The sequence below is a fragment of the Pinus tabuliformis genome, chromosome 8 (assembly GCF_031772625.1).
Source record: "Pinus tabuliformis cultivar Carrire ecotype Pingquan chromosome 8, CPIR1, whole genome shotgun sequence".
NCBI classification, from domain to species: Eukaryota; Viridiplantae; Streptophyta; class Pinopsida; order Pinales; family Pinaceae; genus Pinus; species Pinus tabuliformis.
In genome coordinates this window covers 1,022,883,710-1,023,027,888 of record NC_142294.1, presented here as the reverse complement: position 1 = coordinate 1,023,027,888, position 144,179 = coordinate 1,022,883,710, and the positions used below count along the sequence as shown (strand labels likewise).

General features: G+C 38.0%; 1 pseudogene; it reads left to right on the top strand.

Annotated features, from left to right (window-relative positions):
- Positions 1-80,801: 80,801 nt before the first annotated feature.
- Positions 80,802-125,721, top strand: LOC149238864 (putative galacturonosyltransferase-like 4; annotated as a pseudogene).
- Positions 125,722-144,179: the final 18,458 nt, after the last annotated feature.

Here is a 144,179-nt window from a genome sequence, read left to right as displayed (position 1 = left end):
CACCAAGTTCTTGTCTTTCTTGTTTTATTTCTTAACATCCATGGTAAGTAGAGTAATTGGAGAAGTTTATCTAAATTCTAAAAGTTAAAATCAATGAGTTCTTTCATTGTATATATTTCCTCTATTACACTAGAATCCTTGAAAGAAACAAAAGCACTATTTTATATTGCAAGTTCCTTGAAAGCTAAAGTAACGTCCAAATTCTACAATTCAACTATTGTTTAAGTTCAACTATTGGTAAACCTTTCCACTAAAAAACCCATTGATTCTACACAATGTGATATATACTTGATCATATGAAATTAAAATTTTCAAGTAGTGTAATAAAATAAATTTCACAAAACATCAGGAACTAAATATGTGTTCCAGACATTCTATCACCATACACATCTCATATTTTAATCTATGTATTCATTAACGAGAATTACCTAAATGTGTTTTTCAACTTAAAATTGTGAATTTTATTAAGTGGATAAAAGTTTTACAATTTCTAGTTTTAAGGAAAGATCCTTCTACATCATCACATGGGTATTAAAGTTTCTTGCATCTAGTGTTGTTTAAGAATAGGAATCACCTTCACACATCAAAATATCAAACAACTTGCACATGTACTAAAATGAAATCTAACTAGTAGCTAGCATCCATACACACATGGGGATTATATGTACAATGGTAAATTTCCACAACGCAATTCACCCATCATCATTGGCATCAAATTAATACCATAATAAAAATTAAACCCTAAACCAACTTCAAAATCGTAGTTACTAACCATTGATGACATAATAGGAAAGGAACATCAACTTTTCACAAATTCAATTTAGACATGGTTGGATTCCATTGTAATATATTATTGGATCTAGAATCTGCTCAATCATAACATTAACACATGAAAACATATAAATTTAACTATATTTGAAAACTTTGAATTCTAAACCAGATTTAGTGTCAATCTACTATTTTTCAGCAAATACATTTCCATTTTGTTTCCCATGAATTTAGGAATATGTGACCTTGGGCATATGTTTTGTTATAAAACATCAATGATATTACTAGGGAAATAAACTTTACATCTAGGGGAGATTTTCTTTAAATTTAGTATATGCATTGTTAGTTTGTGCATTCATTGTTTTTATTTATGGTCATATGCTTCACAGGAGAATATATCAATGGGAAATGTCTACTTACTACTATTCTCATTGCATTCTTTAACTGATCAGTTTTGAAATTTAAGAGCAAGGACAAGATCAAGACATAAATCACAAAGCTAGGTTAATATATTTAAGCTAATTAATTTCCACAAAAAGACATTAGTATAATTTCAATGGTTAAATCCTAAAAGATTCCAAGTTCTTAATGTTGGCCTTATGATAATCCATCCATTTTGCTTACATTTGCATTAATTTGCATTGAAAAATTGAGGGCAAGGTTCCTATATTTTACCCCTTGTTATAGAAGGTTTTCACTCATGTGAGAAGTACAAGTAAAGTAGTACCAAACTTGATTAAAGAAATTTCATAGATATTTACTCCTTATAACTAAAAACTTTATGTTCCATATTTTATGATCAATATTCACTCTATATTTTATATTATCACATAGTCAAACAAATTTTCATGTGTATACTATTGACTACTAATAAGATATTAGATGCTTATCATGGTTTACAACATAATTTTATAACATTTGACAGAGGTAAGCTTGATCAATTTGTGCTTTTATGGAAGTTGAGAATCTAAATGTGCAAAATATCCACTCAATTTGGCAGAATAAAGTGTAACTAGGTAGAATATTATGGTTACAACTAATGACTATGGTTGAAATAGAGTGGAGGTATTACAACCTAAAAAGTGTAAAAGGACTAGCTCTCTTTAAAATATAAACTATGTTAATATGGTTTGAATTTCCTTCTATGCATCATTCTATCAGCTTCTTCAGAAATAAACACTTTAATACTAATTTTAAACTTTTATTGTATCCAAAATGTATAATATATAGTTGTAATTTAGTAGGTTATATGTGTGAACTGTGAGGTGACATGTTATACTTTGAGATATTTATGATCTACCCCAAACATACTAGGTGTATTTGGGAAACTGAATCCATTAACCATGGATTTATTTTATGTGGGATATGCACTAACAGAGTGAATTGTTGCAGGAAACTGGTGTTGAGAAAAGGATCTCATCATTTTGTAGACAAGGTATATGTTGTTTCATACCACTTGGGTGATTGCTCTCATTTTTCACCTATGCCATAGCATTTCCAAGGATCATGGATTCAACTTACTTCCTCTAGTCTCATAGTATTAAGGTGGTTGTCGATTATTTTGGTTACATGCCTAAGCCAAGTTTATAATTAAGATCAATTTGGAGTTAAGATCAAAATAAATCATTTGAAAATGCAACACCCTAGCTAAAATTTGTTTGATAGACAACCCTAGCTAAAAGGAAAGCATTTCCATTTTATGCTAGGAAAATCTAAAGCAAAGATCGGGATATAAGAAAAATTAAAGCAAAGGTCAGTTCACATTTTTACTAACATCTAGTAAATATAAAGGCAATAAAAAATAGGTTTTATATAGAAAGCATGAAACTAAGTTGATATGGTTATATGGGTAAAGGGCCACAAGGACGTCCTTCATCACCATTGCTTTTTTTACTTCTTGTGGAGGGTCTAAGCAAGGCAGTTACAACAACCAAAAGGGAAGGCTCTTTTAGGGGCATAAAACTAGGGAATTTTATGAATTAGATTCATTTACTTTTTGGGGGCATAAAACTAGGAATTATATGAATTAGTCTTATATACTATTTGTAGATGATGACTTATTATTTGGAAAATGATTTCTCAACAAAGTAGAAAGATATAAAAAATATTTATGCATTCATCATTGCAAGCAAATAAAGATGAAGGCTAGTGCTAATAAATATTTATTATTACTTAATGTATAGATTGAAAATATTGAAAAACAATGCTCTCAAACTCTATAAAAAATGTGAATTAAAAATATTTGAGGTTGAAATAAAAATGTGCCATTAAGAAAAAATGAATTAAAACTCTAATTGAGAATATAATTCACCTTTATAATTACTTCGTGGGCATAGTAAAATCTACCATTGAATGTTGGTTTTCTCTTTTGGATTTCCAAGCTAGAAACTTTATTATTCTTATGTATTTATGTACTGTGAAATCAGGGTATGATGCTTCCTTATTTTATTATTGTGGTACGTTGGACACCCATCAATTCTTATTGAAATTCATTTTCATTGTTCATTTATCCTTGATTAGAATTGTTCCTTGATCAGAATTGTTTGGTTTAGCCATTGTTTCCACCTACAACATTATCGTTCTTCTGTTTTTGAGGGTTAAATAATGAGAACATTATCTTTGTTTTGTCTGGTTCATGGTAGTGGAACATAATAACAATCTCAATAGATGAAATGTAGTTTACAATTCCCTGTATCATCCTTATCATTCTACATTATTTTTAGTTATGATATATTGTCTGTGTGCTAACTGAACATACATGCAACAACGCATGTGATTTACCTATATGTACCCACAACACCTAAATCAATCATTCTAATAGTTTTTTATTATGTGGGCTACAATAATCACCTGTCGTTTGTAGATACCAAAGGTAATTGCTCATATATGTGCCCCAACCAAAAACCAGTCCACTAAAAGGTATGTTATAGCAATATGACCTAGTGTTGTACGTTGACTAGAAGCTACAGCCATTAGGAATGATCTATATATATTCCTCCAGTGATGAGTTTGGTATCTCACTTGCAACATAGAATGATTGGGTCGATGACTTATTGGAGGAACTTGAAATATTTTTTCTTTAAGACATAGTTTACATGTATATTTAATTGGCTTAAAAGAATCATGGGAAGAGTCTTGGCTTCATGGGAAGAGTCTTGAAGCCAAATAATAGCATAATTTACTTGAATCAATTGGTGAGTATTGGCTTTGGCAACATAATCAATAGAGAAAGAATGAAAACCATATTAGAAATTGAAATAAAAAACAGTTGAAATAGGAAACTATGCTAGAAAGTAGGAAACTTAAAGGAAATAGTGTTAGGGGTCCAAGTCGAATAGGTGGCTGGCCACCAATATCCACCTGCATCAATCCTCCCCCCTTATGAAGCAATGGTCTCCATTATGTTGAGTGCCTCCATGAGATAGGGAAACTTCTGCTAAATTTGGTCCTTAGTGAGCCACTTGCCTTGGTGCACTAGTTGGCTATGACAACACGATACAACTGCATCCTCTATTGGTGATTGTTTTTAACCTTTGTGTCCAAGATCTGATCAGTTGTCGCTTGTTTGATGAAATGTGGATTGAGATTTTTTAATGTTAGTTGCTCAACAATGTCTGATGTGTCCAATAATGGTGGGAAGTGTTATCACTCAGGTTGTCCTTAAGCTCTGGAAAAGGATACAGCCGAGGTAACCACAGACCAACTTTGGACTGCAGGTTCTAGCCAACCTGCAATCAGAGAGGGCTCTCTCTTTATGATTTAGCTTTGTTGAAAAGGATTTTAGGCTAGGTCTCGAGTTCATAGGGTTTTGTTTTGTTTTCGGTGGGAAAATTGATGTTTTCAGACAGAGAGGCAAGGCATAGTATGGAAGTTTCAAACCATTGGGCGTGGAGTCGAGGAGGAGAATTGCTGATGCGTTTCTTCGGTCACAAGAGAGGGAAAATAGAGCAAGATAGTTGAGCATGAAACAATATTCCAGGTTTAAATGATGGAAAGAATGCTAAGTAATGAGAGGCAGTTAAGAATCTCTCAATCAGCTTAACAGAGGAGGTAACAGAGCACTACCTAGGGGCAGTAAAGAATCCCTAGATAATTGGCAAACATAGGTGAATTGGGGTAAACATGAGCCAGGAGGAATTCATATTCATAACCAATTCAATCAGAGGAAAACATAAAGAAATAGCAGAAATTGAGCATAGAGAGTATTTAAACTAATTATAGGCTAATCATTCTTTCTGCTATTTAGATAGTGGGAAACAATAAAACAGAGGTAAGATGCACTTATTGCTTCAGGCTGCAGCACAAGAATTCCATCTTCATATCTCCAAAAACATTCATTTACAACAGACAGTTTGCTCTCCAAGCTTTCAGCAATCTTTGATTATAGAAAAACTCAGGTATACAATGCAAGTCTCTGGTGAAAATTCTCAATCAACCAACCCTTGAAACAATGTAGAGGGCGGTATATATAGGGCAAAACTATCTACAGAGTTTCTTTATTACATCTTGACCTAATCAGGTCTGAAAGAAAGATGATTACTCAACCTAATCCTATCCAGAAATAAATGAAAAAAATATCTCGGGCTGCGCTCAGGGCCGCCGTATCAAAACTGAGTAAATGACGTTGTCCTTGGTGGCTTGCGCAGTGTTTTCTGAAATGAATGTGTATGGGTTTCTGCCTTTTTGCTGTTTGTCTGCATTTAAAGCTTTAACTATGATTTGAGGGCAAGGATGGGCTTCTCTTGATTTGACTTTCTGGGGGGGCTCATCAATGTTCAGGTGCTTCGAGCCCCTAAAAAATTTTCGGCTGATACTCTTTGGCTTTTCTTATTCCTCTGATACTCTTTGGCAATAAACCGATGTTGTTCTGATGTGCTGTGTGTTAAATCATCATTTAATGGCCGCTGCTTGGTCTCTGTTTTCTTCAAAATTGTTTTCTGCTCCTCTCGGTAAGCTTCGCGAAGAAAAATGGTTCATTCGGCGCCTTTCGGGCTTCCTGGGGGCTGCAAAATAAAAATATTCCCTGAAGATTCCCCATTCAGGCCCAAAAAATCTAGCGATGAGCGGCGCAAATCGCTCATCAAAAACTGCCTCAGAAACTGATTCCGGGGCTTCGAAGTGTGATTTTTGCTCCTTCGCGCCAAAAGCGCTGATGACATCAGCATGACGTCAGCGGATGTGACTTCGTACGGTGGGTGACGTCAGCGATGACGTCAACATGATGACGTGGCGGGATGACATCAGCATGATGATGTCATCATGTACGAACGGTGACGTGGCATGTACAATGGCAGGGTACGGTGGCAGGAGGCCACGTGGTAGGTGACTCGGCAGGGGGGGTGATGTAGGCGGGTGACGTCACAAGGGAAATGTTAGTAAGCGGTATTGGGCGCACCGCCTTAGTGCCTGGGCAGTTTTGGGGGGAGGGGCTCCGCCACACCCCAGAGCCTGACGCGTGGCAGGAGTACGGTGGGTAATACCGCCCATCTCCCGAACGCTAAAGCTCGGGCGGTTTGAGGATGGGAGGGCCCATCAGCCGTAGATCTGCGGGGCGGATGATCCAACGGCTGGCGGTGATGGCGAGTTGGCGGGGGTATACGGCGAGGAATATGCGCGAAATATTCCAAATTAAATAACGCGCACAGGTGGGGTTTGAAACTTAGGTTTAGTGGGTTTGGGGTTAATACGAGCGCGGGTTAATGTATTTATGCCCGAAACTTAGGATAAGGGGCAAAAAGTGGGTTTTTGAGGGTTTTAGGGCTAGGGAAGAGGTTATTAATCTGGCTAGGTGTCAGATTAATCCCTGCTTGGACACGGATGGGCTAAAAGCAGCCCCAGATGGACTGTTCTTTCCCGAATTTACAAAAATATGGCTATATTGCCAGGGAGGGGATATTTACATAGGGGAATTTTATATACAAATTTTTAATAGGGGAATGGGGAAAACTGATAGGGAGTTATATAATACTGTTAGTAGTTAATATGAAGGTGATCAGCAAGTACTAAGGTCAGGGACCTTAGGCCAATTTTGGGGAAAAGACTTTGAAAAGAAATAGAATCCTTGAGTGAAGTAGATCTTCTCCAAGGCAACTGCTATGGATGATGATGAAACTAAGAGGAATCAAGCAGATATTGACCTCTTTGGGAAGTTAGTAAGTGACTTGGGGAATTAGAAGAAGGGGGAGTTAGTTATGTCCACCTTTGAGCTCCTTTGCATGAATACTGCCTGCACTGTGATCTGTAAAGATAAAGCACTTTGTAACACAAAATTGATCATAAATTATCATTTTGCAACCACACAGCTACCTACCCAGCCTACTCTCCTAACATTTTTTCTTCTTTTGAATTGGGTGCACTTAGACTTGCAAACCCAGATTTACAATTTTTTCTTTTGAATTCTTCCTATCTAAATCTACACTTATTTCTTCCAGGGCCCAGATTAAACAGTTGGGTCCCTTTGATTCTCTACCTATCTACAAATCTACCAAGATTGAACTGTTTGGACAGATATCACTCTCTATATTCTAAAACAGGAAATTGAAACCTAGGGAGACCAAGATTACTCTGTTTGGACCTCCCTTAAATGAAAACTATTCAAAACTGGAACAACTTATCAAAAATTGGAATCAGCAGTGGCATTGGACTAGCACACTTCATGGCTTTCTTCTTTGGTCTCTTCTGGAAATATGGAACATTGCAGCTTGCAAAGTATGACATATTTGGCATGTAAAAATGTCAATCATGAAAAATGATACCCTGTTGCAACAGGAGGCTAACAGTGGCTCCACTTGGGGATGGCCTTCCCTTGTGGAAGGCCAAGAACAGCAGGTCAGATTGCCTTGATCTTCTGCGATTGTTGTAGACTGGAAACATTTGTTCTGGCTGCTAGAAATATAAACTTGGAACTATAAACAACCTCCTCCTCAACTGAATTACTGTGAACTGTACAGCATCGCCTGCTTTCTTTTGTGTGCTTGATAATTATGTACAACATTGTTTGAGCATTATGCCTCTGAAAATCATGGGCCAAAACTGACGTGTCTTCTCTGACTCTGGTCCTGAACAGTTACTGACCAATTTCTTCTTCCTTGTCAACATTCTTTTGGCTGAAGATTACAATCTGCAACAGCTTGCCTTTACCATGATATATTGGGATACGTCTGTGCTATTCTTCGCTGTTGTGCTGAAATTAGTGCAGAGACAGGGCCTTTAAAACTGGAATACTTGCATCGGCTGGATCTTCACATATTTACTGTTGCTTCTTAAATAATCGACTTTCTTAAAAAAATGAAAACAAAGTGCTGTTATATACAAATAAGACTGTACAAAGATATATACAAAGCTGCATTGTGTCCCTTTAAAAGGGGTCATGGTAATGCTTCAACATACGGCCATTGACAGGGCCTTCTTCAGCAGAACAATCCTCCGCAGATCTGAGAAAATAAGTGTTATTTCCCTGAACAACAGAAATAACCAATGGACCTCTCCATATAAAATCAAACTTGGCATGTTTGCCCTTGTCTTCCCTTCTTGAGTCCCATCTTAGGACTTTGTCACCAACATTGAAATCCTCCTTAGCTTTTTTATCAAACATCTTTTTGAGCTTTCCTGGCACAATCTGAGCTCTGTCATAAACTTGTTCTCTGGTTTGCTGCAGATGGATGGTCTGATTGATTCTTCTTTGAATGTCATTCGGTTCAGCCTGAATCTCTTGTAACAGCTTGATAGTAGGAATGCCCAGGGATGAAGGAAATCTGGCCTCCATGCCATATACTAGCTCATAAGGGCTCATCCCAATTGATCTTTTGCTTGACAGTCTGTCTGCCCATAGGGCATTTACCAGCTTTTTGTGCCAGTTCTTCTTGTTTTCTTCCAACACTTTCTTTATGATGTTGATGAGGCTTTTGTTAGATGATTCGGCCAAGCCATTGCCTTGAGGGTAATAGGTTGTGGAGTGGCCCAAGGTAATATGAATTCTGTGGCAAAAATTGATCATCTTTTTGGACTTAAAGGCAACGGCATTGTCAGTGATGATTTTCTCAGGGCAGCCAAATCTGGAAAGGATATTGCACTCAAGGAATTGGATAATGATGGTATCATTGGCTTGTCTATAGGGAATAGCTTCAACCCACTTAGTGAAATAGTCGGTGGCTGTTAGGATCCATTTGTGCTGGCCTGAGGAAGAGGGATGGATTTCTCCAATGAAGTCAAGACCCCATTGTTGAAAAGGTTTTTCTGTGGAGATGGGTTTGATGGGAAGGGGCAATAACTTTCTCTTGCCCTCAAAAATTTGGCATTTGTGACATGACATGGCGAACTTCTTTACATCTGCAAAAAGAGAGGGCCAATAAAAACCAGCCCTTAGAATTTTATCAGCAGTGGACTTCCAATATAGATGTCCTCCACAGTCACCTGCATGGAATTCTTTCATGACATTGTTAGTTTCATTCATGGTTAAACAATTAAGCAATATACCTTCATGATTTCTCCAAAATAATACACCATCTATAACACAAAACTTTAAAGCCTTCATTTTCAAAAATCTTTTCTTGGTTCTGGACAATCCTGGGGGAGCACACAGGTTTAACAATAAAAAGCATATATCAGCGTACCATGGGGATTGTAAAAAGATTTCACTGATCTGTGGAGTCGACAACTCCGGTTCATTGTCCAGCTGGTTAATCTATAAGGCTTGAAAATTTGTTTCGGACATCAGTTTAGCTAAACCTTGTCCCTTTATCAGCTTGGTTGGTTTTATTTCTATGTCATATTCAAGGATGTTTGCAATCCACTTGCCTCTTTTGCCTTCTAATCCTTCTTGAGTCAATATGTCTTTTACAACAGCGTGTGGGACATAGGCAATCACGTGTGAATATAGTATGTACACTTTGAAATCCTTGATGGCCTTAACCAGTGCGTAGGCCTGCTTTTCCATTATTGGGTACTTCAAAGGGGCGTCTCTTAAGGCTCGGCTGAAAAAAGCGATTGGTTTTTCAGCTCCCTGTTCATCCTTTTGCAAAATGACAGCGGCTATAGTGTGATCAGATGCAAATGAAAATATGATAAAATCTTTATCAAATTGTGGGCTAGTTAGGACAAGGGTTTGTGTTAAGGCTGATTTGATACTCTCAAATGCTTTCTTGGTTTCAAGAGACCATTTTACCTTGGCATCCTTCTTTAACATGTTGCTTAACAATCTTATCAGCTCAGCTAGATTTGGAATAAATCTTCTCAAGAAGTTGATTTTCCCAAGGAATGCTTGTAGCTCTTTAATGTTTCTTGGAAATGGGATTTGGCGGATGGCTTGTATTCTTTCAGGATCAATTCTGATCCCATCCTTTGATATGATGTGGCCAAGTAATTTGCCTTCTTCAAGGCCAAACAGAGACTTCTTGGGGTTCAAGGAAATGCCATATTTCCTACATGTCATGAAAATTTGCCTAAGATGCTTGAGGTGTTCTTCATCAGATTTGGAAAATGGGGTTAAGTCATCAAGGTAGACAACTAGAAAGTCATGTATTTCTTTGGCGAAAGAAATATCCATTGGTCGTTGAAAGGTAGCACCAACGTTTTTAAGACCAAATGGAATCTTTACATACTTGAATGTTCCCAAGGGTGTAGTAAAAGCAGTTTTGTCTTGGACGTCTGGGTGAACAAGTATTTGGTTGAAACCTGAAAAACCATCTAGCAAAGAGATTCTAGATGATCCCACTACTCTCTGCAAGATGTGGTCCATTTTTGGCAAAGGGTAATGGTCTTTTAGGGATACTTGGTTTAAATTTCTTAGATCTACACAAAGTCTTATTTCGCCTGTCTTTTTCCTCGTAGGAACAAGATTGGACACCCATTCAGAAAATCTGATGGGTGCTATGATGCCTGCTTCAAACATCCTCTTTACTTCCTTCTCAATCAGGGGAAGAAGCATAGGGTTAATTCTTCTAAGTTTCTGCTTGAAGGGTTTTTGGTTTGGTTTTAAAGGAATGGTGTGTTGGATCCCTGAGGTGTCGTAGGATTTCAGATCCTCATAGCTCCAAGCAAATACATCTTGGAACTCTTTGAATAAGTCAATATACTTGGGCTTTTGATCGGGTGGTAAGTTTTTGGACAGTTTGATCATTTTTGGCTTTTCTACTGTCCCAATGTTATGTTCCTCTATCTCAATGTTTATGGGCTGCAATTTTGGCTTTCTGGGCACGTCATTAGCATCAAACATGTCTTCTAATGGGGTTAGGCCAGCAAGCAGAAAGTTATCCTTTAAGTCAATGATGTCTGCCTCTGTTTTGGCTATATCTTCCAAGTGTACTTGTTTCAGCTGTTCTATGTTTTCTTTGCTAAAAATAGTTGGTTTCAGGGTTTGCTTGACTGTTGCAGTCGTTACATCTTGCTGATTTTCATTTGTTTGGTGTTCTGGATCTGTCATAGCATCCATGTCAATGTTAATGTTTGAAAACTCATGCTCAAGGGTGAGGAAATTGTTAATATGGGCATCATTTTCGAATACTTGCCAATCTTTAACGTTATTTGGGACTGCGGGCCTATGTTTTATTTTAGCTGTGAAGTGATGGTTTGGGTCAAAAGGAAGCTTGCATGTACTAGCAAAGGTGGCTAGGTTGTGTGCATGAATGTTGTGATTTCTTGAAATCTTGTCAAGCTTGAATTAAGTGAATGCCTGGAGTATATTAGTAGTAGTGGTCCTATAGGCTCTCATTCTGTTGTCGTTGGTTACAAAATTGCCTTTCATCTGTTGTATGATTAAATCAGAGTCTCCTAAAATAGACACTTTTGCAGCTCCCAGAGCTCTGAGGAGTTTAAGGCCTAAAAGCAGAGCCTCATACTCTGCCATGTTATTTGTGCATTTGAAGTTTAGTCTGTAGGCATGACCTTCTGCATGGTTGTTATATGTGTTGTGAATCCATACACCTGCCCCTGCTCCTAGCTTGTTGACAGAGCCATCAAATTCTAAATACCATGTGATTTCCTATTTGTGGTTGATGCCTAAAGTGTCAGTCAGCTTAGGATTGGGCAGATTCGAAACTTCTGTTTGAGAAAGTTCTTTTGGTATGCTAGTTGCATTAGCTGTTGTGACAGTTTCGAGGGTATGAGCAACTGATTCTTCGTTGATGTGTGCTTGTTTCTCTAGAGCGAAGGGCTCATTATCAATTGAAACATTTGTATCATCATTAAACAAAATAAAGGAATCCAAATCAGAGTGGATTGAGTAAATGGGAAAATTTTCAGGCTTGCTCTCACTACTTACCACATATTTCATGAGTGTTTCTCTATACAGTCTCTTTGGTTGCCCAAAGACTGAAATGGTGGCATAGGAAAGGTCTAATTGAACGGACCCTTGGAGCTTTGCTCCCCATGATCTTGACAGGAGCATACCATACTTTGGTGGAATGTCAGCAACCACTACATCCATGAGGATGGTCTTGTTGGGATATTGGACTAAGGAGACACACAAGTCTTTGATGAGGCCTAAACATTTCACTTGACTTGAGTCAAATGAGTACAGATCTTTGTAAGGTCTTGTAACATCAAGATTCAGTTTTTCCATAACTGCTTTGGGCATAAGATTGTGCGATGCCCCTGAGTCAAACATAGCATTGTGCAAAACTTTGTCATGAATATGCAAACTGACATAAAAGGGTGGGACAGGTCCATGTGTTGATTTTCCGTTAACTTCTGGGCCAAATAGCAGCTCTGGGGTGTCATCTAAAACATTTACATCATCCTTGACCTCTGGCATTTGAAGTGATCTTTGAATTTGCTGCCTATATACATCGTGTTTAGCCAACTCTGAGAGGGGAATGGATATTTTTAACTTAGCTATTTCTGTCTCTAAGTTGAATGGATTTTCCAGTGGAGTCTTGGTGTTGGTAATGGGAGCTTTTTCTGTTTCGTTTGAATTGTCTGCGTTTTGCTCTTGTTTATCAACGTTATGGGAAGTTTTTGCTTGCGGTTTTTCAACTTCAGGAAAGTTATTTGGAACCCTGTTCGAGCTTTCTTTCGAGGAAGAAGGTGGCAAAGGCTGATCTTTGGAATGTTGTATTTTTGTTATGTCTTCTACAGTCATTTGATGCGGGTTTGGAACAGGTATATCAGCTGGTTCTGTTATGATAGCCTTGCCTTTAGTCTTGCTGGGTTGTTTGCCTTCCTTTGTTTTACTAGGTTCGAAAATGTCAATGGTCCTATTTCTCAGCTTATATTGTTTGTGTACTTCATACACATCGGTATCATAACCTTGTTTAAAATCAGAAGACTCGCCAAATCTAGTCTGAAACTGATTGTAATCGGGTTCATTTTGGTCTTCTTGGGACAAGGCAGTTTGGTGCTCACCCTTTAGATCCACTAAGTTCATGTGAGTGTCCTCTATGGGTTCACTAGAAGTAGATCCTTCAACATAATTATCTTGGAAATGGGATCTTATGTCATGGTCTTGGTTAGGCCTACCAGCATTTGTGTTCTGCGTTTTCCTAAAATTTGGGTTCCTTATGGTATTAGATTGTTGCCCTTCCCATGATGCTTTTCTTTCAACATTTTCTACTCTTTCTCCCAGCCTTTGCAGGCCATTGATGATAGCATCAAGCTTTTGATCAAAAGCTGAGGGTTCTTCCTTAAAGGTGGTTCTTCTTTCCATTCTAGCTCTGTTTCTTTTGGCAATTAAATTGGCTTCTACGCTAACAGCAACATTTTGCATGTCCGCAAGGGTTTGAGGAGCTCTTTCTTTTAACTGGTATGCCATATCCGGGTCGAATCCATCGGGAAATTTGTACAAGGCCAGATCAGGTGGAGGCCTTAAGTTCTGTGGTATTGCGTTATATACATTATTGAATCTTGCACAGTACTCCAAAACAGTCTCTTGAGGACCTCTTTTGATCGTATCATATTCAGCTAGTATGTGTAAGGGGTCTTTCTTTTTCTCCCATCTGTTGGTAAAGGATTGGTAAAGCTCATCTGGGGTGGTTATGGAATTTGCAGCAAGTGATCTGAACCAAGTTCTTACATCACCTGTCAAACTCTGAACAAAAATTCTCATTCTCATGCTATCATCGTCTATCTCATAGTTTTCAAAATAGTCTTGCATCTTTTTGGTGTGCTGAAGGGCTGTGAAAGGATCGGTGCTGTCAAAATATGTGATTTTAGATTGGTACTCTTGAGGTAAAGCCCCAGCATTAGCAGGTAATTGTAGGGGTGCATATCTATTAGCCATATTAGCAGGTATAAGTGGAACAACGGGGATAAGTGGAACAACTGGAGTAACGGGGATCACAGGAGTAACTGGAACGCTGGAAACAACAATAGTGTTAGTATGTGCAGTGAATGAAGGTGTGGAAGGAGTACTACGAGATGTAGATGATGAACTAAGGGAAATAGGGGTTGAACGGAACGAAACCTTGACAGGAGTCGGAATACTGCTAGGGTAAGCTGTTTCAGGGCTCAAATCAACAAAATTTTCCTGTCTTTCATGCTTCCTAATGATTTTCGAGATTATGTTAGGGTTTTCAAAAACAGCTGGAGGGTTGGGATCTGGATTTGACCTTGTATATCATGGATTTTTCTTGGGAGCCAGCTTCTGAATTTCTTTTTGGGTAATTTTCCGGGGAATGTTTTTGTAATCAACAAGGGACTAATTAAAATATGAGACAGCTTGTTTGTAACTTAAAACTAGCATGAAGATTGACTGAAGCAGAATTTATTTACTCCTGTTAATGCAAAGCAAAAAATAGTCTCAAAGGCTTCCTGGCTGACATTCAGGCTTCATCTGTAGTTTTAAGAGATAAACAGTAGTTGGGAAGTTTGATTTATGGTCTCAGCAGAGCTTTCTTACCTTCTTCATGAAACTATCTGAGGAAGTTCCCCAGTGGAGTCGCCATTATTTTATCACTCAGGTTGTCCTTAAGCTCTGGAAAAGGATACGGTTGAGGTAACCACAGACCAACTTTGGACTGCAGGTTCTAGCCAAACTGCAATCAGAGAGGGCTCTCTCTTTATGATTTAGCTTTGTTGAAAAGGATTTTAGGCTAGGTCTCGAGTTCAGAGTGTTTTGTTTTGTTTTCGGTGGGAAAATTGATGTTTTCAGACAGAGAGGCAAGGCATAGTCTGGAAGTTTCAAACCATTGGGCGTGGAGTCAAGGAGGAGAACTGCTGATGCGTTTCTTCGGTCACAAGAGAGGGAAAATAGAGCAAGATAGTTGAGCATGAAACAATATTCCAGGTTTAAATGATGGAAAGAATGCTAAGTAATGAGAGGTAGTTAAGAATCTCTCAATCAGCTTAACAGAGGAGGTAACAGAGCGCTACCTAGGGGCAGTAAAGAATCCCTAGATAATTAGCAAACACAGGTGAATTGGGGTAAACATGAGCCAGGAGGAATTCATATTCATAACCAATTCAATCAGAGGAAAACATAAAGAAATAGCAGAAATTGAGCATAGAGAGTATTTAAACTAATTCTAGGCTATTCATTCTTTCTGCTATTTAGATAGTGGGAAACAATAAAACAGAGGTAAGATGCACTTATTGCTTCAGGCTGCAGCACAAGAATTCCATCTTCATATCTCCAAAAACATTCATTTACAATAGACAGTTTGCTCTCCAAACTTTCAACAATCTTTGATTATAGAAAAACTCAGGTATACAATGTGAGTCTCTGGTGAAAATTCTCAATCAACCAACCCTTGAAACAATGTAGAGGGCGGTATATATAGGGCAAAACTATCTACATAGTTTCTTTATTACATCTTGACCTAATCAGGTCTGAAAGAAAGATGATTACTTAACCTAATCATATCCATAAATAAATGCAAAAAATATCTCGGGTTGCGCTCAGGGCCGCCGTATCAAAACTGAGTAAATGATGTTGTCCTTGGTGGCTTGCTGCAGTGTTTTCTGAAATAAATGTGTATGGGTTTCTGCCTTTTTGTTGTCTGTCTGCATTTAAAGCTTTAACTATGATTTGAGGGCAAGGATGGGCTTACGCCTCTTGATTTGACTTTCTGGGGGGGGCTCATCAATGTTCAGGTGCTTCGAGCCCCTAAAAAATTTTCGGCTGATACTCTTTGGCTTTTCTTATTCCTCTGATACTCTTTGGCAATAAACCGATGTTGTTCTGACGTGCTGTGTGTTAAATCATCATTTAATGGCCACTGCTCGACCTCTGTTTTCTTCAAAACTCTTTTCTGCTCCTCTCGGTAAGCTTCGCGAAGAAAAATGGTTCATTCGGCACCTTTCGGGCTTCCTTGGGGCTGCAAAATGAAAAGATTCCCTGAAGATTCCCCATTTAGGCCCAAAAAATCTAGCGATGAGCGGCGCAAATCGCTCATCAAAAACTGCCTCAGAAACTGATTCTGGGGCTCCAAAGTGTGATTTTTGCTCCTTCGCGCCAAAAGCGCTGATGACGTCAGCATGACGTCAGCAGATGTGACTTTGTACGGCAGGTGACGTCAGCGATGACGTCAGCATGATGACGTGGAAGGATGACGTCAGCATGATGACGTCATCATGTACGGACGGTGGCGTGGCATGTACAGTGGCAGGGTACGGTGGCAGGAGGCCACGTGGCAAGTGACTCGGCAGGTGACTTGGCAGGGGGTGACGCAGGCGGGTGACGTCACAAGGGAAATGGCAGTAAGCGGTATTGGGCGCACCGCCTTAGCGCCTGGGCGGTTTTGGGGGGAGGGGCTCCGCCACACCCCAGAGCCTGACGCGTGGCGGGAGTACGGCGGGTAATACCGCCCATCTCCCGGACGCTAAAGCTCGGGCGGTTCGAGGATGGGAGGGCCCGTCAGCCGTAGATCTGCAGGGCAGATGATCCAATGGCTGGCGGCGATGGCGAGTCGGCGGGAGTATACGGCGGGGAATATGCGTGGAATATTCCAAATTAAATAACGCGTGCAGGTGGGGTTTGAAACTTAGGTTTAGTGGGTTTGGGGTTAATACGAGCATGGGTTAATGTATTTATGCCCGAAACTTAGGATAAGGGGGGGAAAAAGCGGGTTTTTGAGGGTTTTAGGGCTAGGGAAGAGGTTATTAATCTGGCCAGGTGTCAGATTAATCCCTATTTGGACACGGATGGGCTAAAATCAGCCCCAGATGGACTGTTCTTTCCCGAATTTACAAAAATATGGCTATATTGCCAGGGAGGGGATATTTACATAGGGGAATTTTATATACAAAGTTTTAATAGGGGAATGGGGAAAAATGATAGGGAGTTATATAATACTGTTAGTAGTTAATATGAAGGTGATCAGCAAGCACTAAGGTCAGGGACCTTAGGCCAATTTTAGGGAAAAGACTTTGAAAAGAAATAGAATCCTTGAGTGAAGGAGATCTTCACCAAGGCAACTGCTATGGATGATGATGAAACTAAGAGGAATCAAGCAGATCTTGACCTCTTTGGGAAGTTAGTAAGTGACTTGGGTAATTAGAAGAAGGGGGAGTTAGTTATGTCCACCTTTGAGCTCCTTTGCATGAACACTGCCTGCACTGTGATCTGTAAAGATAAAGGACTTTGTAACACAAAATTGATCATAAATTATCATTTTGCAACCACACAGCTACCTACCCAGCCTACTCTCCTAACATTTTTTCTTCTTTTGAACTGGGTGCACTTAGACTTGCAAACCCAGATTTACAATTTTTCTTTTGAATTCTTCCTATCTAAATCTACACTTATTTCTGCCAGGGCCCAGATTAAACAGTTGGGTCCCTTTGATTCTCTACCTATCTACAAATCTGCCAAGATTAAACTATTTGGACAGATATCATTCTCTACATTCTAAAACAGGAAATTGAAACCTAGGGAGACCAAGATTAAACTGTTTGGACCTCCCTTAAATGAAAACTCTTCAAAACTGGAACAACTTATCAAAAATTGGAATCAGCAGTGGCATTGGACTAGCACACTTCATGGCTTTCTTCTTTGGTCTCTTCTGGAAATATGGAACACTGCGGCTTGCAAAGTATGACATATTTGGCATGTAAAAATGTCAATCATGAAAAATGATACCCTGTTGCAACAGGAGGCTAACAGGAAGTATGGCCAAATGTGGTCCACATTGAATACGGGGTGTGTGCAAAGGAATGGAGGGATACTTAGCTCAAAATAATTGTTACCCATGGCCTTAGTGATGGTGTAAGGCTTGTATCAAAGTGGTCAAAGCTTCCAATGGGCTTTGGTAAGGTGTTCCTTCTGTATGAGTGCAACTGGGCTCCTATAACATGAGTAACTTGGTAGGATGTGCCCTTTTGTAGAACATCTTATATTTGTTATTTGATTTCCTCATTTTCCAGAAGAGAGTGGTGGTATATTATCCCATTGGGTAGAGGTTTTTTGGGAGTCAGATCGATCGATTTCTTAACCTGACAATGAAAAGTTACCCCTGTGGGTGAGGAGAATATGTCCCTGTACTCTTCCATGAACTTATCCATGATTTTGTTGAGTAGAGGAACCATTTCTGAGGGTCATGCATGTAACCATGACCTTCCCCTTACTTTGAGTGTGAATTAGAAAGAAAACAAATTCCCCATTCTATGAGATGATCTTATTGCATTGCTTCACATAAATCAAAGAAATGGCAGTAGGCAGGGATACCTCCGGTATCTTGTATAGTTTTTAGGCCAAAGTAATAATAAGAGTATGAGGTCTAGACGCATACACAACATGACACTCCCACAAGTATGGTTGGTCTAATAAAACATCACAAACTTCAAGAGGAGCAACATCACACATTACCTCGTCCATGAAAAGCTTGATGTTGTAAGGAAGGTGGCATTGTTGGCTAACGAAGAGATTGTATCCTTGGTGGAGCCACCTGATCGTGTATGGTTGTGGGTGGTTTTTTTGGAAGGCCAAATGTCTTAACGACATCTGCTAAGATGAGTTTCTTATGAATCCCACCGTCAACAATGAACTGTAGCGGAGAACCCTTCACCCACATTTGTGAGTGGAAGAGACTCTCCCCCTCCTATGGATCTTCAGGCTCAATATTTTGGACCTTGGTAGTGAAAACAGTGGCACTGGATTTCTCATCAATAATATACTTCCCCTTGTATCAGTTTGGCTCAGATTTAGAACATGCATCTAACTTTGAAGATTTTAGCTCGGCTATCAATTACTGCTTGGCGCGACACTCATTTGTGTTGTGGGTTGGGACCTTATGGAACTCACACCACTTTCATGTGTCCTTCTTCATCTTCAAGGTGTTATTCTTTACTTGTGACTTCAATGGGTTGTCCTAGTGTTACAGGGAAAAGTGTCTATATAGAACTGCTCTATCCCACTAAGGTGTGACAGCTGCCTTAGAAACAAACAGAGAAAAACTACTTTTGCTTTTCCTTTATGAATTATAGATAGAGAGGAACAGAAAGACCAACCTCTGTCTTGCGCTAATCCTTCGATTCGATCCCTCTCTTCTTTGATAGTTCTTAGCTACCTGCTCCCTTGCACGCCCAACTTCACAAAGTACCTATAAGATCACAGAAGCATAGCACTATACAAGGACATGGATCTATATTCATATACAATCTAGGATCAGATGTAAATTGACCATACAAATCTAACAAGCATCAATGATACAAAAGCATGGAGGAAAACTCAAATAGTTTTTTATTGATAAACAAGAAAAGATACAGGAGGAGTTACAACCAGTTGTTCCGACCCAGCATCAACCTCCCAGCAAAGAAGCCCCTCTTCACCTCAAACAAAGCTTAGACCACCCAACAATCTGATGTTTGTCTCTAGAAACCAACAACAATTCCTTACAATATGAAAAATTCCAGCCTCTGGATCTCTGGGATGAGGGATCCATATATAGATATCTGTAAGGGGGATGAGTCAGCTTGTGATTTGATTAGTGTCTTCTCTCTGTCAGTTCTTGCTTCCACTTGGAGACTGAGGGCCTCTTACTCATCCTTGGTCGAGTTCAGTGAGGCAAGTGTCACAGGAGAAGATTCTGGAAGCTTCCATTGCCTCTCCACCTCGCGAAATGACACTGCCATTTGTCATTTCTCACCCATCGCACCCTACAAAAGGGATTTTTGAAATGCAACGCACCCTCACAGTGTATTTAGGTGAGATGCAACGCACTTAGCCAGTGGAGCAGCTGCAATGATCCTGTTTTGACCAATTCTGAGCAGTTTCTCATGGAGAACTTCTGGGAGAAGCTGTAATCTGTTGACCCTTGTTCCTTTAGGGGTTAGAACAACACTTTTAGGGACTTAGGAGCCCTTGGTTTATGGAAATTTCATGCTTAGGGTTGTAGGGCACAAAAATGTCTATAACAATTGCCCCCTAAAGTATGAGGCCGTTAACCTTTTGGTGTCGGGTGAAATGCTTTATTATGAGATCCGAAGTTCTTTCAATGATGGGAGGAGACCTGTAATAAGATACAATACAATACATTATCTTCATACTATTTTCATGATCTAGCTGAGGCGGGCATTCCCATGCTCAGCTTTATAAATTCATTTTCATGTACATAGGACAGACAATCGTCTGAGTGTAGACTGATGATTCTGATAGAGCCATCATCCTTTTGAGTGGATGATTATCTGTGCAGTAATGATGTACATTTAATGTCTTTATTTTCCCTGAATATATATTGCATCCCGGATGCATGAAACTAGATCCGGGGTCTTCAATATCGTCCGATCTTCACTCGAAGTACAAGTCGATCCATGTGAGAAATGTTCTGAAGTCGAACATGGAAAGACATCGCTTGATTACCAGTCAATGATGTAAACTGTTAACAAGCGCGAGAGGAATCACTGATAATGATAATGACCCCAAAGGTACTGCAGTACAATTCACATGGTGTGAATAAAGGACTTGGCGTCGAACACCACGCAAAATCTTTTGGTCGAAGGCCATTGATGTAAACCTGTCACCGAAAGTGAGAAACTTGCCATTGAGGCATGCAAGCTTCAAAGTACTGAATGGGGTGTTCCTAGATCAAATTCTTGGATAATGAGCTGATGTCGACAAGAAGTGATCCATCACAGGAGGGCCTTAATGAATCCCACATCAATGACACGGAACGGAGCAAATGATTTTAATGGAGGTAAAAACGATCTGGTGATACAAGGTTCATGGTGGCGTTCATGAAAGAATGGAGTATAATGTATGGTAGTGGGTGAGACACAGGTGAATTCTCTTAATGACTTCTCTTGAACATATCGGCGACACTGATGTGATGGATTGGTAGCATTAACCCCAAATGTGGATGGTATGGCGTGACCATGGTGATGTGACCGGTGAATGAAACAACCCAACCTGACTCAGACACAGAGTGGAAGTGTCATGTTCAAGGGCGACTTGATACCAATAAAGTTTCTTTGAGTTTTCTTCCCAATTTTCCCCAGTCATTGCTGACTAGTACCTCTTTATTTTTGTCAAGCTTGAGGAGGATAACATATGCTTGTTCTATAATTTGCCCTTTGGGCAAACCCATCGCTATGTTTTAACGAGCCTAGCGATAGTGAAACTCATTCTCGTCTATAGACAAGTTTGTCGCTATTAATCTTTTTAATGAGTTTAATGACAAAGATAACTCGGTCCTTTTCAATTTTAGAGAGTCTGAAAAGGAACGTAAACGTAACTCCAAAATTCATTTTTCGTCATCTAATCCCTTAAGTCCGAAAAAGTATAAAACAATACAGAAGGGATGAATTTTCGATACTTTTAACGAGCCGAACAAAACAAGCGCTCGATCTTTTTGTGTAATAATCCCTCAGGTCCAAAAAGATTAAAATCTAGAGGAGGGATAGCACTTCCTGTCCCTTTAACGAGATGGAGAGGCCAATGGCTCGGCAATCTTTTCATATTTTACGAGTCAGTTGAAAAGAGCTTAAAGGAGACTCGTCTTTTGAGGAATGAGTGATAAAACAGGTAGCAGCTGATTGCAGGTAAGGTTTGGAATTTTCCAATCACGGCAGTGTCACAAGGATGGCTAGTGAAATCACTCTTTGCAGCTATTCCTCAAAATGGGTAAACAATCAAATGGAGGTGAATGATCGGCCAATGAAAAAGTGGAGGTGACGGTGCAAACACGACCAAGGTTTTAATGGCTGAAGTACTACATTCACGATGGTTATTTACCGGGGAATAGTTCATTTTTAACGAGCTTAAACGCGGGTGGAAACATTTGCTCATGTCTTATGTTTATTTTTTAACGAGCTTGAACTATGTGCTAAAACTGCTCGATTAATCCAGTCGTGTGATAAGAATGTCTCATATAAAACGACAATTTTTTAGATTTTTGCCCCACATCCTTTCTTTATGCAAGTTAGGAAACAACCAATCCTACGAGTTTAAAGGGTTAGAGGACCTACAAATTTAAAAAATAAATAGTCGCTCTTCGCTTGCACTCCAAAAGGTTTGCATGCCCCCAGGTATAAAACAGAATTTCAAGGTTACCCCTTCTTTAGTTCGTTAAAACATTTGTTTTACCGAGAGAGGCCTACCTCTTACGGGTTATCCAAAGATTGTTCTATTCACATCACAAACAAAACACTTCTTTGGCAATGTCTATCGAAATAAACAAAGGTGAGCGGCGATGCCCGCCAACCCACATAACTTTGACAAGAGGATCTTGTTCTAGAATAACCCCCTCTTCCAATCACAGATGGGGGTACAGACTAGTCATATTCTCTTGTGGAAACCTACCCTATATCTGAAGTTTTCCTGCCGAAGCAGACCAGGGTGCATGCCCCCTGGGATTCAGTCATGTCCCCCCGAATCACTCGCGCTCATCAGGTGGACGGACTGGAGATTGAGACATTTCTTGCGTGAAAATACCATTCAGGGATGGTATATGATTATTTGCTCTGTATGATCCGGGAAATGAAAGCTGGTCTACGAGCTTGACCACTCTTCCTTCGTACGGAAAACACATTACTCTAAAGAGTGAGGAGACAATTGCTCCCATGCAGTAAATATAGTCTCGTCCAAGGAGTAGATTGTAATCCAGGGGTCCTTGAACTACCATTACGTTCATGTGAACGGTTTTCCCTCTCAATGTTATGGGCACATTGCGAAGGATCCCTAACGGTCGACTGGTTCCTTTATCAAGGCCTGTCAGATTTCTCATCTCAGGCAAAAGCGATGGCGAACCAAGCACTTTCCAAGCAGTTGAGGAAAGGATACTCACAGAAGCCCCTTCATCTATGATGGTACCAGCCATAACCATTCTATATATTTGAACAATAATTCGGAATGGTATACTAGCTGGTAAACGGGGTCTGCCTAGTTGATTCCAGTCGAAGGAGACAACTAGGTTGCTTGGAGGTGGGACCGAATAGACGGCCGGGTACGACTCTGACGAACTTCCTTCCTGCGGTAAAGGAACGGGTAAATTGCCCCCATGTTCGTTGGAGTCTGTGCTTATGAAGAGAATTTGGACGGTGTCATCCTTGTTCTCTTCAGTGACTGTATCATCTGAAGGCAAGACTGGGTCAACTGCCGCCTCGACCTTTTGGCTTTCCTCTGGTATGGATTCAGATGGTTTATCTTCAATGATAAATGCTTCAGCCGACCACCTGGGCGGGCCAGCCGGATTTTCAACTGGTGACGGACTCGGCAAGAGTTTTTTATATCCAGGAGGAAGTCGTAATGGTGAAACCAGACGATCATCCAAAACTCTTTTAGCTTCATCTAAGAAGGGACAATGGTGGATGGCGTGATCGCCTTCGCACAGTTTACAAGGAAATCTATATTTTCCTTTTTGTCCTGGGGCTTCACTTTCACTAGTTGACGGTGTGTTTTCAACATGATCATCAGAGGTTGACGACACCGGGTTGTGCAAATGGGGAGACCAGTCCCTTAAGATCCGAAGGATGCAAGGACGATCTCTGTGATAGTGGTCTCCCTTGCAAATGACACATGGCGATTTAGGCCTGGTCGGTGCAGTGTGTGGATTTTCGTTAGACGACACTCGTTTGCCCCCATTCGCTTTTAGCTCCTTCTTCTTCTTCTCTTTCTTCTTCTTAGGTACTTGACTTTTGGCTTTACCAGCCCCATCAAGCGAAGAGGAAGGGGGAGAGGAAGAATTAGAGGAAGTAAAAGGTTGGTGGGTAACTCTGGACTCGTCTATTTGCTGATTTGATTGTTCAGGAATAGTGGTGTTCTGAACGACAGAGGTTGAGAAGAGCCATACAGGCAAACCAATTGTCAGTCCTGGAAGCGACAATGTGGCCATATGGGGTGCACCAACATCTCCCCAAGAGGAGAAGGGACTAGGATTTCCTCCAAGGGGAATTCATTGGTTGGTGGACTCCATTTTCTCAACCCAAGATCAACGTACGAAAGGGGTAATGAATATTCCGTTTAAAATAAATTTTAGACGCTTTAACACAACTTGTTTTTTCAGTTTTTAAGAGTCGAGAAAAAACAAAAGATGACTCTAGTCTCCTTCAATTTTTTATGAGCCTGAAGTGACAAGTGCTCAGATGGACCTTTTCTGTTAAGGAGTCTGAAAAGGAATGAAAGGGACTGCTCTGGAAGTCTAGGTAGAGGGAGTACCAAACCAATCGCAAAAATGCAGAATACTTTTTACGGTACGACAGTCAATCTTCCCGAATGTTGTGTTCAGTGCATTGCGATCGATAGGGTGGCAGACACGGCTTCCTATGGATAAAGGATTTAAGGCTATAGGGGTCTCCCAAATTATACTCAACGGTACGTGGGAGCACAAGTCCGTACTGGCACTTATCGTCTCAAAGTGGAGGAATCACCCAACCATCAGTGAGAACAACATTTACCAGGCTTTACGACGTCGGAATATGTCTCTAGCCTAGACCTCTAAATGTTGTGCGTTAAGTTCCAAAGCGTTGTTAGATTCATTGAACTTATTTTAAGTTGATCTTGCTTATGAAGTTTGCCTTTCGGGTTCACCACGAGATGTAGATGTAATTCCTAAAATGAAATCTAAAGATGATAAACAAGCTTTTTATCTCTTTTGTGCAATGAAAATCCTAGCTACTAGGGAAAAGAAAGACAGAACCTTTTCACAAAGAGCAAAGAGCACACTGTAAATGCACTTTCCTAAATCAAGCCAAACAGACTGTCTATATGCAAATGCACATGCATGTATTTGTTTTCGACTTTCTTAGTATATGGATGCTAAAAAGAAAGTTGATGTACAAATATGAAATTCTTTTCAAGCGACAAATATAAACAAGCTTCTTTTCGAAATCAAAAATAAAGATGATTACGACACCTTACGATTTTGAAATGAATACTTGTTCTTGACACTAGAAAATTACAAATTCAGACCAAAAGCAATAGTAACAGGATAATCGACCATCAACAGCAATCAAACTCTTTCCTACGATTGAAATCGACACTTGCGACAGATTCAAATCAAAGGACGACAATACGACTATGCTACTTTTGCAAAGGAGAACTGTAAATGACTAAACAAACACAAAAAAACATCTACAATTCTTTTGTACAAAGGAGGCAGAATAACAGTAAGGAAAAGGAGTTTCAAACAGACATATACTGATCACAGGCAGCAAAATTCAGGAATAGAACTGGAAAGAATGAAGCACAGAAGCCACAGTTGCACAGAGCTAGTCTGATCAGCGCACCTGTGACACAGAGAATCTGAAATGCAGCGCAGGTTGTCCACTCAGGAAGTGCGCTGAAATTCAGAATCTCTAAACAGTACCTGCGCTGGGCCAGAAACGAGACTCTGTTCGGGTTCCGGGTCACAGTTTGCAGTTCAGTTCTTGGTTTTTGGCCGAGTAAAAAGCAATCAGTAATGCAACAATCAGGGGTAGATCTAAGGAGGATCTAAGAGGTATCACAAGGGCAATCAGATAGTTCGTGAATCAGTTGTTTAAATCATAAATAGATCCAGTAGATGGATTGAAGTAGCAGTTATCTACTTTGCATTTGTTATGGCAAATGCAGTTCGAATGCTACTTGTAAGTTTATGAAACAAACAACAAAGAATGATAAACAAACAAACTAATTAGCTCCCCAGTGGAGTCGCCATTTTGTTACAGGGAAAAGTGTCTATATAGAATTTCTCTATCCCACTAAGGTGTGACAGCTGCCTAAGAAACAAATAGAGAAAAACTACTTTTGTTTTTCCTTTATGAATTATAGATAGAGAGGAACAGAAAGACCAACCTCTGTCTTGCGCTAATCCTTCGATTCGATCCCTCTCTTCTTTGATAGTCCTCAGCTACCTTCTCCCTTGCACGCCCAGCTTCACAAAGTACCTGTAAGATCACAGAAGCATAGCACTATACAAGGACATGGATCTATATTCATAAACAATCTAGGATCAGATGTAAATTGACCATACAAATGTAACAAGTATCAATGATACAAAAGCATGGAGGAAAAATCAAATAGTTTTTTATTGATAAACAAGAAAAGATCCAGGAGGAGTTACAACTAGTTGTTCCGACCCAGCATCAACCTCTCAGCAAAGAAGCCCCTCTTCACCTCAAACAAAGCTTAGATCACCCAACAATCTGATGTTTGTCTCTAGAAACCAACAACAATTCGTTACAATATGCAAAATTCCAGCCTCTAGATCTCTGGGATGAGGGATCCATATATAGATATCTGTAAGGGGGATGAGTCAGCTTGTGATTTGATTAGTGTCTTCTCTCTGTCAGTTCTTGCTTCCACTTGGAGACTAAGGGCCTCTTACTCATCCTTGGTCGAATTCAGTGAGGCAAGTGTCACAAGAGAAGATTCTGGAAGCTTCCATTACCTCTCCACCTCGTGAAATGACACTGCCATTTGTCATTTCTCGCCCATCGCACCCTACTGAAGGGATTTTTGAAATGCAACGCACCCTCACAGTGTATTTAGGTGAGATGCAACGCACTTAGCCAATGGAGCAGCTGCAATGATCCTGTTTTGACCAATTTTGAGCAGTTTCTCATGGAGAACTTCTGGGAGAAGCTGTAATCTGTTGACCTTGTTCCTTTAGGGGTTAGAACAACACTTTTAGGGACTTAGGAGCCCATGGTTTATGGACATTTCATGCTTAGGGTTGTAGGGCAAAAAAATGTCTATAACACCTAGTTCACTCCACCTTGCCTTTATCCTTTGTTCTACGGTTTGGATGTGCCTTTTTCTTGCTTTATATTAACTGATCCAAAGTCTATCTTCTTCTGTTTAAATTTTTTCTCGATCTTGACAGCATATCGGTATGTCGTACCAAGCGATGAGATGTCAAAGAATCCATCTATTCCTATATGTATTTGTATAGACATCCATGATACTTGAGTACTAGATGCCAGTCATAATCCTTGACACACAACTTCGTGCATATGGTATGAAAAATATTCATGAAATTTGACACATCTTGATCCATTCCCTATTATAGTGTGGTCCATTTTATGTACTTATATTCATAGCTCCCAACTGGGTAATATTGTTCCTTGATGGAATCTTGGAAAGAAATCCAAGATGGTACAACTAAAAGTAGTGGGGGTTCCTCCTCAACCCTCTACTAATAGTAAGTTTCCCACCAGTCCTTGACATGGGGGGCAGATTTGAGGAGTGAAAAAGTAATACTTTCCCTATTGGAAAAATTATGGACTGTAAAATATTCTTCTAGTAGATTTAACCATTTATCTAGAACATTTTCATCTATTTGGCCTTCAAATATAGAAATTTCAAAGTTCATGTGTACCTTAAAGGGGGTTTCACCTCTAAAGTGATTGTTGGATGAAGATGCTTCACTTGTTGATGCCCACCGAAGGATCTAGGAAAAAGTATCCATCATCTCATTCCTTTCTCGCTTGAGGGCCTCTTCGAGCAACAACTTTAAAGTATCTCCTACACCCTTGTATTTATTTTCTTTTGTCATGGGAGGTTGGCAAGGTTGGCGAGGCCGATCTTGCAAGGTTTCAACCAATTCAATTCCTAACTTCTTATACCTCGACCTTATTGGGGACATGCACAAAAAAACAAAGAAAGAGAAAAACTCTTTGATGCCACTAATCTAGATTTATGAAGGAACAAAATGAGATACATTTAAACAAAAACACAGAGATACATCAAAACATAACTTATTTTAATAAATAACAACTGTTGAAAACGGTTTACATGTAGGAAGGAAACAAACTAGCTTGGGCGATGGTAGCTTATTTATGAGAAGAGATGTGAAGGTTACATCCCTTCTTAATTGAGTTATAATAAGGCTCTTATTCCTTTTTATCATCAAGAAATAATGTAAAACCCTAAACATCCAAAAACCTAACCCTAGGAGATGAAGTGCCAATAAATTGTGGGCACCATTTGGGTTAGTTGGAACATCAACTTCTTGGGGTCATAATTTTGGCATACGATCTTTGTTTGGTGCGCACGATAACCTATTAGAAAGGTATATCTGAGGACAATAAATTTTGACTAAAAATGTACTCTACATCCTACACATTTTCCCATTTCCCAAAAAAACTTTGCTTAGGGCCTCAAAACAACTCCACAAGTTTAGGACCCGAAATATTGCCAAAAATAGAAAACTACCAAAATAGGAAACTATGTTGGAAATTAGGAACCTAAAAGGAAACAATTTTGGGGGTCCAAGTGGAATAGGAAGGTGGCCATCAATATCCATCTGGAACAATCCTCCCCCCTTACGAAGCAATAGTCCCCAATGTGTTGAATGCCTCCATGAGATGAGGAAACTTCTGTTGAATTTGGTCTCTGGTGAGCCACTTGCCTTGGTGCAAGTGTTGTCTAGCTTTGGAAACTTGATAAATTTGGATCCTATATTGGAAATATTTTTTAACCTTTGTTTCCATGATCCGATCAATTGTGTCTTGTTCGACGCAATCTAGATTTATCTCTTTTGATGTTAGTTGCTCAATAATGTCTAATGTGTCCAAAAATGGTGGGAAGTATGGCCGAATGAAGTTCACATTGAATACAGGGTGCAGGCCAATGAATTTGAGGGATACTTAGCTCGAAATAATTGTTACCCATGGCCTTAGTGATGGTGTAAGGCCTGTATCAAAGTGGTTGAAGCTTCTAATGGGCTCCAATAAGGCGTTCCTTCTACATAAGTACAATCGGGCTCCCACAAGGTGAGGAACTTGGTTGGATGTGCCCTTTTTGTAGAAGCTCCTAGATCTGCCACTTGATTTTCTCATTTTCCAAGATAGAGTGGTGGTATATTGGCCGATTAGGTAGAGGTGCTCCGAGAGTCATATTGATTTGATAATCACCCTATGAGTGACATCAATTAAAGATTTATTGAATAAAGGTATTACAGACTCATGTTCTAATGTGTGTGTCTATGTTATTTAAGCAATGGATCGATCAGATTGCAAATACACATACACTTAAAATGGAAAGACAACAAAGAAATATAGTAAGCAAATACAAGAACACAAGAAATTAATAAGGAGTTCACCCTATCCTCCAGGGCTACATCTCCGGTCTAGCTCTCAGTGGTGGTCTTATTTTATTGTGTCTTAAGTAGAGAATTACAATGCAGGGACTCAATATGAGTTTCTTGAAACAGGTTTGCTTGGCAGGGTGGTTCTTGGATTCCCCAAGCCACTGGAGTGCACAGACTCTTTTTCCTACCAACTATTTGACCTCTCTGGTCTGACAAATCCTCTCGGGGATGGCTTGAATCTCTCAAGATCTTTGGTGCTCGACACTGCCTTTGGTCAGCTCGGCCCTCTGTCTTCTTACTGCTTTTGCTTCACTATCTTTTTCTATTCTCTGTTCTTCCTCTCTGTGTTCCATCCTCCTCTCGGGGTTCTGGTCCTTCTTCTTCTTCTTCTTCTTCTTCTTCTGTCTCTGTTCATGGCTTTAAGCCCTTTCATTCCCATGTATGTTTAGTTCCTCTTCCACCTCCATCAAATCACCTACTACAGCTGCGTTTGGAGTTCCCCGTTCGGCATCACCATCAGGCTCACAGGGAGTGGCCACATGTCCTCCTATAAACGACGCCATCTTGCTTCGTCGGTTCAATTCTTTGGTTACGTCGTGGAATGAGTCTTCCTCCATCGTGGTGGTCAAAGTGGACCTCAAATCATTCTAAATCGTGGCTTATTCCCTCGTTAAATTCGGTCTTGTCGTCGGGCGCGATGTCAACCGTCCGATTTGGATCCCCCAAATCCAACGCCATCTGCTCATTTCGCATGGTTGACTTGCTCGACTGTTAGCACGCGATGAGCGGTGATTTTCTCTCTCCTCTACTTGCCATGCGTCGGGCGCTGAGTGGGGTCGCTCCAATTTCTCCAAAACTACTTACTGCCCAAGGAGCCCCTGATCAATACCGCCAGTTTTGGAGCGGGTCCCACCTTGTCCTTTAGCTCTTTTTCGCCTTTTGTCCTTCGGTTCTCCGGCTCTCCCTGCGACCAAGAGCTCGCGACTTCTCCAATTTGAGGGTTTTCTCCCAGCATTGCGCATCAAAAACCTCCTTTGTTTCCCGATATGGGCCTCCCAGGGGCTAATTTTGCCTCCCATGCAGTCTCCATGGGCCTCGGTCAGCGCGCTTTGACCGAGGTCCTCATTGTTCCCCAATGGCTACCAACTATCAATGGTTTGAGGTGTTTTTGATCACTGTTTTGAATTCTTAGAAGTTTGTCCTGACCTGATACAACCATGGTTCTTTTGATAGTTCTTTATGGATCCATTTCGGATCACGACCTTCCCACTGAAAAAGCTTTTGGACCACCAAAAGTTGGTTTTCAAGCATCAACTAAGTGAGGGTATTGTTTTCTCACTTGCCCAATCTCAATCCACTTTGCACTGCTTGGCTTTGAACCTTTGAGCCTAATCTTGAGGTACTCCACATTTCCCCTGCACGTCATCCTTACCTTCTTGTCCACCACTGTGTCTTCCTGCAATTCATTAACATATTCAGGTAGCAGGTCATCTGTAGAAGGCAATTGACTATGCTCTTCAAGGTCCTCAACCATTGAAGGTTCAAACAATCTCAAGCAATTTGAATTTACGACTGAGTAGATGTACATGTAAGCTGGTAAATCAAGGCGAAAAACATTTTCAACAATCTTCTCAAGTATCCTGAAGGGTCCATACCTGATAGGCTTTAGCTTTTTACCTTCACCTTGCATCCTATCCTTGCTGATATACAACCAGACTTGGTCACCAACTTGAAAACTATGCTCCATCTGATGCTTGTCATGCCTAGCCTTGTATTTGGCTTGGCTCTTTTGCAGCTGTTCCTGTACTGCCTGGTGGATCTCCTGGATCTGTTTAATGAACCTAGTTGCCTTGTCCACATCACTGTGTCCATCAACCATTGTATCTTTACCAAAGACAAAATCCAAAGGAGACGTTGGTGTGAAACCAAAACAGGTCTCAAAATGAGATCTCTGTGTAGAAGAATGTTTTTCTCTGTTGTAAGCATGCTGCACATAACACAAATGATCATCCCAAAGCTTAAGATGTTTGCTGCAATATCCTCTCATTAACTAGATCACTGTTCTGTTAACTACATCTGTCTGGCCATCAGTTTGTGGATGAAAACTTGTGCTCTTCTTCAATTTGGTGTCCATCAATTCCCACAGACTTGACCAAAACTTCCCCACAAATCGGGTGTCGCGATCAGATACAATTGAAGTGGGTAATCCAAAATGAACCCATACATGTTCAAAGAATAATTTTGTAGTTTGTTTAGTTGTAATATGTTTATTACAAGGTATCAAAATACACATTTTGCTGAACCTATCCACAACAACATATAAATAATCATGACCTTTCCTAAATTTAGGCAGTCCTCCAACAAAATCCATGGAAACACTTTCCCAAGGGTGAGAAGGTACTGGTAAGGGAGTGTACAAGCCTAGTTTTCTATTGCTAGGCTTGCTTTTAGAACACATAGCATACCCTCTTACATATCTAGAAACTGTCTCATTCATTTTCAGCCAATAACAAAAGATTTGCAGCTGTGCAACTGTTTTACTTACCCCAAAGTGACCTTATATCAGAGAAGTATGTGCCTCCATAATTATGTTTATTCTCTCAGTTTGTGGAATGCAAAGTTTCCCACAATGATATAAGAGTCAGTCCTTCACATGATAATCCAATTCTTCTACTCTTTTGCCTTGACTCAATGTTGCATATACATCTTTAAAGTCCATATCCTGAGCATATTGTTCAATGTAGCTTTCATGTAGTACATAATTATGCTTAAGTATGGTGGATGCATTTATAATGGGTCTAGATAACATGTCTGCAACTTTGTTATAAATGCCCTTTCTATATCTGATGACTAAATGAAACTGTTGTAGAAAACCCATCCATCTGTAATGTCTTTGATTTCTGCAACTTAGTTTGGGAGTGAAAATATTGAAGTGGTTGATGATCAGTATGTATTACTGTCTCTTTGCCCATTAGGTAATGTTTCCACTTTTTCACACTCTGAACTAGTGCATACAACTATTTATAATATGTAGGATAGTTAACTACTGCAGGATTAAAAGTCTCAGAATGATAGCATATGGGTTTACCATGCTATGTCAACACTGCTCCCATGGCATAGTCACTGGCATCAGTTTGGATATCAAATGGTCTTTGCAGATCAGGCAGTGCTAGTACAGGTGTTGTACTAATCTTTTCTTTCAAGGTGTTGAAGGCTTTTTGATGTTTGCTTCCCCACTGAAACACCTTGTTCAATCCTGTTAAAGCATGTAAGGGAGCTGCAATTGAGGAAAAGTTAGAAATGAACTTCCTCCAATATTGTGTTGCTCCTAATAAGCTTCTCACTTTTGTAGCAGACTTGGGTTTAGGCCAGTTTACAATGACTGCCACTTTAGAGGGATCTATTTTCAATTCACCTCCCCCTACTATATGACCCAAGTAGTTTAGATATGTTTTTCCAAATTCACATTTTGAGAGTTTAACATAAATTTTTCTCTTTTTAGAACATCTAATATCTACTTAACATGTTTTAAATGTTCTCCCCAAGTTTTACTAAAAATCAGAATGTCATCCAGATATACAATAACAAAATCATCAAGAAAAGGTCTGAGCACATCATTCATTAATCTCATGAAAGTAGCAGGAGCATTGGTCAAGCCAAAAGGCATAACCAGCCATTCATACAATCCCTTCTTTATTTTGAAAGAAGTCTTCCATGCATCTTGCTCTACAACTCTGACCTAATGGTATCCACTGTGCAAATCCAGCTTGGTGAAATATACAACTTCCTTTAATTGATCTAAAAGATCATCTATGCGAGGAAGGGGATAACGATTTTTGATTGTTATCTTATTCAGTGTTCGGTAATCAATGCACATTCTCCATGAGCCATCTTTCTTTCTCACCAAAACGATTGGTGACCCACATGGTGATGTTCTTGGCCTGATGAATCCCTTCTTGAGCAACTCCTGCACTGCTTCTTGATTTCAGCATTCTCTAAAGCAGACAACCTGTACATTCCAATGTTAGGCAACAGAACATCTTCCTACAAAATAATATCATGTATTATTCCCTTTTTGGGTGGCAGACCTTTAGGTTCTTAAAATAAGACATCATACTCCGAAACAACATTTTCTATATCAACTTGTTGTTCAACATTACAACCCTCAAATACATTGGTTTTATCAGGTTTATTTTCCTTCACAACCATTAGTAAGAATTCTTTGCATGAACTTATCATTCTTTTCATCTGCCTTGAGTTTATGAGAGTATAATTATTCTTGAGCTTATGAGCTCTTACAAAGTATTCGATTCCATCTTTAACAAGTAGATACTTGTTCTCAGCTCTATAGAAAATAACCTTTCTATCATATAAGTAAGGACTTCCTAAAACAATTCCACATATATCCAAAGGAATTATGTCTAACTCAACCTCATCTACAAATGTTGACCCAAAATAAAACTTGAGTTTGCACTGTCTAGTCAATTGTAGTTGTGCTTTATCATTCAACCATCCTAATGGGTATGGTTTCTTATGAGGTATAGTTGTTAATCCCAATTTCTTTACAATTGCTTCAAAAATTAGATTTACTTATGAGCCACTATCAAACAAAGTATCAATCTTTTGATGTTTGGAAACAACTCGAATATGGTAAAGCTCATGTCTTTTTGTCTCATTTTCTTCATCAATAACAGATTGAGCAGAATTACTAGTAGATGCTTCAGAATTCTTACCTTTTATACCTATGGTTGCAATAGTTGTTTCATCTCCTGAGTCTGACCCCAAATCTTTTTGAATAGCTGCAGCAGTCTTCTTCTTCTTGCCCTCGAACTTCTTAGGTCTCAACTCTAGATGCAGAATCCAATAATGCTCATCATCATGCCCATCCTTTTTACAGTGAGTGCATGAAGCTTTGCTCTTATGTGCAGTGCTATCCTTCCTTTATTTCCACTTCTTCTTTCTTTTCTCCTTGCTCTTGGTTGTAGTGGGTTGGGGTGGTCCCCCAACTTCTGGATTTCCATTCTTTCCTCTATCTTCTAGATGAGTAGCTTGTACAGATACCTCATCTATACTAGTGGGATTAAACATGAGGATGGTATGCCTCATGTAGCTATGTATACCACCAATGTACGTCAAAAGAGTTTCTGGTGAGTCTAGTGAGATCCCTAGAATCAATGCTCTCTTTTTAAATTCTTGAGTGTACCCTTGCACACTTTTCCCTTTCAACTTTCGAAGAGTTTGCCAACTCATCATGGCTTGTTGCATGTAGGCCAATGGATAGAACTGCTTTTTAATTGCAGAAACAAATTCACTCCACACAGAGATGGTCTTACCATGTCTTTTCATATTAGCTTGGGTTGTGCCTTCCCACCAAACCAAGGCAGTGCCTCTTAAGCGTAGGCTTGCCAGCTGAATCTTGCTCTTGTCTGAGTCGGCGTTCTGTACTCTGCAATACACATCAATTTGTCTAATCAAATTGTCCAACTTTTCATCATTTAGCTCTCCGTCATATATGGGCAAATCAAATTTAACATCAAGATTGATCAAAGATGCTTTCCTATTATACACAGGGCTATTAGGAGGTCTGAGGAAGCTTTCCTATTTCCCTTTTCCTTTGGAGTGGTCATGGGAGTGAGACTCATCTTCTTCTTTATCTTGTTTAGAACCTGATGAATCTTCAGCCTTATGCTTTCTAAAGTCCCTATACATTTCTTCTACCATAGAATTTATAGTTAGGAAAATTTCTATGAATTGAGGGTCTGGCCCTACAAAACCTTCATCTGACATTGTCTTCTAAGGATAGACTCTCCCAATTTCAGGATTAGTTTCAACCAACTCTCCTTATCCTAATTTGAGCTTTGATCTAGTGAGAATTCAATAGCTAAACCAACACAAGCTTGTCTAACCTTACAACCCACTGCTCTAATACCACTTGATTTGATAATCACCCTATGAGTGACCTCAGTTAAAGATTTATTGAATAAAGGTATTACAGACTCATGTGTTGGTGTGTGTGTCTATGTTATTTAAGCAACGAATCAATCATATTGCAAATACACAGACACTTGAAATGGAAAGACAACAGAGAAATACAGTAAGCAAATACAAGAACACGAGAAATTAATAAGGAGTTCACCCTATCCTCCAGGGCTACATATTCGGTCTAGGTCTTAGTGGTGGCCTTATTTTATTTTGTCTTAAGTAGAGAATTACAATGCAGGGACTCAATATGAATCTCCTGAAATAGGTTTTCTTGGCAGGGTGGTTCTTGGATTCCCCAAGCCACTAGAGTGCACAGACTCTTTTGCCTACTATCTTTTTGACCTCTCTAGTATGACAGATCCTCTTGGGGATGGCTTGAATCTCTCAAGCTCTCTGGTGCTCCACGCTGCCTTTGGTCAAATCAGCCCTCTGTCTTCTTACTGCTTTTTCTTCACTGTCTTTTTTTGTTCTCTGTTCTTCTTCTCTGTGTTCCGTCCTCCTCTCAGGGTTCTGGTCCTTATTCTTCTTCTTTTGTCTCTGTTCATGGCTTTAAGGCCATTCATTCCCATGTCTGTTTAGTTCCTCTTCCACCTCCGTCGAATCGCCTACTGTAGCTGCGCTTGGAGTTCCCTGTTCAGCGTCATCATTAGGCTCACAAGGAGTGGCCACATGTCCTCCTGTAAATGGCACCAGCCTGCTTCGTCGGTTCAATTCTTCAGTTACATAGTGGAATGAGTCTTCCTCCATCATGGCAGTCAAAGTGGACCTCAAATCCTTCTAAATCACGGCTTATTCCCTCATTAAATCTAGTCTTGTCGCCGGGCGTGATGTCAATCGTCCAATCTGGATCCCCTAGATCCAATGTCGTCTGCTCATTTCGCGCGGTTGACTTGCTCGACCATTAGCGCGCGATGAGCGGCGATTTTCTCTCTCTGCTTGCACGCATCAAGCATTGAGTGGGATTGATCCAATTTCTCCAAAACTACTTACTGCCCAAGGATCCCTCGATCAATACCGCCGGTTTCGGAGTGGGTCCCGCTTTGTCCTTTAGCTCTTTTTCGCCTTTTTTCCTTCAGTTCTCTAGCTTTCCATGTGACCAAGCACTCGAGGGTTCTCCAATTTGAGGGTTTTTGCACAGCGAGTGCTAATCGCGCATCAAAAACCTCCTTTGTTTCCCGATCTGGGCCTCCAGTGGCTGATTTTTCCTCCTGCGCAGTCTCCATGGGCCTCGATTAGTGCACTTTGACTGAGGTCCTCGTCGTTCCACACTGGCTACTAACTGCCACTAGTTTGAGGTGTTTTTGATCACTGTTTTGAATTCTTAGAAGTTTGTCCCGACCTGATACAACCATGGTTCTTTTGACAGTTCCTTATGGATCCAATTCAGATCACATATCAATTGAATTCTTGACCTTACAATGCAAAGGTACCCTTGTAGGTGAGGATAAGATGTCCTTATACTCTTCCATGACCTCATCCACTTGCTTCTATTATGCGGAGGAACCGTTTATGGGGGCCATGAATGTGGCCACAATATTCCCCTTACTTTGAGAGAGAATTAGAAAGAAAACAAGTTTCCCAGTCTCAGAGATGATCTTACTGCATTGCTTTGCAGAGATCAAAGAAATGGCGATCGGCGTGGCTACCTCTAGTATCCTATATAGTTTTCCACCCAAAGTAATAACAATAGTGCGAGGTATAGACTCATACATAGCATGATGATTTTTGCAAGGTTTGCCTAATAAAACATCACAAACTTCAAGAGGAGAAACATCACACAATACCTTGTCTGTGAAGGTCTTGATGTTGTAGGGAATGAAGCACCATTGGTTAATGCGGAGATCTCATCCTTGTTGGATTCACCCGATGGTGTATGGATGTGGGTGTGGTGTGGTCAACAAACCCAACAATTTAACAACCTTCACTCAGATAAGGTTATTTTCCCCCCCACTATTGATAATGAAGTGTAGTGGAGATCCGTTCACCCACATATATGAGTGGAAGAGATGCTCCCTCTACAATGGAACTTCGGGTTCAATCTTCTAGACCTTGGTGGTGGAAATGATGGAACTAGCTTCTGCATCAATAATTTCCTTTCCATTTTTGAGTTCTGGCTCAAATTCAAAACATGCATCTAACTCTGAAGCTTTTAGCTTGGATGCCAGTGACTACTTGGCGTGACACTCATTTGTGTTGTGGATGGGGCTCTTGTGGAACTCATACCACTTTCTTGTGTCCTTCTTCATATTTGTCGTATTCTTCTTTAGTTTTGGCTTCAATGGGTTGTCTTAGGTCTCTCCACCTTGGCTCTATCTTTTTTCCTATTGTTTGGAGGTGCCTTTTCCCTGCTATGGATTCGTAGATCCAAAGTCTCGCTTCTTCTATTTAACTTTCTGCTTAATCTTAATAGCATATCGATAAACTATGCCAAGTAACGAGGTGTCTAGGAACTCCATTTCTGCAAGGATGTATTTTTGCAAACAACCACGATACTTTGGTACCAAATGCCACTCATCATCCTTAATACCCAACTTCATGCATAGGATATCAAAAATATTCATGAACACTAACATGTCTTGGTCCCTTTCCTATCGTATTGTGGTTGATTTTGTGTACTTATCTTCATAGCTCCATATAGGGTAGTATTGTTTCTTTACGACATCTCGAAAATAATTCCAAGAGGGTGTGGCTAAAAGTAGTGAGGGTTCCTCATTGTCCCTCTATTCACAGTATGTTTCCTACCATTATTTGACATGGGGTGACTTTGAGGATTGAAAACATAATATTTTACCTATTGGAAAAATTATGGACAGAAAAATATCCTTCTAGCATATTTAACCATTTGTCAAGAGCATCTGCATTTATTTGGCCTTCAAATATAGGAATGTCAAAGTTATTTTTTACCTTAAAGGGGGCAGCACCTCTGAAGTGACTGTTGGATGAAGATGCTTCACCCACTAATACTCGTGGAAGGATCTACGAAAGAGTATCCATCATCTCATTCATTTTTCGCTCGAGCGTCTCTTCAAGCAACACTTTGAAAGAATATCCTACTCCCTCATCTTTCTTTTCTTCCACCATGGGAGGTATCGGGGTCGGCGAACCCGGTCTTGAAAGGGTTCAACTAGTTCAAGTCCTAACTCCTTATACCCTGACCTTGTTGAGGATATGCATAGAAAAATAGAGAAAGAGAATACTACTCTAATACCATTGATGCAGACTTATGAAGGAAAAAAATTAAATACAAAAAAAAAAAAAAAAAAAAAAAACAAAAGATACAACAAAATTGAACTTCAATTAATAAATAACAACTGTTGAAAATTATTTACGTGCAGGAAGGAAACAAAATTAATTGGACGATCATAGGTTATCTTTGAGAAGAGATGTGATGACTACATGCCTTCTAAACTAAGTTACAATGAGGCTCTCTGGAGGTTTTATCATCAGGAAACAATGGAAAACCTTAAACAACAAAAAACCTAACCCTAGGAGATGAAACACCAAAATTTTGTCCCCATTTGGGTTAATTGGAACGTCAACTTCACTAGGAAATAACTTTGGCATACGATATTTTTTTGGCGTGCATGATATCCCATTGGAAAGGTATATCTAAGGACAAAAACTTTCAACTGCAAACGTTTGTCACATGCTACTATTTTTTCCCCCAAAAAACGTCATTTAGGACCTCAAAACAACTCCGAAAGTTCAGGACCCAAAAAACTACCAAAAATAGAAAATGGTTGAAATAGGAAATTGTTCTAGAAATTAGGAAAGTGAAAGGAAAAAGTGTTTGGGGTCCAAGTGGAATAGGTGGGATGCCACCAATATCCACCTGAAGCAACCTTATCAACTCAAAATCAAAAGTTTCTTTTGAGGTTTAAACAATCATCCACACTTGCAGTTGCTAGAGAATCCATACATGCTCCTATATGTGCATCTTAAACACTCAACTTAGTGTTCATGACCAATAAAATGTTAGGCTCATTTTACTAAAATCTCATGAATTTGATGTGTAAACAAGATAGTGCATGTTAAGCACTCATTAAAGTGTTCAACAATAGTCAGTTATGACGTGCATGTCAACTATTAGGTTCATTTGTCTCAAATCTCAAGAGAATTTAGTGTTTGAACAAATTTTTGTTTTCAACTTAAAATATTGTAAATTATTCAAGGTTGTGATGTTGATGCCAAGGACTATCGAAGGCATAATTGAATCTTTTTGCCTACAATGTCCAATATATTAGAATTCTCTATTTCAAGTTTATAACTAATGTAAATCATCCAAAATTAAAATGATATTTACCTATTGTGAGCTATATTTAACTATACAGTGCAAAAGATGATGATAAAATATAATATTTCTTACTGAAGGAGAATAAATTAACAACAATGGTTGCGTATCCATTGACTGCATCAAACATGTTCGTGAATCTAAGACTTCTCTAATTAAATTGAAACACTTTGCATTCTTAAGCCTAACACTATTGAGTTTCCTTTAATCATGTCACTTTGTTGTGTGGCATACCTATTTTCTGTGATGAAAGATTAACTTTTCAATAGCTTTCTATCGTTCCATGGAACTTTTTATAGACATCTAATATTCTTGATGTATGATGTTTCCCATTATAATTCTCATAGTTTTGTTTAGGTGGTTGTCACCAATTTTTGTGGCAATTTTATGATAAATAAAATATTAGGAGGGTGGATAATTGATAAACTCTAGTCTAATATTTTCTAACAATGATTATCCTAATCGTGAATAATTGACTTACCTAGAATGTATTGCGGATTAATGAATTTTTGGTAAGTAGGCTAACATGTTAGCATTTATTCAAGAGATACCAAATTTATACCATTAGAAGCACATAAGTAGTTGATTATGGTAGTTCAATGAAAAATATCATTTTTCCTTCCCTTGGATGTATATATCATAATGTTATTAAATACTTGATGGCTAGGGAAAATATCGATGTGTAGTTTACCATATTATAGCTAATTAAAATAATTGATATTTACCTTGTTAAGGACTTACATGTCCATATTCAATAAAATAAGATGTAATTATTTATCCCTTTTTATGTGGGACAAGATGTGAAATCATTGATTCAAACTCTTGGGAAAGGTATTTGAGACAATTGATTGCATGAAATATCTTCTCATATTAATTGTATAATAAAATCAAGTAATATTTTCATGGTTTGACAAGACTATTGACACATTCAACAACACCATCATCAACCGAGCTTGAAAGTTCCTCCCAAGTTTTTCTACTCTAGGAAACATGGAAGGAAAGAAATCATCACATCTTCAAAGATGAGCACAAAATATTAATCACATTTTGAGTGATATTGAATAGAATATTAAGGAATCAATATTAATCACCCATTGGTATGAATAATATTAGCAAATTCATCAAGTTGATAAGGTCATCCTCTAATCCTTTGAACTCAAACCAACCTCTTCTTGCTTGGAACCTATTATTAAAACTCTTCATCCCCCTGCTCCAAAATGGGAAACCCCCCCATAGGTTTTATTAAGATAGACTTTGGTGGCACCTCCAAAGGAAATATTAGACCTTCAAGCTCTAGAGGATCAACCTTCAAAAATGATAAGGATAACCTTATCAAATGCTTTGCAATTTAGCTAGGAATTGAAACCAACAACAATATAAATCTAATTGTGTTGGTATTTCGCTTAAATATCACAATAATATAATCTTATCCAAAGGTAGTTGTAGAAGGTGATTCCTACATTATTATAAAAATTCTAAGAAGCCTTCAGTAATATTTTCCTATCAACGAAATTCCTCGTAATTGGCATCTTGAAAGTGAGATTGAAGAACTCAAAGTTCTACTTCCCAACATCCTTATAATTATCCCTTTTCACCTAAAACACTATGCCAGCAAAATATCCAATAGAATATCTAATGAAGATCTTCACCACCTACAAGAAATGTTTGATTGTGTGTGAAGGCCATCACCTCCACCACCCCCATCCCTCTCTCTTTTCAATGGTACACCTTGTGGATACATAAACCACCTATTAGCGCTTGAAATTTCACCTTAGGCTGATAAAGGTAAACCTCAAGGCAACATCAAACCACTTAGCCTCGTAGCTAGCCCTACGGGGCAGGAGAGGGCTCTCTCCGGTCTATCTCGGTAAAGATCTTCAATTGGTGAGATGACCAATAGGGTAACACTGATTTTAGGCTAGTAAACTGATCGAATGGGTTGATTTGGGGTTTTTAGGGTTTTTGGTGGCAAATTGAGGAGATGGAAATTTTGGGTGCGGGGATTGGACACAGTTTCTGCAGGGGGTTCTTTGGGGTGAGATAGGAGACATTATTGATGCCTTAGATTGAGGTGAATGGATGAGAAAGACAGGTGAGGAGCTAAGGAGAGCAAACAATAACTTTGAATTCTCCTTAAACAGTAGAAAACATTGAAATTAAACAAACTTAAAAGCAGAGCATGACAGTCATGAATTCTACTTTAACACTTCATTTGTTTAATGTGCAGAAGGAAAATAAAGGAAATGATTCACATAAAACACTTACAAGTACATAGAGAGAAACACACCATCAATACATGTAACCACAAGAATCCCAAAAGGACTGCAAAACCCTGGTCTTCCTTAGCCAAAAATTGCAGAGATACAGTGAATAATACAATGATAGCTTCTCCCTCAAGAGTCCAACCATGAAAATGAGCAAGAAAGTACATAATATAGATCATCTAACATCTTTCCCTGCCTCTAGGGGTCGAGCTCACTATCCTAGGAGCCGTTTCAACCACTTCTAAACTAAGCACTGAAAACTAGGCAGTCAAAACAACTTGCCTCTATAAGCTAGGAAACCAATTCATTCATTTAATTTTCACCTATTTCATGAATGAATCTTCTAGAAGAGATACATAAGTGTAAAAGTATCAAAAATTACATTATTTATATCAAGGAGGATAACAATCCACTCCAAAAAGTCAAACATGGTCAAAACTGCGTTTTGCTGAGCTGTAGGCTGAAATCCTGAGCAATTTGCCTGACGGGTCGCGCGCCAAATCCTAACGGGTCGCGCGCCGTTGAGAGCACTTTTGGGGAACTTTAAGGTGTCCAAATGAGGCAAGCGTAGGCTTGTTGGAAAGTTCTATGAGTCTAATTTCCAACCCAACTGGAATTTCTAAATTTGGTTGTCATTCGCCCCTCCAAAATTGCAATCTTCCAAGACTGCTTTCTGTGTGTCAAAAATGTGGCAGAAAGTCATTTTTTGCTTGTTTTTTGACTTTCTGGAGGCCCAAAACTTCATAAAATCTCTTGGCAATGGGTGAGAATGTGTAACGTTTCATGACAAATCCAGAAATGCTGAGTTTTCCCGGAACGGAGTAGCCAAATGAAAGGGTCGCGCGGGGGGTGAGACCCATTGAGAGCAAAAACCTGTGTATGGCACAAAAAATTCACAATTGACAAAATTTTCTCCAAATTTCTTGAAATTTGGGCTGGGAGTCCCTAATCAAGTACCATGCTCATTCAAAGAGGCTTTGGCCAAAATTTGGAGTGGATCGGGCCTTTTCCGTCGTTTTAGTGCCTTGGCCAACCTCCTTGGATTCGGCGATTGTAATTTTGACATTTCTCTAAAACCATGACACCTGTGCAAAACGTGAAGGAGGTTTTTCTTCTTTCACATGTTGTGGACAAAAACCTCTCTCAGTTTTCCAAAATTCATCTTTTATTGCTCTGGAACATCATTTTAGTGCGACTTGTCCCGATGTGTGAAACAAGGAATTTTGTCAAAATGGAGCGAAATGAAGGGGATAGGGGGCTTCTAAATTCTTGGGGAAATTTTTGGGAGTGGGGAGGGATGTTAGGAAGTAGGGGAAAGTGGAATATCAAAGATTGAGCGAGGGGAAGGGGTCCAAAAGGGCAAAACACAGGCCAAACCTAGAAAATTGCCAGGTTGTAGCTAGAAACTAGGGTTTGTGCAAAAATGAGGAATTTGGGGGATCTCAGTGATGGGAAGCATTTGATAAGGTAAATGAAGGATAGGGGAAGGTGTATGAACATCTGGATACACGTTTTTCTGATGATTTGACCATCCAAGAGAAATTGCCTTCAAAACCCTAAGAGAGGGAAATGACCTTGCCTAGGCGCAACTGAAGCATGAACAAGGTGTAAAATGACTCATTAGAACTTGACATGATGATGACAACCCTATGAATGATGATAGACTCAGCTGAATGATGACATGGACCGACATTTGGACAACTTTAGAAAGAGTGAAGGCAAACCCTAGATCTAATGCCTAGTGACCAAATTTTGCTTGAAGACTCACTGAAATGACAAAATTTGACCTTGACATTTCAAAATCACTTTGTAAGAGCACGTTTGATCACTGGAGGAAGGCTTGAAAGGCTGAAACTAACATTGGCTCCAATGGGGATGGTAGCTCCTTGGAGGTGCCAAGAACCTCAGACCTCTAGGAGAGCAGACCAGTGCTTTCAACCATTGGGCGATGGAGTCATTATTTCGGCAAACGACACAAGACTTTGACTCATTTATTGACTGAAAACTTGACTGAAAACTGACTAAAACTTAACTGGAACTTGACTCAAACCGACTCGATGGCAAACTAAAATAACTTGAAAAACTCACTCAATAGACCAAACACAAATGACTCATGACTAACTTAACTAAAACAAGAACTTACAAAGCTTATTGAAGGGCAGCAGTGCATCAAGATTTGAAATCATGATGACAACCACCTGTGTTTCTTACAAGACAATATACATCAAACTATATCAAAATGCCAATGCAACCAATCAAGCAGATGCCTTCTTGATTGATTGATTCTATCAGAACTTCTGGTCAACAGTACAAACCTATCACTGGGCATCCAAAAACATAGTTGACCATGGCTGCAACAAAACACTGTAAAAAACACTTTCACTGCTGGTTGCAACAAATTTGCTAGGGGATCGTAAAAAACATGAAGATTTGCCATTGCCACCTCCTGCTGAAAAATCAAGGTGTCCTTTGTTTCAAATTCTGATCTGCCTTCACCATGTGCTTCAGTAAAAGTATGCTAATGGGCTTCAAAAAACTCTGAACAAATGGATGAGCAGATCTCTTCTTGGAAAAGCATTTCAGCACATGAAACATATGAAGAGGAATCTGAATGGAAATCCTGAATGTTTTGTTCTTTTATGGTGTGAATGTGTTGTAGGTCATCTTCATATGATATCACAACCAAATTATCAAGTTCCTTATTACATTCTTCAATATTATCAAGCACAATATTATCATTTAGATTGTTTGCCACAAATTCACTCAAAGAAGCTTTTTCACTTGCTTGAGCAAAGATCTCACCTTGCTGGTCATGAGCTGACTGAATGACCTCCTTAAGAAGACTCGGTTCTAATGACAGACTGGTAGCACGACTGAGAACATTTGAATCCACACCGCTGTCTATGATCTCAACAACAAAATTCTCCTTTTCAGGATTCAGCACAAGGTATTCTTGGTCATCATAATCTAAATGTTGATCTGAAATAGTTGACTTGACTGCATCACATGAATCTTGACTACCCTGCACGCTGTCTTCTTCTGTGGGCAGATCTGAAATAGAATCCTCTCTTTCATCATTTTTAGCCATATGGAAATCTTCAGCTTGTTGATCTTGATTCTGCTGCAAATTTTCATGATCGTCTCTATGGGAATCCTCTAGGTTCTCTTCATGTTGCTGAAATGGATTCTCATACAAAGCCTCCATGATCTCAACATCCATAAAATTATCATCTTCATAATATTTCTCAAGGCTTTCAATAAAACTATAAGCATGCCTGCAACAGTCTTGAACTAAATTTAATGATGGATAAGATCCCTTATATCATTCAATGAACATAGCATGAAAATATTTTAAACAGTAAATACAAGCAGGCGGCAAACTTTCATACCAGGATTGAGTTGCACCTTCCAGAGTGGCCAAGAATATCTTCATCAAGCAATCTTCAGGAAAATCCACCTTCAACTTGCAAATATGCATATGAAATCTAACTAGATGTAAAGCAGCATCCTTCTTACCATCATCATTAAATATAGGCAGATTCCTTCACCAATCTACCTTTGGAATTTTATTTGGAAAACCAGGGATGTGATCTCGGCTCAAGGGAGCATATCTTCTTGTGATTCGGTCCATCTTGAAAAGCTCAAAGCTACTGATCTCTCTGCAGTGAAGTCACCATGAAGCAAAGATTGCTGGATTCTTGCAGTGAAAGGAGTCGCCAAATGAATGATTTCAGCCTGTGAAAACTCTCAACTTATCATCCAAAAGTTCAGAGTTTACAAATGAACTGGGGTGAAATACGATCGAGGTGGTTGTATTCACAAGCTCACGGAGATTGACTGAAGCAGCGTTTATCTACTTCCGCTAATGCAAAGCAAAAGCGTTTCGAAGGCTACCTTGCATAACTTCAGGCTCCGTCTAAGACTTATGAAACAAACACATCAATCCACAAACAATTTGTTCTCCCCAGTATGGTCGCCAATATGTTAGCACTTGAAATTTCACCTCAGGCTGATAAAGGTAAACCTCAAGGCAACATCAAACCACTTAGCCTCGTAGCTAGCCCTACGGGGCAGGAGAGGGCTCTCTCCGGTCTATCTCGGTAAAGATCTTCAATTGGTGAGATGACCAATAGGGTAACACTGATTTTAGGCTAGTAAACTGATCGAATGGGTTGATTTGGGGTTTTTAGGGTTTTTGGTGGCAAATTGAGGAGATGGCAATTTTGGGTGCGGAGATTGGACACAGTTTCTGCAGGGGGTTCTTTGGGGCGAGATAGGAGACAGTATTGATGCCTTAGATTGAGGTGAATGGATGAGAAAGACAGGTGAGGAGCTAAGGAGAGCAAACAATAACTTTGAATTCTCCTTAAACAGTAGAAAACATTGAAATTAAACAAACTTAAAAGCAGAGCATGACAGTCATGAATTCTACTTTAACACTTCATTTGTTTAATGTGCAGAAGGAAAATAAAGGAAATGATTCACATAACACACTTACAAGTACATAGAGAAACACACCATCAATACATGTAACCACAAGAATCCCAAAAAGGACTGCAAAACCCTGGTCTTCCTTAGCCAAAAATTGCAGAGATACAGTGAATAATACAATGATAGCTTCTCCCTCAAGAGTCCAACCATGAAAATGAGCAAGAAAGTACATAATATAGATCATCTAACATCTTTCCCTGCCTCTAGTTGTCGAGCTCACTATCCTAGGAGCTGTTTCAACCACTTCTAAACTAAGCACTGAAAACTAGGCAGTCAAAACAACTTGCCTCTATAAGCTAGGAAACCAATTCATTCATTTAATTTTCACCTATTTCATGAATGAATCTTCTAGAAGAGATACATTAGTGTAAAAGTATCAAAAAATTACATTATTTACATCAAGGAGGATAACAATCCACTCCAAAAAGTCAAACATGGTCAAAACTGCGTTTTGCTGAGCTGTAGGCTGAAATCCTGAGCAATTTGCCTTACGGGTCGCGCGCCAAATCCTAACGGGTTGCGCGCCTTTGAGAGCACTTTTGGGGAACTTTAAGGTGTCCCAATGAGGCAAGCTTAGGCTTGTTGGAAAGGTCTGTGAGTCTACTTTCCAACCCAACTGGAATTTCTGAATTTGGTTGTCGTTCGCCCCTCCAAAATGACAATCTCCCAAGACTGCTTTCTGTGTGTCAAAAATGTGGCAGAAAGTCATTTTTTGCTTGTTTTTTGACTTTCTGGAGGCCCAAAACTTCATAAAATCTCTTGGCAATGGGTGAGAATGTATAACATTTCATGAAAAATCTAGAAATGCTGAGTTTTCCCGGAACGGAGTAGCCAAATGAAAGGGTCGCGCGGGGGGTGAGACCCATTGAGAGCAAAAACCTGTGTATGGCACAAAAAATTCACAATTGGCAAAATTTTCTCCAAATTTCTTGAAATTTGGGCTGGGAGTCCCTAATCAAGTACCATTCTCATTCAAAGAGGCTTTGGCCAAAATTTGGAGTGGATCGGGCCTTTTCCGTCGTTTTAGTGCCTTGGCCAACCTCCTTGGATTCGACGATTGTAATTTTGACATTTCTCTAAAACCATGACACCTGTGCAAAAAGTGAAGGAGGTTTTTCTTCTTTCATAGGTTTTGGACAAAAACCTCTCTCAGTTTCCCAAAATTCATCTTTTATTGCTCTAGAACATCATTTGAGTGCGACTTGTCCCGATGTGTGAAACAAGGAATTTTGTCAAAATGGAGTGAAATGAAGGGGATAGGGGGCTTCTAAATTCTTGAGGAAATTTTTGGGAGTGGGGAGGGATGTTAGGAAGTAGGGGAAAGTGGAATCTCAGAGATTGAGCGAGGGGAAGGGGTCCAAAAGGGAAAAACACAGGCCAAACATAGAAAATTGCCAGGTTGTAGCTAGAAACTAGGGTTTGTGCAAAAATGAGGAATTTGGGGGATCTCAGTGATGGGAAGCATTTGATAAGATACATTAAGGATAGGGGAAGGTGTATGAACATCTGGATAACGTTTTTCTGATGATTTGACCATCCAAGAGAAATTGCCTTCAAAACCCTAGGAGAGGGAAATGACCTTGCCTAGGCGCAACTGAAGCATGAACAAGGTGTAAAATGACTCATTAGAACTTGACATGATGATGACAACCCTATGAATGATGATAGACTCAGCTGAATGATGACATGGACCGACATTTGGACAACTTTAGAAAGAGTGAAGGCAAACCCTAGATCTAATGCCTAGTGACCAAATTTTGCTTGAAGACTCACTGAAATGACAAAATTTGACCTTGACATTTCAAAATCACTTTGTAAGAGCACGTTTGATCACTGGAGGAAGGCTTGAAAGGCTGACACTAACATTGGCTCCAATGGGGATGGTAGCTCCTTGGAGGTGCCAAGAACCTCAGACCTCTGGGAGAGCAGACCAGTGCTTTCAACCATTGGGCGATGGAGTCATTATTTCGGCAAACGACACAAGACTTTGACTCATTTATTGACTGAAAACTTGACTGAAAACTGACTGAAACTTAACTGGAACTTGACTCAAACCGACTCGATGGCAAACTGAAATAACTTGAAAAACTCACTCAATAGACCAAACACAAATGACTTATGACTGACTTAACTAAAACAAGAACTTACAAAGCTTATTGAAGGGCAGCAGTGCATCAAGATTTGAAATCATGATGACAACCACCTGTGTTTCTTACAAGACAATATACATCAAACTATATCAAAATGCCAATGCAACCAATCAAGCAGATGCCTTCTTGATTGATTGATTCTATCAGAACTTCTGGTCAACAGTACAAACCTATCACTGGGCATCCAAAAACATAGTTGACCATGGCTGCAACAAAACACTGTAAAAAACACTTTCACTGCTGGTTGCAACAAACTTGCTAGGGGATCGTAAAAAACATGAAGATTTGCCATTGCCACCTCCTGCTGAAAAATCAAGGTGTCCTTTGTTTCAAATTCTGATCTGCCTTCACCATGTGCTTCAGTAAAAGTATGCTAATGGGCTTCAAAAAACTCTGAACAAATGGATGAGCAGATCTCTTCTTGGAAAAGCATTTCAGCACATGAAACATATGAAGAGGAATCTGAATGGAAATCCTGAATGTTTTGTTCTTTTATGGTGTGAATGTGTTGTAGGTCATCTTCATATGATATCACAACCAAATTATCAAGTTCCTTATTACATTCTTCAATATTATCAAGCACAATATTATCATTTAGATCGTTTGCCACAAATTCACTCAAAGAAACTTTTTCACTTGCTTGAGCAAAGATCTCACCTTGCTGGTCATGAGCTGACTGAATGACCTCCTTAAGAAGACTCGGTTCTAATGACAGACTGGTAGCACGACTGAGAACATTTGAATCCACACTGCTGTCTATGATCTCAACAACAAAATTCTCCTTTTCAGGATTCAGCACAAGGTATTCTTGGTCATCATAATCTAAATGTTGATCTGAAATAGTTGACTTGACTGCATCACATGAATCTTGACTACCCTGCACGTTGTCTTCTTCTGTGGGCAGATCTGAAATAGAATCCTCTCTTTCATCATTTTTAGCCATATGGAAATCTTCAGCTTGTTGATCTTGATTCTGCTGCAAATTTTCATGATCGTCTCTATGGGAATCCTCTAGGTTCTCTTCATGTTGCTGAAATGGATTCTCATACAAAGCCTCCATGATCTCAACATCCATAAAATTATCATCTTCATAATATTTCTCAAGGCTTTCAATAAAACTATAAGCATGCTTGCAACAGTCTTGAACTAAATTTAATGATGGATAAGATCCCTTATATCATTCAATGAACATAGCATGAAAATCTTTTAAACAGTAAATACAAGCAGGCGGCAAACTTTCATACCAGGATTGAGTTGCACCTTCCAGAGTGGCCAAGAATATCTTCATCAAGCAATCTTCAGGAAAATCCACCTTCAACTTGCGAATATGCATATGAAATCTAACTAGATGTAAAGCATCATCCTTCTTACCATCATCATTAAATATAGGCAGATTCCTTCACCAATCTACCTTTGGAATTTTATTTGGAAAACCAGGGATGTGATCTCGGCTCAAGGGAGCATATCTTCTTGTGATTCGGTCCATCTTGAAAAGCTCAAAGCTACTGATCTCTCTGCAGTGAAGTCACCATGAAGCACAGATTGCTGGATTCTTGCAGTGAAAGGAGTCGCCAAATGAATGATTTCAGCCTGTGAAAACTCTCAACTTATCATCCAAAAGTTCAGAGTTTACAAATGAACTGGGGTGAAACACGATCGAGGTGGTTGTATTCACAAGCTCACGGAGATTGACTGAAGCAGCGTTTATCTACTTCCGCTAATGCAAAGCAAAAGCGTTTCGAAGGCTACCTTGCATAACTTCAGGCTCCATCTAAGACTTATGAAACAAACACATCAATCCACAAACAATTTGTTCTCCCCAGTATGGTCGCCAATATGTTAGCACTTGAAATTTCACCTCAGGCTGATAAAGGTAAACCTCAAGGCAACATCAAACCACTTAGCCTCGTAGCTAGCCCTACGGGGCAGGAGAGGGCTCTCTCCGGTCTATCTCGGTAAAGGTCTTCAATTGGTGAGATGACCAATAGGGTAACACTGATTTTAGGCTAGTAAACTGATCGAATGGGTTGATTTGGGGTTTTTAGGGTTTTTGGTGGCAAATTGAGGAGATGGCAATTTTGGGTGCGGAGATTGGACACAGTTTCTGCAGGGGGTTCTTTGGGGCGAGATAGGAGACAATATTGATGCCTTAGATTGAGGTGAATGGATGAGAAAGACAGGTGAGGAGCTAAGGAGAGCAAACAATAACTTTGAATTCTCCTTAAACAGTAGAAAACATTGAAATTAAACAAACTTAAAAGCAGAGCATGACAGTCATGAATTCTACTTTAACACTTCATTTGTTTAATGTGCAGAAGGAAAATAAAGGAAATGATTCACATAACATACTTACAAGTACATAGAGAAACACACCATCAATACATGTAACCACAAGAATCCCAAAAAGGACTGCAAAACCCTGGTCTTCCTTAGCCAAAAATTGCAGAGATACAGTGAATAATACAATGATAGCTTCTCCCTCAAGAGTCCAACCATGAAAATGAGCAAGAAAGTACATAATATAGATCATCTAACATCTTTCCCTACCTCTAGGGGTCGAGCTCACTATCCTAGGAGCTGTTTCAACCACTTCTAAACTAAGCACTGAAAACTAGGCAGTCAAAACAACTTGCCTCTATAAGCTAGGAAACCAATTCATTCATTTAATTTTCACCTATTTCATGAATGAATCTTCTAGAAGAGATACATAAGTGTAAAAGTATCAAAAAATTACATTATTTACATCAAGGAGGATAACAATCCACTCCAAAAAGTCAAACATGGTCAAAACTGCGTTTTGTTGAGCTGTAGGCTGAAATCCTGAGCAATTTGCCTGACGGGTCGCGCGCCAAATCCTAACGGGTCGCGCGCCTTTGAGAGCACGTTTGGGGCACTTTAAGGTGTCCAAATGAGGCAAGAATAGGCGTGTTGGAAAGGTATATGAGTCTACTTTCCAACCCAACTGGAATTTCTGAATTTGGTTGTCATTTGCCCCTCCAAAATGGCAATCTCCCAAGACTGCTTTCTGTGTGTCAAAAATGTGGCAGAAAGTCATTTTTTGCTTGTTTTTTGACGTTCTGGAGGTCCAAAACTTCATAAAATCTCTTGGCAATGGGTGAGCATGTGTAACTTTTCATGAAAAATCCAGAAATGCTGAGTTTTTCCGGAACGGAGTAGCCAAATGAAAGGGTCGCGCGGGGGGTGAGACTCGTTTAGAGCAAAAACCTGTGTATGGCACAAAAAATTCACAATTGACAAAATTTTCTCCAAATTTCTTGAAATTTGGGCTGGGAGTCCTTAATCAAGTACCATGCTTAGTCAAAGAGGCTTTGGCCAAAATTTGGAGTGGATCGGGCCTTTTCCGTCGTTTTAGTGCCTTGGCCAACCTCCTTGGATCCGACGATTGTAATTTTGACATTTCTCTAAAACCATGACACCTGTGAAAAAAGTGAAGGATGCTTTCTTCTTTGGCATGTTGTGGACAAAAACCTCTCTTAGTTTTCCAAAATTCATCTTTTATTTCTCTGGAACATCATTTGAGTGCGACTTGTCCCAATGTGTGAAACAAGGAATTTTGTCGAAATGGAGCGAAATGAAGGGGATAGGGGGCTTCTAAATTCTTGGGAAAATTTTTGGGAGTGGGGAGGGATGTTAGGAAGCAGGGGAAAATGGAATATCAGAGATTGAGCGAGGGGAAGGGGTCCAAAAGGGCAAAACACAGGCCAAACCTAGAAAATTGCCAGGTTGTAGCTAGAAACTAGGGTTTGTGCAAAAATGAGGAATTTGGGGGATCTCAGTGATGGGAAGCATTTGATAAGGTACATGAAGGATAGGGGAAGGTGTATGAACATCTGGATACAAGTTTTTCCGATGATTTGACCATCCAAGAGAAATTACCTTCAAAACCCTAGGAGAGGGAAATGACCTTGCCTAGGCGCAACTGAAGCATGAACAAGGTGTAAAATGACTCATTAGAACTTGACATGATGATGAAAACAATATGAATGATGATAGACTCAGCTGAATGATGACATGGACCGACATTTGGACAACTTTAGAAGGAGTGAAAGCAAACCGTAGATCTAATGCCTAGTGACCAAATTTTGCTTGAAGACTCACTGAAATGACAAAAATTGGCCTTGACATTTCATAATCACTTTGTAAGAGCACGTTTGATCACTGGAGGAAGGTTGGAAAGGTTGACACTAACATTGGCTCCAATGGGGATGGTAGCTCCTTGGAGGTGCCAAGAACCTCAGACCTCTGGGAGAGCAGACCAGTGCTTTCAACCATTGGGCGATGGAGTCATTATTTCGGCAAATGACACAAGACTTTGACTCATTTATTGACTGAAAACTTGACTGAAAACTGATTGAAACTTAACTGGAACTTGACTCAAACCGACTCGATGGCAAACTGAAATAACTTGAAAAACTCACTCAACAGACCAAACACAAATGACTCATGACTGACTTAACTAATACAAGAACTTACAAAGCTTATTGAAGGGCAGCAGTGCATCAAGATTTGAAATCATGATGACAACCACCTGTGTTTCTTACAAGACAATATACATCAAACTATATCAAAATGCCAATGCAACCAATCAAGCAGATGCCTTCTTGATTGATTGATTCTATCAGAACTTCTAGTCAACAGTACAAACCTATCACTGGGCATCCAAAAACATAGTTGACCATGGCTGCAACAAAACACTGTAAAAAACACTTTCACTGCTGGTTGCAACAAACTTGCTAGAGGATCGTAAAAAACATGAAGATTTGCCATTGCCACCTCCTGCTGAAAAATCAAGGTGTCCTTTGTTTCAAATTCTGATCTGCCTTCACCATATGCTTCAGTAAAAGTATGCTCATGGGCTTCAAAAAACTCTGAACAAATGGATGAGCAGATCTCTTCTTGGAAAAGCATTTGAACACATGAAACATATGAAGAGGAATCTGAATGGAAATCCTGAATAATTTGTTCTTCTATGGTGTGAATGTGCTGTAGGTCATCTTCATATGATATCACAACCAAATTATCAAGTTCCTTATTACATTCTTCACTATTATCAAGCACAATATTATCATTTAGATCGTTTGCCACAAATTCACTCAAAGAAACGTTTTCACTTGCTTGAGCAAAGATCTCACCTTGCTGGTCATGAGCTGACTGAATGATCTCCTTAAGAAGACTCGGTTCTAATGACAGACTGGTAGCACGACTGAGAACATTTGAATCCACACCGCTGTCTATGATCTCAACAACAACATTCTCCTTTTCAGGATTCAGCACAAGGTATTCTTGGTCATCATAATCTAAATGTTGATCTGAAATAGTTGACTTGACTGCATCACACGAATCTTGACTACCCTGCACGCTGTCTTCTTCTGTGGGCAGATCTGAAATAGAATCCTCTCTTTCATCATTTTTAGCCATATGGAAATCTTCAGCTTGCTGATCTTGATTCTGCTGCAAATTTTCATGATAGTCTCTATGGGAATCCTCTAGGTTCTCTTCATGTTGCTGAAATGGATTCTCATACAAAGCCTCCATGATCTCAACATCCATAAAATTATCATCTTCATAATATTTCTCAAGGCTTTCAATAAAACTATAAGCATGCTTGCAACAGTCTTGAACTAAATTTAATGATGGATAAGAACCCTTATATCATTCAATAAACATAGCATGAAAATCTTTTAAACAGTAAATACAAGCAGGCGGTAAACTTTCATACCAGGATTGTGCTGCACCTTCCAGAGTGGCTAAGAATATCTTCATCAAGCAATCTTCAGGAAAATCCACCTTCAACTTGCGAATATGCATATGAAATCTAACTAGATGTAAAGCAGCATCCTTCTTACCATCATCATTAAATATAGGCAGATTCCTTCATCAATCTACCTTTGGAATTTTATTTGGAAAACCAGGGATGTGATCTCGGCTCAAGGGAGCATATCTTCTTGTGATTCGGTCCATCTTGAAAAGCTCAAAGCTACTGATCTCTCTGCAGTGAAGTCACCATGAAGCACAGATTGCTGGATTCTTTCAGTGAAAGGAGTCGCCAAATGAATGATTTCAGCCTGTGAAAACTCTCAACTTATCATCCAAAAGTTCAGAGTTTACAAATGAACTGGGGTGAAATACGATCGAGGTGGTTGTATTCACAAGCTCACGGAGATTGACTGAAGCAGCATTTATCTACTTCCGCTAATGCAAAGCAAAAGCGTTTCGAAGGCTACCTTGCATAACTTCAGGCTCCGTCTAAGACTTATGAAACAAACACATCAATCCACAAACAATTTGTTCTCCCCAGTATGGTCGCCAATATGTTAGCACTTGAAATTTCACCTCAGGCTGATAAAGGTAAACCTCAAGGCAACATCAAACCACTTAGCCTCGTAGCTAGCCCTACGGGGCAGGAGAGGGCTCTCTCCGGTCTATCTCGGTAAAGGTCTTCAATTGGTGAGATGACCAATAGGGTAACACTGATTTTAGGCTAGTAAACTGATCGAATGGGTTGATTTGGGGTTTTTAGGGTTTTTGGTGGCAAATTGAGGAGATGGCAATTTTGGGTGCGGGGATTGGACACAGTTTCTGCAGGGGGTTCTTTGGGGCGAGATAGGAGACAGTATTGATGCCTTAGATTGAGGTGAATGGATGAGAAAGACAGGTGAGGAGCTAAGGAGAGCAAACAATAACTTTGAATTCTCCTTAAACAGTAGAAAACATTGAAATTAAACAAACTTAAAAGCAGAGCATGACAGTCATGAATTCTACTTTAACACTTCATTTGTTTAATGTGCAGAAGGAAAAGAAAGGAAATGATTCACATAACACACTTACAAGTACATAGAGAAACACACCATCAATACATGTAACCACAAGAATCCCAAAAAGGATTGCAAAACCTTGGTCTTCCTTAGCCAAAAATTGCAGAGATACAGTGAATAATACAATGATAGCTTCTCCCTCAAGAGTCCAACCATGAAAATGAGCTAGAAAGTACATAATATAGATCATCTAACATCTTTCCCTGCCTCTAGGGGTCGAGCTCACTATCCTAGGAGCTGTTTCAACCACTTCTAAACTAAGCACTGAAAACTAGGCAGTCAAAACAACTTGCCTCTATAAGCTAGGAAACCAATTCATTCATTTAATTTTCACCTATTTCATGAATGAATCTTCTAGAAGAGATACATAAGTGTAAAAGTATCAAAAAATTACATTATTTACATCAAGGAGGATAACAATCCACTCCAAAAAGTCAAACATGGTCAAAACTGCGTTTTGCTGAGCTGTAGGCTGAAATCCTGAGCAATTTGCCTGACGGGTCGCGTGCCAAATCCTAACGGGTCGCGCGCCTTTGAGAGCACTTTTGGGGCACTTTAAGGTGTCCAAATGAGGCAAGAGTAGGCTTTTTGGAAAGGTATGTAAGTCGACTTTCCAACCCAACTGGAATTTCTGAATTTGGCTATCATTTGCCCCTCCAAAATTGCAATCTCCCAAGACTGCTTTTTGTGTGTCAAAAATGTGGCAGAAAGTCATTTTTTGCTTGTTTTTTGACTTTCTGGAGGCCCAAAACTTCATAAAATCTCTTTGCAATGGGTGAGCATGTGTAAATTTTCATGAAAAATCCAGAAATGCTGAGTTTTCCCGGAACGAAGTAGCCAAATGAAAGGGTCGCGCGGGGGGTGAGACCCATTGAGAGCAAAAACCTGTGTATGGCACAAAAAATTCACAATTGACAAAATTTTCTCCAAATTTCTTGAAAATTGGGCTGGGAGTCCCTAATCAAGTACCATGCTCATTCAAAGAGGCTTTGGCCAAAATTTGGAGTGGATCGGGCCTTTTCCGTCGTTTTAGTGCCTTGGCCAACCTCCTTGGATCCGACGATTGTAATTTTGACATTTCTCTAAAACCATGACACCTGTGAAAAACGTGAAGGAGGTTTTTCTTCTTTGGCATGTTTTGGACAAAAACCTCTCTCAGTTTTCCAAAATTCATCTTTTATTGCTCTGGAACATCATTTGAGTGCGACTTGTCCCGATGTGTGAAACAAGGAATTTTGTCGAAATGGAGCGAAATGAAGGGGATAGGGGGCTTCTAAATTCTTGGGGAAATTTTTGGGAGTGGGGAGGGATGTTAGGAAGTAGGGGAAAGTGGAATCTCAGAGATTGAGTGAGGGGAAGGGGTCCAAAAGGGAAAAACACAGGCCAAACCTAGAAAATTGCCAGGTTGTAGCTAGAAACTAGGGTTTGTGCAAAAATGAGGAATTTGGGGGATCTCAGTGATGGGAAGAATTTGATAAGGTACATGAAGGATAGGGGAATGTGTATGAACATCTGGATACAAGTTTTTCCGATGATTTGACCATCCAAGAGAAATTGCCTTCAAAACCCTAGGAGAGGGAAATGACCTTGCCTAGGCGCAACTGAAGCATGAACAAGGTGTAAAATGACTCATTAGAACTTGAAATGATGATGAAAATCCTATGAATGATGATAGAATCAGCTGAATGATGACATGGACCGACATTTGGACAACTTTAGAAGGAGTGAAAGCAAACCCTAGATCTAATGCCTAGTGACCAAATTTTGCTTGAAGACTCACTGAAATGACAAAATTTGACCTTGACATTTCGAAATCACTTTGTAAGAGCACGTTTGAGCACTGGAGGAAGGCTGGAAAGGCTGACACTAACACCACCCATAGCTTGCAACATTTATGTACATGAATGCTTGTGTTTGAGTTTGTAACTTCAACATGGAAATTGAAATTATGGAAAATTTCCCAGTTCTATCTAACCTCTAAAGGATTTGGTGTTCACACTCAACGATAAACGTTTGGGCCTATGATAATAATTTTCCCTTTGAACTCATGTGTTTCTCCCATTTTTAATTCATATCCTATCTAGTGTTAGCATTATTTTCACTCATAAATGGATTGTTAGCTTCTCAAACATGTTTTTCCTCTAAGATGGCTCTCTATTGTGATCTTTGTTAGGAATTGATTAAGGGTCTTTGTAATGGTGTTTTATTTGACAACATTTTTTTTCTAGCTATCATGACTCGAGGTAAACCTAGTAGTAGATGACAAGGTCCTCATTGTTGGCCACTCACTCATTCTCAACATGAGTTTGAATCGTCTGAAAACATTTACAATCATTCCGCTTCCACTACAATTAAAGGGACTATTGAGTCAGTCAAGGTTAAATCTTGTCTAGAATGGAATTTTCTCCTTAATGTTGAAGTCTGAGAGGAGCTATCCCCTTGGATTATTCACACATGAAACTTAAAATAAAAGACACTGAATATTTTAAAACCATTGACTTATACAAGTAGATAAAAATTATTATGGGCAAGCTCTTGGTGGAAAGAAATGAGGAATACCAAACCATCCTTCTCCAATCGGATGATATGTAACTGCAAAACAAAGAGGTAACCACAGAATTCCATCTCAAGTGCTAAAGAATATGGATGTTGAATGTTCAACATCTAAGGGCACATATGTCCAAGTTTCTAACTCTAATGAAAAATCTCCTCCAATGTAACCCTTTCCATGCACTATCTTCTCTATTTTTTTTTTCTAATTTTGTCATGTTGGGAAGCATTGCTTCTCTTATCACTAGGCATAGATTTTTTGGATATCACTCTTTTAGTTTTGAATTCTCAGTTATACTTTATGGATTGATAATGTTACTTAAACAATATGGATAAAAACAATATTTTATGTTGGTGGTCTGGTTTCCTTGATAGCAAACTAGTAGCACAACCTATTTACTAATTTTCTTTCTTCAATAAAACATATACCTAATCTAAAATAAAATAGAATAAAAAATTAAAGTTCCTCATATATATATATATATATAATTCTTTCCATAAATTATTTTTATAATTTTACACTATATGTTTTTTCATAATTAAGTAGATACAACTGTTTATTTTTGAATGGAGCTTCAAGAATTTTAACTAAATTATCAATAATTATTAGGTGAATGCTAGGATTTAACCTCCAAGGAATGTCATGGAATATTTTTAGTAGTTGTCAAGGATAGGGGCTTGAGATTTATCTCAAACGTAGTTATGTCATTTTTTCTTTTCAATTTAATTAATATAAAATGTCTCAAGGTTGGTTTCCTTTAATTTTTTATTCATGGCATTGAAATCTTATATGTATATATATGTATATATATATGTATATGTATATATATGTATATGTATATATATATATATTCTATATATGTGTACATATATATATGTACATATATATATGTACAGATATATCTATATATATATATATATATATGTATATATAGATATATATATAAATATATATATATATATTGTTGGTTTACTATGTTTTATTGTTTATTGTTGCTTTACTATGTTTTTCCTTTAAGTTATAATTTAGTTAATTTTTATGTTTTTTTTTTTTTTTTAATCTTGGTAATGTGAGATGCGTTATGAGGTAAGTGCTTTTATGTTTACCAGTCACATTTTATATGGTTGCACTAGTGTACAATATTAACCATTGCAATATATTCATATATAATCCTAGCCATATAAATTAAATGGTTGATAAACATGATAAGCATCAATCCATGATAGGCATAACAAAACTTACCTCCTAATACATCTCATCTTGCGAAGATTTTAAAAAAATCATAAATATCATTATATTATTATTATTTATAAAAATAATTAATATACGAGTTAAAACATATTTATATATTTGTACATATGTTGAGTGGTAAAGGACTACAAGCTCTTCTATGGTTTTTTAGTAAATAAGATATGGTTTTTTTGTGAGGTCTGAATCTGTTGTTGCACAAATTTCCTTCATGTTTCCACCACATTGGTTTCGCACTTAAATCATGTGGTGTGGTAAGAGAAAATTCATGGCAAGCTCCTCGTGGGGAGTAGTAAAAACCCATCCTTAGGAATGTGGTCACAAGGGATGGAGGTTACATCTCAAGTTGCCAAATGGAAGTGACCCATAGATCGACTCCAACCTCAATTCATGCAGACAAAAACAAGACAATCCTCCACTAAAGGTGAATTCACAAAATCATATGAAAAGGAGATGCCTCCCTAAGGCATTCAAGGATCCAAAATACAAAATCGGACAAAATTGAGAGCTACATCTAGCATATGAAGGATCATGCTTTGATATGAAAGTTCATCAGCATTTGGCCAATGGAGAGAGAATTGGTTGGATGGATCCAACAAAAATGGCAGCTAAAGGGACACATTAGTCTCAAGCTAGGAGAAGAGGGTTTCTTTATGGTGAATTTTTCGAATCTAGAAGACAAAAATAGGGTATTAGAGAACAACCCATATTTATTCAATAATGTAGGCCTATTCATGAAAATTTGGCAAGAAAGGTACAACCTAGAAAAGGAAAACTTCCTAGTGGCCTCAATTTGGGTTTCCCTACTTTCTCTGCCAAAATAAATTTGGGAGGTATAAATCTTAGAAGGTATTGTAAACTGTTGGAAAATACTAAGAGGGGGTGAATCAATATTCCTTAGCAATTAGCACTTTTAAATCTTTTCAGAGCATTAGTTAATATTCATTTATTATTAATGTCTATGCAGTAATAACAGTAAATAAAAGAACATAGGAGGCACAAAGATTTTAGGTGGAAAAAACCCTCTGGGTCAAAAACCACTGAACGCTTTTCTAATAAATTCTTTAATCTTTAGCCCCAACTGAAATGAAAGTAGCAACTTCCTATAACTCTAGAAAAGCATTCTTCTCTAGCTCCCATTGGATGGACGCTCCAACACCCGAGATTCTTCAGTAGTCAACTGAAAGGATGACCCAACACCCAATGAGCTACAACTCACCCTAGCACCACCCTAACACGTTGAACTTTTCACAGGCTTGAACCTGTTGGTGACTTCATGCACCAGCCTAGCATGACCCTATACAAGAATAATAGAAGAATGGACTCCCGTACCAAGGAAAATGGTCCACTTTACAATGACATAGAATGATGTAGAATAAGAAGACACACTAGACCATAACCCCAACTGTGACACAACCACCTAATGATGATCCTAGACCTCCCGACACTGCCTCTTCAACTCTTGGCAGAAAGACACTTATACAACTTTTACAAAGATGCTTTTACAATGACTCTGTACAATGATTGTATGCAGTGCTTCCCAATTGAAGACTTCAAGTAGTGAACTTCTTTCTACTGTTATGCACCTTGATTGCTGCTCTTATCATGCTACCATTTCTCACTCTTTAGAACATTAGATTATGCATTGATTCTTGTCTTGATGAATATATAGTACCTGCCAAAATTCTTCAAGGAAATACCCATGACATAATAATAACAAAACTTACCTCATCCTGCAGAGCATATGTTAGTGCTAAACAAAAACAACAAGTTAGAATACAATGAACCTAATGAAATTAAGATATGAACATGCATATATAGAAGATACTTACCTCTAGCTTACCTCTGCAGCATCATTTTTTTGCACGTTGCTCTTTGCTGCCCTAGAAAGTCTAGTCCTTTGCACCCCTTGACAACACTTGATTTAGTTTTTTCTTGCCTTCTAGGAGCACGATATTTAATATGATGTATCTCTATTATTTCAATTCCCCAATATGTGATCTTAGGATCTGTATTATCCCTCTGAGTCTTCTTTCCAATGCTATAGGTCTGACCCGATTTAGATTCTTCAAGACAAAGTTATTCCCAATATCTCACAATGACCTAATTATGAGCCAGTTCAGTAGAGCGAACTTGTACGATGTGTCGCATGTCACTGTTTCCTCCTTTGGCTATGAAATTGATAAATAGAAAACTACAGTCTGTGCACTATCTGCCACTATTTACAAAATTCCAATCCTCTTCTCAGAGAGAGAGTTATGATGATTTTCCCAAGGTAACTTCTTTGAGATGAAATTCGGCAGCCTGAAAACACCCTAACTGCCACAGATCGTATATCCGAAAATATAGTGAACCAAGATCTGAAATTTGGTCACAACGTTCATCAAGATTTTAAATCAAATGGGTTTTAATTTCCGAATCTAAGACTTCACATAAATGAAGTTATAGCGAAAATGTCACGATCGCTACTTTTGGTGGATATATGAGATTTATTTTTAAAGAGTTGAGAGGGGCTTCTATAGAGAATGTTGAAGGGATTTTATGAGATTAAAAAAATTATTAATTATTGACTATTAAATGACCAAAACCAATTATGAGTGCCATGCCACAACCCCATAGGGTTTTAGCCCACTAACTTGGGTTACTAACTTCAAACATGAATATCTCTCAAACCGTGAAGAATTACTTGGCATGCCAAATATCAACGGAAACATCTCGATGAGTAGAATCCATATAGAAGATCCTTGACTCAAAATAGAGTAAGTTGTCAAGTCAAAATTCAATTGCAAGATTAGGGTAGCCCCTGGTGCTACTTGGGTTGACATTAATGACAACCTTAGATCATCTTTAGATCAACATAAACATGATTGGATATTTTATGAAAATATCTGTAACGACCAAAATAGGACGCTACACCTCATATGCAAGGATATGCACATCTATGAATATCTCCCAGTCACTACAAAAATAAATCATAATCTCGTACCAATATGAAGTTTGGAAACAACCTCTAGATTATAAGCATGTATTGTTCAGATTCTGTAGGTGCCATGAATACGACCATCTCTTCAAGGATTGTCCCCTGAATCACACAGAGGGAACAAAATAAAATCAACAAAAAATGGATCATGAGGGTTTTTAGAAAGAAAAACCCTGTAGTAAAAAATTAACATAGTAACACCAGAGGATCCCCTTTAGTACAAAAACTATTATGAGGCATTGACTAGAGAAGAGTGGGAAATGATAGATTAGGTACATCCTCAAGAAACAGATCAAGAGAATGGAAATGGAAAACTAAAGGCAAAATATCATAAAAGAAAAGTTCCAAAGGAATCCACAAAAAAACACACCCATAGAGGAAATTGATATGCCAAACGTATAGGGAACAGGGAATGTTGATGAGCCTAAAGAAATGGATATCGATGAAATTTCACTCTCATACCTCATTGAATAATGGATAGATAAGGACCCAGGAAAGATACCATATCACCAAAAAAAATTGTTTAGATAGACATATCTACAGTTAGATATAAAAGGAATTCCACTGTAAAGGGAGCAAGCTCATCCCCAACAAGTCTTGGAATCGAAACACAAAGCTTCAAATATATTCCCAAGCATGCGAAGGAAGGAAAATAAAAAAGGAGTTAATACAAGAGATAGGGATGTTCATGTCAATTCTGGATAAGTATCTCTCTTAACATAGGGGTTTTCCTCTACCCAACATCCTTCCAAATGAAGATAAATTCATTGAATCTAAGAGGCCTTAACATTAGAGGAAAAAAAAGGACTCTAAAAGAAGGAATATATAGAAAACTCCATACAATAGTAACATTACAGGAGACTAAATGTGACCGTGATATGTTAGCCCCACTCTCACATTAAAAACAATTATAAGTCTGAAAATATTAAATTAATTAAATCATGAAAGTTGGATTTAATTCCTATTTTTCTATATTAAGTTTGTTCTTCAAAATTAGGAGTCAGTTTAGGTCTAGTTGGATGAGTGATGCTCTCCAACTAGTTAGGCTCCTAGATTAGTGTTTTGTTGAGATATTTCTCAACCAAAGAGTCCAAGATAGACGCAATATCTTGAGACAAACTTCCTCATGTAATTATATGTATCATAAGCATTATTTTAATGATATGTAGAGAGGAATCTCAAGCATTTCCTACCATGCCTACGTTGTGTATGTCTCTGATAAATTCATCTATGTTTATTTGATTATCCTTCATGAGGTATTAGAGCATTAAGGTTCTTTGGGCCTGAAGACCATTGTTGATGGAGCTTGTTGATATTTGTGATGGAGGTCTGCATATGACCTACAGAAACCTTGGTGTAGGCCACGGGTTCTAGAAGAAGGCGAACATAAGCCATGGAGGTGATATGCAACATGGAGACCATACTCAAGAAAGATTCACAGCTTGACTACTATTGGCATGATTGTCTAGTTGATCTATAGAGAAGAAATTAGGTGCAATTGGAGCGGTTATGAGAATCCAGTATAAAGTTGTCAAATTGTTGTGGCGAGTAAGTTTGGTGTGGTAATGAAATTTTTTCATGCTATGAGATATGTCATCACTGGAGTAAACCTTGGGCGTTGCTGCTGAAGATTTAGCGTTAAGGGTCAGATTATTTGTAGCTCATTGGATAAATCATGGTGAAAGCTTTTTATGTGAAAAGTTGGTGTGTTGTGTGTAAATCAGCAAATACTCAGTCATGTGGGCATGAAGTTCAAGGTCGTAGCACTTGCATCGCCAAAGGTTTGAATTTATTTAGCTGTGGGAATCACTGGTAAGAAGTGTTTGCATGGGTTCTACACATTTTCATTAAGATCCATCTCCTTCTCCATTACAAAGGAGGCCGGAAAACAATTTTTCCTCCTTCATCACGCTTCCATTTCAACACCACACAGTTTATAGGTTGCCTAAGGTAGTTTGTTTGAAATTTGTTTGTTTAAGATTTTCTTGCATTTTGATTACAGTTTACGTGTCATAGTTGTCTACCTCAATGTGTAGGGAGACATGCGGATCTTGGCATATAGATTTGTTTTTTTGTAGACTTGCAAATATACTTGAATGAAACCAATCAATAGCACATCTGGTTGAACAAAACGTCCAAGTTCCCATTGTAGATCTACCTTGCATTCTTAACGAGTCTCTATTGGGAGCTTCAGACATATCCATGATGTCCCTTTCAATATCATCAACAATATTTCCTGTTTGATTGGGAGAAAGAAATGGTAAAATATCTACAAGTTGGATCTTAATTCTGTGCACAACTTCCTTGGTCAATCCCTGGGCAGCCTAAGTTACATCCTTAACAATTGATTCCAAGGATTGACGTGCATTGTCTAGAGCTTCTACTAGAACAGGAACAACCACCAGTTTATCCACGATTATGTATTTCATTTGGGACAAAATTCTCTACATATCTTCTGCAACTCCCTTTAAAACCTCTAACATGGTGGATGGTCAAACTTATATGCACCATCGATTAGAGCCCGAGCCCAATTGACGATAGCTGAGTCAAATATTGTTTTGCCTTATGGAACCTGTTTACAAAGAGCAACGAAAGTTTAATAGTTGTTGATTCTACAAATGAAATGACATTTGAACCTGTGTGGAGGGCCAATGGATATACCATTGTGTTGGATATATGAGTGTTGGTAAGTGGATGTTGGTCAAAATGCAGTCTTCATTCCATAAACTTAACTCAACTCTTTTATGGAAAAGTCAACATTTTCATAATTTCATTTTTTTTCATAATGGCACAATCCTTTATAAATACATCTAAATTGGCATATTAAAAAAAAGGGTGTATGATTTATGAAATACTATGTGGGCTAGTCATTATGTATGTTTTTTAAAGTGGCATATTAAAAATAAAGGGATGTTTTTGTAATGTAGTGATAAGGTGTGCCTTTTAATTTGTAAAACTTTTTTGGAGTGATAAGTGGTGGATAATTTTGGGGGATATAAGGAGTGGAATAAGAAAGAGGATTAGTGCATAAGGTGCATTAATTTTTTATTTTTTGTTGGAGAATAAGGTAAATTATGTAATATGGAGTGATAAGTGAATTTTTTTTTTTTAAGGGAAGCTCATTATTGTATTTTTGAAGTAAGGTTTTTACTTTTAGGAGGTTGAGTCAGTGTGCATTCAATTTTGAAGACAAGTTGTTTTAAGGGGTTGTGAGCTTGGAATTATCATTACTTGAGAAGGTGAAGGTTGATGCACTCCCATATTTAATAAGAAAATATACTTTTGGTGGTGATTGTGTCCTAGATCGACCCAAAATTGAATAAGGGGATCTTAGGTACACCACGAGTATGTTTGTGACGGTGCATGATTCTTAATGTTGCTTATTTTTTGTGTCTATTTTTGACACTATCCTTGTAATATGGTACACATGGAGTACACAAAAAATTAAACAAATTCATGCACATAATAAATTCTCTTCAAGCATATGTAATCAAGCAACCTACAAGCAATCAAGAAACTGCAACACATAATCAAGTTGTCAACATTAGCATTCAAGAACGATTCTACATCAACATCCAATCAAGTTAATAAAGTTGTCATCTACATCAAAAACCAACTACATCAACAACATTTTCATCAATTCAAAAGACGTTTTTTGGAAAATGCGCTTAAACCATTTTTTTAAAGAATAAGCTCAATACAAAATTGTAACTTTCAAATCATAATTTGTAAGTTAGCTTGTAATCAAAGTCAAATTGAGTTGAATTGTAAGGGTGCATTCTCGATTGAACCTGACACCCAAGATTTTAATTGATAGGGAATCAATTAAACCAAGTGAGTCCATTGTTTTTAACCGAGTCATTCAAATCATTGTAAACGTTTCTCTTGGGTGCATTTTCGATATTATTTGAAACCCTTCTTTTGATCAATCAAGTGAGCAAGTTCAAGAAAGTGCAAAGTGAAAGTAAACAAGTGCATAACATCAAGAAAGAGAGTTCAACTCTAAAGAAAGAAAATGTGATATTCAAACAACAATCAAGCCTGTTCATATCTACAATAAGCGAGCATTAGTTCTAATATTCAATTATTCAAGTGAGCATGAATCAAAGAAAAAGTTTTTAACCAAGCAAGAGATCAATCAAATTCCAAAACAAGTGAGCGTGATAAACTAATCAAGCAAGTGTGAGTCCAAGCATGCAAGATCAAACATTCAAGTGAGAAAGTTCTCAAAATCCAACAAGTATTAAAAGCAAGCGAGCTTGAGTTCCAACAAGTTCACATAGCGAAAAGAATTCAGTTGTTATAGATTCTTAACAATTTTATCCTCTCAACTGCTGAAGACATGGTGCAAATCAACAATTTAAGAAACTCGTGTTGATATTTCAATGAATTTACATCAAGCACATGAGACAATTGAGTTTCTTCAACTGGAGTCGCAACTACAAAGAGATGAGTTGCAACAGAAGGGTGATTCTTCCAAGCCATTCAACCATACAGATGAAGATAAAGATGTTGATTCCAAGTCACTAATCCAAACAACTTCCAATGTAGAGTTTTTCCATGATAAAATTGAACTTGTTTCTTCCAAACCAATCATCAAGTCGTGGGAAGAACTCAAAAGTAACAAAAATAGATGAGGATTAGGATATGACAAAGATGACAATAACTCGCATATCCTAGATTATTCTAAGATGATCAAGTTCATTAGTGCAGGATTTCTTGATCAAGTAACATCAACAAGTCATGAGAAAGTTGAAGACAAACCCACATGCAAACATTGTCAAAGAAAAGGTCACATGGAAGATCATTTTTTTGATCTCCATCCTTTTCACCATTGTGGCAAGAAGAATCACTCATCAGAGAAATGCTGCAGAAAACACCAACTAGATAGGTTAAAGATCAATTATGCATGGATTGATCCTTTGGAATGGTCGTCAACAATCAAACGATTGTATAAGTTTTACAATAGAATTCAATCTCACCTATTGCAACCAACGGTCAAATGAACATGGTACTCTCATGCACCTAAAAGCAAGAGTACAACAATGAAACTCTCCTACACCTAAAGGGGGGGAGTTTAGAATTTAGAAATCACATGGACGATAAACAAATAAACATGATATTATTAGCTTATTATCCTCTTATTGTTGCATGAGAGATTCTCTCCAACTAGTTAGGCTCCTAGATTAGTGTGTTGTTAAGATCTTTTCCCAACCAAAGAGTCCAAGATAAACACACTATCTTGAGACAAACTTCCTCATGTATTTATATGTATCATAAACATTATTTAATGATAAGTAGAGAGGAATGTCAGGCCTTTTTCACCATTCCTACGTTGTGTATGTCTCTAATAAATTTATCTATGTTTATTTGATTATCCTTCATGTGGTATCAAAGCATTAAGGTTCTTTGGGCCTGAAGACCATGTTGATCAAGCTTGCTTATATTTGTGATGGAGGTCTGCATATGACCTACAAAAACCCTGATGTTGGTCTGTTAGGTCCCTCTACTACTAGTGTAACCCCTTATTGTTATTAGTGAAACCACCTTATTGTATTATTATGCCCATATAGTCCCCATGTTGTTATTATTATGCCCCATAGAAGCCCACTATTGTTATTGTTGTGCCCCTACAATATTACTGTTATGTAGGCTCTGATTGTATTGGGACCCCTTAGACTCCTATATATAGAAAGAAGGTATTGTCATTTGTATCATCCAAGAATTGTTCATTTATGTAATGTAAAGGAGGTTTCCCCCTCGAAGAGGCTGATTTTGAATTCGTTGATCTATAGTTTCTATCTTTTTGTGAGTTGGTTTCATAACATTTGGTATCAGAGCTTTGGATTCAAGGGTTTCACTGCTCCAAATAGGTCATCGTGGCATTTTCAATATAACTTTTTCTCTATGTAGTTTCAGCTAAACAAAACCTAAACAAAAACGTTCTAAACATTGGGTCTGAATTTTATATATTGTCTCGCTATATTTTCGAGATATGATCTGCGGAAGTTAGGGTATTTGCAATCTCCATAATTCCAGCGTAAACATGTCATCATGGCATTTTCGCTATATTTTTTTTCTATGAAATTTCAGACTCTAAAATTAAAATTCATTTGAACCAAAAGCTTGATGAATCTCGGACCCAAATTTCCAATCTTGTTTCACTATATTATCGGAGATATGGTGCAAGACATTTAGGGTTTTTCCAGGCTCCTGAATTACATCCCAAATAGGTGACCTAGGGAAAATCGTCATAACTTTCTCTCTTAGTATCAGATTAAAATTTCGTAAAAATTTATAGAAAGAGGATGGCCTGTAGTTTTCTGTGTATCAGGTTTAGGTCCTAAGGTCAAACCAGTGACACTTGGAACTTTGTACAAGTTCGCTCTACTGAAAAAGTATATAATTAGGTCATTGTGGGAGATTTAGCATAACTCTTCCTAGGAGAATTCAATATTGATTAGACTTGTGGGTTTGGAAAGAGGACTCAGAGAGCTACAGAAGGATGAAATTTCATACCTTGGAGATTCGAAATTACAGAGATACAATAGATTCAATATCGAGCTCCTACAAAGTGAAAAAAGGTGTGTAATTTTCTTAAAGTTTTGCATAAGTTTGGTTGAAAAATTAGTTTGAAGGAATTCAAAGGGCATGGAAGCTAATATGGATGGTATAGAAGAAAAAATTAAAGGCAACATGGAATATTTGAAGACAAATTTGAAAACTTTGCTACAAGAAGTGCTTACTAATTGCGAAAGGGTAGTAATGGAAACTCATGATGAGAACAAAAGAAATGTTAATCATGATTTCATAAACTCTAAGATTGGATTGAAGACCCACCATGTTCCAAAGATTGATATGAGGAAGTTTGATGGCAATGATCCCGTAACATGGATACTACAAATGGAGAAAATTTTCGATCTCCATAATGTGCAAAACACACAAAAAGTACGCATTGCAACTTTATATTTGGAACCAAATCAGTTTGTATGGTATCGATGGCTTTTCTCTCATAAACAATTTGTCACCAGGGAAATTTTTATGGAAGAAATGATAACACATTATTAGGATACAAAAAGAAACACCTTGTTTAGCCAATTGATAAATCTCAAACAAAAGGGTTCAATGATGGAGAACATTGAGGACTTTCAAAAATTGAATATAAGGGTAAAAGATATTACAGAGGAGCATAGGATTGATGTTTTCATAAGGACTTTAAAGGATAACATCCAACATGAGGTTCGCCTTTAGGAACCTCATTCATTGGAGAAGGCATTTAGGTTGGCAAGAAAAATGGAAAGAAAAATTATGGCAACAAGGAAGCCTACCACTCACAACTATAAAGATGGAAGTGTTGTTTCTCCTAGCCTTTCACCACCTACAAGGTTGACACCACAACCATTGGAAGAAAAAAGATAAAAATGGTTTTGTTACAATTGTGATTAGAAAATACACTAAAGGCCATAAGTGTGTTGAGAAGAAATTAATTTACATAGATGGGGAAGAGGAGCAAGAAAAGGAACAAGAAACATCAAAAGAAGAGGATATACACCAGGAACCAATCCCAGAGAAAGAAGAAATGAATCTAACCATATCTTATAATGCATTGACAATAATTACCACTCCTCAAACTCTCAAGATAGAAAGGAATATCAAGAAGAAAAAGGTATTAGTGTTGATTGATTCAGGTAGTACCCATAATTTTATTCATTGTAAGATAGCCAAGGAATTGAATTTCTTCATATAGCCAACACCAGAGAGTCAACTAATGGTTGCAAATGGAGGAACCAAAAATTGCTCTGGAAAGTTCCATAATATCAAGCTATCCATGGGAGCACATGTCTTGAATAGTCCAATGCTTTCCATTCCAATGGGTGGTGCAGATGTTGAACTAAGAGCTCAATGGCTACAATCTTTGGGTACGATAGCTTTTAATTTTCAAGAACTTTTCTTGAAATTTTTTTGGGAAGGAAAGGAACTTGAATTAAGGGGCATCAAAGGGAAACCGGGAAATATAATCAGCTCTAACATCATGACAAAGTTTCTAAGGAAATAACAGCGGGGTGTAATTGCACAATTATGTTCACTAGAGGTTCCCACATTGAAATCATCTATTTCTCAAGATATCCAAAACATTTTGGACAATCATTCCAAGTTATTTGAGACTCCCAAAGGCCTCCCAACTATTTTTGATCATGATCATGGTATTTATTTGATTCTAGGAAGTGTTCCCACAAACATCAGGCCTTACAAATATCCATATGCCCAAAAGAGTGAAAGTGAACATATGGTTGCGGAAATGTTAGAGGTTGGTATAATTAAACCTAGTCACAGTTCTTTCTCTGATCCAGTGGTATTGGTACACAATAAGGATAGATCATGGTGCATGTGTCCAGATTATAGGGAGCTCAACAAGATTACTACTAAAGATAAGCTTCCCATTCCTGTCATTGATGAATTATTGGATGAATTACATGGAGCAATTTACTTCACCAAGTTGGATCTTCATTTATGATATCATGAAATCAGAATGAAGACTGAAGACATTATAAAAACAACATTTAGAACACATGAGGTTCATTATGCATTTTTGGCCATGCCTTTTGGCCTTACCAATGCACCTTCTACATTTCAAGGTTTAATGAATTCCATTTTCAAACCCTTTCGTAGAATATTTATGTTTGTATTTTTTGATGATTTACTAATCTACATCAAGTCTTGGAAGGATCATTTTCAACATGTTGACAAGGTGCTCAAACTATTGGAGGAGAAACAATTATATGCAAAACGCTCCAAATGTTTCTTTAAAGTACAAGAGGTGGAATATTTGGGTACTCAGTTAGCGCATAGATCATCTTATCATCCTCAATCTAATGGGAAAATTGAGATAGTGAACAAATGTTTGGAAGGATATCTTCATTGCTTTGTATATGATAAATAGACACAATGGTTCAAGTGGTTGCCTTTGGCTGAATGGTGGTATAACACTTCCTTCCATACTGCAGCAAAAATGACCCCATTTATGGCACTTTATGGATGTCATTCACCGTCCATCACATCATCTTTAAAATAAAAATCTAAGTTTCAAATAGTGTAAGATCACATCAAGCGTCAACAAAAGTTCTCAAACTCTTAAAGGAGAACCTGACTTTGGCGTAGAATAGAATAAAACAATAGGCAGATCAACATTGCAACGAAAGAATTTTTGATGTAGGTGACTGGGTATTTCTACGACTACAACCATACAAACAAATGTCCCTCAAGCAAGCTAAGAAGGATAATAAATTATCACCGAAGTGTTATGATCTGTACAAGGTGTTACAAAAGATTGGTACTATGGAATACAACTTGAAGCTTCCTGCATCTTCCCGAGTACACTTAGTTTTCCATGTTTCATGCTTAAAGAAGGTTATATGTGAGAAGATCCCAGTCCAAACAATATTACCAGAACGTGACGAGGAAGGAAAAATCATATTGGAACTAGAAGCAGTCACAAAAACAAGAAATCGATAGCTACAGAATCGATCAATTTTAACATATCTCATCAAGTGGAAGAACTTACCCACTAAATATTCCACGTGGGAGGATGAGAATTTTATACAGAAGCACCCAAAACTACTTAAGCATTGAGGAAAACACTTTTTGAAGGAGAGGGGCATGTTAGGTCCCTATACTACTAGTTAACCATTATTGTTATTATTGCAACCCCCTTATTGTATTATTGTGACCATATATTCCCCATGTTGTTATTATTATGCCCCATAGAAGCCCACTATTGTTATTGTTGTGCCCCTATAATATTATTGTTATGTAGGCACTGATTTTATTGGGACCCCTTAGACTCCTATATATAGAAAGGAGGTATTTTCATTTGTATCATCTAAGAAAGTTTCATTTATGTAATGCAAAGGAGGTTTCCCCCTCAAAGAAGCTAATTCTGAAGTCATTGATCTATATTTTCTATATTTTTGTGAGTTGGTTTCATAACAAGGTCACGAGTTCTAGAACAAGGCGAACATAAACCATGGAGGTGATATGTCGCATGGAGATCATGCGACAGGAAGAATTGTAGTGTGGCTTCCATTGACGTGATCATCTGGTTGATCTGTAGAGAAGAAATTAGATGCAGTCTAAGCGGTTATGAGAATCCAGTATCAAATTGTCAAATTGTTGTGGCGAGTAAGTTTTGCGGTAATGAAAATTGTTCATGCTATGAGGTATGTCATCGTTGGAGTAAGCCACCGGCGTTGCTGCTGAATATTTAGCGTTAAGAGTGAGATTCTTTGCAGCTCATTGGAGAAATCGTGGTGAAAGCTTGTTCTGTGGAAAGTTGGTGTGTTGTGTGTAAATCACCAAATACACAGTTGTGTGGGCATGAAGTTCAAGGTCTTAGCATCGTAGCACCGCCAAAGGTTTGAAGTTATTTAGCTGTGGGAATCACTGGTAAGAAGTGTTTGCACTGGTTCTACACATTTTCATCGAGATCCATCTCCTTGTCCAGTAGAAAGGAGGTCGACAAATAGTGTTTCCTCCTTCATCACGCTACCATTTCAACACCACACAGTTTGCAGGTTGTCTACGGTAGTTTGTTTGCAATTTGTTTGTTTACAATTTGCTTGTAGTTTGATTGCAGTTTAAGTGTGGTAGCTATCTACCTCAATGTGTAGAGAGACACGCAGATCTTGGCATATAGATTTTTTTGTGCAGACTTGCAGACATACTTGAATGAAACCAATCAATGGCACATATGGTTGAACAAAAAGTCCAAGTTCCAATATTAGAGTTTCCTTGCATTCTTAACGAGTCTCTAGTGGGAGATTCAAACATATCCATGACTTCCCTTTCAACATCATCAACACTCTTTCCAGTTTGATTGGGAGAAAGAAATGGTAAAATTTCTGCAAGTCGAATCTTAATTCTGTGCACAGCTTCCTTAGTCAATCCTTGGGCAGCCTGAGTTACATCCTTAATAATTGATTCCAGGGATTGTCGTGCATTGTCCATAGCTTCTGCTAGAATAGGAACAACCAAAAGGTTATCCACGATTTTGTCTTTCATTTTGAAAAAACTCCTCTGTATATTTGTTGCAACTTTGAAACCTCTAACATGGTGGATGGTCAAACTTATATGCACCATCAATTAGAGCCTGAGCCCAATTAACGATAGTTGAGTCAGATATTTTTTTACCTTATGGAACCTATTTACAAAGAGCAGCAGAAGTTTAATAGTTGTTGATTCTACAAATGAAATGACATTTGAACCTGCATGGAGGAGCAAGGGAGATACGACTGTGTTGGAGATACGTGTGTTGGTAAGTGGATGTTGGTCAAAGTGCAGTCTTCATTCCATAAACTTTACTCAACTCTTTTATGGAAAAGTCAAAATTTTCCTAAATTCATTTTTTTCATAATGCATGACCCTTTATAAATACATCTAAAGTGGCATATTAAAAAAAGGGGTGTCTGATTTATGAAAGACTATGTGGGCTAGTCATTATGTATGTTTTTTTTAAGTGGCATATTAAAAATAAAGGGACGGTTTTGTAATGGAGTGATAAGGTGTGCCTTATAATTTGTAAAAAAATCTTGAAGTGATCATTGGTGGATAGTTTTGGGAGATATAAGCAATCGAATAAGAAAGAGGATTAGTGCATAAGGTGCATTAAATTTCTTTATTTTGAAGAAATAAGGTATATTATGTAATATGGAGTGATAAGTGAATTTTTTTTAAGGGAAGCTCATTATTGTATTTTTGAACTAACGTTTTTTATTTTACGAGATCGATTCTATTACTGTCTGTCAGTCCTATCAGTTACTAGCAATCAAATTATGCTCTTTTAGAGTTTTTGTTAGGGTCCGAGGTCAAATTTTTATGGTTTCAAATAGGTTTTCAATAAAAATTTGGTCACTGTTTAGTTGTCTAGGTTTATTATTACCCCTTTCACCCTTCATGGTCAATGGACATCAGCATGGCCAGGTCATTCCTTTTTGAAAGACTGTCATGGTCATCATGGTCATAATTCATCTCGTAAGTCTATGCTAGGTCACCACTAGGTCATAGCGTTAATTTCCTGAAAATTGGTCATGTCACCATTAAAATCATTTTATAAAGGAGTAGTGAAAGTCAATTTGTCAATAAAGGTTTTAAGGCATATTTTTTATCTCATTCATAATGTAATATTTCATAAAGTTATGAAGTTGCATTTTAAAGATACATCAAAGTCAAGTTATGAAAAATGATGGTGGGTCCACTACCATATGTAAGAAAAAATTGATTTCCACAAGCTATAAAGGAGTCAAACTCACTCTCCATTTTCTCATTTCATTTTCCAAGACATTACTCTACCAAGAAAAATCACATTTTCCAACTAAAGATTAGTCTTTTCATACCCAAAGCTCAGTTTCTTTTCAGCGTTGCGCTTATCCTCAATTGTGCTGCATATTTCCTTGGACTATTTTTTTTTCATCAAAGAGTTGGAAACTTCTTTGCAGTGGTTTGTTTCATCAAATTCAAGTTGTGTCACATTAAATCTAGGTTGGTGGCCTCTTATTTTCTCAATTAATCTCTTAGTTGTGTTGCTAAGTTTCATTTCCCTCTCCTAGGGTTTTGAAGACAGTTTTCATGATTTCATGTTTTCCATGGTAGAATTATTATCAAAACTTGTATCATGATTCTTATACACCTCCTCCTACCCTAATAACACATTCCCAAACACCCCCTATCAAAATAATCCCTAAATTTCATCATTTTTACACAAACCCTAGCATAGAGTACACTTTCCTAGGCTAGGACTATGTTTTCCCTCTTTAAAGCCTTTTCCCTCACCCAATTTTTTTAATTCCACCTTCCTTAGCTCCATAACATCCCTCAATATCCTCCAAAATTTTCCAAAGAATTTACAAGCTCCATGTTCCTTTCATTTCCCTTAATTTCCTTAGCTATATGAATTCCCTGTTCCTATAAGTAAAACCTTAATTTCTCCCCATAGAGCTAGGTTTTGCCATGGAGCCCGAATCATCTGAATAAAAGAGGCATAAATGAAGGTAGGTCATCAGATATGAACCTACCTCAACCCAAGAGATCATATCATCACCTTTCTTCAGAAAATCATTTGAAGATGCAAGTTGTCTTGCCTTTTGCCAGAGAATTGAGCAACTTAGGTTTCATTACAAACTAACTAGTGCTTTTTCCACCAAGTTGAGGAGGGATAAGGTGACTATAGCAGGAATTGAGTTCAATATTTCAAGGGAAGTCATCTCTACATCCATAGGGATTCCAAACACTGAAGAAACTTGGTTTAAGAAAAGAGACACTGACCTTCAAAGTTACAAGATGTACTTGAAAGCGCCATATAAGACAACTCCAAAACACGTTTTTCCATTCAGAAATTTACTGGACAGATATTCCCCTCTCATGAGATTTATCATGAAATAATTGACATGTGAGGGCAGGTATTCAAGGCTGTATTAGTACCACATGAGGCTTTTGATGCATTTCACCGATGTGAAGCTACTCACCTTGCCTTACTATCTTTACAAAATCCTAACAAAAATGACAAAGAAGGTACAAAAGATGGGAGAAAATCATCATACTAGTCTATTTCATCATGGCTTGGTGAAAATTCTACTTTTTCATCAATTGGCAAAGGTAAATTTGTCTTGGGATGGCTTTGAAAATTTAGCTTTTCCCTTAGCTTCTCTAGCTACATCTAGTAGTGAATCAAAACTTCTAAATTCACCAGCATAGCAAGAGGTAGCTTCTTCAAGCAGAACGACCATGCGGATTTTTAGGGTAGAATTAACTAAGACTTATTCCAAAAGAAAAATTCTTGTGTTTTCTCCAGATATTGATGAAAGGGCCAAGCCTACAATAGGTGAGCAAAGAGCATCCCCACAGCATGAGGAATTCACTCATTTAAGCACCAATGTGACAGATTTGAGAAAGTTCACAAGGAAAAGTTTGCAAAGAAAATCATAATGGAAAAGGAAGATGAGATCAAAAGGTTGGAAGACAGGTTGACAGAGGAAAATGCTTTGATAGCATGCTTACAACAAGAAAACATGCAATTGAAATTAAACCAAATGCTCCAACACATGCACATAGAAAACTTCAAGAAGGAGGATGTAGAAGGCAAAGAAGTGGTTCATTTGGATGATTCAGAGGATAAAGAAGAGAAATGAAAACCATGGAAACCAAGAAAAAGAGGTCTCAAGAGAACCCTTGAGCTGCAAAAAGAAGTTTCTTCACCTAGAGGTCAAATCACTGTGAATGAATTAATTGCTAAAGAGATCATTGCAGACAGAGTATATTGGCTTGAAAAGGTCAATGGCCACTTCGAGAAGGTCCTCAAGAAGGTAAGGAGGGACAATAACTTGCAAATACATATGGCCATGCATTACCACACAAAGAACAATGTATCCCAAGTCAGAATCAATCAATTGAAGAAAAAGCTCAAGGAAACCCTAATTAGTCAAAAGGACAAAGAAAAGCTTGATTTACTTTCTTAGGCCTCTCTCATGGCATCCAATATCATATGATGACATCACTGAGCAATTTTGAAGAAATTTTGAGAATTTTTGGTAGTTTTTAGCTTGTTTTGAGACTCATAAGCAACGATAAGCACAGCACCTAAGCGCTACGATTTTTTCTTAGGGATCCTTTTTCCAAAACCTCAACACCATTGGATAGATAATGGAATAATCATATCATCTGTCCACTTTTTCAAAATTTTCAGTAGATAGATTTAGAGAAAATGTTAAAAAAGGGGTCAAAAAGTCAGTTTTTGCCACTGTTTTGAAACAAACGTTGCACATATCGGAGTAGTCTTGGGAAAATCAATTTTTCTCCCTGCTAGAGTGTCCAAATCACTTTCGTGATGCATTGAATTACCACTAGAGATACATATATTTCTAATGAGATATCAATCTCAAAATTTGTAGCACAAGAAGGCCTCCAAAATCCTCTTGCATGACAAGCGCTATGGATATCGCTATGAGATCTTTTCTTCAGCGTTGTTTCAACACATTTCGACCTAATGATGTAATTTTGATATTTTTATGTCTTAATGATGTAATTATGGGTAAATAGGCTTTGGTAGAATAATTTTTACTTAGATTCATGCTCTTAAAGGTTGATTTGAGGTCAAATGTATCAGTTTTTCTAAATGGAGGGTTTGTTTGAACTTCTCTAGTCTTTAGGGTTTTGGTTGAGCTTTTCATGTAACTGATGCTACATTTATGGATTCATCCCCTGAGAGTGGGGAAATGGTTTCTTGGTCTATGTGAATGTTTTTAGTCAAATAGAGGGTTTGACATCAAAGGTGAGAACACTTTTAGTTTGTATTTCAACTCTTTATTTAGGAAATCAAAGGAGCAGTTTGCAGCTATTATCTAGGAATTCATGTGCAGTGAGTTTGTGATGAATTATTTTCTCAGTTATAGTTTTTTATGAATGATATACATCTCTCATTTCCATATCTTATTTATTCAGTGATTTTCCTTAAAGTTATAAGCATAATTATTTACATAAAACTCTGTTTTGATGGGAATATAATTTTTGTGTAATTTTCCTTCTTACTTAGTGAATTCATGGTGCACATGCTCATTAATACCTTTTTCTCTTTAAAACACTACACTACACTGACAAAAGCTAAAACCATCACAAGAGCATTTCTACCTTGCTCCTTTATATATTTGTTGTTGTAACCATTTGATCCTTTGACCTAGCTACCTGGTTTTCATCCCTTATCCAGCACCAAAACCCTAAAACTCAAAAATGTACCTGAGCCTAACATATATAGCCTAACATATTTTCCCATTCCATTCATCATTGGTTATGAATTCATAGAGAGATCCCTCTCTAGCTTAGCAGGGTTAGCTGCTGAATACAAATGGTTTGAGGTTACCTCCTTTGATCTCCTTTCTTAGCCTTGGGATATTGTGGATGATAATATTTTGGTGCCATTGTCAGGGAAAGATTGATATATTTTTCCTAGGATTACTTCTACAAGTGCATTCAAGACTGGTTTTGTGGGTGACAAATTCTAGTATTCAAAGAAGGAAGATTTTTAAAAAATCACATCAAGTTCAAGGTGTAAAACTCTGGCTCCTAAAAGACACATGAGCTCAAATCCTAACCCAAATCCACCTCCTGTTGTTGATGATTGAGATAAACTACTAAGGAAACTCAAATCCCCTCTTCCTTAAAGTGGAACTTGAAAATTGGTAAGAACTACTTCTTTGTCTGATCAATTGTTTAATGTTGAAGATCTTTCTTTTGACATCCAATTCGAGTTATCTCTTTTTCGATAAAAAACTGAATCTTTCCTTTCAGAGGTAGTATTTGACCCTATTAAGTTTGATTCTTACTTTCCTACTTCTAAATCTCTGTTTTCTAAACTCGATCACGAGATTTCGTGAAACTTTGATAAGCTCCAAAGCCTAGCTGACCAACTTCAAATCACCATTGAAAAGGCCTACACTCAATATCAACTTGAAATTTTGTCTGTTGCTACATCCTCTACCATATTGTCGAATACATCGGCCACTACATCTATTTTTTAATCCAACACTACCTCATTTGATATCATCATCTCGATCAACAAAACCCATTGTAGTTCCCGTACAACTCTCTCCAGCAGTCATGGTGAGTTTTTCCCCTCTAGCATTACCTGGTCAACTTGCAACCCTACCTAAAAAATATGGCCAAAGACTTCCTAATTTTTATGGCAATTCCAAAATCATAACTCATTAACATGTTGAGAAACTAGTGGATTTCATCGATCTTGAAGAAGTTGATGAAGAGAATGCTAAGATGAGAATTATAACACAGAGCTTTTTCGAAGATGTTAAGAAGTGGTTTCGTAGTTTGGCAGCTCGTTCTATTAACAAATCTCAGCAGTTGACGGAGTTGTTCTTAGCCCAGTGGTAAGAGAAGAAAAATCCATTACAGATTTTGGCTGAATACAATTCCATGAAGAGAAATTTGAATGAGACAGTGCAGGCGTTCACAACAAGATTAAATCTTGTGTAAATTCCATCCCTAATGACATGAAACCTCCTCCTAGTTTAGCACTCCTCCACTATCCTGATGCCTTTGACCTAGACATGGCTTATCAACTTGGGAAGAGAGATCCTACCACTTTAGAAGAAATGCAGCGAAATGCGATGAGTGTGGAGGCTAATTTACTGATCAAGAAGTCCAAAATAAAACCAAAGAATAAATTTACCATTAAGGAGGAGTCCTCCTCTTCTTCTGATGGTAAACTCGATCTCATAAAAACCATGGAAAGAATGATGGATAGAATGACTATTACAGATCGAGAAGCGGAGCCTTCAATAAGGAATCGAACTTATAGGGACAAATTCAGAAATAAGCAGAAAGAGAAGAAAAATCAAGACCCTTAGTGACAAGTCAAAACTCCATTTCAGCAAAATTACAATCAAGGTTCAGAAGAAGATGAAGAAGAAATTGTTGAAGAAAAACATTTCTTTGGGGAAGATGAACTACCTACTTTTCTGACTAAGGAAGATCAATTTTCTCAAGAATCTCTTGCACCAAGTGATCAACAACTTGTCCTTGCAAATGATGATTCATAGGCAGTGCAAACTGAAGAATACCAACAGAGATACCAAAATACTCTCAGCCATTTGCAGAAGCAGTACAATTTGAGGAGCAGGAATGTGCTTGTTACATTGCATCAGAAAATGAAAAATTCTTAGAGAGATGCACAAGTCAAAGAAGCATCCCCTACAGATCAAAATAGAGAAAAGGATATTTTTATTCTAAGTCAGGATAAGACTAATGAAGCTTCTACCAACAATGTAAGGAAGGACAAGGAGGCTCAAATTGAAGGTCAGAGAAAGGATACTCACACCAAAGGACAACTTGAAAAGAAGGACACCACTTCAAAAGAGGTAGATAAGCAATCCAATTTTTTTAGTTTATCGAATGAAATTTCTAAGTTTAAATTTTTGATTCTTCTAATTGAACTAGTCAAGAATGATAAATACAAATTCAGATTGCTAAGATGTTGAAAGTAGATTAGATGTCAAATACGGTTAATGTTATCAACGATGAGCCTGCAATTTTGTTTTGTCCAGCTGTAGAGGGAATTCCTGAAGATAGTGAAGTCCCACCTTTTTATATTAGTCTGAAATTCCATGAGTTTATCCTCCATAATTCCATGTTAGATTTTGGGGCCTCACATAACCTTATGCCAAAAGCCATTATGGACAAAATGGGACTAGATATCACCTGATCATATCATGACCTCTATTCATTTGATTCGAGAAGAGTGAAATGCCTTGGTCTTATCAAAGACTTAGTAGTGTCCCTTGACCAAATTCTAGCTAAGAATGTGTTGATGGATGTGGTTGTCGTTGATATACCTCCACAGTTTGGCATGTTGCTCTTACGGTCTTGGGGAGAAAATTTGAAAGGACCCTATAACTTGATTTATCGTATGCTACTATACCTATATTTGGGAAGCTTAGAAAATTGTACCGAGAGAAAAATATGAAATTCGTGATTAGTAGAAAAGAGAGACCTAATAATCACCCAATCCATGTTGTACATACCAACCTAGAGTCTTTCATTTTGTATAGTGATATGAGTCTAGTAGATGATGATAGTCAGATTGTAGAGATTTCAGAAGTTTCCGAAGTTATAAGTAGTGTACAGGAAGATTTGATTGCAGAAAAAGAGAAAAAGGATGAAAAATGTTTGCAGCTAGAAAGTTCACCTGAAAATATTATTGAATCAGTGAAAAAAACAAAAATTGTTGAGACGAGTCATCCTGCAAAAAGTTAGATAGATCATCCCTCCAAATTTCAGTTTCTAGATGAATAAGATGGTCTTTGGACCATGGAGTTTGATGGTGCATTGGGAAAGGAAGGAGTTGGGATTGACATGTGGATTCATGGTCCTTTGAATCAATCAGGTAAAGTCCCTCGCAATGTAATATTAAGTTCATATAAGTTGGATTTTGATTGCTCAAATAATGAGGCAGAGTACGAAGCATTGATTGTTGGCCTTAAAATTCTCAAAAAGTTGGGAACAAAGAAAATTTCAGTTTATGGTGACTCCGAGTTGGTGATTAAATAGGTAAAAGGAGAGCACAAGGCTAAGAATCCAAGGATGTGATCTTATCGAAATGTTGTCCTTGATATTCTCAAAAAAATATTAGAATATACTTTGTCTTTGAATCCTAAAAATCAGAATTTTATGGTTGATTCCCTCGCCATTGCAGCAAGTATGTTTAAGATCCCCATCCACTCTAATAAGAAGTATTCAGTTCATGTTAAGCATCGTCTAGTTGTCCTTGAAAATCTGAGATATTAGCAAGTATTTTGGGATGATAAGCATATTAATAATTTTTTGCAGATGGAGGATGAATTCCTGAATTCACATATTGATGATACATGTGATGAGAATTATCAGGAAATTGAGGCAACTGAGGTTGAAGTGTTGTAGTTGAAAGAAAATAACATTCCATGAGGTCTCAAGCCTTTGGAAGAGTTATTTGATCATGATGATGTTGCCAAGAAGCCCACAATGGTCCCCATAAGAAAAGGTGTTGAAGATATAAACATTGGTACAACTAACAAGCCTAAGATGGTCAAATTGTCGAAGTCTTTACCCCCTGAGGTGAAAATTAAGTGCATTTCTTTGATGACAGAATTTTCTAATGTATTTTCTCGGGACTCTTCAAATCTAAAAGTTTATGACAAGAACATCATCCAGCATACTATACCAGTCAAGCCTGATCAGAAGCCATCCCACTAGAAGTTGAGGAGGATTAAACCCAAATTGTCGTCATCCATTGAGAAAGAGGTAAATAGATGTTACAAATTTGGTATCATATTTCCTATTCATTTTTCTGAATGGATGTCAAATCTCATGCCAGTAAGGAAGAAGACGGGGGAGATTCGTCTTTGTATTGATTTCAAGAACTTGAACAAAGTGTCCTTAAAGGAAAATTATCCTCTTCCAAAGATGGACCATATTTTGCAGAGGATAGTTGGGTCTTTGAGGATGTCACTTCTTGATGGATACTCGGGCTAAAACCAAATTTTGGTGCATGAATATGATCAATTGAAAATAACCTTTACGATACCATGGGGTACTTTTATGTACGCTAAGATGTCGTTTGGATTGAAGAATGAAGGGGCCACTTTTCAGTGAATAATGGACATTGCTTTTACCAATGAACCTTTTCAAGTTATTTATTTGGATGATCTCACAATTTTTTCCAAATCTAATGAAGAACACTTACACTATCTAAGAATTGTTTTTAAGAGATACAGAAAATTTAGCATTTTGTTGAATCCAAAAAGGCGATTGTTTGCCATGGAAGGAGGCAAACTGTTGGGGCACATTATTTCTAAAGATGGTATTTGTATTGACCCTACAAGAGTTGAAGCAATCCAAAAATTATATTTTCCAAGAAACAAAAGAGGTTCATCCCCAACTATGTTGAACATTTGAGAGAGATAACTAATATGATGAAGAAAGGCAATGAGGTAAGATGGTTTTAAGATTCTAAGAAATCATTCAATGCGGCTAAATATTCATTCTCTACTGCCCCTACTTTGATTAGTCTTGATTATACTTCAGATTTTGCTATATTTACATTCGCTTCCGAGCATACTTTAGTTATTGTCATAATGCAAAAGAGGGACCATAAAAATGAACATCTCATAGATTTTTTCACTCGAACTATAAGAGATGTAGCACTAAATTACAACATTATTGAGAACAAGCTTTAGCCTTGGTGAAATCTCTTAAGGACTTTTGGGTTTACATTCTGTATTCACACATTCTAGCTTTTGTTCCAACAGCAGCACTGAAGGAATTTCTTATGCAAACATGTCCATAAGGTAGGTGGGAAATGGATGGCAGCAATGCTAGAATATGTTTTGGAGATAAACCCGACAAAGTTGATCAAGGGGCAAGGTTTGGCAAAGCTCATGGCCGAATCTAACTTGCATGCATTGAATATCAATCTGATTGCAGCCCTCTCTGGAGAAGAAGTGGAAGACTCACAAGTACAGGTATTATAAATGTTTACTTCATCTCCTTGGTACTCTGACATAGTCTACGTATTGCAGTATTTAAATCCTCCATCGGAAGTTCCAAGAAGTAGGAGTAGATCATTAAAATTGAAAGCTTCAAAATACTGTGTTCTTGATGGTATCTTATTTTTTAAGGATCCAGATGGTGTATTGTTGAATTGTCTTGTCGAAACTAAAGCAAAAGATGTGATGAGTGACTTCCACAAAGGAGATTGTAGTCGCCACCTCTTCTGGAAAACTACAACCAACAAAATTTTGAGGACTCCTTTTTATTGGCTGAATATTTTCGTTGATGTGTATAAAACTATGATGAGTTGTCATGGATGTCATAATTTTCAGGGTAAAAGAAAACTTTTACCATTGCCATTGTAGCCCGTTTCGGTCTTGGCTCCATTCCAGCAGTGGGGTCTTGATTTTGTTGGGGAGATCCATCCTTCACCGTCAGCCCAACAGAAATGGATCCTAACCGCAATGAATGACTTTATGAAATGGATTGAAGGGATACCAACCAGGAAAACTATTGATTCTGTAGTTATTCATTTTATGGAATCTAATATTTTGTCAAGATTTGGAGGTCTGTAGAAGATAATCACTAATAATGTTGATTCTTTTAAGTAAACAAAGATGGTGGAATTCTACAAAAAGTATCATATCATATTGGGGCATTCAACTGATTATTACCCACAAGGGAATGAGCTAGCTTAATCTTTCAATAAATCATTGATAAACATAATCAATAATTTTTTGGAGGTCAACAAGAAAAAATGGCATAAGAAGCTCATCAATGCTTTATGGGCGGACAGAGTAAGTAGTAAGAAATCCATAGGCATGTTTCCTTTTTAGTTGGTGTACGGGGTTGATACTATCTTTCCTTCATCTCTTGTTGTCTGGGTCATGAAGATTTTGCAAGAAGTGGACAATGAACCAAATGATGTGTAGTGAAGAATAAATCAGATGATTCACCTATAGAAAACCAGGGAGGAAGTACTACAGAATACTTCCTAACTTCAAGAAAGAATAAAGAAGATTTATGACCGCAAGACTAAAGAAGATAATTTCAACATGGGTGATGTAGTTCTTCGTTGGGATGCACAGAATGAAGAAAAGGGCAAGCACCGTAAGTTTAAAAATCTATGGAAAGGACCATTCAGAATCTCAACTATGAGAGGCAAGAATGCTTATCTGCTAGAAGGAATGAATGGACAAGATTATTCAGGAGCAACAATCAATGGTATGCTTCTCAAGCACTACCTTACTTGAGAAATTTCTAGAAATTTTCATTATCATTGCATATACCAATTTACTTTCCTACCAGAGTGTGAAGTGGTTATCATGGGAGCTTGAAGCCCGAGGAGAAGGGCATAAGGCTTCTTTGACTAGTTGTTGGTTTGAAAGATTCAATTTGTTTTTTGTATTGTTTGTCGAACTCAGTTAGTCAGTCAGTTTTTAGTTTTGAGTTTGGTCTTTGTGTTTTGACTCCATGCCCAATGGATAAGGCTACCTAGTCTATGGTGTTCTTGACACCTCCTAAGGATCCGATGTCCCTAGTTGGATCTAATGTTTGTGTCTGTCAGTCCTGTCAATCACCAGTGATCAAATTATGCTCTTTTAAAGTTTTTGTTAGGATCTTAGGTCAAATTTTTATGGTTTCAAATAGGTTTTCAATAAAAATTTGGTCACTGGTTAGTTTTATAGGTTTATTATTACCCCTTTCACCCTTCATGGTCAATGGACATCAGCATGATCAGGTCATTCCTTTTTGAAAGAGTGTCATGGTCATCATGGTCATAATTCATCTCATAAGTCCATGTTGGGTCACCACTAGGTCATAGGGTTAATTTCCTGAAAATTAGTCATGTCACCATTAAAATCATTTTATAAAGGAGTAGTGAAAGTCAAGTTGTTAATAAAAGGTTTTAAAGAATGTTTTTTATCTCATTCATAATGTAATAATTTCATAAAGTTATGAAGCTGCATTGTAAAGATACATCAAAGTCAAGTTATGAAAAATGATGGTGGGTCCACTACCATATGTAAGCAAAAATCGATTTCCACAAGCTATAAAGGAGTAAAACTCACTCTCCATTTACTCATTTAATTTTACAAGACATTACTCTACCAAGAAAAATCACATTTGCCAACTAAAGATCAGTCTTTTCATACCCAAAGCTGAGTTTCTTTTCAGCATTGCACTTATCCTCAGTTGCGCTGCACATTTCCTTAGACTGTTGTGTTTTTCATCAAAGGGTTGCAAACTTCTTTGTAGTCATTTCTTTCATCAAATTCAGGTTGTGTCACATTAAATCGAGGTTGGTGGCATCTTATTTTCTCAATTATTTCTTAGTTGTGTTGCTAAGTTTCATTTCCCTCTCCTAGGATTTTGAAGACAGTTGTCATGATTTCATGATTTCCATGGTAGAACTATTAGAAAAACTTGTATCCTAATGATTATACACCTCCTCCTACCATAATTACACATTCCCAAACAACCCCTATCAAACCCATCCCTAAATTTCATCATTTTTACATAAACCCTAGCCTAGAGTATACTTTCCTAGGCTAGGACTATTTTATCCCTCTTTAAAGCCCTTTCCCTCACCCCAATTTTGAAATTCCACCTTCCTTAGCTCCCTAAAATCCCTCACTATCCTCCCAAAATTTCCCAAGCATTTATAAGCTCCCTATCCCTTTCATTTCCCTTAATTTCCTCAAGCTATATGAATTCCATGTTTTCCTACAAGTAAAACCCTAATTTCTCCCCATAGAGCTAGGTTTTGACATGGATTCTAAATCATATGAAAAAAGGAGGCATAAAGGATGGAAGCTCATCAGATATGAGCCTACCTCAACCTAAGATATCATATCATCACGTTCCATCAAAAAGTCATTTGAAGATGTAGGTTGTCTTGCCTTTTGCCAGAGAATTGAGAAACTTAGGTTTCATGAAAAACTAACCAGTGATTTTTCCACCAAGTTGAGGAGGGATAAGGTGACTATAGTAGGAATTGAGTTCACTATTTTAAGAGAAGTCATCTCTACAGCCACAGGGATTCTAAACATTGGAGAAAATTGGTTTAAGAAAAGAGACATTGACCTTCAAAGTTATAAGATGTACTTGAAACCACCATATAAGATAGCTCCAAAACACGTTTTTCCATTCAAACATTTGTTGGACAAATATGCCCCTCTCATGAGATTCATCATGAAATATTTTACATGTGAGTGTAGGTATTCAAGGTTGTATCAGTACCACATGAGGCTTTTGATGCATTTCACTGGTGTGAAGCTACTTAACTTGCCTTACTATATTTACAAAAGCCTAACAAAAATGACCGAGAAGGTAAAAAATATGGGAGAAAATCATCATACTATTATATTTCATCATGGCTTGGTGAAAATTCTATTTTGTCATCAATTGGCATGGGTAAATTTGTCTTGATGGCTTTGCAAATTCAGCTTTTCCCCTAGCTTCTCCAGCTACATCTAGTAGTGAATCAACACCTCTAAAATCGCTAGCACAACAAGAGGTAGCTTCTTCAAGAAGACCTACCAAGAGGATTTTTAGGGCAGAAGTAACTACGACTTATTCCAGAGGCAAAAGGCTTGTGTTTTATATAGAGATTGTTGAAAGGGCCAAGCCTACAATATGTGAACAAAGAGCATCCCCACAGCATGAGGAATTCACTCATTCAGGCACCAATGTGACAGATATGGAGAAAGATCATGAGAAAAAAGTTGCAAGAAAATAATAATGGACAAGGAAGTGCAGATAAAAAGGTTGGAACATAGGTTGACAGACGAAAATTCTTTGATAGCATGCTTACAACAAGAAAACATGCAACTGAATGTAAACCAAATGCTCCAAAACAAGCACATAGAAATTTTGAAGAAGGAGGATGTAAAAGGAAAAGTAGTGGTTCATTTGGATGATTTAGAGGATAAATAAGAACAAATCACACCAGTTAAACCAAGAACAAGAGGTCTCAAGATGTCCCTTGTGCTACGAAAAGAAATTTCTCCACCTAGAGGTCAAATCACTGTGAATGACTTAATTGCTAAAGAGATCAATGTAGACACATTATATTGGCTTGACAGGGTCAATGGACACTTAGAGAAGCTCCTAAAGAAGGAATGAGATACAATAAATTTCAAATACACATGGCCATGCATTACTACACAAAGAACATGGTATCCCACGTCAAAATCAAGCAATTGAAGAAAAAGCTCAAGGAAAACCTAATTAACCAAAAGGACAAAGACAAGCTTGATCTACTTACTGAGGCCTCTCTCATGGCATGAAATATCATATGATGACTTCACTGGGCAATTTTGAATAAATTTTGAGAATTTTTTGTCATTTTGGAATTTTTGGTACTTTTTAGCCTGTTTTGAGACTCAGAAACAACTATAAGCTCAACACCTAGGTTCTACGCTTTTTCCTCAGTGATCCTTTTGCCAAAAACTCACCACAATTGGATAGATAATTGCCTAATAATCTCATATATCCACTTTTTCAAACTTTTTGGTAGACAGATTGAGATAAAATGTCAAAAAAGGGGTCACAAAGTCACTTTCTGCCACTGTTTTTGAATAGGTGTTGTGCATAATGGAGTAGTCTTGGTAAAATCAAATTTTCTCCCTGATGGAGCATCTAAATCAATTTCTTTATGAGTCAAATGACAATGAGAGATCAATATATTTCCAATGAGCTATTAAGCTCATATTTTGGAGCACAAGAAGGCAACCAAAGGCCTCTTGCAATCTAGGTGACGTACATATCCCTGTGGGAGATTTTCTTCATCATTTTTTCAACAGATTTCGACCTAATGATGTAATTTTTATATTTTGATGTCTTAATGATGTAATTATATGTAAATAGGCTTTGGTAGAATAATTTTGACTTATATTCATGCTCTTAAAACTTTATTTGAGGTCAAATGTATCAGTTTTGTAAATGGAGGGTTTGTTTGAACCTCCCTAGTCTTTAGGTTTTTGGTTGAGCTTTTCATGTAACTGATGCTACATTGAGGGATTCGACCCATGACAGTGGGAAAATGGTGTCTTGGTCTATATGAATGTTTTTTTTAGTCAAACACAAGGTTGGACATTAGAGATGAGAACGCTTGTAGCTTGTACTTCAACTCTTTATTCAGGAAATCAAAGGAGCAGTTTGCAGCTATTATCTAGAAATTCATGTGCAATGAGTTTGTGGTGAAGTATTTTATCTGTTATATTTTTTTATGAATGATATACATCTCTCATTTCCATATCTTATTTCTTCAATGATTTTCCTTAAAGGTTATAATCTGAATTCTTTGCATAAAGCTCTGTTTTGATGGGAATATCATTTGTGTAATTTTCCTTCTTACTTAATGAATTCATGTTGCACATGCTCATTAAGATATTTTTCTCTTTCAAACACTACACTACAATGACAAACCCTAAAACCATCAAAAAAGCATTGTTGCCTTACTCCTCTTTATCTTTGTTGTTGTAACCATTTGATCCTTTGACCTAGCTACCTCGTTTTCATCTGTTATTGAGCACCAAAACCATAAACTCAAAAACCTACCCAAGCCTAACATATCTAGCCTAACATCTTTTCCCATTCCTGTCATCATTGGTTGTGAATCATAGAGAGATCACTCTCTAGTTTAGCAGGGCTGGCTGTTGAACCCAAGTGGTTTGAGGTTACCTCATTTGATCTCCTTTCTCAGCCTTGGGATATTGTGGAGGATAACAGAGTCAGTGTAAATTAAATTTTGAATACAAGTTGTTTTAAGGGGTTGCAAGCTTGGAATTATCATTGCTTGAGAAGGTGAAGGTTGATGTACTTCCATATTTAATAAAAACATATATTTTTGGTGGTGATTGTGTCCTAGATTTGCCCGAAATTGAATAAGGTGATCCTAGGTACACCATGAGTATGTTTGTGATGGCACATGATTCTTCATGTTGCTTATTTTTTGTGTCTATTTTTGACACTATCCTTGCAATATGGTATAGATGGAGTACACAACAAATTAAAAAAATTCATGCACATAATAAATTATCTTCCATCTTATGTAATCAAGAAACTTACAATCAATCAAGAAGCTACAACACATAATCAAGTTGTGAACATTAGCATTCAAAGATGATTCTACATCAACATCCAATCAAGTTAATGAAGTTGTCATCTACATCAACAATCAACTACATCAACAACATTTGCATCAATTCAAAAGCAAGTTTTTGGAAAATGCACCTTTACCATTTTTTTAAAGAATAAGCTCAATACAAAATTGTAACATGCAAATCATAATTTGTAAGTTAGCTTGTAATCAATGTAAAATTGAGTTGAATTGTAACGGTGAATTCTCAGTTGAACCTGACACCCATGGTTTGAATTGATAGGGAATCAATTAAACCAGGTAAGTCCATTGTTTTTAACTGAGTCATTCAAATCATTGTAAGCATTTCGCTTGGGTGCATTTTCGATAATATTTGACACCCTTCTTTTGATCAATCAAGTGAGCGAGTTCAAGAAAGTGAAAAGTGTAAGTAAACAAGTGCACAACATCAAGCGAGAAATTTCAACTCTAAAGAAAGCAAAAGTGATATTCAAACAACAATTTTTCTTGTTCATATCTCCAACAAGCAAGCATGAGTTCTAGTATTCAATTATTAAAGTGAGCATGAATCAAAGCAAATAAGTTTAACCAAGCAAGAGAACAAGCAAATTCCAAATCAAGTGATCGTGATAAACTAAATCAAGCGAGCGTGACTTCAAGAAAGCAAGATAAAGCATTCAAGAAAGCGATATATAGAAATCTAGAAAGTATTAAAAGCAAGAAAGCTTGAGTTCTAGCAAGTTCACATGGTGAAAAGAATTCAGTTGTTACATATTCTTAACAATTTGATCCTCTCAACCACTGAAGACATGGTGCAAATCAGCAAAGAAGCTGTTGTTGATATTTCAATGAATTTACATCAAGCACATGAGACAATTTAGTTTCTTCAACTAGAGTCGCAACTACAAATCAATGATTTGCAATAGAAGAGTGATGCTTCCAAGTCATTCAACCATAGAGATGAAGACAAAGTTGTTGATTCCAAGTAACTCATCCAAACAACTTCAAGTGTAGAAGTTGTCCATGATCAAATTGAACTTGCTTCTTCCAACCCAATCATCAAGACATGGGAAGAACTCCAAAGTAACAAAAATCGATGAGGATTAGGATATGACAAAGATGACAATAACTTGCATATCCCAGATTATTCTAAGCCGATCAAGTTCATTAGTGCAGGATTTTTTGATCAAGTAACATCGACAAGAAATGAGAAAGTTAAAGACAAACCGACATGCAAACATTGTCAAAGAAAAGGTCACATGGAAGATCACTATTTTGATTTCCATCCTTGTCACCATTGTGGCAAGTAGAATTACTCATCAGAGAAATGTTGCAAACAATACCAACCAGCTAGATTAAAGATCAGTTATGCATGGATTGATCCATGGGAATGGTCGTCAAGAGTCAAATAATTGCATAAGTTTTACAAAATAATTCAATCTCACCTATTGAAGCCAACAATTGACAAATGAAGATGGTACTCTCATGCACCTGAAAGCGGGAGTATAATAGTAAAGCTATCTTATACCTGAACAGGGGGAGTTCAGAATTCATAAATCACATGAAGGATAAACAAATAAACATGATAAAGTTATCTTATTATCCTCCTATTGTTGGAGAGGACGTCAAACCATAATACTAGATGTCTAAGGGAAATCATGGGGATTAACTATCTTATGCAATCCAAACAAAATATAATTTACAAATTGGATGGCTAAACCAAGGATAATATCTGGTAGATTCCACTCCCTAGGATCAAAATAAATGAGACGCATGACAATAGTTTATGGACCCAATATGATGAACAGAAAGGAAATATTTCTTAGAAACTTGGCTAGCATTATAGAGTTCACCAAGATAAGTTATGGGTTCTAGGAAAAGTCTTCAACTTGGTCACATCACTAAAGGAAAAAAAGTGAGGTATTCATCGCTTGGATATAGACTCCCAATAGTTCAACAATCCATGTAACAAATCAAGTTGGTTGACCTGGAAATACTCAATAGAGTATTCACCTAGAATAATTGTCATGACAATGAGAACCAAATAACCTTATGCTTGGATAAATTTTTAGTCTCAAAATATCTCTTATAAGTGGGTGTATTCTTTGAAGAGTATATTCTTCCTTGTACAAGTCCAGATGACTAGCCAATCTATTTAGAAATAGACATGAAAATTTCCCATAAAAATAGGCCTTTCATATTTGAGATTTTTTGGCTTAAGGATCCATTCTTCCTTGATAAGGAAAAGGCATGGTGGGAAGAGATTCAAGTCTAATGGCCCTACAATATGGCCAAGTTTCACCAAAATTTAATATTTTTATGTCAAAAAATAAAAAATGGAAGAAAGAAGATTTTTGAAATATTTTCCAAGAAAAACAAGAGTTTTAGGTATAAATGAAAGAGGTTCAATGAAAAATAATTATGGAGGGAAAAACTAAGAAGTTGGTTGCAAAAGAAGGAGAAATTCTCACAAAAACAAAGGACGGAAGGCAACAAAACGATTTTTGTGGAGTAAAAAGTCAATAGCCCACTCGATTTGAAAATGGGGGAAGAACACAAAGTTTTTTAATAAATTGATGATTAAACACATACATTATAACAAGGTATTTTCACTCAAAGATTAAGTAGGGTGAAAAATGACATATCATAAAGATATGGAGAAAGAATTGGTTAGATATTGTGGATCACTTTTAGCTGAACCAAATCAAAGTTGATGGAGTCTAATTTAAAATATTATGAAACATCCAAATATTTGTTCAACAATATCATAATGTTTCCTTAATGTGAGAGGTATCCTATGTCAAATTCGAAGAACCAGTAATGTTCATGCCAAAAAAACAAAGCATTAGGTCCAGACAGGTTCATCACTGGTTTTTCCAATCTTGTTGGAACCTCCATAGTGAAGAAGACCATGACTTGGTGGAATAATATCACAGTACATGCTCTTTATTTCCAAGCTTCAAATGCCAGGCTATTAAAACTAGTGCCCAAGACTGATAAAACTCAAGTTCTAGGTAGCTTTAGACCAATTTCTTTATGCAATCTGATATATAATATTATTTCAAAATTCATTGTCAATCATCTAAAGTTGCTCCTACAAAATATAATTTCAATGGAGCACACTAGTCATGTGGAGGTGATCCAAATGAAAAATTACCCATGGTAATGTAACTAAAGGCCATAAATAACTCACCCACGGTATTATCCAACCATGGTATTTTCCCACCGATGGTATTATCCACCCATGGTATTTTCCCACCCATGGTAATGTAACTAAAAAAAGGCTCTAAATAATGAGCCTCACTTTGCAAGAGGACAGATTTTCCAACACAATGTAGTTGTAATCATCATTTTGTTGTAATAAAAAAATTTAGTTTTATGATTTAATTTTTGGATTGGTTTATTGTGTGGGTTTCTTATCATGCTTCCTGGTGTGGAAATTGCTTAGATATTGATCCCCCCACAAGATCCATATCAGTGGTATTAGAGATAGGTTACGACTCAATGGAAATTAGGGTTCTATAAAAGTTTTAGATGTGTTGGCTTTGAGCCATAAATTGTTCCAATATGTAGTGTTGTGGATACCCTTTTCCGTGAATACCTAGGTTGATGTGCAATTTGCATTTGTCCTAGAATTCCTCCCTCTTCTCCTATTTAGTACTTGTTATTGTCCTCCCACATTCATATCAATGCCAAGCCAGCAGGTTCAGATGTAGTTTATGATTTGGATCTTTGTCTTCTTGTCTGGTTTGTCAAAATATATTTAGTATTTAGTGCTTGAAACCTGAATATATTTGACATGTTGAATCCTAAATTTTGGTTTTCTACCCTCAACCACATCTAATTCTTGAGGTTGACTAAGTCTGCGGTTTTTCTCAAGTATAGCAAAGCATGTCTACCCACAATATCTATATATAGTTGAGACACATATCCAAAGCTTGTCGATCGAAGCCTCCAGAAGCTTTAAAGGAAAACATGTTTCCAAGAAAGAGTGTGTCTTCTTTCTTTCTATTTGCAAGGATTCTAGTTTTGATACAGCTGAGAAGTACTATCTTATGGCCACCAGAGTCGTACAGGATGAGAAGGTTAGCTTTTAAGCTAATAATGATGCCAGAGATAGTTCTGGTTTAACAAAGATTCCCAGCGTGCTCCTGGACCGGCTCCATATACGACGATGATCGTTGACCCTTTCGATTTTCTAAGAAGCTTTGGATTTTAGAAATGGTAAAGAATGTATCATCTCCACACCTGTGTCATGGAATCAACTTACTACCCAAAGAAAGAGAAAGAAAATTATGATGCAAATCTTTGTGATACTATGGCCGTGCATATAGCAATGGCATTGGATGCTTTTTTTCTGAAAGGATTGGTCACTGGAATTTTTTGATTCTCCAACATAATGCTTGTGTCGAGAATGTGGTCTTCAATTTCCTTGTCTCCCAATGCCAACATGATATTAAGGCTACACTTTAGGCGAGTTTTCCATATTTTCACTTCAAATTATATCACATTGATGAGAATATTGTCAAGAATAATAGATATTAATCCATTAGGGAGGCATTGGATCAGCCATTCAACTATGCTTGCACTTACTTGGTCGATATATTGCCATCCTGCCTAGAGAGGATCATTTACGTCGAGTCTAATTTAGTTGTTGGGGATCATATTTCCAAGTTGTGCTTGTTATATGAGATTTACAATTGTGGACAAAAATATCTCCCCTAGTTTGGTGTCTAACCTAGAACAACTGAGAGGCAAGGAACACAATGATTTTCCTTAAAGTAAATAGATGATAGAGTGAGGCCTAACTCGAATCCTTCGCATGCTTCACTCCTCGTTAAACTTGGAAGCTCCAATCCCATCTCTAATTTCCAAAATTAGGACCTGCATAATCAGATAACACAAGCCAAAAAAATACGAGATGTATGCAATATCATCTAACTAATTCATTCAGTAGATCAACATGGTATTGAATAAGTGAAACAATACACATATAGGGAAATAGTGAATTTGTTGCATTACTATAAATGGAAGGAGATTACAACCATAAGTAGCAGTTGATATTGTATAAGAGATCCTCCAAGTTGTTAACTTGTCCTTTCCTTGTCACAATATTCACCTCCAATCACCCTAATTGCATGGAATGATGACCACTCACTACAGCAGAATAAGGGAAGAATTATTCTCCAAAAGCCAACCCCCAACCTCATAGAAGGTTGGAAATATATTGAGAAGCAAGATAAGTTAGGATTTCTTATCCAATTACCATTCTAGGGTAACAAATCCACCTTTGATGTGGAGGGATAGTATCAAAGGATAAGTGGTGAAAACTCCAATGTAGGGATGGATAGGATCTGAATGTTTTATCCAAGGTAAGTACTTCTAACAACTTCTCGAAACTCTTGGAAGGTGAAGCTTCCAAAATCTCAATCATTCTCCCGGATTTCTAGAACCAACGCAAATGTAAAGGGGAGCAACTTGTTGGTGACCAACGTAGGCCACAATGGAGAAACTTGTTGGTGAACGCACCTCAGTAGGTTTATAGGGAGTGTTGGTCCTTAAACTGGGTAAGATGAAGTAGTTTAGGGCTCAAACTATAGGAAATGAATGATACATGCTTAGGGATTCGTAAAAAATGGTGACAAGGGGGAATAAGATTTTGATTGATCCCATTAGGAGGCTCACTAATTAGATGTGACAAAATGGCCTATAACATAATGCCCCCTAAAGTGAAAAGTCAGGGATGATGAATGATGACTCAGTGCTTTATCTTGTGACAAGTAGGGATCAAGGACAACCAGCGAGCTTCATATGCTACAATACATTTACAACATGACATCTTTGTATGCTGAGGAAGGCATACCCATACTCAACTCATAAGCTAACATAACATGTACAATGATCAATTGTCGTGTCCATAGATGCAACTGGTGAACCCATGACTGGATGAATGTCAATATGATCATGACCATCATACATTATGATCTATGTATAATCCTAAAATCACAGCTAGGATGTATGAAACTAGATTTTGGGTCTTGTATCTCATTCACACGAACAATCAAAGTATGAGTCTAACCATGTGAATCAATGAGCTGGATTCAAACATGGTAGACACCATCCGATTACTAGCCAATGACGTAAGTCGTTAACAGAGGTGAAAGAAACCACCAATGATGTTAATGGCTCTCAAGGTACCATAGTACAATCTGTATTGTGTGAATAAATGAGTTGATGTAGAACATCAAACAAAATATTTCGGTCAAAGGCCATTGATGTAAACCTGTCGTCGAGAGTGAGGAAACTTGACATTGATGTATGCAAGAACCAGGGTACCAAGGGTTGTTTCTAAGTCAAATTCCTGGGTGATGTGTTGATGCCGATAGGAAGCGACCTAACATAGGAAGGCCTTGATGTATCCCCCATCAACAACTCGCAATGGGTATGATGATTGAGATAGAATGATCAGAACGATGTTGATATGGAACTGGATCAGGAAAGGCAGACATGAAATGAAGGCTTAAGAGTATTGTAGTAGAGATCAACTGAATGACTTATCTTCAACACACTGGCGATACTAAATGGAGTTGGCAACATTAACTCAAAACAGAGATGGACATTCTAAAAACGGTATGATAACTAAAAGAAAAAAAATTACCCAACCAAACAACCATGGAGATGAAGTGGAAGAGTGTCGTGTTCAAGAGAGACTCGCTACCATTGGCAAAATGGAATCCCTTGTTTTCCAAATTTACCTAACCATACTAGTCAGTACCTCTTTATTTTTTAACAAGCTTGAGGAGGATAACATATGCTTGATCTGTAAGTTCATCCTTTGGATGAATCCCTCCAAGTATATTTAACAAACCATGATAAGGAATGGTTCGCCCTTGTCATGTTCAACAATTCCATCAATGTTTGATGTTTTAACGAGTCCAGTGAAGGTAAAACTCGACATATTTGTCATGTTTAGAGAGTTTGAAAGCGAAAAAGAAAACTTTAGATGTCCCTTTTCGTAGATAGTCCCTTAGGCCTTAAAGGTAGAAAACAATACCCAAGAGAACCTCTTATCCATGTTCGACTAAGGTATTCCTTTTTTGTAGTTAGTCTATATTAGCTTGGAAAAGGGTTAAACTTATGCTGAGTAGATGTATTTTCATTTACTTTTACAGGTTAGAAAAGACAGGTTCTTGACAATCTTTTCATATTTTGGGAGTCTAAAAAGAGATGAAATAAGGCTCCTCTTGGAGGAACGAGTGGTATGAAGGGTAGCAACTAGTTCTGATCATGATGGAATTTCCCAAAACATGCAAGGGTCAAGAGGTTGGTTAATAATCCCACTCATCAGAACGATTCCTCAGGAAAGGGTAAAACAACCAAGTGAAAGTGTATGATCAGCCAAGCATATGGTGACGATGGAATGAGAAAACCAAGGCTCATATGGTAAAAAATAGGCTGATAAAAAATGGAAATAATGAGGGATAAAATGGGAATGGTTTCAATTTTACATAATCTTGAAACATGGGAAACAATGCTTGAAATTGGTTTGCATTCCCCCAGCATAATGACTCAATTCAAGGTACATGCCCCTCAAACTTCATTTCATGCACCTAAGTAGACTACTGGGTACTAACAGGTGGATGGAATGAAGGTTCAATTACGAGATCAAGTGAAAGACTCAACTAGGAATTTATGAGATATAATCAAAGACTATAATTAAAAGTGGATTTGTTTCATCTTTTAATGAGCTTGAAATAGGAAAAGAATTATGCTCCTAGGAACCTATTTCATTTTTTAATGAGGTTGACATAGTAAAATAACTATCCTCATAAGAGCTTGTTTCTTTTTTTAATGAACTTGACACAAGAAAAGGAACTTTGCTCCGACATCTTGTTTCATTTTGTAAGGAGCTTGACACAAGAAAAGGAGCTATGCTCCGAGGATCTTGTTCATTTTTTAATGAGCTTGACAAAAAGAAAGGAACTATGCTCTAAGGACATTGTTTCATTTTTTAAGGAGATTGACACAAGGAAATGAATTGTGCTCTTAGGACCTTGATCATGAACACCAAGAGGCCATGGCTTCCAAGAGTTTCTCATTAGATGGGAGAAAAATGCTCTGGAAGGGATACATATCAAAGGATCTAATTGGTAGATCAGGCTCCAAACTCCTCAATAAATGATTCACCATACCTCCTATTGGATCTAGGTCGAAAGAAGTTGAGAAGACAGTGAAAGGCCCATCTTCATTAGTAGGTACGTGAATGAGATAGGCTGCCATATAATTAACCTGTGGCAGGGAATATACCACTTGCATATAAGGACCATTTAGGGATTTTGTTTGATTGCAAGCCAAATTAGGACCAATGAATGGAAGCTAGTCAATAGTCACGATAGTTCCTTCATGCGGGAAACACATCACATGAAAGAGTGAAGAGACAAGAGCTCCCATGACATAAACATAGTCACACCCAAGGAGTAAATTAAAATCCATAGGGCCTTTCACTACCATCACATCAATATAGATAGTCTTTCCTCCCAAAGTAATAGGAAACTTAGGAAGGATCCCTAACAGTTAACTAGTTCCTCTATTAAAATCCAATAGATTGTGGGTAATGGAAACAATTTGTGAAGAAACTAAAGCTTACCAAGTAGTTGAGGACAGAATACTAACAAACACCTCTTCATATATGATTATGCTAGGTACAACCACATTATAATCTTGTAATATGATCTGGAAGGGCACGTAAGGAGGAAGAAGATATCCTATCAGTCAACTCCAATCAACGGAAGTGACCATACTATTTGGAGGGGTGTGATGGGAATGGGATAACTACCCCCTTGTTCTATGGGAACGAGAGGATTTCCCCCCTGTGCTGTGGGAATGGGATGATTTCCCCCCAGTTCCTTGGGATCTGAATAAGCGAGAAGAACCTGAGCGATATGAACTTCACTCTCTACGGGAAAGGTATGATCAAATGAAGGTGGAATCGATTCAACTATTTTCTCAACCGAAGTTTTGTCAGGAACAAACTCATGGGATTCACAATCAGAGAGAGAGGGATTGATTGGAGATGGATCCTAATCAATCACTTCATCAACTAGTGGAGGATTGGGAGAAAGCTTCCGGTAACCAGCCGGAAGTCGTGGCTGAGAAGTTGTAACATTTTCCAACACTTTTGAGGCTTCTTCCATATAAGGACAAAGGTGAATATGATGATTCCCTTCACTTAAATTACAAGGAAATTTGAATTTACCCTTTTTCCCATGGACCTTACTATCACAAGTTGAGGGTTTTTCACCAACATGACCTCCAGAAGTTGACAACAATGGTCAATGTGAGCCTGTGGACCACACTTCTAATACTTTGGGAATACCAAGGCAGTCTCTAAGAAGGTGGTCACCCTTACATAACATGTAAGGGAATTTAACTTTACGAGGTTGATTGGAATATTTTTCCATACTAGTTGTGTTTGTAGAAATGGTTGCTTGGTTTGGACATTTTGGAACCATAGGGGTCGAAAATAACCAAACTGGAAAACCAATGGTGAATCCAGGAAGAGAACGTTTCCATATAAGGAGCACCAATATTTCCAAAAGAAGGAAAAAGACCAGGATTCTCATCAGAGGGTTTTCCTTGACTGGTGGAATTGGGAACTGTTGCCATTAGTCTCAACCTAAGATTCACTAAGGAGTTGTTCCATGGGTAGAATGTGTTTCACAACCAATTAATTGATTTTATAAATAAACACAGAAAAAGCAAAGGGGTAACTATGCATAATGGTTTACCAAGCAATCATGAACTACAATATACACCTTGGTGAACCAAGGACTTAAAGTACGAAAGCCAATCTCCCCAAATGTTGTGTTCAGTGTATCATGGTATACAAGGTGGTATATGAGGTTACCTATGGATGGATAGAAACCTAAGGGGACTCCAAAAATATACTCGACAGTACGTGGGAGTGCAGTCTGTAGTAGTGTTGTCTAATGTGTAATCGTTTGATGAGAGTGTTCCCATATACTTTTCATGCATGGAGCACCATTCGATATACCTGAAGGTACGTGGAGAAGATCTTATACACTTATGTACGTGGAATGGTATTTCATCCCCGAGATGCAACCCTGGAAAACAACGACAACTCCTATGTTTAATGACATTGAAACACGTCTCTAACCTAGACCTTTAAATATTTTCATTAATGTTACAAATGTTCCTTTGGTTAATTGAGATGGATTTTATTGTTGATATTAAATTAGATTTTAGTGTCAAGGCTCAAAACTCAATGTCACCTGAACACGCCTATAATGCAACTAATATGACAAAATGAACTCTTTTCATTTTTTAGGAAAGTTATCTAGTGTAGGGAACAGGTGAAAACAATGATGCAACAATCAAATATGCATCAAACAAGAGATTCCTAACTAGATATTTCAATTTCACTATTCCAATTCAATTCAAAACATTAAAATATGCCAAACCATGCAATGTAATTTATGCACGATTCCCCTGACAACTATGCAAATGTAATCTATGCACAATTTATTTTCCATCTGTGAAAATGAGAATTCTAACCATGCAAATGTCATCTATGCAAGAGAATTATTCAAAACAAACATAAGAGGATTCCAATGAAATCAAATGTAATATCAGATTTCATGAACAAAGGACTCAAACTGAAATTGGATGAAAATTTCAAAACTCAAAGTGATGTCACACAAAGGTGATTAACACGCAGACACAATTTCATGGAAAAAATGTGTAATTCCACACTAGGGAACTCTAATTTCACACACAAAACCCTAGGTGGAAATGAAAAAAAAAAAAATTCACCACACTTAATTTTTGAAACGTAGAAAACTAAAATGCAAATGTTCAATTACACTTTTCAGAATGAGGACTAGAACAATAATTCATCTAAGTGACCAACAATAAAATGAAATCATTTTGCAAGCGATAAAGTGACAAGAACAAAGAAAAATAAAAACCAATTCTTATCAAAGGAAAACAACACAAATGCAAACCAAATGGAAGCTTTAGAGAGACCACAAGACATTGAAGGTTGAGGGAAGTTCAGCTGGAAGTAGGTTGACCCAAAGAGGCTCAAGAACCAAGGAAAAATTCATGCAAAAACAAGGGCCAATGCCAGTGTAGAAGAGGCACCAGTGTGTTGCAATATTGGTGCAGAGTGGGCCAGGGTGAGATGCAACACTCCGTCTAAGGTACAAAGGGTGTGTTAGGCTTGTGAAAGATGTTTCCAACACAAAAATTGCAAAAAGGGTTCAATGAAATGACTTCCTAGGTCTGTTATTGGTTGGATAGTACAGCAAAGGTCTATCAAGGAGGTAATAAAACATAATGGACAAGGATACCACCAAGGTAATGATTCACTCCCTAAAGGATTCTCCAATTTGTTATACAAGATTTATGATTGCAGACAAAAGTATCTCCCCTAGGTCGGTGGCTAACCTAGAACAATAGAGAGACAAGGAACGAAATGTTTCTCCTTAAAGTAAATAGATGATGGAGTGAGGCCTACATATAATCCTTCACACACTTCACTTCTTCTTCAGCTTGGTGTTGTGGGGAAAAATGCCTATGCAGGACGATCCTATCCACCTAAGGTGTGACAGTGCCTTAGCAACAAACGAGTACAGCTATTCTGGTTTCTTCCTTTATGAAATGTGAAAGAAGAGAGATCAATAGACTTACCGGTGTCTTCCGTTTGTCCCTTGATCCAGTCTCTCTTCTCCTTGGGTGTTAACAGCTACTTGCCTTCTTGCTTATCTAGCTTCAACTTCCTGCAAGATCACAAGAGAACAGCTACTTGCGACAAGAGAAGAACACTACACAAAGACAGATATTCACATTCATAACTAGTTTGGGATTAGAAATAAACCAAATACACTAATACATTCATACATCAAAATACACCAGCATATAGGAGAAACCAAGATAGCTTTATTGATGAATAACAAGGTTCAGGAAGAGATACAACCCAGAGGGCTCCAATCCAGCATCTCCTTCCCAGCAAATGGAATTCCTATCTTCAGCCCCTTCAAAGCATTAAGCACCCAATGATTCCAGTCTCAAACCAACAACAATTCTTTGCAATAACAAAATTCCAGCCTCTAGATCTCATGGAGGAGAGATCCATATATAGATGTTTGGAGAGAGGATGAGTCAGCTTGAGATCTAACTAGTGTCCTCTCCCTCTATCAGTTCTTGAGTCCACTTCAAGGTTCTTGCTTCCACTTGGAGATTTGGAACCTCTTACTCATCACCAGTCGAATTCCCTGAGGCAAGTGTCATTTTGGAAGCTTCCTGGGTCTAGACACCTTGAGAAATGAGCCTGCCACTTGTCCATTCTCGTTCAGCACAGGTAGCTAGTGTTCCAGTTGACATTCAATGCAGGTAGCCAGTGTTGGCTTTGACATTCAGCGCAAACAGCTAGTGTAGCCACTGAAATGATCCTGAATTGACTTGTTTTTGAGCAGTTTCAGGTGGAGAACTTCTGTGAATTGCTGTGGTTTTTTAGCCTTGTTCCTCTAGGGGTAGGAACAACATGTTTAGGGACTTTGGATCCCTTAGATTATGGACATTTCATGCTCAATGCTGTAAGGCACAAAAATGTCTATAACAGTTTCCCCCTAAAGTATGAGGCTGTTTATCGGGCGAAATACTTTATCAGGGGGATCCGAAGTTCATCCAATGCTGGGAGGAGACCTGTAATAAGATACAATACAATACATTATTTTTCATACTACTTTTATGATCTAGCTGAGGCGGGCATCCCCATGCTCAGCTTTATAAATTCATTTTTCTGTACATAGAACAGACAATCGTCTGATGGTAGACTGATAATTTTGATGAAACTATCATCCTTTGAGTAGGATGATTATCTGCTGCAATGATGTACATGTCAATGTCTTTATCTTTCCTGAATATATATCGCAGCCCGGATGGTCGAAGCTAGATCCGGGGTCTTCAAACTCGTTCGATCTTCACTCTAAGTACAAGTCGATCCATGTGAGAAATGTTCTGAAGTCGAACATGGAAAGACATCGCTTGATTACCGGTCAATGATGTAAACCGTTAACAAGCGCGAGAGGTATCACCGATAATGATAATGATAATGACCCTCAAGGTACTGCAGTACAATTCACGTGGTGTGAATAAAGGACTTGGTGTCAAACACCACGCAAAATCTTTCGGTCGAAGGTCATTGATGTATACCTGTCGCCGGAAGTGAGAAACTTGCCGTTGTGGCATGCAAGCTTCAAAGTACTGAAGGGGTTGTTCCTAGATCAACTTCTTGGATAATGAGCTGATGTCGACAAGAAGCGATCCGTCAAAGGAGGGCCTTGATGAATCCCACATCAGTGACATAGAACGGAGCTAATGATTTTAATGGAGGTGAAAACGATCTGTGACATATGATTCAGGGTGGCGGTCATGAAAGGATGAAGGATAATGTATGGCAGTGGATGGGACACGGTTGACTCTTTCTGAACGACTTCTCTTGAACATGTGGCGACACTGATACGATGGATCAGTAGCATTACCCCAAATATGGATGGTATGGTGAGACCATGGATGTGACCGGTGAATGAAACAACCCAACCCGATTGTGGTAAGGAGGAAAAGTGTCATGTTCAAGAGCGACTTGCTACCATCAAAGTTTTCTTTAGTTTCTCCCAATTTTTCCCCAGCCATTGCTGACCAGTACCTCTTTATTTTTGTCAAGCTTGAGGAGGATAACATATGCTTGTTCTATAACCTGCCCTTCGGGCAAGCCCATCGCTATGTTTTAACGAGCCTAGCGATAGTGAAACTCGTTCTCGTCTAAAGACAAGTTTGTCGCTATTTAATGATTTTAACGAGTCTAACGACAAGGATAACTCGGTCCTTTTCATTTTTAGAGAGTCTGAAAAGGTACATAAAGTTAACTCCAAAATTCCTTTTTCGTCATCTAATCCCTTAAGTCCGAAAAAGTATAAAACAATACAGAAGGGATGAGTTTTCGATAGTTTTAACGAGCCGAACAAAACAAGCGCTCGATCTTTTTGTGCAATAATCCCTCAGGTCCAAAAAGATTAAAATCTAGAGGAGGGATAGCTCTTCCTGTCCCTTTAACGAGCTAGAAGGCCAAGGACTCGGCAATCTTTTCATATTTTACGAGTCAGTTGAAAAGAGCTTAAAGAAGACTCGTCTTTTGAGGAACGAGTGATAAACATGGTTAGCAGCTGATTCCAGGTACAGGTTGGAATTTTCCAATCACGGCAGTGTCACAAGGATGGCTAGGTGAAATCACTCTTCGCAGCTGTTCCTCAAAATGGGTAAACAAACATATGGAGGTGAACGATCGGCCAATGGAAAAGTGGAGGTGACGGTGCAAACACGACCAAGGCTTTAATGGCTGATGATATTACATTCACAGTGGTTATTTACCGGGATAGTTCATTTTTTAACGAGCTTAAACGCGGGTAGAAACATTTGCTCGATCTTATGTTTATTTTTTAACAAGCATGAACTATACGCTAAAATTGCTCGGATCTTGCGTTTATTTTTTAACGAGCATGAACTTTGTGCTAAAACTGCTCGATTACCCAGTCATATGATAAGAGTGTCTCATCAAGATTCTATTTTTTATGGAGCTTCATCTCACTAAGCTTTGCTCCGCATCCTTTCTTTATGCAAGTTAGGAAACGGCTAACCCAAAAAACAGATAAATAACCGCTCTTTGCTTGCACTCCAAAAGGTTTGCATGCCCCCAGGTATAAAGTACGATTTCAAGGTTACCTCTACTTCATTTCCGTCAAAACTTTCGTTTCACTGAGAGAGGCCTACCTCTTTCAGGTTACCCAAAGATTGTCTCGTTAATCTTTCAAACAAAACACTTCCTCGGCAATGTCTACTGAAATAGACAAAGGTGAGTGACGGGTCCCGCCCTCTCACATAACTTTGACAAAAGAATCTTATTCTAGAATAACCCTCTTCCTAGACGGACGGGGTACAGACTAGTCATATTCTCCCACGGAAACCTACTCTATACCCAAAGTTTCCCTGCCGAAGCAGACCAGGATGCATGCCCCCTGGGTTCCAGTCATATCCTCCCGGATTACTCGCGCTCATCAGGAGGACGGACCGTGGGTTGAGACACTTCTTGCGTGAAGAGACCATTTAGGGATGGTACATGACTATTTGCGATGCATGATCCGGGAAATGAAAGTTGGTCCACGAGCTTGACCACTCTTCCTTCATGCGAAAAACACATTACTCTAGAGAGTGAGGAGACGATGGCTCCCATGCAATATATATAGTCTCGTCCAAGGAGTAGGTTATAATCCAAGGGTCCTTGAACGACCATCACGTTCATTTTAACGGTCTTCCCTTTCAATGTTATGGGCACATTGGGGAGGATCCCTAAAGGTCGACTGGTTCCTTTATCAAAGCCTGAAAGATTTCTCATTTCAGGCAAAAGCGCTGGCGAACCAAGCGCTTTCCAAGCAATAGAGGAAAGGATACTCACAGATGCCCCTTCATCAATGATAGTGCCAGTCATTACCATTTTGTATATTTGAACGATAATTCTGAATGTTATGCTTGCTGGCAACCGGGGTCTGCCTAGTTGGTTCCAGTCAAAGGACACAACCAGGTTGCTTGGTGGTGGGACCTAATAGACGGCCGGATATCGCTTTGACGAACTTCCTTCCTGCGATAAAGGAATGGGGGCATTGCCCCCTTGTTCATCAGAGTCAGTGTTGATGAAGAGAATTTGGACGGTGTCGTCTTTATTCTCCTCTGTGATGGTATCATTCGAAGATAGAGCCTCTGAAGGCAAAACCGGGTCAACTGCTGTATCAACCTTTTGACTTTCGTCAGGCATGGATCCAGACGGTTCATCTTCAATGATAGGTGCTTCGGCTGACCACCTGGGTGGGCCAGCCGGGTTCTCAACTAGTGAAGGACTTGGCAGGAGTTTTTGATATCCAGGAGGAAGTTGCGCCCGTAAGATTAGGTGATCTTCCAGAACTCTTTTAGCCTCGTCTAAGAAGGGACAACGGTGGATGGCGTGATCGCCTTCACACAGTTTGCAGGGAAATCTAGATTTCCCCCTCTGTCCTGGGACTTCACTTTCACTAGTCGACGGTGAGCAGTCAACATGGCTATTAGAGGTTGATGCTACCGAATTGTGAAAACGGGGAGACCAGTCCCTTAGCATTCGAGAGATACAGGGACAATCTCTGTGGAAATGGTCTCCCTTGCATATGACACATGGCGATTTAGGCCTAGTCAGTGCTGTGTGTGGATTTTTGTCAGACGACACTTGTTTGCCCCCAGTCGCCTTTGGCTCCTTCTTCTTCTTCTCTTTCTTCTTCTTTTCCTTCTTCTCCTTAGGAACTTGGTTTTTTGTTTTACCCGTTCCGTCAAGAGAAGAGGAAGGAGGAGAAGAAGAGTTAGATGAAGTAGAAGGCTGGTTGGCAACCCTGGTCTGGTCTAACTGTTGACTCGACTGTTCAGGAATGGTGGTGTTCTGAACGACATTGGTTGAAAAGAGCCAAACTGGCAAGCCAATTTTCAGTCCTGGAAGCGACAATGTGGCCATGTGGGGCGCACCAACATCTCCCCAAGAGGAGAAGGGACTAGGATTTCCACCAAGGGGAATTCCTTGGTTGGTGTGCTCCATTTTTTCAACCTAAAGATCAACGCATGAATTAAAGGGTGATTGTTCCGTTTAAAATAAATTTTAACGACGCTTTAGACACAACTTGCTTTTTCAGTTTTAAAGAGTCGAGAAAAAGCTAAAGATGACTCTAGTCTCCTTCGATGTTTTAACGAGCCCGAAGTGACAAATGCTCGGATGGACTTTTTCTGTTATAGAGTCTGAAAAAGGCCAAAAGGAACTGCTCTGGAGTTCTAGGCAGAGGGTGTGCCAAACTTTTCGCAAAACCGCATAATACTTTTTAGGGTACGGGCGGTCGATCTTCCTGAATGCTGTGTTCAGTGCATTGCGATCAGTAGGGCGGCCGACACAGTTTCCTAAGGATAAAGGTTTTATGCCTATAGGGGTCTCCCAATATATAAGCGACGGTACGTGGGAGCACAATCCGTACTGGCGCTATCGTCCCTCAGGAGGAATCACCCACCATCCACGAGATCGACAGTCACCAGGCTTAACGACGTCGGAACACGTCTCTAGCCTAGACCTCTATGTTGTGCGTTATGTTGCAAAGCGTTGTTAAGTTCATTCAATTTATTTTAGGTTGATCTTTTTAGAATTTTGCCTTTCAAGGTTCACCACGAGATGTATGATACAAATTCCTAAATGCAGCCAAAAGATGATAAGCAAGCTTTATATCTTTTCAACTTTGAAAATCCTAGCTACTAAGGGAAAAGGAAGACACCATCTTTTCTCAAAGAGCAATCAGCACACTCTAATGCACTTTTCCTAAATCCAACATGAAAACTATCAAATGCAAATGCACAATGCAGGTGTTTGTTTTCCGCTTTCTTAGTATTGATGCCTACAAAGAAAGCTTTTTGTACAACTTTGAATTTGCTTTTAAATGATCAATACAAACAAGTTTACTTTTTCGAAATCAGAGAAGATAGAAGAGATTACAACACTTAACGATTTTCAAAATGAAGACTTGTTTCGACACTTAAAAGAGACAAATTCAAACCAATAAGCAAAAGCAAATGTATAATCAATCTGCAAACAGCCAATGAACTCTCTTCTAAGATCACAATCAATCAGATCTGAATCAAGGGCTACAGGATGACTATTTCACTCATGCAAAGGAAAACTGTAAATGACGTCACAAACACATAAAAACACTCACAGTCTTTTGTACAAAAGGAGGCGGAATCTAAGCAGAGAAAAGGAGTTATCAAATTGGTACCTATGCTGGTTACAGGCTGCAAAAATCAGAGATCAAAACAAGGCAAAACAGAGCAGAGAACCCCAGCTGCACAAGGACAAACTGGTTCAGCGCAACCTCAACACAGGGGTTTTGACATTCAGTGCAGGTAACCTTCACAGGACCTGCGTTGAAATGCAGAATCCCTTCACTGGGTCTGCGCTGAAGGAGAAACTCTTGTTTCCCTCAGGTTCTGGGTCACAGATTGCTATTTAATTCACTGTTTTAGGCCAAATAAAAGCAACAAGCAAGGTGTAATCAAAGGGATGATTTGAAGGGCTACTAAGATCTATCACAAGGATCATCAAATCATTTGTGAGTCCATTGTTCAGATCATAGACAAGTCCAGCAATTGGATCAAAGCAACAACTGTCTACTTTGCATCCAGGAAAGATGCAGTTCGATTGTTGCTGTCAAGTCTATGAAACAAACAATGATAGAAACACAAATAAAATGACTAAACCAATTTTTCCCCAGCGGGGTCGCCAATTTGTTGTGGGGAAAAATGCCTATGTAGGATGATCCTATCCACCTAAGGTGTGACAGTGCCTTAGCAACAAACGAGTACAACTATTCTGGTTTCTTCCTTTACGAAATGTGAAAGAAGAGAGATCAATAGACTTACCGGTGTCTTCCGTTTGTCCCTCGATCCGGTCTCTCTTCTCCTTGGGTGTTCACAGCTACTTGCCTTCTTTCTTATCCAGCTTCAACTTCCTGTAAGATCACAAGAGAATAGCTACTTGCGACAAGAGAACAGCTACTTGCGACAAGAGAAGAACACTACACAAAGACAAATATTCACATTCATAACTAGTTTAGGATTAGAAATAAACCAAATACACTAATACATTCATACATCAAAATACACCAGCATATAGGAGAAACCAAGATAGCTTTATTGATGAATAACAAGGTTCAGGAAGAGATACAACCCAGAGGGCTCCAATCCAGCATCTCCTTCCCAGCAAATGGAATTCCTATCTTCAGCCCCTTCAAAGCATTAAGCACCCAATGATTCCAGTCTCAAACCAACAGCAATTCTTTGCAATAACAAAATTCCAGCCTCTAGATCTCATGGAGGAGAGATCCATATATAGATGTTTGGAGAGAGGATGATTCAGCTTGAGATCTGACTAGTGTCCTCTCCCTCTATCAGTTCTTGAGTCCACTTGGAGGTTCTTGCTTCCACTTGGAGATTTGGAACCTCTTACTCATCACCAGTCGAATTCCCGAGGCAAGTGTCATTTTGATGGCTTCCTGGGTCTTGACACCTTGAGAAATGAGCCTGCCACTTGTCCATTCTCGTTCAATGCAGGTAGCTATTGTTCCAGTTGACATTCAACACAGGTAGCCAGTGTTGGCTTTGACATTCAGCGCAAACAGCTAGTGTAGCCACTGCAATGATCCTGAATTGACTTGTTTTTGAGCAGTTTCAGGTGGAGAACTTCTGTGAATTGCTGTGGTTTGTTAGCCTTGTTCCTCTAGGGGTAGGAACAACATGTTTAGGGACTTTGGATCCCTTAGATTATGGACATTTCATGCTCAATGCTGTAAGGCACAAAAATGTCTATAACACTTGGAAGCTCTAATCCCAGCTCTGATTTCCAAAATTAGAACCTGCATAGTCAGATAACAAAAGCCAAGAAACTACGAGTTGTATGTAATATCATCTAAGTACTTCATTCAATATATCAACATGGTATTGAAATAAGTGAAACAACATCACATATAGGAAAATAGTGAATTCATTGCATTACTATAAATGGAAGGAGAAGATAACCATAAGTAGTAGTTGATCTTGTAGAAGAGCTCCTCCATATTGTTGACTTGTTGTTTCCTTGTCATAATATGCACCTCCAATCACCCTAAATGCATGGAATGATGACCACTCACGATAACATCATAAGGGTAGAATTATTCTCCAAAATTCAACCTCTAACCTCATAGTAGGCTGGAAATATATAGAAAATCAAGGTAAGTTAGAAGTAATTATCCAATTACCATTCTAGGGTAAGAGGTCCACTTTTGATGGAGGGATAGGATAAAAGGATAAGTGTTGAAAACTCCAATGTAGGTGTTAGTGTCAGTGTTTGCATACTTCCATCAGGGATCAAAATTTTCTCTTTGCATTTTCATTTCAGGGGTCCCATATTGAAATTTTTACATCATTTCATTAGATCATGTCAAGCTGATCCATTAATGGTTGTCTTCTCTTCAGAAAATCTAAATTTCTCCCTCATAGAGTATACTTGTTGACCCTTCTTCAGGTTGTCTTCAATTATGGTTTCATGGTCAATTTGCAATCATGTTTTCATTAGGTCATAGGGCATGCTTTCATTAGGTCTTAGGGTTTCATCACCAAGGTCAAGATGCCTGATTTTAAAGTATAAATAAAGGTCAACAATGGTATGAGGATGATAAATAAGTCAAGCATGATGGCTTGTAGGTCATAGCCACTGAATAATTATCTTTTAACCTAACGTAATTTTCACCTTAAAAACATGTTTTTGAGGTGAAAATAGAGTATTTTGAGTTTATTTGTATTTCTTACGTAATTTTAGGTCACTATATGTAATAATTGATCCCAGCTGCACCATATCATCTCTCCTTGCTACATGACAAAGAAACATTACCAAAATTAGTTCAAGATGAGCATTATCCACCAACAAATACACAAAGAAAAAAAGGCATTAAAAACAGAGTTTTGAAGAAGGACAATAAACATTAGAAAGTGGATTTTCAAGTGAAAAATCAAAATTTACTCCTTTTTAAGCTCCCACATTTCATTTTCAAGTTCATTGTTCTCATTTGGCAAGCAAGGAATCAAAAATTGAGAAGAAGAGGCAAGCTTGAGTGAGTTTTGGGCGAAGGAAGGTTGGAGCTGTGCTTCTGGAGGGTGGTGTCGCGCTTCTGGAGCAGTGGTTGAGTGGCGTTGAGCGTTGGTAGAGTGGCATTGTGTGTCTGAGTCAGGAAAGGTTGGCGTTGTGCATTGAAGACTTGGCATTGCGCATTGAGATCGGGGTTGCATGTCTCGAAAATTTCTGTAGTGTAATTTTACACTGGCACTGCACTTCTAGGGTGGCACTGCGTGTCTGTGCACCACCACTATGCGTTGTGCAGGAGGGATAGAAAAGCCTCAAATATTCATACAAACCTCAAATTTACCCTCTCTCACTTGCATACAAGTAAGTTTACCTCCTTTGCTGCAGTTTTGGTTTGCATATCAACGTCATAAGCATCATTATCCATGATAAATATGAAACCCTAAAATATCCATTTTATGCCTAAAACCCTAAACCCTCATTATTCATCCTATCACCTATCCCTACAGCTCTAAACTCTATCCCCTTATCCCTTTACCCCTATTCCATATCATTTCCATCCCTTTTATCCCTCTTCCCCAAGGGAAATTTCTCAAACAAGCCCTCCCTCTCACTTCCTACTCCCTCACTCATTTTTAGCCCATAAAGTCATTTCCCATACCCTCACTTCTAAAAAACTCTCACTCATTCCCTCCATACAACCTCCAGCCTTGAAAACATGGACACAGAGGAGCGAGACTATGAGGAGGAGGCAAACACAAGAAATGACACTTCAACAGATAGAGCTAGGCAGCAGAGAAAACCACACAAGGGAGGTAGAATTATTAGAGAAGAGCCTTTAAACCTTAGGGAATTGCAAGCATCTCAATTGGCTATCATATGTTTCAGATATCTTGCCTACTATGAATTCTGTGAGCAGGTAGAGAGAGTTCAACACCACCCTGATCTCACCAGACATTTTGTAGCTCATCTTCAGGACAACAGGGTGACTCTTGCTAGGGTGACATTCATAGTTTCACCTTCCATCATTTTAGATGCCATCAGGATTCCAAATGTAGGGGAGAAGTGGTACAAGGCCCAGGGCCTGGATGAACACTACTATAAGCCTTATATCAAACCCCAGTATAGAAATGAGGTGAAGAGACTTTTTCCTTTCAAATTTCTCAAAGATAAGTATGTCCCCATGATGAAAATCATCATGAAGTATTTCAACTAAGAGGGCATATTCTCCAGGATATACACCTATCACATTAGGCTCCTCATGCATTTTACTAGGGTGAGGATGTTAAACCTCCCTTAATTCTTGTTCAGAAATATTGAGAAGATGGCTCATTTTGTCCAAAAGAAGCCATACCCTTAGCAGGTGAGCAACCTCTATCGCTACTCCCTGATAAAGATGATTGTGCTTCATCATCTCAATCTCCTCAATATATCTTGGGAGACATTTATTTCTCATGACATCTTCAGGGGTCCTCAAATTCCTCCACCAGTGTCTCAAGAAGTAGGGGGGCCTTCTAGTAGTATTGAGGTGAAAACAGATGAGGAGGCCAAGGATACTAGAACTACTAAGATGCCTGTTTACATGACATATCAGAGGGGCACAAGGAGATTATTTGCAACCAATAGGCAAGTGTTTTCTCCATGAGATGTGGAAGGGGCCTTGCCTTCTTCATCAGCTCATAGGTAAATGCTAGCTCCATAGGATGTTGAAGGGGCTTTTCCTTCTTCATCAACACAATAGGTACAAGTGCAACATCTACACAGAGGGAAGGAAAATATGCCTGAGCAGATTTTTTATGATGAGGAGGAAAGGAACTTTGACTTGACTAAGCATGATGAGCTGAAGCAGTGTTATACTCATCATGGAGTGGAAGTCATTGACTTAGAGGCTCAGGACGAAGAAACCATAAAAGACATCATCATACAAGAAAGGGAATCTCAAGTACAAGCTTTGGTGGACAAATTAGAGAGGGAAAAATATGTTACCACAATTTTAGAGCAAGAAAACAAGGAATTGAGTGACAAACTAGTCCTCATGGAGCTAGAAATGCTCACGGTAAAACGACAAAGTGGCAAAGAGGCACAAGTCACTTTGACTCTTATTGAGAAAGAGATTGAAGATGATAGGGAGACTTGGATTGAGAGAGTCAACTTGCACCTTGAGAAGCTGATACAGAAGGCCAATAGAGACAATCAGATCATCAGAAACATGGCCTATCATTACAGGACCTGAAACAAGATTTGAAATATGAGGGTTAAGAAGATGAAAGCTAGGCTAAGGTGGGCTTTGAAAGGCAAAAAGGAGGAGGATAGGCTTAGGATGCTTGCTGAAGCTTCCAGGCTCATCAGGACACTTGATGATGGTTCTTCTCACCAATTTTGGGCAATTTTGGAGAAATTTTTGTCATTTGCCAATTTTTGAAATTCTACACACAGGAAAACTGCCTAAGTGCATAGCGCCACGCTTTTCCTAGGGGCACCCAATGAAGAAACAATTTGAATTTTTTGATTCAAAACGATGAGGACATGCACACTAGAAATTTTCAAAGTTTTTGGGGTAGAACTGGTCCACCAAAAGGTCAAACAACACCCTACAAAGGACCTTTCTGCCACTTTTTGGACACACGAAAGCAGTCTTGGGAGAATCAAGTTTTGAGGGGTCAACTGAACTTCAAATGTAGATATTCTAGGTATTTTGGAAGGTAGACTTGAATACCTCTCCAATGAGCTATCATGAGCTCAATGTGAATGTCGGGAAGGCCTCAAAAGGGACTTGAAAGTGGCGCTGCGCGTTGGGCCAGTGGTGCTACGCGTAGGGCAATTTTTGCACAGGATTGCTAGTTTTCCATTTTTTTTACTGTGAACATGGATTCTCTCTCATGGAGTTTGTTCCACCATTGTAAATGATGACTTGGCATGTAAATATGATAGATAAATAGTAATAGAGGGTAGATTCATTTCTTTAAAAGTCACTTTGAGCTCAAATGAATCAGTCGTTCACTTTTAGAGGCAAGTTGTTAAGATGCCTATATTCCTGTTTTCTTGTTCAATGTTGGTTATATTAGTTCCTCATCTTAGGGATTCAACCCTTGAGGATGGGAGGAGGTTGAATTCATGTCTATATCTTCTTCTTCTTTCTCATTGTAAAGGGTTGGACTTAGCTAGATGCTCAGACCTTGATTGTACACCTTTTGTAAGCAGTTTAGTAGGAGATTAATAAGAATTGCAGCTGTTTTTATGGGATCCATGTGGTATGGAGTTTTGGTACTGTTTCTTTTTATGTGATCATATTTTAATGTGTTTTATGTATTTCGTTAATAATTTCATTGCTTCTAGTTGAATGTTTTCAAGTTGATAGGTAGAACTCATTACATCAGTGCTCTGCCTTGGGAAACCATTCACCATTTCATGTTTTCTGTAGTCTAGGAAGGATCCATGGTTTCACATACTCTTCTTAGCTTCTCAAAAGTCTAAACATCTCACCCCATCAAGCCCTTGAGTGCTAAAGCCTATGCCTACCTTGCCCCATTAAACACCCTACAATTCTGACCTAGTTCCCTAGACCTAAACTGTCGAGCTCCTCCTTATCTGGCAAAACCCTTCAAAATCCAATCAAAACTTTGTGCTACTATACCTAGCCTAATATCCTTTATCTAATCCAGTCATCTTGGCTGAGATCCTTACGGAGAGAGCCCTCTCCCGTCCTAGTAGGGCTAGCTACTTTGGCTAAGCGTGGTTTGTGGTTACCCTAGCATTGCCTTCCTTCAACCCGAGGTTCAATCTAGGTGATAACATAGTGGCGACCATACTGGGGTACAAAAGACTAATCACCCTAGTAACATCTTTCATTTTAATTCTTAAGCTTATGGATGATGAGTTTTAGAATTTACTAGGCTAAATTGGAAAGTTGTAAATCAATATATAAAAGTTCGAAATTTGAGCACACTGGCTTCAGGAAAGTACACTAGGGCCAATCCAAATCCAAATCCTGCCACAATAGTGGATAATCCTAACTTGATTTGAAGAAGACCTAAAAGACAAGAAAGTTCAGTTAGTCCCACACCTTCAATAAGAGTAGATCCATGCCCTAACGAGTGGTTTTTTTAGAAGATCTCCCTTTGATATGTCATTTGATGTTTCCCTATTCAAAACCAGGTCAAAAAGTGCACTTGATGATATAGTTATAGATCCAGATTTTATTGCAAATCTAGAAGTCCAAAAGGAAAACTAGTCAATTGATGAGTATATCTTAAAGTCCCCTCAATCATCCCTAACTACTACTAAGATCCCTGAGATTTCTGAACAAATGTCCACTACCCTCAATTCATCATTATTTCCTTCAACCTCTGAAGTTCATTCCCAACCTCCATTCATACCTTCACTTCCCCATCAACCTATCATTCCCCATCAATCACCTATTACTCCTAGTTCTCCATCAACTACTCCATCAACTCCTGGTAGCCCATCCTTGCTTTAAATCCACCTTGAGTTATGGCTGCCCGGTATGCACCCGTTACTTTACCTCAGAATCTTGGTGCCATGCCCACTGATTATCAAAACAATATACCTTTCTTTGATGCCACTCAAACCATTATAGCTAAACAACATGTTTATAGAATGAATGATTGATTTGACCTCCATGAAGTAGAAATTGAAGATGTGTCGATGAGATTGTTTGTACAAAGCTTTGGAGGTGAAGTTTTAAAATGGTTCAAAGCTTTACCAGTAGCTTCTATCACCACTTTACCAATCCTCCATAGGAAATTCTTGGATCGGTGGGAGGTGAAGAAGAATCCACTTCAGATTTTGTCCGAGTATGAGAACATCAAGAGAAATGTCGGTGAAAGTGTGCAAGATTATTGTGTGAGGTTTAATGCAGTATACAATGCTATTCCTGCTAACATTAAACCACCGGAAGGATTGGATTTTCTCAAGTTTCCATATGGTTTTGATGCTGATATGGCATATCAGTTGCGGGAACAAGATCCTACCACACTATAAGACATGCAAAAGAATACAGTGAGTGTAGAAGCAAACTTGTTGGACAAAAGAGCAAGAACGAGATCAGAGAAAAGAGTGACCATAAAAGAAGAAGCATCTACCTCAGATGTAAAGATGGATACATTGATTCGAATAGTGGAAAGTATGGTTGATCAGTTAACCATCACAGATAGACCTAAACCACCAATTCAGAATCCAAATTTTAGAGAACATCAGCAACCCCAATTCTGAATCAAGCAGAGAGAACAAAAGGCCCCAGAGCAACCAGCGCAACAACAACAAATCAGAACTCCCTTACAAAAGAATTATGTTCAAGGAATGGAAGAAGAAGATGACAAAGATCCGGTAATTGAAAAAAATAACTTTTTCACTGCTAATGGTATGCCTATATTTCTGACTGAATATGAAGAATATGCAGAAGTTCTAGACATTCAAAGGGATGAAGATTACATCTTAGCAAATGATGTGGTTTTAGAGGCTGAATATGATGATTATCAACGTGGTTATATGAATGCTTTGACTGCACAATAGAGGCAATATTCTTTAAGGAGCAGAGATGTACCGGTCAATCCCATTCAAAAAAGAAAGGATGTGCAATCCAGGAATGATTCCTCAAACATTCAGAAGAAAGGGAAAGAGCTTGTTGATCTGGGTCCTAGCAAGGTACTATCAACAAGTATCACTACAAATGAGAAGAGCAATTAGCAAAAAGATAGTGAAGTGAAATAGCAAGCAGATAAGAAGGACATTGGTGTCAAATAGGTAGAAAAAGTTTCATCCTTTAATTTAGAAAGTGAAATTGCTAAATTGAAAGTGTTCATTCCTTTGATTGAGTTGGTTAAGAATAGCAATTATAAACACCATGTATCTAGAATATTTCAAATAGATCCTTCGTTACACATGGTGAATGTCAAAGATGATCATCCTGAACTCATTTGTGGTCCAACCATAGAAGGTCAGCATGAATATAGTGAAGTCCCTCCCTTTTATCTGAGTCTTAGACTACATGAGTACATTCTCCATAATGTTATGTTCGATTCCGGAGCTTCTCACAATTTGATGCCTAAAGCCATTATGGAAAATTTGGGCCTGGATATCACCCAGAAATATTATGATTTGTACTCCTTTGACTCTGGTAGAGTTCGTTTCATTGGTCTCATCAAAGATTTGGTGGTTTCTTTAGATCAAATCCCAACCAAAAATGTCTTGATGGATGTGGTAGTTACTGATATACCACCTCGATTTGGTATGCTCTTATCTATATTGTGGGGTGCTAAACTCAAAGGAACTTTACAACTTGACTTCGCTTATGCTACCATCCCTGTTTCGGTCGATTGAGGAAGTTGTACTGGGAAAAGAAAATGAAGTATATGATCACTAGTAAAGAGAAGCCTGTGAATCATCTAATAAATGTTGTACATACTGAGTTAGATTCCTTTGTTTTGTACTCTGATAGTGGATTGAACGATGTAGATATTTAGCTTGTAGAAGTAGATGATGTACTAGAAATTTTTGAGAATTTTAGAGTAGTTCTTAATCAAGAAAAAGAAAAAAATAGCAAGTTCTTCTGAGCAGCCTACACAACAAAAAATGGTCAGTGAAGAGTAGAAAAATAAAGTAATCAGCCAAGGTAAGGTAGAGAAGGAAACAAAATTTCAGCATCTAGAAGATGAAGCCAGCCTTTGAAGCATGGAATTTGATGGCGCTGTGGGTAAGGATGGTGTTGGTATTGGAATTTGTATTTGAAGCCTTGCTTTCCAGCCTGCCAAAGTCCCAAGTAATGTTGGAGTATGTTCCTACAAGTTAGATTTTGATTGTTCTAATAATGAAGCGGAGTATGAGGCTTTTATTACAGGTCTTAAATTTTTGAAGAGGCTTAATGCAAAAAGGATTTTTGTTTATGGTGATTTAGAGCTAGTGATTAAATAGGTAAAAGGAGAATATCAAGCAAAGAATCTGTGAATGAGAGCCTATAGAAATGCAGTTTTGGATGTTTTGAGGATGCTTCCTGAATATACCTTGACAGCAGTACCCCGGACTCAAAACATCATCGCAAATTCACTCGCTACTGTGGCTAGCAATTTGAAGATTCTAATGAATTCTAGCAACAAATTTGAAATTCATGTCAAACATAGGCCTGTTGTTCCTAATAATTTGAGGTACTGGCAAGTGTTTTGGGATGATAATGAAATTAATGCCTTTTTTCAGAATGAAGGAAAGTTTAAGAATGCTTCCATTGATGATGTTTGTGATTTTGATGAACAAGAGATTGAGGTAAATCAGATGGAGGTCTTACAGCAGAAGGATAATATTATTCCTAGAGGTCTCATACCTTTAGAGGAGCTTTTTGATGAGGATGATGTGGCAAGAAAACCAAACTTGATTCCTATGGACAAAAGAGTTGAAGGTGTACATCTTGGAACAACTGACAAGCCCAAGCTTGTAAAGTTATAAAAAGAATTGTCTCCCGAAGTAAATTCTAAGTATGTTAGATTACTTTATGAATTTTCTGATGTTTTTTTCTTGGGATTATTCAGATTTGAAGGTGTATGACAAGGATATTATTCAACATATTATTCCTATCAAGCCAGATCAAAAGCAATTTAGATAGAATTTGAGAAGGATCAATCCAAAGCTACTACCATCCATTGAGAAAGAGGTAAATAGATTGTTTAAAGTTGGCATCATTGTTCCAATTAGGTTTTCTGATTGGATTTCAAATTTGGTCCCGGTACGAAAGAAGATCGAAGAGATAAGGTTGTGCATAGATTTTCATAACCTCAACAAAGTATCCTTAAAGGATAATTACCCACTTCCTCAGATGGACCATATTCTGCAAAGAGTATTTGGAGCATCACGATGTCACTACTTGATGGTTACTCAGGCTATAATCAGATTTTGGTGTATGAAAAAGACCAAGACAAAACTGCCTTCACAAAACCTTGGGGAACTTTTCAGTATGCCAAAATGCCATTTGGATTGAAGAATGTTGGAGCCACTTTTCAGCGGGCGGTGGACATAAATTTTTCTAATGAGAGGGATGTTTTCTTGGTTGTTTATATAGATGATTTGATGATATTTTCTGGTTTTAATGATGAGAATTTGCACCACTTAAGGATTGTCTTTCAAAAATGTAGGAAGTTCAGGATTTCTCTCAACCCGAAAAGAGTCTTTTTGCCATGGACGAAGGTAAAATACTTGGTCATATCATTTATAAAGATGGGATTCACATTGATCATTCAAGGTTGGAGGCAATCCAGCATATAGACTTTCCACGCAACAAAAAGGAGATTCAGGCTTTCAATGGTAATATGAATTTCTTACGCAGATTTATACCCATTTTGGCTGAGAATTTAGGTGAAATAAATAATATGTTGAAGAAGGAAAACACTATGAAATGGATCGAGGATGCCATGAAGTCATTCAACTTGGTAAGTTTTTCTTTGACTATAGCCCCAGTATTGATTAGTCCTGGTTATACTCATGATTTTATTATATTTTCATTTGCATCCGAGCACACCATGGTTACGATTTTGATGCAAAAGAGAGATTAGGTGGAGCAACCCATTGCTTTTCTCAGTAGGACTATTTGAGATTCTGCCTTGTGCTACAATATCATTGAAAAACAAGCATTGGCTCTTATAAAAGCATTGAAGGATTTTAGAGTATACATTTTGCATTCACATACTATAGCCTATGTTCCTAATGCATCAATTAAGGATGTTCTCATGTAAACTGATCCGAAAGGAAGAAGAGGTAAGTGGATAGCAGCAATGTTGGAGTATGATCTTGAGATTAAACCTACAAAACTAATCAAAGGACAAGGCTTGGAAAAACTGATGGCTGAATCAAATATGCATGCTCTAGACATAAATATTATTGCAGCAATGTCAGAGGACGAAGATGGTGGTTCACTCATTCAAGTATCATAAATGTTTCTCAAATCACCTTGGTATTCTGATAGATTTTATTTTCTTCAGCATCTTTCGCCACCTCTTGGAATGTCAAGAAATAAAGGTAGGTCACTTAAACTCAAGTCTACAAAATTCTACATTTTAAATAGTGCTCTCTATTGGAAAGATTCGGGAGGAGTTCTTCTTAATTGTTTGGTTGAAGATGAAGCTCAGCAGGTAATGAATGATTTTCATAGAGGTGACTGTGGTGGTCATTTGTTTTGGAAAACAACATCTAACAAAATGTTGAGAGCAAGATATTATTGGCTGACTTTGTTTTCATATTTGTATAAGATAGTGAGGGCTGCCATGAATGCCAAGTTTTTCAAGGAAAACAGAAGTTTCTTCCTCTCCCTTTGAAGCCAGTTGAAGTAAACGCACTTTCCAGCAGTGGGGATTTGATTTCATAGGTCAAATCCATCCCACATCATCAACACAACATAGATGGATTTTGACAGCTACCGATTACTTCACCAAGTGGATTGAGGCCATTCCGACAAGGCAAGCCATGGACATGGTAATTAGCCAATTTTTAGAATCTAATATCTTATCTCATTTTGCTTTCCATCACAAGATTATAACAGATAATGTAGCAACATTTAATTCCAAGAAGATGGCTGAGTTTTGCAACAAGTACATTATTACATTGGGTCATTCCACAACATACTACCTACAAGGCAATGGATTAACTGAGTCATCGAATAAATCCTTGGTGAACATTATCAAGAAAATGTTGGAGGTGAAAAAGAAGAATTGGCATCGAAAGCTTGTTAATGCCTTATGGGACGACAGAGTGAGCAACAAAAAATCCATAGGTATGTCACCTTTTTAGTTGGTTTATGGTACTGATACAGTATTTCCTACATCACTTGCAGTCTTGGTCGTGATATTATTATAGGAAGCTGGCAGCGAAGAGGATGATATTCAGTGCAGAATTAATCAAATGATTCACCTTCAGTAAACAAGGGAAGAGGTTTCCAAAAACACTTTCCGGTTGCAAGAGAAGATAAAGAAGATTTATGATCGCAAAACCAAAGCAAAAGAGTTTCAGCTTGAAGATGTAGTGTTGCGATGGGATGCACAGAATGAGGAAAAGGGAAAGTATGGTAAGTTTAATAATTTATGGAAAGGAATGTATAAATCTCAGCTTATTGGGGATAGAATGCGTTTTTGTTGAAAGAAATGGATGGTGAGGATTGTTCAGGAGAGCCAATGAATGGTAGGCTCCTGAAGCACTACTACTTTCGAGATTGTTCCCTGAAGTTACTTCACCTTCATTTTATATACCAGTTTGATTTTCATTGCAAGGTTTCAAGTACACTATCATCTGAGCTTGGGGCCCGAAGTGAAGGCTATAAAGTTTGAATGATTAATGTCAAGTTTGGTTGATTTGGTTTCTAAGTCAAGTTTAGAGTCGGTTTGGTTGTGAGTCAATTTTTAGCTTGTATTGAGTCATTTTTCACTTTTTTGTTTTGACTGTATTGCCCAATGGATGAGGCATTTGGTCTATGGTGTTCTTGACACCTCCAAGGAGCTACCATCCCTAATAAGGCCAATGTTAGTGTCAGTATTTTCATACTTCCATCAGGGATCAAAATTTTCTCTTTGCATTTTCATTTTAGGTGTCCCATACTGAAATTTTTACATCATTTCATTAGGTCATGTCAAGCTCATCCATTGATGGTTTTCTTATCTTCATAAAATCTAAATTTCTCCCTCATAGAGTAGACTTGCTAACCCTTCTGCAGGTTGTCTTCAGTTATGGTTTCATGGTCAATTTGCAATCATGTTTTCATTAGATCTTAGGGTTTCATCACCAAGGTCAAGATGCCTGATTTTAAGGTGTAAATAATGGTCAACAAGGGTATGAGGATGATAAATAAGTCAAGCATGATGGCTTGTAGGTCATAGCCACTGAATAAATATATTTTAACCTAATGTAATTTTCACCTCAAAAACATGTTTTTGAGGTGAAAATAGAGTATTTTGAGTTTATTTGTATTTCTTATGTATTTTTAAGTCACTATATGTAATAACTAATCCCAGATGCACCAGAGAATCTCTCCTTGCTGCATGACAAAGAAACACTGCAAAAATCAATTCAAGATGAGCATTATCCACCTGCAAAGACACAGATAAGAAAAGGTATTAAAAACAAAGTTTTGAAGAAGGACAAGAAACATTAGAAAGTGGGTTTTTCAAGTGAAAAATAAAAATCTACTTCTATTTAAGCTCCCACATTTCATTTTCAAGTTCATTGTTCTCATTTGGCAAGAAAGGAATCAAAAAGTGAGAAGAAGAGGCAAGCTTGAGTGATTTGTGGGCGAAGGAAGGTTAGTGTTGCGCTTCTGGAGGGTGGCGTCGCGCTTCTGGAGCAGTGGTTGAGTGGCACTGCGCTTTGGCAGAGTCGCGCAGTGCGTCTGAGGGAGGCAAGGTTGGCACTGCGTGTTGAAGACTTGGTGCTGTGCGTTGACATCGGTGCTGCACGTCTGGAAAAATTCTACAGTGTAATTTTACATTGGCGCTGGGCTTCTAGGGTGACGTTGCACGTCTGCGCACTGGCATTGCGCGTTGTGTAGGAGGGCTAGAAAAGCCTCAAATCTTCATACAAACCTCAAATTTACCTTCTCTCACCTGCATACAAGTAAGTTGACCTCCTTTGCTGCAGTTTTGGTTTTCATATCAACATCATAAGAATCATTCTCCATGATAAATATGAAACCCTAAAATCTCCCTTTTATGCCTGAAACGCTAAACCCTCATTGTTCATCCTGTCACCTATCCCTACAACTCTAAACTATATCCCTTTATCCCTTTACCCCTATTCCATATTATTTCCATCCCTTTTATCCCTCTTCCCCAAGGGAAATTTCTCAGACAAGCCCTCCCTCTCACTTCCTACTCTCTCATTCATTTTTAGCCCATAAAGTTATTTCCCATCCCCTCACTCCTAAAACACTCTTAGTCATTCCCTCCATACAACCTCCAGCCTTGCAAACATGGACACAGAGGACTGAGACTATGAGGAGGAGGCAAACATAGGCACTAACACTTCAGCAGATAGAGATAGGCAGCAAATAAAACTACACAAGGGAGGAAGAATTATTAGAGAAGAGCCATTAAACCTTAGGGAATTGCAAGCCTCTCAGATGGTTGTCACATGTTTCAGATATCTTGGCTGCTATGAGTTCTATGAGAAAGTATAGAGAGTTCAACACCACCTTGAGCTCACCAAACTTTTTGTAGCTCATCTTCAGGATAACAGGGTGACTCTTTTTGTGGTGACATTCACAGTTTCACCTTCCATCATTTCAGATGCCACCAGGATTCTAAATGTAGGGGAGAAGTGGTACAAGGCCCAAGACCTGGATGAACACTACTATGAGCCTTATATCAAACCCCAGTACAGAAATGAGGTGAAGAGACGTTTTCCTTTCAAATTTCTTGAAGACAAGTATGTCCCCATGATGAAAATCATCATGAAGTATTTCACTTGTGAGGGCAGATTATCCAAGCTGTACACCTATCACATCAGGCTCCTCATCCATTTTACTAGGGTGAGGATGTTAAACCTCCATTACTTCTTGTTCAGGAATATTAAGAAGATGGCTCATTTTGTCCAGAAGAAGCCATACCCTCAACAGATGAGCAACCTTTATCACTACTCCCTGATCAAGATAATTGTCATTATCATCTCAGTCTCCTCAACATCTCTTGGGAGACATTTATTTCTCATGACATCTTCAGGGGTCCTCAAATTTCTCCACTAGTGCCTTAAGAAGTAGGGGGACCCTCTAGCAGTATTCAAGTGAAAACAGATGAGGAGACCAAGGATACTAGAACTAATGGGGTGCTCGTTTACATGACATATCAGAGGGGCACAAGGAGATTATTTTCAGCCGATAGGAAAGTGTTTTCTCCATGGTATGTGGAAGGGATCTTTCCTTCTTCATAAGTTCATAGGCAAATGCTAGCTCCACAGGATGTGGAAGGGGCTTTTCCTTCTTCATCGACAGAAGGTACAAGTGCAGCAGCTGCACAAAGGGAAGGAAAAGATGTCAGATCAGAGTTTTGATGACGAGGAGGAGAGGGACTTTGACTTGACTGAGCATGATGAGCCGGAGTAGCGTTATACTCATCATGGAGTCGAAATCATTGACTTAAAGGCTTAGGACGAAGAAACCATAAAAGGCATCATCATACAAGAAAGGGAAGCTCAAGTACAAGCTTTAGCGGAGAATTTGGAGAGGGCCAAATATGTCATCACATATTTGGAGCAAGAAAACAAGCAATTGAGTGACAAACAATTCCTCATGGAGCTTGAAATGCTCAAGGTAAAATGACAAAGTGGCAAAGAGGCACAATTCACTTTGACTCCTATTGAGAAAGATATTGAAGATGATAGGGAGACTTGGCTTGAGAGCATCAACTTTCACGTTGAGAAGCTACTATAGAAGGCCAATAGAGACAATCATATGATCAGACACATGACCTATAATTATAGGACCTGAAACAAGATTTGCAATATGAGGGTCAAGAAGATGAAAGCTAGGCTAAGGCGGAATTTGAAAGGAAAAAAATGCGGAGGATAGGTTTAGGATGCTTTCTGAAGCTTGGCTCATCAAGACACTTGATGATGGTGCCTCTCACCAATTTTGGGAAAGCTTGGAGAAATTTTTATCATTTTCCAATTTTTGAAATTCTACACAAAGGAAAACTGCCTAAGTTGTGCTTTTCCTAGGGGCACCCAATGAAGAAATGGTTTGAATTTTTGGATTTCAAGCAATGATTACATGCACCCTAGCAATTTTCAAAGTTTTTGGGGCAGAACTGGTCCACCAAAAGGTCAAAAAACACCCTAAAAATGACCTTTCTACCACTTTTTGGACACACAGAAGTAGTCTTCGGATAATCAAGTTTTGAGGGGTCAAATGAGCTTCAAATTAATATATTCTAGGATTTTTGGAAATTAGACTTGAATACCTTTCCAATGAACTATCCTAAGCTCAATTTTGATGCCAGGAAGGTCTCCAAAAGGGACCTGAAATTGGCGCTACGCCTAGGGAAGTTTTTGCGCATGATTGCTAGTTTTCCATTTTTTTGGCTGTGATCATGGATTCTCTCTCATGAAGGTTGTTTCACCATTGTAAATGATGACTTGGCATGTAAATATGATAGATAAATAGTAATAGAGGGTAGATTAATTGCTTTAAAAGTCAATTTGAGCTCAAATGAATCAGTTGTTCACTTTTAGAGGCAAGTTGTTAAGATGCTTATATTCTTGTTTTCTTGTTTAGTGTTGGTTAGAATAGCTCCTCATCTTAGGGATTCGACCCCTGAGGATGGGAGGAGGTTGAATTCATGGCTATATATTCTTCTTATTTCTCATTGTAAAGGGTTGGACTTAGCTGGATTCTCAAACCTTGATTGCACACCTTTTGTAAGCAGTTTAGCAGGAGATTAATAAGAATTGCAGCTATTTTTATGGGATCCATGTGGTATGGAGTTTTAGTACAATTTATTCTTATTTGATCATATGTTAATGTGTTTTATGTATTCCGTTAATCATTTCATTACTTCTAGTTCAATGTTTTCAAGTTGATAGGTAGAATTCATTACATCAGTGCTCTACCTTGGGAAACCATTCACCATTTCATGTTTTTTGCAGTCTACGAAGGATCCATGGTTTCACATGCTCTTCTTCGCTTCTCACCAGTCTAAAAATCTCACCCCATCAAGCACTTCAGTGTTAAATCCTATGCCTACCTTGCCCCATTAAACACCATGCAATTCTAACCTAGTTCCCTATACCTAAACTATTCAGCTCCTCCTGATCCAGAAAACCCCCTTCAAAATCCAATCAAAACTTCGTGCTACTATACCTAGCCTAATATCCTTTATCTCATCCAGTCATATTGGTTGAGGTCCTTATGGAGAGAGCCCTCTCCCGGCCTAGTAGGGCTAGCTACTTGGCTAAGCGTGGTTTGTGGTTACCCTAGCATTGGCTTCCTTCAGCCTGAGGTTCAATCCAGGTGATAATAGTAGGGATGGATAGGATTTGAATGTTTTATCCAAGGTAAGTAGTTCTAACAACCTCTGGAAACTCTTGGAAGGTGAAGCTTCTAGAATCCCAATAATTCTCTCATATTTCTAGAACCAACGCACTAGGTGCAAAGGGGAGCAACCTGCTAGTGACCAACACAGTCCATGGTGGAGCAACCTGCCGATGAACGCACCCCAGTAGGCTTATAGGGAGCATTGGTCCTGAAACTGGGTCAGATGAAGTACTTTAGGCATCAAAATCTGGGAAATGAAAGATACATGCTTAGGGATTTGTGCAAGATGATGACAAGGGGGAATAGGATGTTGATTAATCCCATTAGGGGGCTCACTAATTAGATGTGACAAAATGGCCTATAACCGTGGCAAATGACCCTAGTATTACACCAAGGAAAATTTTAAGGGTGGAAAATTATTTTAAGGATTAGAAACCTTGGAAAATATTACTAGTCCCTAATATGCAAACTATAAAATTTTTGGCAGTATCATTGTAAAAACTTAGTGATTTTTAATGTAAAATAATCTTATACTATAAATTTGATTGAATCATTTTTAGAAAAAATGGAAATTTAAGAATATTTTTTTCGGAAAAAACATGGAAAACTAGCCCACCTACAAATATTGACCTCTAAAATTTTCCCTGGATCGCACGTTCTTGCGGCCCCGGAATATTGTCATGGAAACTTTACCTAATATTTCATGGACAATTTCTGGTTGGATCTTGTTTTATCCAAGACATTTCAAGGTATAGAATCTATTTATTTCAACACAGACATCATGATGGTCGATCTAGTAAAATGGTGGCAAGGGGATTACATGGCTAAGATTGAAGAATGAATAGTATTGCACAAGTGTGTCTTTTATCTCAGAAAATTTGAGGAAGATGAGTAACTCCACTTGCTACCCAAGTGAAACCATGATTTTCACTCTACGAATTGCATTCATGCATGTTCACACTCCATCTAGTCGATTAGTATTGGTGTCCTCACCGATGATACAACAACCCTACCTTTTTTCAATGGCTCCTTACTGGGAACCCAAATTCTAAATTTGTCCTTCATTCATAGCAGCCAAAGGCATACCCATAACTTCAATGGAGCTAATGGTGTCATGGGTTTAGGCCAAGGCCAGATTCCATTTTCTTCCCAAATCAACTTAATCTATGATAATTACAATTTCTGGTATTGTCCAGTCGACCATCTTATTGCACCCTCTAAACACAATTACTTCATCTTCAACAACAAGAATTTGCAAGACAAAGTTAGATAAAATCAATGCTACATCGGTCCTCAGCTCAAGGTGGATCCGTTCTCATTAATTACCTCTATAAGATATTTAAGGTCGTCACATGCATTCCCACCCGCACAAGATCAACCAACAAATTTAGGTGGACAAACTCAAGCTCTAGAGAGAGACCTAGCGTCATCTAGATGAGAAATTCCATGTACGAGTTCTTTAAGTATGGATTGAAATTCTATCCCATTTTTTATCAATGCCTTGGTATTGATCATGGATATAATGGGAATTCTTCCATTTTCTCTTTGGGGTTTGTCAAATCGAGCTTACCACTTTCCATCAGTGGGAAATGTAGTCTGTTATTCTTATTCCATACATGGGAGGCCAAGGGCATGGAATCTTCAAGTTATTAAATTGTGGCTTCAATCATTGATTGCCACGAAGGATTTCGTCTATTCCTTTATCTTTGTTTCTTCAACGATGGCCACTAGGTTTTCTTTATTATGTCGGTCTCTTGAGTTAGCTACGAAATATTTAAGGCACAACTTCTGTTGTTCCAATATTTATAGAAACTAATTGGGGAATCCCTGTCTATGGATAGATATGAACATTGCAATGTTAAAAATTTTGAGCTCAAAATATAAGATAATTTTGGGTTTTTTAGTGCTAATTTTTCTTTTCACATGGGAAGGTAACATTGTGCAAGGTGTTATGTATTGGTGGTTTTTGAAGCATTTATGCTATAGGGATTAATAAACATGTGAGTGTGGCTGAAATACCCTCCCGGGTCTTCCTCGGACCCAAGGAAGACTATTTAAGATTAGCTGCAACTATCACAAAGAAACATGCATATATTCATATTGATCCATGATTAACAAAGCGAAAGATAGAGAATTACCTTAGTCCTTGGTGTAGCCCTGCTGGAGAACTCGATGTGGAAAAGTGGAAGATATCTCTGCCAGCTCCTAGATCAGAACCTGCACATAAACAAGATGAAGTGTAATCCTACAACATATAAACCTTGATAATCAAAACATCAATATATAAGAATATAAGCTAGCATGAATCTAAGCTACTTATTAATGACAGAATCGAATCAACATGTACAGGAATAAAATATCGACACCATCAAGTAGACAACAAAGAAAAAAATCTATATTATTAGATAGAAGAAGAATGATTACAACCATCTTGGTTGGATCAAGCCTCCTCTAGTCCTTCAGCTCCACTCTCTCTCTCTCTCAACTTCTTGGCAGCATAACAATACTAAAGCTCTTGCAAAGTTTCGACAACCATTCGACCCCTTCTACAGTGACCGAGCCAACAATATATAGATGGAGAGAGGCTCATCCTTGCCAATTCTATCATGATTTCCATTGAGGAAAAAGATTAGATGTTGCCTCGCTTTATTTCTCTTTCCCTTCCCATGAGACTCCATTAGGAATAGAAATGTCCTTAGTTAGGCTAGAGGCAGATGTTTCCTTCTTTTCGAGATGATAAGCAGAGCATTAGTCAGTCAACTCGCTCTTGGACATCAGGAATCTCATAAATATCTAGTAACACTTCCCTTTAGGCAAAACATATCATTAAACTAGGGACTAATGCATTTCACTAAGAGATGGAAAGTGTTATAACTCTCCTTTCTTGTTTCTAGGGAGTGTTACCCTGGAAAATTTAGGTATTGTCTTCAACCAATGTGTCTTTCTCCTCTGACCTGATGAGGAGTTCATTTTCCTGTATAACATATGCCCCCTAAAGTGTGAGGTTAGAGACGAAGACGATGGTCGAAATACTTTATAGATGTTGTAGTAAAAAAGAGAGATGACTGGAGCTTTAGGACTGTGGGAGACTTGAAACAAACCACATATGTCAAAAAAATATGTCATATCTTGAGTGGGGAATTCCCATGCTCAGTAGTTGTGTTAGATCGATTTCTCAAAAAATAGGTATGACGATCATGTATGCTGATAAGCACAATGTGGAACTATGTCGTGATATGATCAACCTGACGAGTTGTCTCTAAAACAGGAAGAGATCTATCAAAATGCAGGGAATGAGGTGTCCTACATCAGTTGAAATGAAATAGGACAATAATGATTGTTTTGGAGATAAATTTTGAGCAATGGGTTAAATAGATGGAGGGAAATTTTTGAAGTATATGGTGGATGGTTGATATAGGAAGCAGAGGATAAATGAATCCCTTTAACAATAGGAGGCATGACACAAAGGTTAACGAGGAAGCTTAGACTCATGAACACCAAAGATTGTTAGGATACCAGGATGAAGGAACATCATATTATGCTGGCTAAACTCACAGGATGGTAAGATTCAATGAGATGCTGAAAAAAGAGGTTTGCTGAGGGAGTGCCATGTTCAAGGGTAGGCTGCTACCAAAAAATCATTTCGAATACAGATATCGAGTCACTGTGTTGTCCATTTTTCCCCATATGATTAAGTTTAACGAGTCCAAATGGGTAAACTCAGTGGTCTTTTCATATTTAGAGAGTCTGAAAAGATCGTAGAGAGCAACTCCAGGGGGTACATTTGTCATGGTTGATGACCGGTGTGACAAAGGTTTAATATTATACCCGACATAGTTTCTTTTCTGTAAGTTAGTCTACTGAGTCCGAATAAACTGATAAATCTAAGCTCAATAGATGTATACCTCATTTTGTGACGAGTATAATGAGGAAAAATAAACTCGATATTCTTTGTGAAATTTTAATGAGTCAGACGAAGAGAAACTCAATAGATCTTCGTAGAATTTTAACGAGTCACATGAAGAAAACTCGATATGTCTTTTTTTCAGTTTAGGGAGCGAAAAAAAAAAGAGATAAATGAATTGTTCAAGTCTTCTTCATAGGATTTTTAAGAGTCCGAAGAAGGTAACTCAGGGATTTTTTCAATTCAAGAGCCAGAAAAGGTCCCAAAAAAGAAAGTGCTAATATCTTATTCATAGGAGTTTTATGAGCCCAAAGAAGGTAACTCATGTATTTTTCAGTTCAAGTGCGAGAAAAAGTCCCAAAAAAGAACATTCTCATCTGTAGTCTAACTTGGTCAACTCTGCATAAAGACACTAAAATATCATTAGAGCATACGTAGAATTTGACAGCATATTAATATGGCACATGTTTAAACAATATAGGAATGAAAAACTTCAATTTTGATGACTAGCTAGAGTGATTCATACCTCCAGGGTGACAATAAGAAGGGCGTAAGGACCTTATTTTCATTGTTTGAGTTATGTGAGAGTTCTCTGGAGAGAAAAAGGAGAAGAAACTTCTTGAGTGATTGCAAGCAATCTAGGCTACCATTCGATGTGTCATCAGTTCCAGGTAAATTTCTTCATCCCTATATTACATTTAAAAAAACTCATTTCAGACTATTTACTGGTTAATTTTGCAGTTTTTGGTAAGACATAAGTGACCTAGCTAGCTAACGTGGCCACCCAAGCTAAGGGACGTGTTAAATGCCCGGCCTGTAAAAGGGAGGGGAATTAGCATGATTTTTGGGCTCTGGAGGGCCACGTTAGCTGGCCAAGTGCAAGGAAAACTTGGTTTTCTTTACTTACTAATGGTTTTGGCCAGCTAAAGACTAATTTAAGGGTTTTGTTAGGCAAGAATTAAGAAATAATTGTATGGAGAGAAAGAGCTCATGATTTCGAGGAACTACAAATGCTAAACAATCTGGCTTGCTTAACAACTTTGTGAAGATGTGGGCTACTGAAATATGCCGGACTTGACTTGATGAATAGGAGGATCACCTTAGCTGGATCATCCAATGGTGGGATGAACGACAAGGTGTATTTAGCATTGAGGACCATGACCTCTCGATTGAAAGAGATGATATATATTTCCTCACTGTTTTATCACGTAGAGGTGCATGAGTAAACATGACAGGAGGGGTCCAGACATATTGTAGACCAGAAAGTGGGCTAGTGAGTAATAGGGTTCCCATTGAGCGGATCAGAACTAGACCGATGAGGGCTATTCTATGGATGATCATACACTTGGCAGGGTCTAAGAGCCAACATGTGGCTATAAATTCCGAGTTGCTACTAGCATTAGACTGCTTACAACCACAAGTATTCAATTGGTGTCAGGGATCCCTTCATCAGGTGAAAGCAGAGTTGACAGCTTGTAAGACTCGGGCACAAAGAGAGTTTGGGTATGGTACTTTAATTATCTCTTTCATCCTTGAGAGAGTGCCCTTGATGAGGCCACACATGAGTCTAGGTATAGTCAGTCCTAGGATGACGAGTATGAAGGGATGGGCTTCCCTAGCACCTCACACTGGAGGGGGGCCGATTAAACACTTTTTCGAGGATGACTTATTTGAGTGGCTCAGTAGCTAGATCCTGATGATTAAGGATTATGCTTATGCAGGCATGGATCACACAGGGGATCCAAAGCTGATATTGCTACCTATCACTCAGTGGGGGCCACAAGATAATAGGATCGATTAAAGTACCAACATGTTTTTTAGTATTTTTAAGTTTATGCAATTTTTTTGGTATGGGTGAAAAGGTTTTGACATGAAGTGTTTTCTTGACATAGATTTTGCACCGATATGTCTTGTTGGCATGCCTCTCCATTCTAGGTGAGGTGATCAGCTACCTAGGGAGGGAATAGTAGTAGAAAGTGCAACAGTCGCGAAAAAGGAGATGACACATAGAGTCTCCGCAAGGTTGCTAGGAGCCTAGAAGGATTGAGCATGGGTGTGTTGCCTCTTCCCATGAGAGAGATATCGGTCCATATGTAGCAACACACAATGGGTGTGCCAGAGCAATTTATGGTGCCTCTTAAGAGGTTAGCTAGATCAGTCATTTGTTACCATGAGCAACAAGATTAACAGGAGTAGGGTATGGCCAACGGGTGTCATAGCGAGGCTTAGCAGATCCATTTTGTACTTAAAACACCCAAGTTTTGGGAATTTTTGGGAATTTTTGCTATAGAAAGACTAGACTCGATCTATCTATATATATATATATATATATATATATATATATATATATATATATATATATATATATATTGGCAATTAATGGTGTACATGTTTGTTTTGATTTTTTGTAAATTTTTAACTTTGAAAATTTTACGTTCATACATTTAACTATAAAGAATGAGACAGATGCCAATATAATACATAATTTTCCAACAAATCAGCTAATGCATTAGATTCTCTTGGAATGTGTCCATATGTAATAAACTCAAATTGAAGTTCTAAAAATCACACCCTTAAAAAGTAACGTAACAATATTGGATTATGAATGTGATAGTGATTAGTAAATTGCATAACAATTAGCTGAGAGTCTAACCTGATCACGAGATTGGAGATGTCCTGAGATGAGGCTTCAGTAAGGAGTTTGATCACAGACATGTGCTTGGAAACATTGTTGGTGGTAGAACCAAGAAAAACTCCCCCGGAACTAAGTAGTTCTGACTGAGTTGTGTAAAGGAACCAAGCAGCTGATGCAATGTGTCGTGTGTGACAGCTAGCACCATCCGCATATTCGATGTATGGTAAGGGTTACGAAGACATTTGTGCAATGAGAGACATGTATGAGACAAATAACCATTTAAAAGCCAAAAAAATCCAGACACACCAAAAGAAGAAAAACTTATATACATAAAATTACAAAGTAGATGCCCGGTAGAACACTAGGAATAATACTTTTTCAGATAGAACCTGTTGTGGGGCTTGGTGAGTGGAATTCCATCACAATACTGAAGTCCATAGGAACCTTTGGAAAGGACCTTAGTAACGAAATATGGACCCACCGATAATGGTTGAAGGGTTGTTGCCCCCAAAAAATCATGCTTTTGATTGTAAAGTAAACTGAGGTCACCCTCTTGGTAAGATCGGGGCTTCACATTATTTTCATATTGGGCTTTGACTCGACACTTATGGAATTCGAGAGCCAATATGGCATCTTTAGAAGTCTCATCTAGTTGATTGAGTGATAGCAAGCGCTCTTCTTCAACGGTAGTATTGGGCAGGAGCTCAACATCTAATTTTAGGGAGGGAATCTAGCACTTTATAGGAAGAATTGCTTCCAAGCCGTGAGAAAGTTGAAATGGTGTAAAGCCTATAGTAGTTTTTACTGTTGTTCAGTATGCCCAAAGAGCAGGATATAACATGCGATGCTAGCAAGTTTTTTATTGCCTACTAACCGATGTATCATGGTTTTTAGGACACCATTGACGGCTTCCACTTGGTCGTTAGCCTGTTGGTAGTAGGAGGAAGAATTCTCTTGCCTAAAACCGAGCAACGATGTTAAGTCCAACATCATATGGTTCTAAAAGTGGGAACCATGGTCTGTAATGATCGTGCAGGGTATGCCGAAACGACAGATTAGATAATTGAACAAGAATAAATCAAGGGTTTCTCCATCAGCCCGAAAGGTGGGAATGGTTGTGGCTCATTTCATGAAGTAGTCCATAGTGACAATAATGAATTTGTTTCCATCAAATGAAGTGGGGTTATAGGTGACAAAGTCGATGCCCCATTTAGCAAAGGGACCGATGGAGATAATCGGGCAAAGAGGGGTAGGGGGTTCACACATTTTCTTGGTAAATATTTGACACAGATGACACTGCTGGACTACAATAATATAGTCTTTAAACAAGGTTGGCCAGTAGTACCCTGCATGCAAAAAAAATTGGGTGGTAGCCATGCAAGAAAGATGACCACCACATACCCCAGTATGGTAGTCATTTAGATCGTGTTCCGCCTCTGCATGAGTGAGACAACGTTGAAGAACTAAGGAAATGCCATGACGATATAGAGTATCGTTCAACACTAAGTAGTGCATGGCTTGGTGGTGGATGCGACAATGGGGGTTTGAGGAGAGATATGGGCAGAACCATTGTGTTTGGAGGTATACAAGAATGTATCCATACCAAGTATCAGATGAGTCGACCTTATAGATAGATCCATTTAGTAGAAGATCATGGACTACCTCATCTGGGTCAACTATGGGAAGGTCCGAAAATAATTCAGTGAAGACTAAGTATTTTTTAGCCTTGGAAGTGGAAAAATCTAGATAAAATTATTGGAGGATCACAATCCATTTGGAATATTTTCCTCCAATGACTTGATGAGAAAAAATGTGTCTCATGGGATTCTCCAAGGCAATTATAGTAGTCTGTCACAACAGGATATAGTGTCAAAAGTGATTGACAGCAAAGACAACTACCAAGGATAGTTTCTCCACATGTGAATATCGAATTTTGGGCCCATCCAGGCCTTTGGAGAGATAATAGATCACATGATCACTGTGATTATTGTGAGTTTGGACCAACACCGTACCAATGGAGGATGACTAGGCTACCAGGAATAAGAGAAAGTCGCATGAATAGTCAGGAGGAATAATTAGTGGAGTAGATATGAGTGCCTCTTTCAAGGCATCAAATGAGCGTTGGGCTTGATCATCCCACAATTATGGTACTCCTTTCTTTAGTAGGTGCATAAATCCTTTCATTAGTTCAGCGTAATTCACGATGAAACGGCACAAGAAGATTCCCTTCCCTTGCAAACAGTGGAGTTGTAAGATGGATTGTGGCACGGGAAATTGAGTAATTGACTTTACCTTATCGGGATCAACCCTTATCCCATGTTTGGAGACAATGAAACCAAGCAGGCATCCATACTCAACAAATAATACACACTTATGTGGATTCAGACGAATGTTATAGAACCTACACCTAAGAAATATTGCTCGAAGATGAGCTAGGTGTTGGGATCGTTTCTTGGAATGAGCTGGAAGATCATCCAAGTAATATTGAACAATATTTCTAATATCATGAAATGCATATTCCATGGCCCTTTGAAGCCTCGAAACTCACTACGACAACATGAGGGATAACCAACTGATCGGGGACTTGAATACCGTCCCTTATCTGTTTGGGTTGGTGGCTCCAACTGGAAATATGGGACCAGTTACCCAATCTAAAATATGGTAGGATGGGGTATGTGTTTGATTATCAAAGTTTATTTGGTAGATAAGGGTGGTTTCAACAGAAAAATCAAACTATCTATATATATTACTATTTACCTGGGCTTAAATCAAGATTTTTGCAATCTAGATAGGTGACTACCTTGAATAATAAATAATACTATTCACATAAGAAGTATAAAACTTTGGTAAAAAAAACTATTTCGATTAAATAGTTAATCGAAATGGTTGACTATAAAACTTATCACATCAAATATCAAACAAAATGTTTCTTATCAAAATTAAAGAGGATGACAGCGCACTATATTTCAAAAGTGAAGAAATAACAGGTTGTATTAAAACGTAATTGACAAACAATGTACATATAGAAGAAACAACTTAACAGTTCATAAAATAATCACTACACAATGATAAAAGTACCCGATTAGAGATGATTGATCCATAGACAATAAATCTACAATCCATGTGTTTTCTCCAAGATCGATCACAGAAAAATGGAAGTGCAATTCTTAGCAAACTTTCTCAAATAAACTTCATGGACTAGATCTTCAAAATTAAAGAAAGACTTTAAAAAGTACAGAAGTGTATGTTTTTTAAAGAGTCTCAAATAAAATTGTCAGACCCCTTTCTAAATACATTAAAGGGGTTTAAATATAAAAAAAAAAAATTACAAAAATAGCTAAGCACTAAATTATGAGGAGTGAAAGCACTCTCCTTAGAATCAGTGCCAAGAATGCAAAACTAAAATTGATTTAAAACTCAAAAATATGATCTTGATTGGTGTTGGCTCGTGATTTATTTCCACTTCTTGCAGATATCTATCATTGCCTGAAGTCCTAGAGGCTACCTAACACTTATATTTACTTGTCCCATATAAAATGTATCTGATAGTGATGGCATCATATGGATGATAGAATTGGTTAAGCATCGTAGGGCCATCAATTTACTATGCAGTTTTACCAAGTATGACCAATATGCTTCCCAATTCAAATGTGACAGTTATCTAATCCATTGTTCTTTCACCGCAAGACTTTCTTGCCAACTTTATTGCAATTCCTTAATATCGGCAAAATTACCTAGTGAACATTTTTTAATAAACCCTGCATACCAAATATTATCATTAACAATTTCGATCATATTGTTTGATGTTTCACTTGCACTAGAAACTACCCTTTCAGCCTGTTTTATCTGGATTTCCCAATCAATAAAGATAATGTCCTTGTGAGATTCTTTGATCTTTGGAAATTATGTTGTTTTTCCTTTTGAATTGTCCTGCCATGTGATCTAGTTTGAAATATTTTCGTCTATTTCCTCAAAGTTAATTTTAGAATCTGTGAATCGATTCACTAATGCATCGGCTTCTTGGCACAATGGGATAATCTCTACTAATTTCTTACAAAATATTGATTGTTAATTTGATAGCAACGAATTGATTTCTAAAGCTTGTTTCATGGATTCATTAACCTTTGGGTAATCCTTCATTTGATCTGCAGTAAATCGCAGCTGTTCGATTTTAGTATCTTTGGCTTTTAATTCTGCTTGCCCTTGAAGTCTTAGGCTCTCAAAACTCGGTTGCATTTGTTCAAGTTGTGATTTAACTTGTTCTTGTGCATTCACCTTTTCTCTTGTGAGTTGATCTTATAGCTACTTTATTTTTTCCTCCTTTTCTTTGATCAAATTTCTTACTTCTTCTTCTTTTTCATTTGTCACAGAAGCATAAGCTCTTGCAAGCTGAGATAATTTGGTCAAATTTTCGGATGGATCTATAGGTGTATCTTTCCAGACAACGTCAATTGGCTAGTTACCTGGCAAGATAATAGCAACATGTCCATTCTTTCTCTTTCGCCTTTGTCTCTTCATGAATACCCGATGTTTGGGACTATAGAAAATATCTAAAGGAGGAATTTCCTCTTCTTTCAAAACAATCTCTAAAGAAGGAAAAGCATGAACAAATTCAATATATTTTGAAGTAGTGAGATATTTTTCTGAAGATTTCTCAAGAGGTTTTGGTGTCTCGGGCAAAGTTTTTGTTTGACTTGTACCACCCCGTGGTTCATTGATTAACTGTTCAAATTTCCCCCATTCTTTTTGCATTTTCTCTTGATCAAGTCCCTTCTCAGTATTCTTTTTGTTGGAAGGTTCTTCCATGTCTTTCTCTATAGCAGACTCCTTTTGTGATTTAGCATCTTTGGATGCTTTATTTGCATCCTTTTCTAAGACATTAGTAGAAACCCTTTCTTCCTGAGATTCCCATAGGATTATTTGAAGTATATTCAAAGGCACATGCATTAACCTTTGATATCTATACTCCTTAAATTCTGCTAGTTCAGTTGGATTCAGTTTGAGGGTGGCTAAACTCTGTACTTGTGAAAATTGTTCAGTTGCTTCAAAAATATCATCAAAATGATTGTCCTCATGAATAAACACCTTAACTTTAAAAACCGAGGTAAAATTATACACGACCTTAATAGGGTCATATTTCCTTTCGTGAAACTCAACAAGATTTAGATTTTGAATGTGTTTGACTTCAACATGTGCATGTATGAAGTCATTCAAACAATAAACACCACACTGAAGTGGGAAAGTGGGCTAGAGAGATTTTTTGGACTCTTTGAGAGACCTAGTTACACCCTTGCTAACTGTCTGATATGAAATTTATCTGGCTAATAATTTATCAGGGACATACCACAGAAGTACATGTGGTGGAGTGGTGCTTCCAAAAACTCTAATATATGTGAATAATTCTTCTCCAAACCATCTCGCCACAGGTTGAATATTGACTTTGGCTTCTTCAGATAACCTTGGGGCTTTCTTGTCAAATACAGCTTGATGAATAGGGTTCATAACCCCCTGACAAATCTGATAGAAACGTTCATTGAAACAATATTTCCAAAGGGATTTATGATATACATGAATTGGTGTGGGATCTTGAGGAGTCCATTTCCATCCCATAATTGGAAAAGGAAAAATGAAACACACAACATCCATGACGGAGGCACACATATAAAATGAATGAATGGCTCTTGTAGTGACAAAATGGTTCTTCCTATATTCTATGATATGGTGGGCTAAGTTATTTGACAAAATTGTGGCCCAATCCATTATTATAGAATTAGAAGCGGCATCAATGGGAGGTACCCATTCAACTGAAAATTCGGTAGTGTTTGCATATCCAAATAACCTACATAGCATTGCGGAAATGTATAAATAAGGAGCAGCAAGAGAGGATACCAAATAAATACTAGTTCTATCCATCTTGTACTTGCTAGGATTTGACATCCATTGCTTTATAACTTCGAAGGGTTCTTCATTTTCAACAGAAAATTTCTCAACAAATGCTTTATCATAAACCATGTGTGGCTCAGTTAAATGATACATTCTTCTAATATCCTCTAGTTTAAAAGAGTCGATCACCGCTTGCCTTGAGGTTACAAATTATTTGTCTTCAATGGTCACATTTTCAACAACCCATTTCACCATATCAGTGTAGGGTAGTAATTTTGCCCTAGCTACTACCTTATGCAAAATAGAACATGCGACCTCAGGATAAGAAGTGTCTGAGGATTGAATATCATCTATCATTGCTTCCTTCTATATTTCCTTCTCGAATATATCATAAACATTTTCCCAGGACCCCGCGCCACACTTTGGTAGACAAGTTGTATCAGAAAATAACGGTGATGATACTAGATATGAAAACCTTATTCAAATTAATGAAACTAAAAAACTTAAATGCATCCATAATGGTGAGAAGACATCGAATGTTTCGAGCTACGAAGTCATAAATATTAATAACCTGAAACAATATCTGCGTAAGATTCTGGTCAACTCACATTAATGAAGTATATTGCAAACTATCTTATTGGATCAGATCATTAAAACTCATTAAATATAATTTAATGACGTGTTAGTGGGTCCAAATTCTCTCGCAAATCGGCTATTCGAAAGATCACATAATAGTTTGACTGCCAGTTTTGCAATTTTGCGATTTGCGAGATTGTGATGTGATGGATGTGAACATGCAGTTTTGATATTACAGTTAATTTGTTTGTAGGGTCCATCGTCCTATCGCAATAAGTAAAGGAAGGTTTAACATGTTTTATTGTTTTTTTGCGATGCAAAAATTCAGATATGAGCTGATCGGAAAGGAATATTCTTAGATTCTATGCATATCACAAATCGGTGATGTTTCAAATGGTAATGTTAAGTGTTTCACACAAAACTTTGCACAATGCGAAAAGCAATTTAACTTTGGAGTGGGGTTCTTGGATTGTTATTTATATTTTAATGAATTTTAAATCAAATTATTTTCTAAAGTTTCCCCATTTGTTATCTGTTATGAAACCAGCTCACAAATAGATAGAAAAGATAGATCAATGCCTTAGAAATAAGCCCCTTCAAGGGGGAAACCTCCTTTACATTACACAAATGAACAATTCTTGGATGATACAAATGACAAGACCTCCTTTCTATATATAGGAGTCTAAGCGGTCATAATATAATTAGAGCCGACATAACAACAATAATGTAAGGGAACAATAATAACAATAGTGGGCTTCTATGGGGCACAATAATAACAATATGGGGACTACATGGGCACAACAATATAATAAGGGCATTGTACTAATAACAATAAGGGGTTACACTAGTAGTATAGGGACCTAACATGCCCCTCTCCTTCAAAAAGTGTTGTCCTCAATGCTTGAGTAGTTCTTGATGCTTCTATATAAAATTCTTGTCCTCCCATGTGGAATCTTCAACGGGTAAGTTCTTCCACTTGATGAGATACTCTTAAATTGATCGATTTCATAGTTGTCAGGTTCTTGTTTCTGTGACTGCTCTAGGTGCCAATATGATTTTTCCTTCCTCGTCAAGTTCTGGTAATTTTTTTTTGAACTAGGATCTTCTACAAATTTTGAATGATTTGCCACACTTTTTCATCCTTCTTCCATTCTTCCCTTGCTTCGTTTATCCAATCTAGTTGATAATAGAAATATCACAAAAAAATGCTTCTACACCCTCATCCTTTCTTGAGAGTGCATCTGCCACAACATTTTGCTTCCATTTTTTGTAGATGATTTCAAAGTCATAACCAAACATCTTTGTGACCCACTTTTGTTGCTCTTCATAGGATAATATTTTTTCTAAAAAGTATTTAAGACTATCATGATCCATTTTTACCTTGAAGTGTCTTCCCATTAGGTAGGGTCACCATTTCTTAAGTGCATGTAGTATTTCCAACATTTCCTTCTCATAAATAGCTTTGTGTAAATACTTTTCTTTGATTGGACAACTTTCAAAAGCAATGGGTCTTTCATCTTGCATTAAAACAACACCAATTCCATTTCCTGAAGCATCACATTCCAGAATAAAGGTTTTTGTGAAGTCTGGCGTAGCTAAGATTGGTGCTTGGCACATTGCCTCTTTAAGATGTTCGAAGGCCTTTGTTGCTTCTGGAGTCCATGAAAATACATCTTTCTTCAATAATGTTGTTAGAGGTGCTGTTATTCTCCCATAATTCTTAACAAACTTGAGATAATACCCCGTCAACACGAGAAATCCTCGAAGATGCTTTATGGATGTGGGTATTTTCCATTCCTTAATGGCTTTAATTTTTCAAGGGTCTACCTTAACATTTTGATGAGATACAATATGACCCAGATATTTCACCTCTTGTACTCAAAAGAAATATTTGGATCTTTTTGCATATAATTGTTTCTCCTCCAATAGTTTGAGCACCCTGTCAACATGTTGAACATGATCCTTCCAAGACTTTCTGTAGATTAGTATATCATAAAAAATTACTAACACAAATTTTCTAAGGAATGGTTTGAAAATGGAATTCATCAAACCTTGAAATGTAGAAGGTGCATTGGTAAGGCCAAAAGGCATGACCAAAAATTCATAATGACCCTCATGAGTTCTAAATGTTGTTTGCAGAATGTCTTCAGTCTTCATTCTGATTTGATGATACCTTGAATGAAGATCCAACTTGGTGAAGTAAATTGATCCATGCAATTGATCCAATAATTCATCAATGGCAGGAATGGGAAATTTATCTTTAATAGTGCGCTTGTTGAGCTCCCTATAATCTAGACACATGTGCCATGATCCATCCTTCTTGTGCACCAATACTACTGGAGTAGAGAAAGAACTTTGAATAGGTTGAATTATACCACCCTCTAGCATTTCTGCAACCATACGTTTAATTTCACTCTTTTGGGCATAGGGATATCTATACGGCCTGATGTTTGGATGAACACTTCCTGGAATCAAATGAATAGCATGATCACGATCATGAATAGGTGGGAGGCCTTTTGGAGTCTCAAATACCTTGGAATGATTGTCCAAGACTTTTTGGAGATCTGGAGAAATAGATGATTTCGATGTGGGAACCTCTAGTGAACATAATTGTGAAATTATGCCTCATTGTTCCTTCTTTAGGAGCTTGATCATATTGCTAGAGCTGATTATCTTTCCCGGTTTCCCTGTAATACCCCTTAATTCAACTTCCTTTCCTTCCAAACAAAATTTCGTGAAAATTTCTTGAAAATTAAAAGCTATTGTACCCAAGGATTTTAGCCATTGGACTCCCAATACAACATCATCACCACCCATTGGAATTGAAAGCATTGGGCTATTCAATACATATTCTCCCATGGATAGCTTGATATTATGACAATTTCCAAAGTAATTTATGGTTTCTCCACTTGCAACCATCACTTGACACTCTGGTGCTAGATATAGGAAGCAATTCAATTCCTTGGCTATCTTACAATGAATAAAATTATGGGTACTTCCTGAATCAATCAACACTATTACCTTTTTCTTCCCGATATGTCCTTCTATCTTGATAGTTTTGAGGAGTGGTAATTCTAGCCAATGCATTACAAGATATGGTTGCATTCATTTCTTATTTATCTAGCCTTTTTTTCCTAGAGTATATCCTCTTCTTTTGACATTTCTTGTTCCCTTTCTTCCTCCTCTTCACAATCTATGTAAATAATTTCTTCTCAACACACTTATGACCTTTAGTGTATTTTCTATCACAATTATAACAAAGCCATTTTTCTCTTTTTCTTCCAATTGTTGTGGTGTAAACCTTGTAGGTTGTGGAAGGCTAGGGGAAACAACACTCCCATCTTTATAGTTGTGAGTGGTAGACTTCCTAGTTGCCATAATTTTGCTTTCAATTTTTCTTGCTAACCCGAATTCCTTCTCCAATTAACCAAGTTCGCAAAGGCAAACCTCATGTTGGATATTATCCTTTAAATTCCCTATGAAAACATCAACCCTATGCTCCTTTGGAATATCTTCTACCCTTATGTTCAATTTTTGGAAGTCCTCAATGTGCTCCATCATTGAACCCTTTTGTTTGAGATTTATCAATTGGCTAAAAGAGGTGTTGCTTTTTGTATCCTCATAATGTGCTATCATTTCTTCTGTAAAAATTGCCCAAGTGACAATTTGTTTATGAGAGAAAAGCCATCGATACCATAAAAACTAATTTTCTTCCAAATATAAAGTTGCAATACATACCTTTTGTGTGTTTTGCACATTATGGAGATCGAAAAATTTCTCCATCTGTAGTATCCATGTTCTGGGATCCTTGCTATCAAACTTCCTCATATCGATTTTGGAACATGGTGGGTCTTCAATCCAACATTAGAGTCTATGAAATCATGATCAACATTTCTTTTGTTCTCATCATGAGTTTCCTTTATTACCCTTTCACCATTAGTAACCATTTCTTGTAGAAACTTATTCCAATTTGTCTTCAATTCCTCCATCTTAGCATCCATGCCATTCATCTTAGCATCCATGCCATTCATATTAGCTTCCATGCCATCTATCTTAGCTTCAATGGCATCCATATTAACTTGTATGCCATTCATATTAGCTTCCACGCCATTCATCTTGGCTTCAGTTACCTTTTGTGAGTGTGAAATTTGTTGTACTTGGTCTTGTAATTTTGATATATCATGTTGCATTTCTTCCTCTTCTTTTCTTTCACTTTGTAAGAGCTAAATATTGAATCTGTTGTATATTTCAAATCACTTCCTACAGAAGCCCTTTCAGCCCTTTTTATAACCCCGCAAATATGATCAAGGTTGGATTCTCCAAGGAAGAGTAATGCCAAATCTCCCATGGTGACCTGATTATAGACTAGTTCAGTAGAGAAAAATTATATGAAGTGCCACATGTCACTGTTTCGACCTTAGTACCTGAAACTAATATACAAAAAACTACAGGCTTTCCTATTTCTGAAACTTCTTACAAAATTTTAATCTGATGCTCAGAAAAAACGTTATGACGATTTTCCCCAGGTCACCTGTTTGGAATATAATTCGGGAGTCTGCAAAAATCCCTAACTTCCTCAGATCATATCTCCAAAAATATAGCGACACAAGCTCTGAAATTTGTACCCGAAGTTTAGAATGATTTCGGCTCAAATGGGTTTTTTGTTTAGCTTCTGAAATGTCACAGAAACAAAGTTATAGTGAAAATTACGCGATGACTTGTTTAGAGAAGCGAAACCCTAGAATCCAAATCTATAATACCAAATGTTATGAAACTAGCTCACAAACAAATAGAAAAGATAGATCAACGCCTTAGAAATAAGACTCTTTGATGGGGAAACCTCCTTTACATTACACAAATGAACAATTCTTGGATGATACAAATGACAAGACCTCCTTTCTATATATAGGAGTCTAAGGGGTCATAATATAATCAGAGCCAACATAACAATAATAATGTAAGGGCACAATAATAACAATAGTGGGCTTCTATGGGGCACAATAGTAACAATATGGGGACTACTTGGGCACAACAATATAATAAGGGGGTTGTACTAATAACAATAATGGGTGACACTGGTAGTATAGGGACCTAACATTATCTAAAGAATTTTACCAAATGGGGGTTTGTTGTACTGCACAACACATACCAATGGAGGATGACGAGGCTGCCAAGTATAAGAGAAAGTCGCATGAATAGTCAGGAAGAATAATTAGTGGGGCAGATATGATTGCCTCTTTCAAGGCATCAAATGAGTGTTGAGCTTGATCATCCTGCAAGTATGGTACTCCTTTCTTTAGTAGGTGCATAAATCCTTTCGTTAGTTCAACGTAATTCACGATGAAACAACGCAAGAAGATTCCCTTCCCTTGCAAACATTGGAGTTGTAAGATGGATTGTGGTGTGGAAAATTGAGAAATTGCCTTTACCTTATTGTGATCAACCCTTATGCCATGTTTTAAGACAATGAAACCAAGCAGGTGTCCATACTCGATAAAGAATAAACACTTATGTGGATTCATACAGATGTTATAGAACTTACACCTAAGAAATATTGCTCGAAGATGAGTTAGGTGTTAGGATCATTTCTTGGAATGAGCTAAAAGATCATCCAAGTAAGCTTGAACAATATGTCTGATATCGTGAAATGCATAGTCCATGGCCCTTTGAAAGGTCACACTCGCATTCTTCAAATCGGATGGGAGCTTATGATATGAAAATATTCCCCAAGGAAAAATGAAGGCGGTTTTGTGCTAGTATGCAAGTTTTATAAAAATTTTGTTATATCCTGAGAAGTCATCCATGAGGGAGAAGGACTCGCAACCGGTGCAATCATCAATTATTTGGTCAATGAATGGACTCGGATAATTGCCTTTTGGACATGCAGCATTCAAATTGCAGTGTTCGACACAGAAACATATGGTACCTTGTTTTTTGTCTACAGGAACCACATTGGAAACCCATTTCGTCAAGGGAACGGGGTAGATAAAACCAGCATATAATAATTTTTCCACTTCAGTATTGATAGTTGCCGTTTTATGAGGGTGGACCGGTTCAAGCGTTTGCTGGACAAGCCTAGCATTTTCATAGACCTTGATCTCATGCTCGATAATAGAAGTATCTGTGTCAGGGATTTCCTCATAAAACGAAGAAATACTTCGCAAAATTCCTTGAAAAGGCAAGTGAAGGTTGCAATTTCCTCAAGATTGCAGTCGGCTCAAATCTAAATGTTTTCCACGAAACCTGTTTTGACTGAAATATCAATGAGAATATTCTTTGAAAGCTTTCCTAGGTTCCCTTC